Below are 107,572 nucleotides of genomic sequence, written 5' to 3' on the forward strand. Positions count from 1 at the left end.
AATCCTGCATTGGCCTGGTCCTGGACAATAACCATGGCCAACACTAGTCTCATTATATTAGAGAAAGGAGTTGAAGGTTTACCGCCATTTTGGGCTTTTAGCCTGTCAAGGAAAGCCAGAGGTAATGTTAGATAATGTTAACCTACCACTTTACCACTTAGGCAGTTCCACCTCTTTTATCCCACGCTACAAATATTTCTGGCCTCAATTTCACTGATTTAGTTTTGAGCCCTTTCCCGCCCCCCCCACTTTGTGCATGTCCATGCTAGCATAAAAGACCCAGTGCAGTCAAAAACGTGAAATTCCTGTATTTTATATATATTTCCACTCCATGAGGTTGGAATAATACTGGGAAATTGTGAAAATGATGATAATGCCCTTTTAGTGTAAGAGCTGTTTGAAAAGACTGCCTGATATTTCAGCCTGTTTTGGTGGGATGGAGTTTTAGCCTGCCTGGTGATATCACCAAAATTAATCAATAGACCAATGAGAAAGAGTTCCAAACCTCTCTGCCAATAACAGCTAGTTTTCAGTTTCCGCCTCCCCACTCAGACCACTCCCAGACAGTCTTTCTTGAGAAATGTATCTTCGCTAAGAAGCTATTTTTGTTTATTTTTTACCATTTGAATTGAAAACAGTCACATTAAGGTACTTAATTGTTACCCAAAAATTATATGATATTGAGATATCAATATATTGATACTGTGTGTGTGTGTGCATGCGTGTGTGTGTATGTGTGTGTGTGACAGCTCAGAGAGAGGGAGAGAGAGACTCATCTCATATGGTGAGCTTGCATATTCTCTACATCCCTCTTTTCCCCCTTTTATCCTCTTCCCTCTGCGCCCTTCTTTCTCCATCCCTCTTTCTCTCATTCTACCTTCTCTCTATCTCCATCATCCCTCTCTCTCTCTCCCTCTACCATTTTCCTTCTCTCCTCTCTCCCACATTCCTTCTCTCTCTCTCTCTCTCTCTCTCTCTCTCTCTCTCTCTCTCTCTCTCTCTCTCTCTCTCTCTCTCTCTCTCTCTCTCTCTCTCTCTCTCTCTCTCTCCCTCTGTCTCTCTCTCTGCAGTGCCTACCTGGCATCTTCCTCAGTGCATCGCAGGAGTGTCAGGGTAGAGGCTCTCTCTGACTAGGAGTGTAGATGTGCGGGCAGGGAGGAGGGTGGAGGGAGAGTGGGGGAGGAGGGAAAGGGGGAGTCCCAGGTGACTAGCATGACCTCTTTTCATCATCTGCTTCCTGTTGCCTTTGTACAAACATAGGAGATGAGGTCTACCATTCTTTCTACTCTCAGAGAGAAGGAGGGGGGATTAAAATGCTTTAAGATTATGCTGAACCTTAAAAATCATTACAGATGTGATGATTATCCTGGCTGGAGAAAGAGATATCATTTGTTTTGTCAGTCATGACTCGAGATTGAAGGTAGTTTGGGATGGAATCTATCTACCAACATGTGGCCTACTGTAAACATGACGTCCTAGGTATCCCTCTGCATGTTATGTTGTCAGACTTCAGAAGGGCTAGTGTCAGATGGTACCTGGAAAATGGAGCTCAAACGGAAATGACTTCTGCCGTGTCCTCTGTGTTGCATTTCATGTTATAGGACTTAAGAAAGCTACAGTAGGTACCTGGCAAATGGATGTCACAAGCAATAACTGTACAGGTATTGTCAGTTTAAAACTACATTAGATTGCTTTTTCTCATTGGTTTATTTATACTGGTAAACATCAAACAGAAACAACAGCAAAATCAAGAGCCGACTTCTCATACAGCCTACCGTTTAGCTTTCGTTTTCTCTTTACCAACAAGTCAATGTACAATGGTTCATGGCCTGACATGACAAATGATGTCTTAATAATAGTAAAAAACATGAAAATGGACCACCAATCCTTTATCGAGCCCCATCCACCTGCTGACGTATCGGAATTGCGCCTGTCATCCTGTCTGTGTTGGTTTAGACTGTCATATCAGTTGTGACAGGAATCCTATGAGCGTGAGTCTTTGTGTGTAATTACGTGATAAAAATGTATTGATGCAAACCGGAGGGCAGTATTAGGCTCAATCGACACAGACGGGTTGCCATGAATGCTGCATTGTGCTGTGTGTCTGGTGCGGCTTGATGAAAAGATCCAGCTCTGTCACTAGACTGATGGCTGCGGCCCAAATTGCACCCTCTTCTATATAGTGCACCACTTTGGACCAGAGCCATGGTCAAGTAGTGCACTACAGGGAATATGGTGCAATTTCAGACACAGCCTGGGTACATTCTGTTCTACACCTCCGCCTGGGGTGTTCTGCACATTCACAATTCCTCCAAACGCCGCCAAGTTAATTAAGACATGTCACCAACTGTCTGTAAAACTGATGACAAGAAATATGTCCATTCATTGTCTACACAGTTATTGTAATCACTTTAAGTAACAGGCAATGTTATAACAAGTATGATCATCCATCCCTTTCTCACCCTCTCTCTAAATTATGCTAGACTTCCAAGATTACTGCATTCAATACCATATGAAGACTTACGGGTGTATCGTGTTAGCCTATATGTTACACAACTTAACATTTTTGTACATGAAGTTGCTTTAAGCATTTTTTTGTGCCTTTCATCAAAGTTATATCCGAAGTCGCTATAAAGATGACTTTGAGAGGATATTTGCTTTTTAGGTAGAAAAACAAATGTGAAACATTTGCCCTTTAAAACCCTGTTTGGCTGCCTTGTCTTCAGAAATACAAGAGGAATTGTGGGTCTCGCAGATAAAATACCACAGTAACTCTCTGAACAAGGCATAAAGTTACTGTTTGCTCCACGACCGGCCACAAATCCAATCCAGTAAAACAAAGAACCTATAAGCCAGTAAAATCCAGTAAAATCCAGATCATAGAGTGCTTTCGAGAAGCCACTCGGATCGGGATAGCTTGTCTCTGCCTCTGCATATGTTTGCCATTGCACTCTCCAACGGGGGCAATTCTCCGCTCATGGACAGACTGCGTTTGGAGCGTAAACTCCCGCCAGGTTTTGGCTGCTGCTGCTGTACCAGGCTGACGTAGCAGCGCTCCTTGTACGAGTCCACGTTCAGAGAGTGCCGCCGGTTCACCCTCACACCCCCTGCTGGTACCGTCATGTAATGGCGGGAGGAGGCTCCAGGGGGGCGCGGCCGCCTAGCGACCGGCGTCCATTTTGTGGAAAGGTTGGGAACCGCTACGGCCAAGGCGGCAGCCATTTTAGCTTCTGACGAGTTATTCCGATTTGTGTTCTCTAACTGCACATCTGTCTGGCCTTCGGCTCGGCGGGCTTCTCCGGGTTTCGGACCGCCGGTGGCAGTGATACCGGTCCGTTTTTGCCTCAGGGTGACGGGGGAGGCAGGGTGCCAGGGGTGACTGGCTGCGGAAGTAGAGACAGTGCAGTCGGGGATGGAGGTCTTGGTAGATGTGGTGGTGGTCAGGGCTGGGGGTTTCTGCTGCTTGACCGGCTCACGAGGAGGAAGGGCCACCCTCAGAGACTCCTTGTCCTCCTTCTCTGGTTTCTCTGGCTGGAGAATTTGCTTGGACAGAGACTTGGACATGGCCTTGGGGACGCCGCAGCCCTGGAGCTGACCATCACTGCTCAGAGATGGGATCTCACCCATCTCCAAAGCCTTATGAAAGAGATAGAGAGAGATTTTATTAATCCCCAGGGGAAAATGACCTCAACATTCATCATCACATCTGTCAATATAAATAATCCAGAGACAGTAGCCCCAAAGAAAAAAGTAATACTCAATACTCCTACCTTATCCTCATCACCTTGGTTACACACTCGGTACCTCACGATGAGGAAGATGATGAAGGCTAAGACGGACGCCACGATGATCCCTCCGATGATGACCACGATGGTCCCTCCCAGGAACTGGGACTGCATGAAGTGGCAGCGGAGGTACTGTGGCTCGGTGGTGAAGCGGACGCACCCCACCACTCGTGTGGCAGTCAGGGAGGTCACCAGGTCATCGTAGATGGCCAGCACACACAGATCGTACTGTGTACCGGCCGCCAGGTTGTTCACCAGGAGACTCTTACTGCTCGAAGGGATCATTCTGAAAATACAGAGAGATAGATAGTTGGTGTGAAATGAAAGAGGTGAGAGTATACTAGAGCAATTGTAGACCAATTATACATTATATTGCAATAACAAATAGCACAGGGCTATGGCCTAAAAGTGGTAAGAGATGAGAGAATGTTATGAACAGCAGTGTCTAGAGTGGACGAGTAACAGAGTCACAGTGATTCCAATGGTTAAAAAAAGAAAGTTGAATTGCTAATGTATAGTCAAAGGTGTGAAAGATGAAAAATAATACTTTATTGTCCAAATTAGTTATTTTTACCCAACCCCCTGATACACAAAAACACCCACTGAGAAGTCGGATGCATAAAAGATGAAAGATTGTATGCACACCCATCTCTCAGAAGAGAAATTCACAATAGATCCAGTGGCTCGGTTGTTGGACCATGGTGCTGTGTGCTTGAAAGACCAGAGCTGTGTATTTTTTATTCCCAAATGGATCTCATACAATAAATATACTGTATGTACAGTATTTGTTGTCTGTAAGTCACTTTGAATAAAAGTGTGTGCTAAATGGTCACATCATATTGTATCATGAAGATAAGTTCCAAATATGGAATGAAAGGGTTGCTAGATGAAAGAACATTGTGTAGACTCGTTTTTCAGAAGGGGCCTGAAAGATCTTCGGAAGCTTTTTGTAACATTCTGCTTTCTCTTTCATCTAGGCTTCTCCCTACAGCTCAGTGCTGACATTTCGTTTAGATTCTGTTGATTAGGTATAATATATATACAAAAGTATGTGGACACCCCTTCAAATTAGTGGATTTGGTTATTTCAGCCACACCCGTTGCTGACAGGTGTATAAAATCGAGCACACCGCCATGCAATCTCCATAGACAAATATAGGCAGTCGAATGGCCTTACTGAAGAGCTCAGTGACTTTCAACGTTGCACCGTCACAGGATGCCACCTTTCCAACAAGTCAGCTCGTCAACTTTCTGCCCTACTAGAGCTGCCCCGGTCAACTGTAAGTGCTGTTATTGTGAAGTGGAAACGTCTAGGAGCAACAACGGCTCAGCCGCGAAGTGGTAGGCCACACAAGCTCACAGAACGGGACTGCTGAGTGCTGAAGCACATAGCGCGCAAAAATGGTCTGTCCTCGGTTGCAACACTCACTACCGAGTTCCAAACTGCCTCTGGAAACAACGTTAGCACAATAACTGTTTGTCAGGAGCTTCATGAAATGGGTTTCCATGGCCGAGCAGCCGCACACAAGCCTAAGATCACCATGCGCAATGCCAAGCATTGGCTGGAGTGGTGTTAAGCTTGCCGCCATTGGACTCTGGAGCAGTGGAAACGTGTTCTCTGGAGTGATGAATCACACTTCACCATCTGGCAGTCTTATGGACGAATCTGGGTTTGGCGGGTGCCAGGAGAACGCTACCTGCCCGAATTTGGTGGAGGAGGAATAATGGTCTGGGGCTGTTTTTCATGGTTCGGGCTAGGCCCCTTAGTTCCAGTGAAGGGAAATCTTAATGCTACAGCATACAATGACATTCTAGACGATTCTGTGCTTCCAACTTTGTGGCAGCAGTTTGGGGAAGGCCCTTTCCTGTTTCAGCATGACAATGCCCCCGTGCACAAAGCGAGGTCCATACAAAAATGGTTTCTCGAGATCGGTGTGGAAGAACTTGACTGGCCTGCACAGAGCCCTGACCTCAACCCCATCGAACACCTTTGGGATGAATTGGAACGTTGACTGCGAGCCAGGCCTAATCGCCCAACATCACTGCCCGACCTCACTAATGCTATTGTGGCTAAATGGAAGCAAGTCCCCGCAGCAATGTTCCAACATCTAGTGGAAAGCCTTCCCAGAAGAGTGGAGGCTGTTATAGCAGCAAAGGGGGGGACCAACTCCATATTAATGCCCATGATTTTGGAATGAGATGTTCGATGAGCAGGTGTCACATACTTTTGGTCATGTAGTTTATTATCATGGCTGTACATGTTGTGTGTAGGGTCGTTCCACGAACTGAGTGCCTTTTGATTCCCTTTGATATTTTAGGAAGAAAGCACAAATATAGAATTTTAAAAGCCTGTTATATTAAATGAAGTGCCCTTTAATATAAACCTTATGGAAAATTCTATAAATCTGTCCTTCATTTTAAGGTCATGAACTGAACTCTTTTATTAATATGTTGAAACTTATTTTTTAAATATTATTTTTAAAATAAACATTGAACATCTAATAGTCAAATCATAGTGTAAAAGCAGATGAGTTGGTTCTACTCTTTTTGGCCATTTTCTGGTGTTCTGGTGTTTTGTGGTGGAAAACGGAGCGGGTCGAGCATAACACCTCAACCCTGTAGATAGACAGGCAAAAAATGTTTTAACAATTTTTTGTGAAGCTTGCATTCAATTGCCACTCCCTGATGCACACAACAAGCTTCCATTCCCCCTGTCACAAGGGGATTTATGGAGGATTTAAGATGAAGTCATCAACCCTGTTACTTTATTTGGCACTTAATAGGCACTTACTATAGTATTTATTTTATTTTATTTAAGATGGGAAAACATGTTTTGTATTGAGTTGAACATGACAGAATGTAAAAACTTGATGAAATAAAACATCTTTTTTTTACCAAGTTACACTACTCAAAAGGCACCTAATTGCTGGAATGACCCTGTACTGTATATGTACTGCAACACACTGTACCTAGGTTACTTTGTAAGTCACTGAATAAGAATGTCAGTAAACTAATTACAATGAGAATTTGCACATTTGACATTTATATACATTTTTCAACAACATAAACCCCCCTCAACAAGTTCTTGTTAGTTCTCATTCGGTTCTGAGAGTCGAAATGAGGCATCAATATCAATCATCAAAAAACAGTCCCTATATAAGCCAGTGCTCACCTGTAAACCAGAGAGTCATCGTAGGTTCCGTTGTATTGGATCTGGAACATTCGGATGCCCGGTATACTCCTCTGGAAGTTGAACCTGACCAGGGCAGAGGTAGACGTTGCCTCACTGATCACCACCTTCTTCTCCTGGCTCGTCTTCGTGTTTCCCAGTGGCACCATGCCTCCGCCTTCCCCACCACCACCCGTCCTCATTACCGTGGCGATATCAGAAGAACCTGGGTTCGGTTCCTTCTCCACAGTACCGTTGGTGATGTGTGGGAGTTTGATGATCATCAGGTCCACAGTTTGTTGGGCCTCCCCGGCCGGGTTGGAGGCAACACAGGTGAAGGAGCCTGATTGAGCGATTGATAACTTTTACAAAATATTTAGTTTTTGACAAAAAAAACAGGTACATTATTCATGTCAAATTATAAGTTTATAAAACATGTACCTATAGGCTGCTACTCAAAATAATAAATAAACCCAGTAAGAAAAACATACAGTGTTTAAGTGATAATAAATTCAGTGTAAACAGGAAAATAAAACAACCCCACCCATTCCCCCAACCCCACATTCTCCATCCAACCCCCCTACCCCTACCCCCACTCCCAGAAACCAAAAATCTCTGATTTGGACTAAGGACACATTTCCACCGGTCTAATGGCCATTGCTCATGTTTCTTGGCCCAAGCAAGTCTCTTCTTATTATTGGTGTCCTTTAGTTGTGGTTTGTTTGCAGCAATTTGACCATGAAGGTCTGATTCACACAGTCCCCTCTGAACAGTTGATGTTGAGATGTGTCTGTTACTTGAACTCTGTGAAGCATTTATTTGGGCTGCAATTTCTGAGGCTGGTGACTCTAATGAACTTAGCCTCTGCAGCAGAGGTAACTCTGGGTCTTCCATTCCTGTGGCGGTCCTCATGAGAGCCAGTTTCATCATAGCGCTTGATGGTTTTTGCGACTGCACTTGAAGAAACCGTATTGACTGACCTTCATGTCTAAAAGTAATGATGGACTGTTGTTTCTCTTTGCTTATTTGAGCTGTTCTTTCCATAATATGGACTTGGTCTTTTACCAAATAGTGCTATCCTCTGTATACCCCCCCTACCTTCTCACAACACAACTGATTGGCTCAAACGCATTAAGAAGGAAAGAAATTCCACAAATTAACTTTTAACAAGGCACACCTGTTAATTGAAATGCATTCCAGGTGACTTTCTCATGAAGCTGGTTGAGAGAATGCCAAGAGTGTGCAAGGCTGTCATCAAGGCAAAGGGTGGCTACTTTGAAGAATCTCAAATATAAAGTATATTTTGATTTGTTTAAAACTTTTTCCATATGTGTTATTTCATAGTGTTGATATTCACTATTATTCTACAATGTAAAAAATAGTAAAAATAGAAAAACCCATGAATGAGTAGGTGTGTCCAAACTTTTGACTGGTATTGTATATATATACAGTATATATAATTGTTTATTTGTATGTGTTGGGCTTTAGCCAAGATTATTCTTTACAGAGTAAAGTATATTTGTCCAGGCCTCAATTGTTCCTTGACTAGTACCATTCATTCTCGCTGTCGATAATGCTAATGTTATAGCTTCTAATAGTAACTGTATTCACTTGTGAATTGGGAGAGAGTGAGGTGATTGCCATCTAAGAGCCAAAATATTTTTTTGCGGCAGTGCTGCCTGCCAGCAGTAATCGTCTCTGATTGATTGAGAGATTCAAGGAGCTATCATCGTTAAGTAACATAATAGATGCAAAGCATTGAATATTTACATTCATGCAATTCAAAATGAATTTTGTAACTTTACCCCAGAAGCATTTAACTGCAGGGCACTCCCACATCATATGGAGGAATGTGCCTACCTTATTTAGGGGACACAATGAACAGTTGGGAGTTAGGGCCAATTCCATCAAAAGGTTTCCTTGGTGTTAAATACAATCTGTAAACAAACTTAAAATGTATAAGTTTATGGTTTGGATTACAGTATGCCAAGGTCATATTTTTCCATATTCTGCTCCAGTTAATTAAATGGTTGTTCAGATTCAAAAAGTTGTTTATATATTATAGAGATCAGTCCTTTTCGAGAGCCCAGATAATTTATTTATAAATCCCATCATTGGATGGTTCGGTAGTTGGGTTTCCCAAGGGACTCGATAGGCCAGCATTGCTGTAAATACAGAACAAATGATTTGCCTGGTAATGTGTATAACTTTCAAATCTTGGAATGCTCTCAAACCATTACTGCCCATAATATCGGAAAGGGTACGGATTCCACATTTGGACCATTGGGGTGATGCAAAAGGCCGCTCTCCAGATCGCAAGGCGGTATTGTGAATTATTGGCATATGGGCGTATGGACAACTGTTTTTCAATTTTGAAAACTTTATTAACATTGACAACTTTATCAGCATTTATTTGCTTTTCTGTTTCCTTTAAAACAAAGGGTGAACTAAATGCAATGGGAGAACAGAGTTCATCATAGGATCATTTTGATTCGGATTAAATGGTCTGAAAATCTGGCCTCAGGGCCTACTGAAAAACCAGAGCACACTAACAGAAACACTCAACGTAGTCTACCACAACAGACGTTTCAATGACACCCACCTGAGTCCTTCACAGTGCTGATGAGGATGTCCAGAGTTCCGTCACTGTGCACCACAGCCCGGGAGGAATTGGACATGAGCCGGCCGTCTGGCGCAATCCAGTGGATGATGGGGTCTGGGTCGCCCCTGGCCTTACAGCGTAAAGCTACCCTCTGACCCTCCAACGCTCGCAGCTCCTGGAGCGGGTTAGATGGTGGTAGGGTTAAACGATGTTACCGTGATAATTATTGTATTATCATGATCAAAACAGTTATCGTGGTTAGCAATAGCATGATAATCGATGTTAGACAATTATTGCAACAAATGCGTTTATTCTGGAAAGGGATGACACAATTATCAATATTTAATTAATTATCGTGTTAAAAAAGTGTGTACATCATGATTACTTTTTGTCAGTGTCAAATAGCATGATAAAAACAGTTATCATTACACTGTTATCACTGGGTTATTGCAAAACTATTCACAAATGAGGTGTTGTGATCCTATTATCATCTCAGCCTTACCTGGGAGTGTCTGGTGATGAGAGGCGGCTCACAGAGGAACTCTTCTTCAGACACAGTCCAGAAGTACCGCCCAGCCAGGTGCTGCGGAGCCGCACACGTCTCCAGATCATCCTCCCTCCTCAGCCTCCTCAGCCACAGTAGCTCACAGTTACACCTCAGTGGGTTCCCCCCAAAACTCAACGCAAATGACGACGGACCCATGCTTCCTGACGTAGCCAGAACCCCAGCCCGCTGAAACACGGGGTCTGGCGGAAGCTTCTGGAGCTTGTTGGAGGTGACGTCAAGCCGTTTGAGCTTCTGCAGGCCGGAGAAAGTTCCCTCAGGGATGTAGCTAAGCATGTTGTGGTCCAAGCCCAGGGTGTGGAGGCTGGTCATTCTCTGGATGGCCACCCAGGGGGTGCTTTCTAAGTTGTTGTAGGACAGATCTAACTCCTCTAGAGCCGTGAGATCATTAAAGGCCCCGATGTGGATATGAATCAGTTGGTTGTTGTTAAGAATGAGATGGTGAAGTTTGGACATCCCGCTGAAGGTGTCGTTGGTGAGCCTCGTCAGACGGTTGCTGTCCAAGTGCAAGGCCCTGAGGTTCTCCAGATCTTTAAAGGCGTGAGGCGAGATGGAACCGATGGTGTTCCGAGACAACGTCAGGTCCTGCAGCTTGGTCATGTTGGCAAAGTCCCGCTGTTTGATGCTCGTGACGAAGTTGTCGCCCAGACGCATCTCGACGGTGTGCCGGTCGATGTTTGGCGGGACAAAGAGGAGGCCCTTCTTGTCGCAGAGGGTTGCCAGGTTGGGGTTGAGCATCTGGCAGACGCAGCGTTTTGGGCACAACTGGACCTTGTGGGCCTTTACAGCCATGCCAAGGACCATCAAGTAAACTAGCAGGGTCTCCATCAGGCTTTCCAGTCAGGCTAACACACCTGGCCAGATAAGAGAGAGAAAGAATTGTAATATCCTACATGGAGTTGGATAAAGATAACCCCAAGACACTGATCTAAGGTAATTTCCGCCTAAATAGGAGACAAGAGAGAAAGGATTTTAATAACATTAAGCTTCACCAGACTGATCTAAGTTTTTTCCCCTCCTGATAGGATGGCTGTGTACGCTGAAGTAGAGACTGGAGAGAAAAGATTGCATTTGTTCATTTTGATACAGCTACTCTACTTTCTGGATCCTGGAGTCAACTCAAATCACAAAACAAAGCAATCACATACACCCACACAAAAACAACGAAGTAGAGACGAGAGAGACAGAATTGTATTTGGATATCCATTAGCTGTTACTTTATCCAGAGCTACTCTTCCTGGGGTCCAGACAAAACAGAACAAAACAATCATACACCCAGACAAAAACAATGCCAGAGACAGTGAAGTATTCTATTCTGAATCCTGAGACCTAAGAAAGGAGAACAGCTCTGCAGGTAGTCTAGTGAGTAGTGGGGGATACTGCGGCTGGAGTGCAGAGGGAGTTCGCCTAACGACACATGAAATACTGCTCATAATGGGTTATATAACGCATTCTTATTGGCTACATGTACAGTAAACATGAATGCCATGCGTCTCATGGTTCTTGATTAGGTGTTGGACGTTGCACCTTCCTCCCTTAAAGAGCTCTCAACAGTAGTACAACTCAAAGCCTAACCTTTAGATACAGAACGTTATATCTGTTTTATCATCATTGGTTTTTCTTTGGTCCTGGTAATATCTGAGGTTATATCTCTGTGTCTTGAATAATGTGTCAGTATAAAAGCCTGGAAGCTCTCTGTACGCCTTCAAAAGCTTTTTCCACCTGCAGCTTTTGATATAGAATCTGTAAAACAATAACCTTAACTGTCAAAACAGTTTGAGGAATGTGAAGAATGTCTCAAAATTCTCTGAATGTGTCAGGGAATGAAGAATTCTGTAGACGGAACAAGAGTGACAAACTGCCATTGGGGAACGTTCTGTTGCCACGTTAACAGAGACTGAGGCCTGGTGGGAATATAGTGACAACACCTGTCATCTGACAGCAGTAAAACACATCCCGGCCTAACGACTAAAGGAAAAAGGAAGTCGCCTAGGAGTCTGCAGCCGATAATAAAAACGGGAACATAGTGACATCATTTTAGAGAGAGCAGAGCACACACTGTCTCCCTGGTCTGACATTCCAATGAACACCACAGTACATCAAAATCCCACTTTTCTTAGAGAGCAGGTTTATGCTCCTGTTTTATAGGGCGTTTTAGCACGACTGAGTAACAGTCATAGAAATGTGTTGACTCTCTGTCCTGTGTTGACTGCTCAGGTGGCTGGTGCTGGTGAGAGAGGTCCGAAGTAAAGTCGATGACAAATGGACTGTGGTGTAATTGTTAAATGGACAAGTTATGACACTCGTTAAGCATGGCAAACGACTGCCAGATCGTGACCCAAACTGAGGAAAGACGGCTGGTGGTATGTAGGTGTTAGAGAGAGAATGTGTAATGGGAGAATGCGTGTATGTGTGTGTGTTGAGGGGTTAGGTGTTTAGTGGTTTCGTGTATAGGTGGGTTTGCATGTGTGTAGGTGTGTTCTTTTCTGTGTGTGAAAGAGAGATAGCAAGTTAGTATGCGTGTGAGTGTGTGTTTATGTGTGTGTGCCAACCAACCTTCTGCTTTGCTCTGGATGGCACAGCCTCTGGATGTGCAATGAGGCAGAGAGGACCTGCTCCTTCCCGACTCAAATGGCAATGGAGACGTGATATTGATTCACTCCGTAGAGATGGGGCTTTTTTCGCCGGTGATAACTCAGCCAAACGTGAAGAGAATGGTTGAGACGGTTATCACTGCGAAATTCGTTTTGTGAGGACAAAAGTACAACCCCATCGCCGAGACAAGATGAGCAGCAGGAAATACATGTCGGCGCCTGTCTCTCTAATTTGCATTTAATTACGTTGGGGTTTCTACACAGCAATTTGCATAGCAGGTCACATTCATCCCCTAGATGAACAAATAACTAGATAATCAATCAATGGTTTAATCAAGTGTTTACTCAACCTTAGAACGTCAACCCTTAGATAACATAGAGAACACTTGCAGACACACACACATATGTTCACACGCACGCACGCACTCACACACACACACACACACACATGCCCACACATGGGTGCATTTTTCCTGATAGAAAGCAGCTTGCTAGACAACAACCTATACAGAGACACTCAAGTGCAACGGCAGCAGAGGCACACTACTGTTTTAGTGGAGGATATCTATGCTTTCCCTGGGGTAGCGATTACCCAATAAATCCTTATACAGCATTATACACACACACACACACTCTCTCTCTCTCTCTCTCTTTCTCTCTCTCTCTCTCTCTCACACACACACACACACACACACTTCTGCAGCAGGCAGGCAGCTGGGCCAGTTGGGTCATGAGGGATCTGTTTTCAGATGGTCTAACGTATGCTGGGGCTCATATAGAGAAAGCCTCTACTGCATCATCACATTGCTGCTGGGCTGTGGGCCCTGGGCTCTGGGCTTGGAACCAGGGGGGTGAGAGAGAGACAGAGAGAGGGATAGAGAGAGAGAGAGAGAGAGAGAGAGAGAGAGAGAGAGAGAGAGAGAGAGAGAGAGAGAGAGAGAGAGAGAGAGAGAGAGAGAGAGAGAGAGAGAGAGAGAGAGAGAGAGAGAGAGAGAGAGAGAGAGAGAGAGAGAGAGAGAGACAGAGAGAGAGAGAGAAAGAGACAGAGACAGAGAGAGAGAGAGAGAGAGAGAGAGAGAGAGAGAGAGAGAGAGAGAGAGAGAGAGAGAGAGAGAGAGAGAGAGAGAGAGAGAGAGAGAGAGAGAGAGAGAGAGAGAGAGAGAGAGAGAGAGAGAGAGAGAGAGAGAGAGAGAGAGAGAGAGAGAGAGAGAGAGAGAGAGACAAGAGCCCTGAGAGAGAGAGGAAACTAATGCTTGTCGTGCCTACACACAGAACTTCTGCGTAATGGCACTGTCTCACGCAAGCACTGCAGAGACATAACTAGATACTGCACTCTCCATCGGCAGCAAAATGCTTCAGTACATGTATTGAGGTTGTGGAATGAAACTGACATTTCATATTTTATTAGGAGAAACACATTAGGGGCATGGTAGCATTCCATGCGGATATAAACACTTTCTGGTTTGTTGACCTGGAGGGAATTGTTTACCACATGAAATTAGTTGGTGTTTGATTACAAATATTCCTTAATTAAACTGTCAAATTGGAGTTGAATGGTTTAAGTATGTCCTGAACACACCATCAGCCTGTGTGTGTGTGTGTGTGTGTGTGTGTGTGTGTGTGTGTGTGTGTGTGTGTGTGTGTGTGTGTGTGTGTGTGTGTGTGTGTGTGTGTGTGTGTGTGTGTGTGTGTGTGTGTGTGTGTGTGTATGTGTGTGTGCGTGTGTGTGTGTGCACATGCGAGAGCGAGTGAGAGAGAGAGAGTGTGTGGGTGTGTGAGAGAGTGTGTGTTTGTTGGAATACCAATTTACATCAGTGTCTGCCAACACAATGTGTTAGGTCTAGGGTGACATCCTTGATACCATGGCAACACCAAAATCTCACTTTGGGATGGCAGGTATTTAAAGGTTCATTTTCATACAACCTAATACTGCATTGAGTCAGTACTATTGTTCCACAGATTTCATTGGCCTATTGGATTCCAATGCTACTATGGCAGGTCAATAAATAACATCTGGTGTTTTATTTGCCATTGTGGTCATACTTTGATGTGGTCTGAATTATGGAGGAAAAGGTAAATTACATTTAGGGTGGCCTAATGAATGAATCAAACTGATCTTATAGCTCTCTCTCTCTCTCTCTCTCTCTCTCTCTCTCTCTTTCTCTCATACACACACACACCGTCAAATCGATCTACACAGAGGCATAAAATAATGCTTAATTCCTTTCATTTTCTTCCCATTGATATTAGATAGGTAGGTAACATGGCTGAGGTGACCTAAACCCTGGATGTAATGAGCTGCCAGCCATGTTCTCCAGTTGAGCAGATCCCAAAGAACTGTGGGATCTGAGGTGGCACTGGTTAAGTTTCAACATGAAGAGGGGCGTCTTAGCATGCTGAGTGAACAGGCCCTTCTCTATCAATAGAATTGTCTTTAGCGCTTTTAGAATCATATTTTTGGTGTGAACCCTCCTTTTCCCTTTGGCGTGAAGATCCAAAAATGCATCTGTTGTTTTTCACCTTTTAGAGGGAATAGATTGTTTCTCCTTGCAAATACATCCAATCCTATGGGCCGAATAATCAATAGGCCCACTGTTTGCTTTCCCCCCTTTCCTACTGGATATGCTGTGCATTCAGCAAAGCTACTGTGTGGTAAGCAATGTAAATTAGGTCGATGTGTTCATTCTACTGTAGCCCAAGCCACAGCTCATTGTATGTGTCGGTGGTGGAAGGGACTATACTACATCCCTCTTTTTTTAGACTATGAATCACGTTAGTGAAAGACATAAGCATTGCCTTCAATGAAAAGGCTATGCGATGATGAATGGTTCTGCGTGATATTGAATGTTGTGATCAGAATGCGTTGTAGCCGTTCTAGCAGTCAGCCAACAGAAATATTATATGGTGTGGCAGTTACAATGGTGCCTCCGGCTCCCATGAATAATACAATAGATGATAACCAACACCCGACATAAAAAGATGAAACACGTTTATAAGTCATTAGGGCCACATATTCACATTTCAGAGACCTGTAGCAATATACATCTGTTTGAATTGTACCTTGTCCAGTCGTTAATTGGGCTACTCAATCCAAGCTGTTTTATTATAGGCAATAGCCTACAACAAGATAACAAGTGAATGACTGATGCCTAATTTGCATTTCAGTAATGGCTGTTTATGGTTCATATTTTGTTTATGGTCATATTTCATTCTCTCGTAGCACTGCAAGTTATCTTGGTTGGACTGATAAGAACTCATATAATGTGCGAGCACAAGCGCAGTCATTTCACATCTTAATTCAATCTGATGTGATCCACCATGCATCTGTAAGTGGACAAGACGATAATGGGCACATTACACGATTTTCAGTTTCAACTAGACAAAAAATAAAAATCTCAACATGCAAGCAAGGGGGTTCTATAAATACAATTTGTAATCTGACTGCTTTGCTCATAATTTGAAGGGATTTTTTGACCTTGCGGTGTTATAGCCTAGCTTTTCAAAGATCAAGGCGCATGACAGCTGTCTTTAGGAGATTCCTCACCTTTTCAGATAGCCCGCGGTGAGAGAAGCAATGAGGATGGGAGCCTAATTGCACTAAAAAACCGTACCGCTGCTCCCCATGGTATTTCTTCAAAGCCGATTCCCCAAAAGAGTTCAACAGCAATGTGATGCATTTAATGTATGGTAGGCTATACAAATATAGCTTAAAGTTTACCTTGAAGACGGAGCATCAGCCCTGTTCAATCTGGGGTAGTAAGCCTACCGCGTAAATTCTTCCCCAAATGCTGTTATGAGCGCCAAAACATTTTGACAGAATTCTGTGTAATGTAAATGGTGGTTCCTTGAACGGACTCAGGTCTCCCAAAAATGTGCGCTGGATCCTAATATAGTCTGTGAGAATGGCCTTCGAAACCACCGATGTCCTTCAAGAAATCCATGACCATAGAAAGCAACATTCCAAGGTGGGAAATTCTCACTGGATGTTGGCTATCTAAAAGAAAACTGCAGGTGGATGAGGTCCCGCTATCGCTTTGAGGCTGCAGCTTTCCAGCTACAACACAGAGGATTGCCTCTGCGCATTTGGCCCGCATGAACCGTTTAATAGCAGAGAAAACGCCTTTGTAGCGATACGGCGCTGTCAACTGACTGCTGGTGCTGAATTCGGATCGCGCAGAAGTCAGATGTTCGCATCGCTTTTTCTCAGCAGGTCCGCCGGTGATATGCGGGCTCAATCAGACTGACACCCCACTAGATCCCCTCTGTCATCCGGTCCGGGCGTCACACAAGTCGTGGACTATACTATCAACCTTTCCCCGTCAGCGAGCCAGCTCCATTTCGCGGGTGACCAGAGGTGCACTGCTGTGCTTGGAATGGTAATCGAGGGCACCCCCGAGCACTAGGGGCCATTTGTGCATTCATCCACAAACAGACAGACAGTTGCAATGCCTCCCAGCACAATCTTGCACCTGTCTACTGATTATTTAAATGAGTAGGCTATGTATGAACTCAATTTCACATCTGACAATGCAGTGGCCCTACAGTAGGCTATATGGAAATACTGTATAATTCACCATGCTGTTATTCATTTATCATCACAATGATTATGAGCTTAACACATTTATGAGCAAGCGTTAAGCCAATTAAGCTCAATGATGTCATGCAGTGACATACAAACACAATCTAATTGGTTTATAATAAGAACAGATATGCTGCAGGCAGATCTGCAAACAAGCAACCACACAAATAACCCAAAATGTATAGGCCATTGCACATGTGGTGACATAATAGCCTTACAATGTGTATGATCTATTGGCAAACTGAAAAATGACCATATATATGCTAATTTCAGAAGCTTTCAAGAGATGCCCAGGTAGCTGGGTACTGACCTGACTACTTCTGCAGTCAATAAGGCCACAAGAAAATGACAGGTTGGCGATAACCATCTTGGCACTCCCTGCCCTGTCTCTTGCACCCACTCCTCAGGCTAAAGCACAGGGCTAGCCAAAGGCTATTGCTGCTGTGGTTATGTAACAGAGGTGGTTTGGTGAATCACAACCTTGCTTGAGACCTGAATACTTGCGTTAGCTACATGAGATAATGTCTAGGTTTTAGCCCTGCGGGCTTACACGGTATTGTGACGTAAAGAAGTGCCGAAGATGACCTGGAATGATACATCGTAAGTCAGATCATCTTCTGATCATATACTACACTTTTTCATGTTGACAAAGCCCATGTGCGATCTCTAAATGCATTCTCTTAACAGGAAATACCATCAGTCTCATTGTTTTTGTCCTCAAAACAAAGCCTTTCCTGACTCTTACCCCAGCTCCTCATAATTCACAAGGTGTTGGGTTTCATCTACTACAGAATTGCACTGACGAGTTCTACTGCAAATCAATATAGAGCCTCATTCAGCCACTGTATACAGGCAGGGTTCAGATCAATAGAGACAGTGTGTACCCAAGGTGTTGGAATGAAGGAATCTATGGTGATTCCAGGAGCCTTTACAGTTTTCATCTGTCTAATACATTCTGTAGAATGCAGAAAATGACATCCTGTTGTTGTATCTTTCATTACCTAGTTAATCAATAAAGGACATTGTGACAAGGCAACTGTGTCCCACTTGTTCATGGACCAATGGAGTATTAATATAATTCAATCAAACCTTCATACTCTATTGGACCATGAATAAGTGGTCAATCTGGAGGTGGAAGAAACGCAAACCTGGTTAGCCGTGGAACATAGCCTTGGGCCCTTGGCTTAGGATATGTATCTGTTTTGCATACTATGCCAGGAGGTCTGGACCCTATTGGCACATGTGTTAGTATAGTAACTACAGGGTCATAGTTCTAAGCCCTGCACTGAACCGGCTGTTACCCCTCAATCACTATATTATTGCAAATGAAATCATCAGAAAAACTAAACACACACTCCAGAACACCAATTTAATCACAAAGCGCCTTACAAAGCCCTGTCTTTACAATCTGTCTACATCAACATCTGTAATTGATTGGAACATTATTGCTTCATTGTTCACAACTAAACCACTCCTCCCTCCAAGGGCAAACTGCAACACATTGTCTGGTCTGCAGAGAGGGTCATCGGCTGCCACCTGCCCTCCATCGAGGACCTGCCCCCCCGGGGGAAGGAGGCAAGCAGGAAAGATCATTGCCTACCCCGCCCACCCCGGACACCCCATCTTCCAAAGACTCCCCTCTGGTAAACGGTTCAGGTCAATCATGACCAAAACAAACTGACAGCCGAACAGTTTCTTTCCCCGTGCTGTGTACCTCACCAATTGGCCATTTGGTCCATAGAGACTAAGGGACTATGCACTCTGTGCTGCGCACTGCATCAAGCCATCATTGAACTGTACATATAATAACTGCACTACCGTAATTGCACTCTGTTCAGCTCTGCACATTAACACTGTAAATAAACTGTACATAGGCACATGTTGTTGCACTATATCACGGAGCATCCTTACCTCTGCACATATATATTTATAATGCACATTTGTATATCCTCTCTGTAAATTCTCTCTTACTCTATAGTTCTATGCCTACATTATCTATTTTGTATATAATATATGTAAACTTTGTGTAAATTCCTCTGTCTGCATTCTGTTTGCAATCTATTGCTAGTAGCACCATATCACCAAGTAAAATTCTACTAATTTTAAATTTACTTGGCGAAAAGGTGATTCTGATTCTTACAAACAACACATTGACAGACAGTTAATCCATTCACATGTTCATTTTATTTTACATTTTACATTTTAGTCATTTAGCATTTTATCACACGCAAAATTCCATTAACTGTTTCCTGTCGTTGAGGAGCTGTTTGTAGGTGAAGGAGTCAGCCCAGTCCCCTGTCCTGCTATTCTTATCTAGGGACAGGCCCATGCTGTCTCTGGGGTGGTGGCGGTGGTCTGCGATGCTGCAGCTCCACAGCGGCTCTGAAATCCCCAGCAGCTCACGCACATGGGCAGAGATGGCCTACAGGGGGCGCAACACAGGGAGGAGGAGCTGAGCCAAATCATAGGCTCGATCTGGGTCATATTCAGTAGGGTACGTTGTAGAATCTTCAGATATAAGTGTATTGTATTTTAGAATAGACATGCCTCTCTGAAATGTACAGAGTGAGGAGATAATGGCAGCTCTATTCATAGTATTTCTATCTGCAATGTTCAGTACATTTACGTCATTTAGCAGACGCTCTTATCCAGAGCGACTTACAGTTAGTGAATACATATATATTTGTTTTATACTGACCCCCCGTGGGAATCGAAACCACAACCCTGGCGTTGCAAACGCCATGCTCTATCAACTGAGCTACATCCCTGCCGGCCATTCCCTCCCCTACCCTGGACGACGCTGGGCCAATTGTGCGCCGCCCATGAGTCTCCCGGTCGCGGCCGGCTGTGACAGAGCCTGGATTCGAACCAGGATCTCTAGTGGCACAGTTAGCACTGCGATGCAGTGCCTTAGACCACTGCGTCACTCAGGTACGTTGCACCCTGCTAATTACAGAAATGTTCAGGTGTGCTTGAAATGTAGGGATAACCCTAAATTAATAAAATGCTATGAATTATGGTATGACCATGCACATTAGAAATATAAACCCGGGTCCAGCTTAGATGCTACCCTTATGAGTTGGCCTATGAAATATGAATTATTCTCAGTGCTGAATCCGATTGTCTGCATTTGGCTGTGTATGATATATCATGCTGTGAGACCCATCTTGAATAATTAGCCTACCACTGAGATGGGAATATTGCCCAGTGTTTTCTTATTTGGGTTGAAACAATCCTGCACACATTCATGGTGGCTCTCCCAGGACATTTTAGTGCCTTAATTACATTTTACATTTTAGTCATTTAGCAGACGCTCTTATCCAGAGCGACTTACAGTTAGTGAGTGCATACATTTCATACTGGCTCCCCGTGGGAAACGAGCCCACAACCCTGGCGTTGCAAACGCCATGAGTCTAGCCTATATGTAGCCTAGACTATTTCTACTTTACATTCAGACCTTTTCGTTCAAAATCACTCTATTGAAATTTCAATAAGTATTCAATGCAGGCTTAGAATCTGAAAGCTTCTCAGCTTCATCTCCCTTTACCTTCATATCCTCAAAGTCTGTGATTCCTAATCTTGGCAGATCGCGGCAATTTACATAAATCAGCTTTTTTATGTGTAATGAGGTTCTCAGTGAAACAGGCCTGGGTTGGATAAAGACAGAGTCGTTGAATATTCTCCATCAGCAAAGTAGACTGCTGTACACTAATGTTAGGCAAGCAAAAATAAAAATGGAAAAGTTATTTGGCATTGTAAAGAAATGAGTAACTTCATAAAACAATGTGATAGCTCACTCACTGTATAATGTGGATATCCTAAGGATCCTATCCATTTTGCCACGGCCTTGCAACTTCAGTGAAGGAATTCCGTCTTGCCTGTGTGCGTGTTTGTGCGTGATTGTGTTACCATAGAAACCGTCACATGTCAGGCTAGGTTGAAAGTGTTTATGTCATCTTCAAGCTAGCTGTCAGGAAAGAAGCTAATGTGGCACAGTCACAGTTTTCCATTGGGTCACATTACATTGCTCACGCCTGAATATAACATGTTAGGTATAGAAATAGGTTCAAATGCATCCTGATGTAACTTATTTATAGCAGTAAAACTCAGACCAAGGCCACATTATAAAAAGTGGAATCAGGATTCAAGTAATTTAGTGATTTATTGACTATGCTCTATTCTATACTATTATAGTTTATTCTACCTTATTCTATATTGCTTAAATTACTTAATTTAAAGTATGATCCGAAAAAACACCAGTTCTCACATGATACTTCACGCTCTGTTGGATAAGAAAAAAAGTTTTGTAAGGTAGAATGATGCACTCGATTTTGGACCAATGAAAGACAGTTAACAGAGCTGGGGCGGGCACTAATTGCAATGGACAAATGAGTTCTGCATGGCTCGGTGTCCTGGGTAAGCGAATTTATACATTTTAGACCATTCCATTGGTCCTTACGTGAAATCAACATTTCCCGGAGAACCGGACCATGCAAAACGAATTTGCCCATTGTCAACGACGACTTGGTCCCTCTCATGAAAGGCCAGCCAATCCGCCTCATACATTTTGTGTTGTGTTTTTGTTTTCGCCAACTGATCTTTTCTAAGCGTTTGTCCTCACAGGTTGAGTCCTCTTCACGGGAATCTAGCATGCCCATTTCACAGAATAATTGAGTATCTGCTGCATTTATCAATGTGGCTAACCTTGCTGAAAGATCAAATAAAAGGTGCAGCTTTTGGTCTTTCTACGTCCTCAGTCTGTTTGACTTCATGAACGTGTGACTGCTAGCTAGCTAACCTTATCAGTGTCCAGATGTGTCTGTTTTGGGACTGTGTACTTTGGGCTGAAAGCAATCAGTCTCTTCTACCATGGCAGGGATTCTAGCGAGATTGTTATGGACCAAAAAGGTAAACCACATTCCTCGTGCAGCTTTTCTAGCTAAATGCATTGTTTTATACTTGAGTGGCTAGCTAGCTATATAACTTGCTAGCATAGTAGCATGGCACGGTAGCTAGTTAGCTAAGTATCGCCACACTAAGTCTAAGCATGCATTTACGATTATATTTCCCATTTGACATTGCAACATGTAACGTTAGTTACTTAGCTATATTCTGTAGCATGTGGTCAATTAATGATTAACAGCTTGGACGAGTTAGCTCGCAAGGTCAACTAACTAGCTAACTAGCGTCAATGCCACAGTTAGTTAGTTTAACTAACTAGTTAGCTAGCATGCTTGCAGAAGTTTAGGGTTTTGGATCTTAGCTAGCTAGCCAATGGAAACTTCACATTGAAAAGTGATCCTCGTGTGTTCTCTCTTCAGGCACCCCTTCAGATGGGTCGCATGTGTTATGTGCAATCTTATAATAACTAGAGTTATGAATGGTCGTATGTATACTGTAGCTAGCTATCTAAGACTTGTATTAATATATATGCTCATGCAATCTACACATGCACGGATATGTTGATTGACATGGTCGATGACATGTCCATTGTGAGGTTGTCATTTCCCTGTCTTCTTGCAGCCCACCACCAAGCTGTTCATTGACAGCAAGTTTGTTGAGTCCAACACCTCAGAATGGCTGGACATTCACAACCCTGTAAGTATCACTGCTTACACACACACACACACACACACACACACACACACACCACACACAATCCCCCCCCAACAAAAAACACACCTGGTGTACATACGAACACCAAACACAATGTATAAACCGGTCGGGTCGGAAGCTCGAGATGAAGATCTCTTGAGGGTGTCATATTTAATCAGTATGATTTGCAAAGTGTAGAAATGGAAGCCTATTCCTCACAGCCAATTGACCCTTGACATGTTTATGCACTCACATTCACTATAACTGCATCTACTTCAGGGAAACTTGCCATTGTTTTGCTTTTGGCAAGGCAACAATATACTGCTGTTGAATGCAGAAACAGCCACACATCCAGAAGACTATAACTCTCTTCCCTACAAATAATTAACTTTTAAATGTTAACCTAAAAATGATGATTATGTATTATTTATCATGTTAAAACCCTTGGTAAAATGCAATATTCTTATAGAGGAAGGCAGAAAAGTCCCTCTCAAACATTCTCACTAAAATGCTGATGTAATATGTAACAGAGCTAGCTGTAGTTGGCCTGAAACTCCATGTTCTTTGTCAAAAGAAATGTAGTCAGCCTGGAGTATCCTCTGTCCTGGCCATTCATATTTAAAGTGTAACTCCAGGAGAGGTGCTACTTTGGACTGTGGTGGTTTAAAGGGGGAATTTCAGGGTTGTATTAAGTAAGGTGAAACATAAACAGACCATAATGAAACGCTGTCTGACTCAACTCCCTATTCTACATGATATAACCTTATACCTGTACGCAATACATTTTTATTTCAATGTTCTTCAATGTTACACCCTCCTGGACAGGACCCTTATGTGGTTTGTCTCCATTCACAATGACATGGTTATTTATCTCTTGTCCTTCTTCTCTCCCTACCTCAGGCCACTAACGAGGTGGTGGGTCGCGTGCCCAAAGCCACCCAGACAGAGGTTAGCTGCAGTAGATTCCTGCTCCAGGGCCTACGCCTCCTGGTCCGAGACCTCCATCCTCACCCGCCAGCAGATCGTCCTCCGATACTAGCAGCTCATCAAGGAAAACATTGTAAGGAAAGACCCTGGTCTGAAAATGGGCCTCCATAGGAATGGTTCGCAAATGTTTTGTTCAATATAATGCATTTAATGCCTTTTGAACTGTATTGAAAATTGTGATCCACAGAATAAGCTACAAACATGTTTCTTGGCAAAAACCGGGGCCTAAAACATGAATGTTCATCAAAGATGATTGGTTAATTTATTTATATTAGTCTGTGTTTTCAGAAAGAGCTGGCCAGGCTGATCATGCTGGAGCAGGGCAAAACTGGCCGATGCGGAGGGAGACGTCTTTGGAGGACTGCGTAGGTAGATCAGTCATGTTAAGTAGGCATGGGAAACGAGAGAAAATGTTTATTTGAACGGGGAGATACTACAAAAACTTGTCTAATAAAATAGCTTATTTTAGTTTTCTCTGTATTGAAGTCTCTGTTCTGCGACCGCTATCTCCTTGCACCACAAGTATTTGACCCTCTTCCCACCACTTGTATGTCTTGTATGTCACGTCTCTCTATCCTCTAGAGGTGGCAGAGCACGCCTGCAGCATCACCTCCCTGATGCTGGGGGAGACCCTGCCCTCCATCACCAAAGACATGGATACCTACACCTACCGCCTGCCCATCGGGGTGTGTGCTGGTATTGCCCCCTTCAACTTCCCTGCCATGATCCATCTGTGGATGTTCCCCATGGGTATGGTGTGTGGCAACACATACCTGACGAAGCCCTCCGAGCGCGTCCCAGGATGCACTATGCTGCTGGCCAAGCTGCTGCAGGACGCAGGGATGCCCGTCGGGAACCTGAACATCATCCACGGACAGCACGCTGGTAAGAGGGTGTGTGATGAGTCTTTATAAAACATGCTATTGAAGTGTGTGTGTGTCCTGTTTCCCAGGATGTAAGGAAAAACCAGGCTATGCTGATCATGTGTGTTAGTTAATGCCTGAGGTATATCGGTAGTTTTTGAATGGTCCTGTAGACCCAGCACTTTATGTTAAGTAAACGCTTTACATAATGTGTGTGTAGGTAAATGTGTTTAAGTGCCCTAGGGTGTAGCAGTCAATATAGGAAACACTGTTTTTTTGTTGCAGGTTTTATTTCCAAGGTGATTATACCGCCATCTTGTGCCCTTACAGTGCCATGTAAATAATGATGATGAGTGGAATGATATGACCTTTGACCTCTTTCCGTAGCTGTGAACTTCACCTGTGACCACCCTGCCATCAAGGCCATCAGCTTCATGGGCTCCAACCAGGCAGGAGAGTACATCTACGAGAGAGGATCCAAGAACGGCAAGAGAGTGCAGTCCAACATGGTAAATATGATAACCGACAACCGTTCTATGAATAGGGAACCCTTAGACACTTAGGGAAATATGTCTGCCTTAAATTGTTTACAGTGCCCTTAACCATACTGCAAGATGACTAGTTCTACTACATTGGCAATACTGAACAAGTAGATGGCTAAAGGTCCTTGAGGTTTTTTTCTTGAGTTTCTTATTGCTTAGGTCTTTGCACATTCCTAAAACGCATGGCAGTAAACCTACCAACCCTTGTATTCTGCCTCATAGGGCACCAAGACCCACGGTGTGGTGATGCCTGATGCAAACAAGGAGAACACTGAACCAGCTAGTGGGCGCGGCCTTCAGCGCAGCAGGACAGCGTTGTATGGCTCTCTCAACCGCCATTCTCGTACGTGAGGCTCGTGATTGGCTCCCAGGGCTGGTGGAGCGCTCCAAAGCCCTGCGCGTCAATGCAGGTACCTCACCCTTTTACCTAAAGGACTTTCACTACCCTGTGTGAATTTCTGGTATATGACTTTTTTTTTTTTTTTCCTTAGCAAAACTTCTTCAAAATCAATATTTTCCCCCTATGTGAAAAAAAACATACATTTCAAATAGTACATCCAATATGACTGCCAGCGCCAGTCCACATACTGTATCATTGCTCAGAATTGGTTTGTCTGTTCAATGAGTTGTAATTGTATTGGGGGGGGTGTAACCGACCTGGCTTTGCACCTGGGTCAGCTGAGTGATTGATGACTGTTAGCACGCTTAGCTATAGCCTAGGTTTCCACATCTACAAACTATTCAGATTACAGTATTGCATAGATCTTGTAGGTTTTGGTAAACCATCTCCACTACACTTGGAAGGGTCTTACATCAATGGAGCATGTCACAACAACGTTGAACCTTGGTACAGTAGAAGTGACACTTTGACATAAGGTTAAAAAAAATATTCACATACTTTTGACATACCCAGCTGCAGTAACTCTGTTACAGTAACCTGCAGGACTAGCTAACTAACTAAAGCCCCTTGTGGGTTAATAATGTCTGGCTGGAGTTAGAGGCCTGACTTGACCAGTGATGTCTGTCTGCTATATGGAGAACTTGTCTGATAAACAATTAGTCACATATTAATGGTTGTGTAGTCTTGTCCATATGGAGGAAAGATAACCAATATTTCAACACAAAGTGCCTTTGTCAACCTGGCGTATTCTGCTCTAATAATACGTTTTGACGTGTGTCGAATGTGCGTTTTCAGCTGTTGGTTCCCACGGCAATGATGAGTGTGATGCATACCTGGCGGCAGGTAGCTTAGTGGTTAAGAGCGTTGTGCCAGTAACCGAAAGGTCGCTGGTTCTAATCACCGAGCCGACTAGGTGAAAAATCTGTCGATGTGCCCTTGAGCAAGGCACTTAACCCTAATTGCTCCTGTAAGTCGCTCTGGATAAGAGCGTCTGCTAAATGACAAAAATGTAAATGTAATATGTGCAACTTTCCACTTTTTCTCATGTTCATTATCCTTCAGGTTTTTGCGTGTACATCTTTGACTCGTACAGTTCTATGTGTATTCTCTTCCATAAGCATTATGTCATACCACTTCACCTATTGTATTGGATCTCACCTGTCAAAGCTTCTTTGCCTTCAACTCATTTGGCAGGTCTACAATAGTAATACATAACAGTCCACTCCGTCTCTATTTTTGACATAATATCATATAGCACAGGGGTTTCCTAACTTTTTCACTCAGGCCCCCCTTCCAACATTGGGGAACATCGCTCGCGCCACGTCTGTCTATGGGCACAAGCGCTGCTCATGACACAAACTGTTCACACCCCTCTTGTTGGCGGAGAGAACATTTTGTGATGGGGTGTAGAGAAAATGTTGCAGTTTTAAAGCTAATTGTCTTGCAATTCTATACATTTTGCCATGTCCAATGTGTATTCATGTGATATTTGAGTGACTCAAACATTACAACAATCTATGGGCTAAAAGTCATTAGCTGACATGGGCTAGTTGATCTGGACGTTTATGACACGTTATAAATGGCTCTCTAAGGTATGCAATGACAAGATGAAAACTGATGATGCACTACTTAATGTCAGGCATTTTCGCCCCAGCCAACGATGAAGTGCTACACGGAGAACATCTTTGGGCCGGTGCTGGTGGTTCTGGAGGCTGACACTCTGGATGAAGCCATCTCCCTGGTCAACAACAACCAGTACGGCAACGGAACCGCCATCTTCATCACCAACGGAGCCACCGCCCGCAAGTACACACACGAGGTGGATGTTGCACAGGTGAGCCATAGTTCAGAGACTTCTGGTAAGTGCTTGGGGAAGTAAGACTTGTGTGATTGATGTCCAACATTGCAAGTAGTTTCCCCATTGATAACTTCATTTCTAGATAGATGGGTGACTATGCAGTGATTCATACCTTGTGGTAACTCTGTGAGGATAATTAATGTGACTTTCATTACATTTTAGCATACGCTCTGGGAGCGACTTACAGTAGTGAGTGCATACATTTTAATTCGTACTGGTCCCCCCGTGGGAATCGAACCCACAAACCTGGCGTTGCAAGTGCAATGCTCTACCAACTGAGCCACACGGGATCATCTCTTGTTCACAGCACTATTTTTGCGTGTGTGCAAGTCTTTGTCATGGGTCGATAAAGGTGTAATTTGTAACATTGGGCTCTATAATTCATAGTGGATGTGCGCGACTGTGTGTGTGTTAGGGTTTAGTAGCAGGAACCGGGTTACGGAGCATTCCCGGCCAAACCCATCCTAGTTTCCCGAGATAAATAATGTAGAGAAACCAGTACATTTATAATAAATTATTTTAATGAACAGCGTGACGTGAAACTGACTTAAATGACCGTAACCTCAAATTTCAAAACCGTCACAGCCCTAATCACAACTGGTGAGAGGATATGCAGAGATTCAAAATACAAAATGTACACATGCGGCTTCATTCAAACATTTAGACCAGTCATCACAACGCGAGCAGCCTACCATATTTACTCAACAAAGTCCCCAATAGGAAATATCTCTTAGGCTACTGCATAGCTTCTATACATTTTAATTGCTTACTATATGTGCAGGCTAAACGCAACATCTCAACGCAGTTATGGTAGATAACGTCCAATCTCCAGCTCACATTGACAGTGCCACACGTTAGTTTGGAGATTTCAGAGGCTCAAAATATAAACTGTTGCTAATCACAACGGCTGATACTGTGTCCACAAAAGCGCTCGAGGAAATAGAGATTTGCAACATTGTTTCATGATGTTATGCTAAACAAAAGTGAGCGCACGGTGGACCTACTGGTTAGATTTGCGATCAACTGCGACGTCCATGGTGCTGAATCTCCGATGGCCTAGGGCTACTATTAGTTTATCTGATTATTTAGGGGATAATCTGAGTCACCACAATAAACGGTTTATCATACAGTAAAAATAGCCACAACCTTCCCAAATTCCCTCTGGGAGAATATTAAACCCTACTGTGTGTGTTTTCTCATTTGGATTGGAGTGAACGTGCTCATCCCCGTTCCTCTGCCCTGCCCATGTTTTCCTTCACCCGCTCCAGAGGTTCCTTCAGGGGCGACACCAACTTCCATGGCAAACAGGATAGCTCACAACACCGGCAACAACCAGCACAAGCCCCCAACTGTTTCTCACCCACCGATCATATGACCATATTGATCCTAATTAATAGTTTCTGCAGTCAACTATGCAGTGTGAGGTGGACATTTTCTAGTGTTGATGGTCTGCTCCTCTTCTCTGTGTTCTGTCTCTACAGGGCATCCAGTTCTACACTCCGATCAAGACTGTTACGTCACAGTGGAAGGCCGAAGACGCCACCACGAAGAGCCCAGCCGTTACCATGCCGACCATGGGATGCTAAACGGAATGTATGCTTGTAAATGTGGTCTCTTCCTTGCACAACGTTCTATATACTACTGCCTGACACGCCTTAACGTTCAGAAGGGGTTAACAGCCAAGGGGTACTAACAACTGATAAGTATTGCAGTCATGGAATATGTTTTATACAGAGTGTACTATATGAGCAACGATTTTGGAGTTTGACCCTGTTAGTGAAATTGCTTCCTGTAGGGTGATGGCAGATTTTAATCTGAAATGTGTTGTTACTGTAGCAACAAATCCTCTGTTCAAACACTAGCCTTATGCTGCCCCTGGGAGTCACATGAGAACGATGGACTAGGTGGAATGCAATGGGTGAGAGAAGGCCTCTGTTGCCACTAGGCAAAGATCTAGCATCAATTTACTCCCCTCGCATCCTAACTTTAACCATTAGGAGGAGAATAGCGGGACACCATAGATAAGCTTCATCCCAGTCCCTCGTGGGCATTAGTGTACCCAATCTGTGAAACGGAGACACTGGCTATGTTTCCGTCCAATTGGCGATAGATTTTCATGCGAATATTCTAAAATCCGCATAAAAACAATATGCATATTTTCTCACCAGAGGTGTTTCCATCAAATTGACTTTTTTGTGAGTTAAAGGCTGTGATTTATGACGTGGTGCACATAAAAAAATGACTGTTTGCAGTTAAATTCCCATGTACCGAATAAAGAATACAATGTAAATGGGTTTCTGTCGCATTTTCAACTCTACTTATGGTTTTGTCACATCAAATGTTGCATTATATAGTGAATGTGCCCACTCTGGTCTTAGCATGTGCGCTCTAGCCAATAGCTTGCAGAAACAGTGCTGATATAGCCTACTACATGAGATTATTATGGACAAAAGAGCGCGATTGACAAATAAAAATCAACTGCAGCCAAGCATCAGTCATCATGTCACGAGACCCTCAGTATTTATTTGAAAGGAGCATCAATCTCAACACCGTTTACTTCCACCACCCTGTGAAGTTCATCACTTATTTCATCAGTAGCCTAATAAAACTGCCTGTTTTCTTGAGTCGTAGTGGAAGGACCACACAACATATCATCACGTGATTTCAAGTTTACTTCGATATGATGGTTATTATATCAATATTTGCGCATAAAGGTGTTTCCACTGCCATTTCTCATATAATACATTTTACAGACACAAAAAGATAACACCTTTATCTAGCGTATTTTGTTTTGTTGACATTTCCATCAGGCTTGTCAAGTTTTTTTAAACATCTGAAATGTGCTTTATTCGCATAAAAAGGTTGGATGGTAACCTGGTTATTGACACTCCGGTCAAATGATGGTTTCTACAAATGTGTTTTGTGCTGACCGGTGTCTGTTAGTATTTCTGATAGTCTACATTAGAAGAATCCAATTTTTGTTACGTTATTGAGCAGTGATGCACGCTGTTTTACATGGAATAAAGATTCCAATTGAATAATGCTGCTAAGCATACTTCTTCCTATGCCTCATCATTGAGCTCTATATCAATCAATTATTCAATCAAATGTATTTATAAAGCCCTTTTTACATCAGATGTCACAAAGTGCTATACAGAAACCCAGCCTAAAACCCCAAACAGCAAGCAATGCAGATGTAGAAGCACGGTGGCTAGGAAAAACTCCCTAGAAAGGCAGGAACCTATGATGAAACCTAGAGAGGAACCAGGCTCTGAGGGGTGGCCAGTCCTCTTCTGTCTGTGCCGGGTGGAGATTATAAGAGTACATGGCCATTTAAGGCCAGATTGTTCTTCAAGGTGATCAAACGTTCATAGATGACTAGCAGGGTCAAATAATAATCACAGTGGTTGTAGAGGGTGCAACAGGTCAGTACCTCAGGAGTAAATGTCAGTTGGCTTTTCATAGCCGAGCATTCAGAGGATGAGACAGAAGTTGCGGTAGAGAGAGAGAGTCGATACAGCAGGTCCGGGACAAAGTAGCACGTCCGGTGAACAGGTCAGGGTCCCCTAGCCGCAGGCAGAATATTTTAACTGGAGCAGCAGCACGACCAGGTGTACTTTATATACTGCAGCTATAACTAAATGGTTATCTCTCAAGCATGAATCTGGGGAAAACATGTTTTGTAGAGAAGTTGTAAATGCTGGTATTTGCGAGTCAGACACCATTTAGAGCCACACTTTGATGAGTCGTTAAGCTTTGTGGTCCCTGAAGTTCTTAATTATATGTTCTTTAGACCCCGAATAACACATGCGACTGGTAGATTATATGGATGTTTGCATTTTGTAACTTACATAAACAAAACTACATAAACAAGCTCTGACACAAGGCCATCAGCATTGGGTGTTGCAAGGTGTTTTTGGCTACAGAGCTTGCTTTTCTATTCATCAATAACAGACTCCTGACCAGGGCCCAGCGATTTTCCTAGCAAACCTTAATCTGCTGTCTGGTGGTTATTTGGGGTGTAAAAACCATTCTATATAGACATTGTGAACAGTAAAGTGTCAGAGTTTCAAACTTTAGGATTACAAGATCTGTTCATAGCCTAATCCTCACAATCTCACACACAGGCAATAGTTCCATAAACAGTGAAGGCATTAAGACTGGTATTTTGCTGTCTAAGAAATTCCTCTGTTTCGACAGACAGACCATTATACTTGTTACAAAATCCCAATAATAGAAATATGCTTCTGCTGTGCTGGCACAAAACGAATTACAGTGAGTTTCTCTTGACTGCATTGGACATGCTGAAAATTGGTCTTCTGGGCTCATTGTTTCGTTTTCTCAGCATGTTCCGGGGTGGGGGGAAACGGAAAAGGAAACTCGGGCATCGTTCTAGAGCTCCAACTTTCCGACCTGAAGATCATCGACTTCATGATTTCACTCCCCCCCGTCACCCCCCCCGCCCCCCGTCCCCCGCCCCCGTCCCCCGTCCCCGCCCCCGTCCCCCGTCCCCGCCCCCCGTCCCCCGTCCCCGTCCCCGTCCCGTCCCCGTCCCCGTCCCCCGTCCGTAGAGTTCCCAGTTGTTTTGCGGCATCTTGCGCCAAGAGCCATGAGGTGACGTTCATGAGCATAACATTGATGACGTAGTTATGCCCTACAGTTTAGCTGTCAAACAAGCTAGCTAGCTTGATAGCAGGTGGATGTTGACATGAATAGTGAAATCGTTAGCTAGCTTTTATGTATTTTTATGGCTGTGACTACCTTTGTTGCCCGAGAAGAAATGTATACCATTTGTTTTATTTGCAATACATTTTGTGGTTTCTTCGGAAGAAGTCGCCTGTTAGCTAGCACGTTATTTGTCAATTGGTAAGTCGTGCAACAGCATTGGTCAACTGCATTCAGAAATTAGCTAAAAATAAACTTTTGTGCCTATTTTATTACCAACATTTATTTACACACCATGCCGCTATAAAGGTAGCAGCTATCGTTTCTTTATTTGTATGCAATGTAAGTTAGCTAGCTAGCACAATAATGTGTTAATTAAAGAAATGTAGGTCAAGGTCAGGACCATGTTCAGAGGTAAACTGGCTCTGGAAGCTAAAACAGCCAAATACTCCCTCTAAACATGAATCGATTCTCAATTGCGATATGGTTCTAGAAACATAAGATAATCTACTTTCATAACACATCAAAATAATTTCACAAATGCAAAATAGTCTAATAAAAAGCATGAGCTGGCGCACACCCAGATAAAATTATTTAGTGTAGAGTTGCTGACTAACGGCGAATAATATGTAAGCTAATTTAAACAGAGAGTCGCACACTCTATGTATATAAACTCCCAGTAATGTATTGGGTAAACCACCAACGTTTCGGCATCATTGTGCCTTCTTTAGGGTAATGTAATGAATGCTTGAACCAGGTTATGTAGACAAAGAGTGCAATTAGTGCAACCAATGACAATAGTGAGGGGTGTGTCATAATTATTAGGTTGATTAGAATGTATTGATTGAAACTGTTAAAATACAATAGTTTACAGCATATTGAATATATTAGGCTATTGTTATCATTAGCATTAGCATAGGATTAGCATCAACATACATTGTTTAATTTAATTTCACATATATATTTAATTGTTTCCAATTTCATTACATTTTTGTTACATGTAATCTTTTGGTTCAACCATAACGCACAATAAGCATCATCAACAGGGGGAACATATTGGGTGTACGCAGATAAACTGTATAAATAATATATTCATTTATAAGACTTGTTCATAGAAAATATGTTGTTTTTATAGCTTACAAATGCTAAATATACACTGTACTGTAAACTGTTTTAGTACAGTTGCAGCTGACAGTATTTTCCCATTACAACACTATTCTCGTGTCCTTCCATTACACACAGGTGTTCGAGACGCTATAGCTAATTAGAACAGGTGGTTGCCTCTGTCTTCTGGTAAACAAGCGTTGTAACATGGACATGTGGGAACCCTAACGCTATACAGGTGTGTAGTAATTCAACCATTTGTTATATGAAACAACTTTATGGATTATATTCAAGTAAACTTCCAATGGTTTCCAAAACCGCATTGCAAGCAAGCATTATTAAAGTGTAGACAAAGCTTCGGGACTATTGTACACAATCCCATGCTGTTTTCAGTGCATCAACTGAGAACCAAAGAGGAAGCCCTCTGGTGAACGAGGGCTAGCAGCTAGCTAGCGTAGTCTTGGGAATTTGTCAGCACTGCAATGGAAATTTGAAAAGAGAAGCCTTTAACAGCCTTGCTTTTTAACAGGATCAATACAGAACTATTTATATTCTTGACAGCTCCAGCCCTAGTCAGAGCAGCGTTGTGGTTTCACCTGTGATATGGTAGGTTTTCTATGAGGTTAGCCTATGTAACATGAGGTTATAACATGTTTATTGACAATTAAAAACCAATAACAGCTTAGATCAATGGTGTGGTATCTTTGACATATATTCCTGTAAACATTTAAACAAGGTCAATCAATCAAATGTATTTTACAAAGCCCTTTTTACATCAGCAGTTGTCAAAAAGTGCTTTACAGATACTCATCCTAAAACCCCAAAGAGCAAGCAATGCAGAGCCAGAAGCAAAGTGGCTAGAAAAAACTCCCTAGAAAGCAGGAACCAATGAAGAAACCTAGAGAGGAACTTGGCTCCGAGGGCTTGCCAGTCCTCTTCTGGCTGTACCGGGACCGGTTTGAGTATATGTGGCCAGATCGTTTTTCAAGAAGTTCAAACAAGCAGGACTGTATGGACAGGAGAGAGAGCATCTACATTTCTCACAATATAGTCTCGACAGTATTTATTACTGATATGATAGTTGGTTCTTAGAAACAGTTGTAGGGGGAGTACTATACATGTGTCTAACATAATCCTGCTTGGTGGAAGTGTCAACTTCATCCTCCAGAAGGTTCCCTTCTGATTGGTGAATGGCTAGTTAGGGTGTGGTCAAAGGGCACATAACTGCATGCTATTGCTTTGGGGCTCTTCTGTTGGTTGTTGCTTTTAGTTGGGACCTTGTGTCTTCAATCCAGTTAGGTCAGGACTCAGGAGCAGTGTCCATTATCTAGCGTGCTGTTGGCTAGACTAAACTTTCCTCTGCATGACTGCTTCAGTGTCCACTCTCCTATTAGTTGAGTTGACTAAGATACCCTTCAGTCCCTCAGGTTTAGCCTAATTCTCCTGGCCTCTTACCCATCAGAGGGACACTCATCTCCTGCTCCTTCCCCAGAGATGTCTCTCCAGGCTCCTCTCCTACCTGCGGTGGTGCTGTCTCTGGTTCTGGTCGTGTGGGTTCTGACAGGGCTGACCCATGCCCAGCCCAAGGCTTCTGTCCTGGACTTCTCAGCCAGCCTGGGTAACCTCCTGCCCAGCCTCAGCCGACCAGCCAACTCCAGCCGGATCTTCTATGGGGTAATGTTTGACGCTGGTAGCACTGGGACACGCATCCACGTCTATACCTTCATACAGAAAGACCCTGGTGAGTTATGCTAAAACTCTACTGGCGAGAGAGGGGGTGTTTAGATGCTCCCCGATGTGTTACTTTGTGCAATGCTGTGGTATTGAGATGCCCATTTATTTCAAACAAAATTGAATTGGTATATTATTAGATGCTCATCAATAAACATTAAACTAAATGCACATCTTCATAAAACATCATTAATGTTTGCAAATTGTAAATTAAATACTTATTGCACCTAGTGGATTTTGTCATCTCAATTGTATGTGTTTTTCTGTTGACGGATCATTCATGTGTACCTTTTATCTGACAGAGGAGTTACCAGTGTTGGATAATGAGACGTTCCATTCCATCAAGCCTGGTCTGTCAGCATACGCAGACATGCCTGAAATGGTGAGACAGCAGCAGTTGTAATTGTCAATGCAGCAAGTGGTATTCAAATATTTCAAAAACACTTAAAATGGCTTGAGTCCCTAAAATGCACATCATAATCATAATCTCAATCCCCACCACCACATTATCTCCCCAGGGTGGGTATACGGTGAAGCAGCTTCTGAAAGTGGCTAAGAAAACCGTCCCTCGGCTGGAATGGAAGAGAACCCCGCTGGTCCTGAAAGCTACAGCAGGACTCAGGCTGCTGCCCCCAGAGAAAGCTCAGGCTCTGCTGGAACAGGTAGCGGTAGGAGCTAGGGCACTCATAGATCTGATAGGGGGCTAGTGTGTAGAGAGTTAGGGGGCTGGGCCACTACTAAATCAGGTATGGCACTGTCATAGGTGTTCACACTGCATTCACCCTTTCTGCTGTTATCTCTCCGTCTTCCCACTCCACCCCCCAGGTGCAGGATGTTTTTGATGAATCTCCCTTCTTCGTCCCAGACGACAGCGTCAGCATAATGAATGGTACAAATGAAGGTAACGTCTCGTCTACCCATAACCCCTAGTCAACCTCCAGTCAAACCCATTCATCAGCACTCCTGTGGCAGGCTTCAGCAGTGCTCTCCTCTTGGTGGCATCAGTCACTGTTCCCCTTCGACAGCTTGCTGTACACTTTCTTACCCCGATCTGTTATGATGACGCTGTAGAAAAAGAGGGTTGTTGTTGTTAGAGTCTGTGTTGGTTACACCTCAGAAAGGTATAATTATGTGGTGAATGGATTTAGTGGTTTACCAAACCTTGTGTGGTGTCATTGTGTAACTGATTTGTCAGCATTTTGACCATGTCTCAAATGATAGCCCTCTTACACAAACGAATGTCAAACTAATGCTTATGCATGTCAAACAAGTGATGAGTTAACTGCACTAAACTGCACTGTCAGATCAGTATTAACCCCACTTGAATTAAACTTTTTTGTTCTCGTAGGAATCTTGGCGTGGGTTACTGTGAACTTTTTGACAGGTGAGACTTGTAACTTCTTGTCATAGAACATATTGTAATACATTATTGTCACTTTTCATACAATTTTGGTTAGGCTATTCTATTAACAGGTTGTAGGGTCAGCTATATAATGGAAACACTTGAGTAAAAGAGGGATACAAAGTACGTATATTGAAAGCAGGTGCTTCCACACAGGTGTGGTTCCTGAGTTAATTAAGCAATTATTATCCAATCATGCTTAGGGAAATGTATAAAGATTCTGGGCATGCCATTATTTTGGCTACTATGGCTATGCCCCCATAGGATGACAATGCCCCCATCCACAGGGCACGAGTGGTCACTGAATGGTTTGATGAGCAGGAAAACGATGTAAACAATATGCCATGGCCGTCTCAGTCACCTGATCTCAACCCAATTGAACACTTATGGGAGATTCTGGAGCGGCGCCTGAGACAGCGTTTTCCACCACCAACAAAACACTAATTAATGGAATTTCTCGTGGAAGAATGGTGTCGCATCCCTCCAATAGAGTTCCAGACACTTGTAGAATCTATGACAAGGTGCATTGAAGCTGTTCTGGCTCGTGGTGGCCCAACGCCCTATTAAGACACTTTATGTTGGTGTTTCCTTTATTTTGGCAGTTACTTGTATATACACATACCTCAGAGACAGCTGAAATGTCAATAATATTTTTCATTTCTCATAAGCCCTGGCTCACCAGAATATAACCTCAATTTATACAGCCAGAGTCGATACTGAGGAGATTTTTATTCCTCAAAGGGACTCTGATCTTTATCAGATCTCCACAGCGTGTTTAACACCTCTAGATACAGATCCTGAGCTGTACCAAATCAGCCTTTTGAAGATAACATCTGAAGTGTGTAACTGATTTCTATCTCACCGCTTTCAGAGGGAAATTGTCAATAAAGTTGGTTCAAATGTGAAGCATGTTTTTTAGGTCACCTGTATGCTGAGACCAGGAAGACAGTAGGGATTCTGGATCTGGGGGGAGGATCGACTCAAATCACTTTTCTCCCTAAATCTAAGGTTAGTGTCCATTTGTACAAGTTGATTCATTTTCAATAATGTGTTTCTATATTATGTTGATACAGTTTTTATTGGAATGGTAATACAATTTATTCACGTGTTTCTTTTTCCTGTGCAGAAAACCATTGAAAGTTCTCCTGCTGACTACATTACCAGATTTGACATGTTCAACTCGACATATGAACTCTACACTCACAGGTAAACAATCTACAGTCGTGGTCAAAAGTTTTGAGAATGACACAAGTATTGGTCTTCACAAAGTTTGCTGCTTCAGTGTTATGAGATATTTTTGTCAGATGTTACTATGGTATACTGAAGTATAATTACAAGCATTCCATAAGTGTCAAAGGCTTTTATTGACAATTACATTAAGTTTATGCAAAGAGTCAATATTTGCAGTGTTGACCCTTCTTTTTCAAGACCTCTGCAATCCGCCCTGGCATGCTGTCAATTAACTTCTGGGCCACATCCTAACTGATGGCAGCCCATTCTTACATAATCAATGCTTGGAGTTTGTCAGGATTTGTGGGTTTTTGTTTATCCACCTGCCTCTTGAGGATCGACCACAAGTTCTCAATGGGATTAAGGTCTGGTGAGTTTCCTGGACATGGACCCAAAATGTCGATGTTTTGTACCCCGAGCCACTTAGTTATCACTTTTGCCTTATGGCAAGGTGCTCCATCATGCTGGAAAAGGCATTGGTCGTCACCAAACTGTTCTTGGATGGTTGGGAGAAGTTGCTCTCGGAGGATGTGTTGGTACCATTCTTATTCATGGCTGTGTTCTTAGGCAGAATTGTGAGTGAGCCCACTCCCTTGGCTGAGAAGCAACCCCACACATGAATGGTCTCAGGATGCTTTACTGTTGGCATGACACAGGACTGATGGTAGCGCTCACCTTGTCTTCTCCTGATAAGGTGTTTTCCGGATGCCCCAAACAATCGGAAAGGGGATTCATCAGAGAAAATGACTTTACCCCAGTCCTCAGCAGTCCAATCCCTGTACCTTTTGCAGAATATCAGTCTGTCCCTGATGTTTTTCCTGGAGAGAAGTGGCTTCTTTGCTGCCCTTCTTGACACCAGGCCATCCTCCAAAAGTCTTCGCCTCACTGTGCGTGCAGATGCACTCACACCTGCCTGCTGCCATTCCTGAGCAAGCTCTGCACTGGTGGAGCCCCGATCCCGCAGCTGAATCAACTTTAGGAGACGGTCCTGGCGCTTGCTGGACTTTATTGGGCGCCCTGACGCCTTCTTCACAACAATTGAACCTCTCTCCTTGAAGTTCTTGATGATCCGATAAATGGTTGATTTAGGTGCAATCTTACTAGCAGCAATATCCTTGCCTGTGAAGCCCGTTTTGTGCAAAGCAATGATGACGGCACGTGTTTCCTTGCAGTTAACCATGGTTAACAGAGGAAGAACAATGATTTCAAGCACCACCCTCCTTTTAAAGCTTCCAGTCTGTTATTCTAACTCAATCAGCATGACAGAGTGGTGGGTTCGTTTCCCACAGGGGGCCAGTATAAAAAATGCATGCACTCACTAACTGTAAGTTGCTCTGGATAAGAGCGTCTGCTAAATGACTAAAATGTAAAATGTAAATCTCCAGCGTTGTCCTCGTCAACACTCTCACTTGTGTTAACGAGAGAATCACTGACGTGATGGCAGCTGGTCCTTTTGTGGCAGGGCTGAAATGCAGTGGAAATCTTTTTGGGGGATTAAGTTCATTTTCATGTCAAAGAGGGACTTTACAATTAATTGCAATTCATCTGACCACTCTTCATGACATTCTGGAGTATATGCAAATTGCCATCATCAAAACTGAGGCAGCAGACTTTGTGTAAATTAATATTGTGTCATTCTCAAAACTTTTGACCACGACTGATCCACTGATGCAGCAAGTACAAACAGTAATAGGTCTTCATCGCAAGTCCATAATAGGTATTTGTAAAACTGCTATCCAAGTAAGATTCATTGATTGATTTGATTGACAGCTACCTGGGTAATGGATTGATGGCAGCTAGACTGGCAGCCCTAGGAGCACTGGGGGCAGAAGGTACATGGATTACGTATTTTACATATCATCCTCAGCATGTTATCTCCATTTAGACAATATAGGTTTTAGAACATGTATCAACTGTTTACTTTGCCATGTTATTCATAGACCCCCATACATTATTTTGTTACTTTACACTCCAGGGTTTGAGTGGAGAGTGTTCAAAAGCTCCTGCCTGCCTAAGAAGTTCAGAGAGGAGTGGAGCTTTGGAGGACTCACCTACACCGTCAGTGGGATACCTGATGGTGAGTCAGCCAACTCATTATATCTGCTAGAAGTACAGTCAAATATGTACTGTAGTAGATCAACCTTGGAACAGTTCTTTGGGTGGTAACACAAAACGTAACATGCCGAGGTACCTCTCAAGGTGTCCTCTATGCAGGGTGGTAGGGTTTACCTGAGTTTGCTCATCGGGGGATTAGGCCTGGGTTGCTGTTGAGCAGTTTGTCACAAATGTGTGTGAAAAGTGCTATACAAATGCATTTCATTGATTGATTAAAAACTTGAGGTCATAAAAGTATCCTGTTTCTGTCCCTGTCCCAGGTTATGCGGGATACAAGCTGTGTTACCAGGAGGTGTTGAAGGTGGTAAAGGGAATGGTTCACCAGCCCTATGAGTTGAAAGACACCAGTGTGTTCTACGCTTTCTCCTACTACTTTGACCGAGCAGTGGATGCAGGTCTTATCGGTGAGAGAAAACACACACACTAGGACTTACACACACTACTTCAACCCAGCAGGGGACTCTTCAGTGAGAGGACACTCACACACACAACCCAGTTAGTATAATTACTCACTGCTAGAATCCCCCTCCTCCCTCTCGACAGGGAAAAATTACTCATTGCTGAGGTGACTGACTCCAGTGTTTCCCCTAGGCTTTCTTTCAGCAGCGGTGGCAAAGTTAGCGGGGTGTGGGGGTAATGGTCGTGGCCAATGCGTGGTTTTAGAGCTAATTTCCTGCAATTCTACACATTTTGCCATTGGGCAGAGAGTACATTTTACAGTTTTAAAGCTAGTTTCCTGCAATTCTACACATTTTGCCATTGGGCAGAGAGTACATTTTACAGTTTTAAAGCTAGTTTCCTGCAATTCTACACATTTTGTCATGGGGCTGAGAGAAAAGTTACAGTTTCAAAGCAAATCTCCAGCAAGTCTACTAATTTTGCCATTGGGCGGAGAGTACATTTTACAGTTTTAAAGCTAGTTTCCTGCAATTGCATTTTGAAAAGTGATCTTATTTAAAAATATATTGCTCCATTATATTTTCTACATACTTTATATCTGGTTTCAGTCGTTGAAGTTTACACTGAAAACATTTGACCATCCCTAAATATATATTTTTTGCATTGGCGGCAACGATTTTGCAGCGGCGCGACACTGCTAAATGCATATAGGGGAAACACTGGACTCAGTGGTGAGTTATCACAGTGGTGTCCATGGTCGTCGACTCATCAGTGAGTGAGATGAAAGGTTGCAGGCCCAATTGTTAGTATGATGGAGATGTACTGTGTAGCCCTGCTGTCATTATGAATGATACAGTGTGATGACAGTGCTTCTTTCTGATGGAAAGGTTAACGACCTCCATCGCTCCTCTCTTTCAGACGGGACCCAAGGAGGAATGCTGGAGGTCAGGGACTTCAAGAAGAGAGCTAAAGAGGGTGAGACCCAGATAAGCCTGAGTAGTGGGAAACTTGCTTCTCTGCACAGTGTGCATGGCAATGCATTATACCCATATCAGACTTACTGCGCTGTGTACTGGAGAAGTCTCATTGGCTAAAACTGCCTTTTTCTCCTCTTTCCCCTTTACTGCACTGATCTGGAAACGGATTTCTGTTTCTTATTCCAGTGTGTAACAAGATGTCTAAGTACCGTCCGGTCAGCCCCTTCCTGTGTATGGACATGACCTACATCACCTGTCTGCTCAAAGACGGCTTCGGCTTCAAGGAGAGCACTGTACTGCAGGTGAGACTGAAGCCATAATACACAATAGTCCTTTTTGGCAAGTCAGTAAAGCAAAACCACACTTTTTAAAGCTAGCAACAAAGAAATTGAGACAGGAGCAGTTAGACGTTTTAATTTATTTAAATAAATACAAAAAGTCCGGTTGAGTGATTTGGTGTGTGTGTGTGTTGTCTCCCTTCCCTAGCTGACTAAGAAAGTCAACAATGTGGAGACGAGTTGGGCTTTAGGTGCCACATTCAACCACTTCCAGAACCTAAAGATCCACTGAGAGACAAGGAGCCACAGGTCTGGGTGGGCAGGAGGGGAAAAACCACTGGATTAGATAGTGTTAATAAATAAATGGACTGAGGAATCCTTGTTGTTTTAAACTTAACAGCCTTTATTCCTGCCTTGCTGTGGATTGTAATGTCTTGCATCTTTGACTTACTATTCGACTATCAAGATTTGACATTTCTGAGATAACATTACAATTGTTACAACTATTTTGGTTACCCAACACCTAAATGGCTGGTACCATAGTTCAGTAGATCTGATGTTTTCATGTGACTGGCTGCTATAGCACAGTGGTCTTATATAATATACATCTCTATTAAAGCACTGGGGGCGGCTGCTGACTGAAACTCCACTGACTTGTGTTACTGTATAAAGATGGATATTTTGACCATCTGTTTAATACCACTTGGGTCTGATATTTATTTTCATTAAAAAATAAACTGGTATGTGTGTAGAGCGTGCTTTGCAAAAATATTGTGTTCAATTGTTCTACATGCAGCCCTCTGTGCATCAAATCTTCCTGTGCCTTAGTTCCAATAGCAGCTTGTGAATTTGGAACTGTTTTCAAAGTTTCCTTTCTATTAATGATGGGGGACAAAGCACATTGCTGTGGAGCACATTTCATGTCATTTTCAAATAGTCTTATGTCAGCTAATGACTTGATCAATTTATGTGAATTAAGCTAAAAACAACAGCCTTAATATTGTTTTACAAAAGGGATATCACTGCATTTTAGCCATATCTGCTCCCAGGTGAGCTTACACAATTGATTTAGTATGTTTCACAATGACATCCAGGTAACTATACATGTACTTTCTTTTAATAAAACTCATGATTTGTATACCTGTCTCTTATTTCTTTGGAAAGTCACCTGATAATTCTTTGTATTTATAAACTACAGAAAAAGTTGTCTGTTTGTACAAGTTCTAGAACATTTCATACTGCCTTTTTCTCAAAATAAAACCCTCAGCTAATTACAGATATCTACAGGGCTAAAAGTGAAGGATGCATCTATGTACAGAGAGCTCTGCCTCAAATGCCTGAGATTTGCCCAACAGACTTGACTACAACAGGGCCACCACATCCTCTGCGTACGTGTGGCTTGCCGTTGTCATGGTGACAAGGTCATGGGGTTGAGCGAGAACGACCACTGAGTCTGCCGAGCCTAGAAAGAGGGAGTAAAGGAAGAGATGAGTTCGAAGGAGGGAAGACATTAAATAAAATAACTTACATGGTCATAGTTAGGCTATGTTCCCCTGGACGATACCCTTGATTTCAGTGAAGTCCTGAATAATATCATAACAGCATCGCTAACTGTAAAAGAGTATTAGGATTGGAGAGTATTGGGGTTTTGCATTTCTGACGGGTTGTATGACAAGGTGTGTGTGTCTACCTTGGCCTCGCAGCATGGCGTGGTGGATGTTAATTGGCTCCACCCCTGTAGTCATGGTGACCATGGTGTCGCCGGGCGACCCGTCGGCCTCCAGTAGACTGCTGTGTGTCAGAGCCTCACCTGTCAATCACACACAGGGGACATGCTGTACATCACAGGTACGTTTGTGCTGGGTTGGAAAAAACGCTTGGAACCAGGCTTGGCGACCACTGGCCTAGTTCATGTGTGTGTTACCCGTTTCTCTGCCCTCGTTCCCCAGAGCCTCCTCTCCGTGTCTCTTCCTCATGTGGACGTTCCTGCTGCCGCTCTGAGAGAACGTCTTCCCACAGATCCCACACTGGTGGGGCTTCTCTCCTGGAACACGATATACACAGTAACACATATCAGTGGTAGCATCTTAAATGGCACCCTATACAGTGCACTACCTTTAAGCATAAGGCCATAAGGCTCTGGTCAAAAGGAGTGCACTATATAGGAAATAGGGTGTCATTTAAGACACAACCAGTGACACACACTGAAGCTAAAGTTATGTGTTCATAGACAGTAGGAACTCGATTTCCACATATTCAGTTGACATAGTTAAACAAAGCTAACTGTTGTAATTTCACTATACAGTGGGGGAAAAAATTATTTAGTCAGCCACCAATTGTGCAAGTTCTCCCACTTAAAAAGATGAGAGAGGCCTGTAATTTTCATCATAGGTACACGTCAACTATGACAGACAAAATGAGGAAAAAAATTCCAGAAAATCACATTGTAGGATTTTTAATGAATTTATTTGCAAATTATGGTGGAAAATAAGTATTTGGTCAATAACAAAAATTTCTCAATACTTTTTTATATACCCTTTGTTGGCAATGACACAGGTCAAATGTTTTCTGGAAGTCTTCACAAGGTTTTCACACACTGTTGCTGGTATTTTGGCCCATTCCTCCATGCAGATCTCCTCTAGAGCAGTGATGTTTTGGGGCTGTCGCTGGGCAACACGGACTTTCAACTCCCTCCAAAGATTTTCTATGGGGTTGAGATCTGGAGACTGGCTAGGCCACTCCAGGACCTTGAAATGCTTCTTACGAAGCCACTCCTTCGTTGCCCGGGCGGTGTGTTTGGGATCATTGTCATGCTGAAAGACCCACCCACGTTTCATCTTCAATGCCCTTGCTGATGGAAGGAGGTTTTCACTCAAAATCTCACGATACATGTCCCCATTCATTCTTTCCTTTACACGGATCAGTAGTCCTGGTCCCTTTGCAGAAAAACAGCCCCAAAGCATGATGTTTCCACCCCCATGCTTCACAGTAGGTATGGTGTTCTTTGGATGCAACTCAGCATTCTTTGTCCTCCAAACACGATCGAGTTGAGTTTTTACCAAAAAGTTCTATTTTGGTTTCATCTGACCATATGACATTCTCCCAATCCTCTTCTGGATCATCCAAATGCACTCTAGCAAACTTCAGACGGGCCTGGACATGTACTGGCTTAAGCAGGGGGACACGTCTGGCACTGCAGGATTTGAGTCCCTGGCAGCGTAGTGTGTTACTGATGGTAGGCTTTGTTACTTTGGTCCCAGCTCTCTGCAGGTCATTCACTAGGTCCCCCCCGTGTGGTTCTGGGATTTTTGCTCACCGTTCTTGTGATCATTTTGACCCCACGGGGTGAGATCTTGCGTGGAGCCCCAGATCGAGGGAGATTATCAGTGGTCTTGTATGTCTTCCATTTCCTAATAATTGCTCCCACAGTTGATTTCTTCAAACCAAGCTGCTTACCTATTGCAGATTCAGTCTTCCCAGCCTGGTGCAGGTCTACAATTTTGTTTCTGGTGTCCTTTGACAGCTCTTTGGTCTTGGCCATAGTGGAGTTTGGAGTGTGACTGTTTGAGGTTGTGGACAGGTGTCTTTTATACTGATAACAAGTTCAAACAGGTGCCATTAATACAGGTAACGAGTGGAGGACAGAGGAGCCTCTTAAAGAAGAAGTTACAGGTCTGTGAGAGCCAGAAATCTTGCTTGTTTGTAGGTGACCAAATACTTATTTTCCACCATAATTTGCAAATAAATTCATTAAAAATCCTACAATGTGATTTTCTGGATTTTTTTTCCTCAATTTGTCTGTCATAGTTGACGTGTACATATGATGAAAATTACAGGCCACTCTCATCTTTTTAAGTGGGAGAACTTGCACAATTGGTGGCTGACTAAATACTTTTTTTCCCCACTGTATATAGAATGAAAAGCTGAAACTGGCGTGTTGTTCCCACCTGAGTGTACGAGCGTGTGTTTGCGTAGACTGGAGTACTCAGCGAAGGACCGACCACAACCATCTGCTTCACACAAGAAGGGCTTCTCACCTACAGACAACACACACACCAATTAATGATCACACGTTTCCTACACACACACACACACGCTTGAAGGTAGATACAGTATTAAGGCTTCTCACCTGTAGACAACACACACACACACAATGATCACACTTTTTTTCTCAGACCAAGCATTATACCACTCTCTCCCACACAAACACACTTAGCACATATCCTCCCACATCACTGAAAACACTTGAAACATATAAAATACATTTTACTTTACTTCTATGCTGTACTACCGGATACAGAGCAGACTAAAAGAGATGTCCGTCCTGCGTATGTGCGCTTGAGCTCTAGCTCTGTGTACCTCTATGTGTGTGTGTGTGTGTGTGTGTGTGTGTGTGTGTTTCTGACTGTCCCCACCTGTGTGCGTGCGTTTGTGGTTTTTGAGGTTTCCTGCGGTGGTGAACTTCTTGCTACAGTTCTTCTCCTTGCAGATGAAGGGCTTGTCTCCGTTGTGAGTTCTCATGTGGACCTGCAGACGCTGCAGTACGTAGAAACTCTTCCCACAGCCCTCCGCCCCACACCGGAACGTACGGTCGTTCCTGACACACACACGCAAGCAAGCACATACACAGACGTATATGAACATTTGAGGTGATATTTGAGAATATGGAGAATATGGTGTGTGTGTGTGTGTGTGTGTACCTGTGTGTTTTGAGGTGATATTTGAGGTGAGCAGGCCAGGTGAAGGTTCTGTAGCAGCCCTCAAAGGAGCAGCGGAGGATCTGTTTAGACGACAGCGTACGATTGGTCCTCGTCGGCTGTTCTCTCTTCGCCCCCTCCGACAGGAAGCTGGGCAGGTGGTCACCTAGGCAACAAAAGCAGAGTGATATCATGTACTGAAGTCTTCCTGTGCATTATAGTGCACAGGAAGAGTACCTGCTGCTTTTGCAGCGGCTAATGGGGATCCTAATAAATACCAAATACCCAGTATCAGCTAAATATAACACTTGTTCTTCAGTCAGTGGCCGGTTGGTGAATGTAAACTAGGGCTGACCCCATTTAGTCGACTGGTTGATTTATTTTCATGATGCACAACACAACAATCTGATTGGCGCCTGTCTCAGTGGACTAATCCATTGCGGAGGCCACAGGGATGGCACAGTCCATCACTTAGACATGTGATACTGAAATTGTATATTGTTATATTATGTAAAAAAAATCTAATGTTATTTTATAACAAATGCGCATTCTCACGTGTTGGATATGGTCACGGTTCTGAAACATTATATTCAGTGCACCGTAGAATTGGTGCCTTTCCCCATGTTGCTATGTGCATAATAGCTAAATTAACCAGCATATTGGGATTGAGAACAATGCGGCGGAGGCAGCAGCAGCAGAGACGAGGGAACAGCTCTTGCCTTAAGCCCTATTCAAACTAGATTCATTTAACTGGGGAGGGGAATATAATTATGTGCACAAGCACAAAACAACACATCTGTCATTTTAGTCCTGTCCGAATCTGCCATGGCAGTAATTTGTACATGGCAGGAGAGTAACAATTCCAGCCAGTAAAACATATTGTGCCTATTTAATGTAACCCTTGCTGTTTATAGATAGCAAAGCAGCATAAAACGAACCTAAACGTTTGGAAATTATAAGTTCACTTTCGCATTCATAGACTTAAAACGCATCCCAAGTGCAAGTGCACTGTTTAGCTCACATCTGAAGGCTTGGGGGCATTTAGGACGTCGACTGCGGATCGCTAAAATATTCTAATGATTATGATCACATTTCCTCAATTCAAATATTATGGAGACACTATACCAAAGATGGTTTGGTATGGTTTAGAAACTTGGGAACCAAGCTCGAGTTATCAGTGTAGCCCTATTATCGCCTGGAGTTGTTGAAATATCTTCACGCCTAGAAAAAAACCTCTAGGCTTGCGTCATAACTGTCAATTTATTTGAAAAAAAATTAAGAAATACAGGGGGCAGTTTGGAGAAAAACTAATCCTGTCCGAATGGTCCTCTGGAATAACGGACATTCTGGGGTAATTACATAACCAACGTTCTCTAGTAATACTAGTCCTCCTATATGAATAAGCCTTAGCCTAATTGTCTAAGAAAATTGAGGAGAGAGCAAACCAACTTAATTAGGTCTATAATCAATACCCTAACTGTTAAATGTGCCTGGAGTATAGATCATCCATATACAGTACCAGTCAAAGGTTTGGACACACCTACTCATTCCAGTGTTTTTCTTTATTTTTACTATTTTCTACATTGTAGAATAATTGTGAAGACATCAAAACTATGAAATAACACATATAGAATCATGTAGTAACTAAAAAAGTGTTAAACCAAATATATCTTATATTAGTAGCCACCCTTTGCTTTGATGACAGCTTTGCACACTCTTGGCACTCTCTTTTTTTGTTAGAACAGGCTGGTATTCCTTATTATTTAGTGTTGTTTACACTGTTCCAAACAGGCAGAAAAATAAATATTGTAATCTAACAGCACCGGTTTGTACATTTTGTCACACATAATATGCACGCAGCTCTCGCTCCTATACCCTCCTTTTTCTTGGTCTGCTTTTTATTACAATTATTATTATGATCATCATTATAATAATAAGTAATGTCGTTATCAGGAGTAGGCTTTGGATAGTAGCCTTGTATAACCACCATTGAGCTGCAGGCCTAAGAGCGCATCCTGTTTAGTCTTAATACCTTAACTTACTTAGGCCTATATTTCTATATATAGGCTACTGAATCAATCAATCATTTATTCGTTCATGCCATCACACAGCATACGAGACATTCATGCTTTGAAATGCAATCAAGCATTTTAGTTTAAATGAAAAAACAAATAATTAGCCTAAACAATAAATAAACTGCAACTGTTTTTAGTCTGCTGTAATAAAAGGCTTTATGTTATTTATTTTTCATTAGACCAGACTCTCTGGTATACTTATTTATTTAGTGTTGTTTACACTGTTCCAAATGGTCAGAAAAAGTAATAATAATGTAATCTAACAGCAACTGTTTGGCACACATAATACTCACGCAACAGTTGCTCATATACCCTCCTGCACGCACCACTTTTCCGTTATTATTTCAAATTTTTTGAAACAAGTAATTTTTTTCATTTCACTTCTCCAATTTGGACTATTTTCTGTATGTCCATTACATGAAATCCAAATAAAAATCCACTTAAATTACAGGTTGTAATGCAACAAAATAGGAAAAACGCCAAGGGGGATGAATACTTTTGCAAGGCACAGTAAGTCAAATGTCTTCCACAGATCTGACTTCTCCTTTCCTTCCTGAGCAACCAGTAAACATTTGCCTGTTTCGAGTTTCTTTTTCACGTCCTCCGCATCCATTTCTGTCGACATTACTGTGTTCCGAGTCTGTTATGACCAATATATTGATGTCATTATGATAGGCTATAGGTCAGGCCCTATTGGACACATGCATGTGATGCTTACATGTTTCACGTAAAGAGAGCAAGGGTTGAGGGAATAGGGAATGTGTTTCCTAAACAAATTAGGGATTTTGGTTACAGAACTTCTGTCTGAAACAAGTAAGAAACTAAATGGCTGAAATCAATCAATCAATCAATCAATTTTATTTTATATAGCCCTTCTTACATCAGCTAATATCTCGAAGTGCTGTACAGAAACCCAGCCTAAAACCCCAAACAGCTAGTAATGCAGGTGTAGAAGCAAGAAATGATGTTTCAGCTTCAGCACGGACAGCACAATAGACACCTGCTGTGCTGTGGTGCCTTTCCGCAGCAGTAGGGAGGAGAGTGAGACAGCGTGCGTCAGTCACACAGGCACTTACTGTCATTTTTTTTAACAAAGTGTGACCATCGGGCTCTTTCTTGAGTCATTTGTGTGTCTTCATTATTGAATCAAACAGTGTGCTTAAAGCATCAGACAAGCTCAGTGCATATGTAGTTGGTTTTATTCAAACACATAAGGTGTGTAAATAGAAAAATAATTGAAAGAACAGAACTCTCGGTCGACCAATCTTTTTTTTTTTTGTCGGGGACAGCCCTACAGTAAACCATCATTAAAAGTCAACCCAACACCATAAAAACCCATCAAAAAAATAAGTGAGACATTACTGTTGCTGCCATTCCCAGCCCTAGCGTCCTGGCTAGCCTTGGCATCTTTAGCCAGCTGTGCCCGCGTTGCTGCGATGAGGCTGTCGTGCGCCAGCTCCTGTACCCGCAGGTACCAGGGGGCAGTGCCGTCCAAGCCACACTCCCCAGACGAGATCACCTCTTCTTCCTCCTCCTCTGCCCCATCTGCTGAGAAGATTAGTGGCTCAGAGGAGGCTGCTAGGCCTGGAGAAAGAGGGTGGGAGGGTGGGGAGGGATGGAGGGTGGAGCAGGAGAGAGTTTGTCAGGGCATGATGAAGTGTCCTTGTCACGTTATCTCAGTCCTACAATATAAACAAAACAAGGTCATAAGAGAATAAATGTGATCATTTGCCAGACAGAGACAGAGCATAGCACAGACAGATCATCCAGAGATGAGATAATGACACTTGTCGGTGCATTTGCTTGACATTTCAAAGCTGCTTTGTCACACCAAAGTACAGATAACAATTAAATACAGCATTCATTTCAATACTAGGGATGAGCACGGTTATTCGAATATCAGATTGGATGATAAATAACATATGGCAGCTGCGAGTTGACTAGACGACATTGTGTCTCTCTCCACCTCCCTGAACACCACTTCCTCACACACCGACCCATCCCACACCCGCTTCTGCAGCAGCAGAGTCACCGTATCTCCCTCGTGCAGCAACTGTTCAGGTTAAAAAAGCTAAGTAAAAAATAGTATTTGGACAAATTTCACAAAAAGTGTACCAAAGTACATGGTCAAAAGTATGTGGACACCCATTCAAATTAATGGATTTGGTTATTTCAGCCACACCTGTGTATAAAATCGAGCACACAGCCATGCAATCTCCATAGAAAACATTGGCAGTAGAATGGCCCGTACTGAAGAGCTCAGTGACTTTCAACATGACACAGTCATTGGATGCCACCCTTCCAACAAGTCAGTTCATCAAATTTCTGCCCTGCTAGAGCTGCCCCGGTCAACTGTAAGTGCTCTTATTGTGAAGTGGAAATGTCTAGGAGCAACAACGGCTCAGCCACGAAGTGGTAGGCCACACAAGATCACAGAATGGGACCGCCGAGTGCTGAAGTGCGCGGCGCGGTTGCAACACTCACTACGGAGTTCCAAACTGCCTCTGAAAGCAAAGTCAGCACAAGAACTGTTCGTCTGGAGCATAATGAAATGGGTTTCCATGGCCAAGCAGCCACACACAAGCCTAAGATGCCAAGCGTAGACTGGAGTGGTGTAAAGCTCGCCGCCATTGGACTCTGGAGCAGTGCAACTTTGTGGCAACAGTTTGGGGAAGGCCCTTTCCTGTTTCAGCATGACAATGCCCCCCGTGGACAAAGCGAGGTCCATACAGAAATGGCTTGTAGAGATCAGTGTGGAAGAACTTGACTGGCCTGCACAGAGCCCTGACCTCAACCCCATCGAACACCTTAGGGATGAATTGGAACGCAGACTGCGAGCAACGCCTAATCACCCAACATCAGTGCCCGACCTCACTATTGATCTTGTGGCTGAATGGAAGCAAGTCCTCGCAGCAATATTCCAACATCTAGTGGAAAGCCTTCCCAGAAGAGTGGAGGCTGTTATAGCAGCAAAGGGGGGAGCAACTCCACATTAATGTCCATGATTTTGGAATGAGACGTTCGATGAGCAGGTGTCCACATACTTTTGTTTAGCATTTGGTCCCATTTTCCTAGCACACAATGACTACATCAAGCTTGTGACTCTACAAACTCGTTGGATGCATTTGCAGCTAGTTTTGGTTGTGTTATCTATTTATCCTGGTACTGGTCACTATTACTCTTGTTAAATGTATATATTACCATTAATATATTACCATAAGTATTTATATATTCCTGCTTCGTCACTTTTCAGCCCTGTTTACATGTACATAAATAAAGGGAACACTAAAATAACACATCCTAGATCTGAATGAATGAAATAATCTTATTAAATACTTTTTTCTTTACATAGTTGAATGTGCTGACAACAAAACCACACAAAAATGATCAATGGAAATCAAATGTATCAACCCATGGAGGTCTGGATTTGGAGTCACCCTCAAAATTTAAGTGGAAAACCACACTACAGGCTGATCCAACTTTGATGTAATGTCCTTAAAACAAGTCAAAATTAGGCTCAGGAGTGTGTGTGGCCTCCACGTGCCTGTATGACCTCCCTACAACGCCTGGGCATGCTACTGATGAGGTGGCGGATGGTCTCCTGAGGGATCTCCTCCCAGACCTGGACTAAAGCATCCGCCAACTCCTGGACAGTCTGTGGTGCAACGTGGCGTTGGTGGATGGAGAGAGACATGATGTCCCAGATGTGCTCAATTGGATTCAGGTCTGGGGAACGGGCGGGCCAGTCCATAGCATCAATGCCTTCCTCTTGCAGGAACTGCTGACACACTCCAGCCACATGAGGTCTAGCATTGTCTTGCATTAGGAGGAACCCAGGGCCAACCGCACCAGCATATGGTCTCACAAGGGGTCTGAGGATCTCATCTCGGTACCTAATGGCAGTCAGGCTACCTCTGGCGAGCACATGGAGGGCTGTGCGGCCCCCAAAGAAATGCCACCCCACACCATGACTGACCCACCGCCAAACCGGTCATGCTGGAGGATGTTGCAGGCAGCAGAACATTCTCCACGGCGTCTCCAGACTCTGTCACGTCTGTCACATGTGCTCAGTGTGAACCTGCTTTCATCTGTGAAGAGCACAGGGCGCCAGTGGCGAATTTGCCAATCTTGGTGTTCTCTGGCAAATGCCAAACGTCCTGCACGGTGTTGGGCTGTAAGCACAACCCCCACCTGTGGACGTCGGGCCCTCATACCACCCTCATTAAATCTGTTTCTGACCGTTTGAGCAGACACATGCACATTTGTGGCCTGCTGGAGGTCATTTTGCAGGGCTCTGGCAGTGCTCCTCCTGCTCCTCCTTGCACAAAGGCGGAGGTAGCGGTCCTGCTGCTGGGTTGTTGCCCTCCTACGGCCTCCTCCACGTCTCCTGATGTACTGGCCTGTCTCCTGGTAGCGCCTCCATGCTCTGGACACTACGCTGACAGACACAGCAAACCTTCTTGCCACAGCTCGCATTGATGTGCCATCCTGGATGAGCTGCACTACCTGAGCCACTTGTGTGGGTTGTAGACTACGTCTCATGCTACCACTAGAGTGAAAGCACCGCCAGCATTCAAAAGTGACCAAAACATCAGCCAGGAAGAATAGGAACAGTCCTTTATTGGGGGTGTCTTGCTAATTGCCTATAATGTCCACCTGTTGTCTATTCCATTTGCACAACAGCATGTGAAATGTATTGTCAATCAGTGTTGCTTCTTAAGCGGACAGTTTGATTTCACAGAAGTGTGATTGACTTGGAGTTACATTGTGTTGTTTAAGTGTTCCCTTTATTTTTTTGAGCAGTGTATATCCTACCACCAGTCACTTTTTATGTATAAACCAACCTCAACCACTCCAGTACCCCTGCACATTGAATAAGGTACTGGCACTGACCTGTATATACATATATTCTCGTGTTTCTTCAACGTATATCGCACTTCCGGTGTTTTTTTATTTTATTATATTTTCTATATTAATATTACCATCACTGCAACCGGCCGTGATCGGGAGTCCCATAGGGCGGCGCACAATTGGACCAACGTCGGCCTAACGGGGGCTTTACTTGGCTCATCGCGCTCTAGTGCCTCCTTGTGGTGGGCCGGGCGCCTGCAGGCCGACCTCGGTCATCAGTTGAATGGTGTTTCCTCTGACACATTGGTGCGGCTGGCTTCCGGTTTAAGCGGGCGGGTGTTAAGATGCGCGGTTTGGCAGGTCAATGTTTTGGAGGATGCATGACTCGACCTTTGCCTCCCGAGCCCGTTGCAGCGACGAGACAAGATCGAAATTGGGGAGAAAAAGGTGGTAAAATACAAACAAAATAAACAAAAACATAATGAATAATGATGAGTAAGAAAGTTACAGAGGCTAGATTTCGGTTCCTGGCCCAACACTCTTAACCTCTAGGCTACCTCACTCATCATGATTATCCCATAATCATAGTAGCATCCACATTCATGTAGAAGTGTTCACAAACATCTTCTATAATAAAAATGACACAATACATTATTCACCATTCACTTCCTATTGGACAAAACAGAATCTGAAACACAACAAAAACAAGCTGTAAATACATCAAACTGGTTTGTAGAGTCACAAGCTTGATGTAGTAATTGTGTCAGGAATATGGGACCAAATAATAAACCTTTGACTACTTTAACACACGATAAGTGATATTTGTTCAAATACTTAGGTCAGCTCCCACTCAGCCCAGTAAAAGTTATTCTCTGTCCTGGTACCCCAATGGTGGAACCAGCTTCCCCATGATGCTAGGACAGCAGAGTCCCTGCCCATTTCCGAAAACATCTGAAACCCTCTTTCTTCAAAGAGTATCGACATCTCCTATTCACATTACAGCACCACATGCAGGCATGCCCTAGAGGAAAGGAAACTGTCTATTTACATTTACATTTTAGTCATTTAGCAGACGCTCTTATCCAGAGCGACTTACAGTTAGTGAGTGCACACAATTTCATACTGACCCCCCTGTGGGAAACGAACCCACATCCCTGGCGTTGCAAGCGCCATGCTCTACCAACTGAGCTACAGGGGACTTGCCCATATAGAAATATGGTGATAGAAGTGTTATATATATATATGATTTGTTTTATGCCTGGGGCCTGCGTCTCCATACCTTTGGCGAGGTTGAGTAGGACATAGGAGGTGCTCTCTGACCGCTGCAGGTCATGGAGGACGAGAGGGGGGCTGGGGGGCGTGTAAGGGTTGCGGGGGTGGTGGTGGTGCACCACCATGGAGCTCCGCTCTGCGCCCCCAAACTCCGAAAGGGAAGGAGACCTCGCTGACACATGGCTGAGACCACCCTCTGGGGAACCAATCACAGATTACATTAGTGCCTAGAGGACCAATGAGAGAGCATGTTCATAGAGAGATTTAGTCCAAGTTGGAATATGTCATATGAAAAACACAAGGTCTCTATATGGTAGATTGTATATGATGATTTCCTGTCTGACCTGTCAGGCCCAGCTGTGTGCACAGGGAGCTGTCTGCGGGGGCCAGCAGGGGAAGGCAGATGTGTTTGGGCTCTGAGTCCTCCAGACCCTGCCCCAGTGGGATGGATGCGTTCTGGACAAACTGAACCAGCAGCTGCAGAAGTGAGGAAGAGAGAATCTATCAAACAGTTCTGTAGCTAAGGGTGGATCTGTAAATGCAAATGGAAGACTCCAGATACATACCACCATGTATTAGTGTTGGCAGGTGAATAGCGTGGAGTTCTTACCTCAGGTTTGGAGTCAAACTCATCTGACAGCATGGATTACGCCTTGAGAGATCTGTTGGGATAAATCAAACTATTCATCAAACTGAGGAGGAATTTTCATCCTTACACAAACTTACTGTACTTTACTATCCATTACTTACCCCCAAAATGAGCTGTTAAGTGAGATGTCCTATTAGGGTTGGGGTGAGAATGATCATCTCGGTTTCATCAGTTTCCAGTGCTTTCCATTCATGAAGTCATCATAAACCTAAATAGATTATATAAACCTCTTTGGTTGAATGACTTGTTGAAGCTAGCAACCAACATCTCAACAAAAGTGCATGCTGGATACAAAGTTTATTAGTTTACAACTGAGATGTTAGTCCGTAAACTCACTATGAATCACAACAAGCGTTGCATAGTTGTAGATATCTGTGAAAGCTAACGAGTTAGCTGGCTAACTAGCACAGCCTCTATGTTTAGCTAATGCAACATCAATAATGTTGGCTGCCTAGCAAACTACCACCACCACCACCCCCACCAGCACAGCAGCTACTATTTCTCCAAAAAGAATATAGCTACATCCCAGTTACGATAGATTACCGTTGTGTTACTTACTGGTCAACATTAAATCCAGAGTTTCTAAACCCATAGCCGCAACATCGCGAGACTTCCGGGAACGCTTGTGAAACAGACCAAACAGACCAGGTCGGGGTTTGGGGTTTGAGAAATCAATGTGAGAAGTACAAAATAATTCCTTAGTTGGTCATTTTCTCGAAATCTAAAGGAACAACCTTGAATCGAGCCAATGTCTTAAATATTTGAACATGTCATTACTCCAACCTCCTGAAAGTGACAAACTGACAAGTTTTCATTTTCGTCAAAAACCACCATATCCAAGGAGTGCCTTTGATTGGACGGCCTGCACATGCGCAGTTCCGCGCGAGACGACCGTTGGACCCGATGCAAACGTCGCCATGACATCGCATACAAGCGTGATCGAGGATTTCTATTGGATAAGCAGTTTCTGCCTATCTTTATACTGTATGGTCTTTGTTAATTCCCATTAAAGATAAAAAGGTGGATTGAAAACTGTGGCTAGTTTAACGTCAGCTAGCTAGCGGGTGAGTTTGTTAACATTGCAGTTAATAGCTTGCTAGCTTCTTATGCCAAAACAAAGCTTCTCAACAGTCAATCTATGTCGCACATCTACGCTATTATCAATACACTAAGACAATAAATTAATTACTAAAGATTAATTTAAACGTTTTACCTTGTTTCCTTATTTGTACATCAAATAAATGTACCAAACAACCCAATTCTACGGCACTTCTTGAGAGATAAAAATGGTACTTCCGCATTTCAGTTTTTCGCAAAAAGGAAAGGGCAGTTGATATCTGCTGGTTGTTGTGTGGTATGTCAGCTGTAGTCTCGCGTTACCATACCTCCAAAATCTCGTCGTCACCTCTCCGGTTCCCGTTAAGGGAAGCCTGCTTTTCGAGGAGCTATTATAAATAATAATAATATAAAAATAATAATATGCCATTTAGCGGACGCTTTTATCCAAAGCGACTGACAGTAATGTGTGCATACATGAAATACAGTACTATCACTCCCTTCGCCAGTAGGAGTGAGTATAATTCTAAATTATCAAGAGAAAATAACCTACTACATTTGTTCGTCTGCTTTCTTTTTACTATTTTTGTGGGATGCGGGAGTATTTGTATAGCGAAATACTTATTTTTAATAAATATAACATGTTAGGTTTCACTATATTGCCAAAGTCTATTCACATGCGCTATCCAACTACAGGACGGGGTATTGACCTGCTTCGTTTCTGACCTGGGCCGGTACACCCCTCCTTAGACGACCTGGTAATCTCAGGCTCCCCCAGGAACACCATACCGATACCGAACTTAGTGCGGACACCCATTCCACATAGTGCGATGCAGCCCAGAACTCCTCAGCTCATTCGATCCAAAAAACCTCAGCCTCAAAGTGACTTGGATTACAGGCACTGCGCCCAGCAAGAATCTCAGGTGCAGATAAAGTGCATGGAGGTAGGAAAGTGTAACGGAATTTCGAAGGAAGGCTGTCGGCCTCAAAGACAATATATATTTTATCTACAGTCGGTTTACAGTCGACTGCCAGGAAGAAGTTAACGGTAGCTTATAATAAAATGTGTAATGTTTATTGGACATTTTAGTTCAGTTTCTTAAGTCTATGTCAGTCTTGTCAAAGCAATGATTTATGTGTGTATTTATTTACTGATCATACAGAATGTGTGAAAGGGAAGGAACAATATCAGTGTTTTACATGCTACCCTGATTAGTTAAAAGTATACAGACAGAGAGGAAGAGGCTAAGCTCGACTATACTCTCCATCTTTATTTTATCTCAACAAAGGCACAATACAGTTGTTAACCTTTCTACTGTCTGGGTCAGCTCTAAAATAAATTGAAATAACTTTTTGAAAGAAGTACAGCCTTTGTACGTAAATATGGAATTTTCCCTCGTGTACCATGCCTGTAGTGCTGGTTTCTTTTTACTTGTTTTGTGGGATGCGTGAGTATTTGTAAAACGAATTACTTTTTTTAACAACTACAACTAAATTAACAAATAAAGATTGGGTTTCGCTATATTGCCAAGGCTGCGCTGCAGCTTCTATTCAAGGCGCTATCCCACTACTGGACGGCACGGGGATTTTGACCTGCTTCGTTTCCGATTTAGGCCGATACACCCCTCCTTAAAACGACGTGGTAATCCCAGGCTCCCCCATGAACACCATACCGATAACGAATTTAGTGCAGACACCCATTCCACATAGTGCAATGCAGCCCAGAACTCCTCAGCTCATTCGATCCACCAACCTCAGCCTCCACAGTGACTTGGATTACAGGCACGCGCCACTGCGCCCGGCGAGATACTCTGCTGCAGGTAAAGTGCATGGAGGTAGGAGAGTGTAACGGAATTTCGAAGGAAGGCTGTCGGCCTCAAATACAATATATATTTTATATAACAGTCGACTGCCAGGAAGAAGTTAACGGTAGCTTATAATAAAATGTATAATGTTTATTGGACATTTTAGTTCAGTCTCTTAAGTCTACGTCAGTCTTGTCAAAGCAATGATTTCTGTGTGTATTTATTTAATGATCATACAGAATGTGTGAAAGGGCAGGAACAATATCAGTGTTTTACATGCTACCCTGATTAGTTAAAAGTATATAGACAGAGAGGAAGAGGCTAAGCTCGACTATACTCTCCATCTTTATTTTATCTCAACAAAGGCACAATACAGTTGTTAACCTATCTACTGTCTGGGTCAGCTCTAAAATAAATTGAAATAACTTTTTGAAAAAAGTACAGCCTTTGTACGTAAATATGGACTTTTCCCTCGTGTAACATGCTTGTAGTGCTGCTTTCTTTTTACTTGTTTTGTGGGATGCGCGAGACTTTTTATCACGAATTACTTTTTTTAACAACTACAACTAAATAAAGATTAGGTTTCGCTATATTGCCAAGGCTGCGCTGCAGCTTCTATTCAAGGCGCTATCCCACTACTGGACGGCACGGGGATTTTGACCTGCTTCGTTTCCGACCTTGGCCGGTACACCCCTCCTTAGACGACCTGGTGATCCCAGGCTCCCCCAGGAACACCATACCGATACCGAACTTAGTGCGGACACCCATTCCACATAGTGCAATGCAGCACAGAACTCCTCAGCTCATTCGATCCACCAACCTCAGCCTCCACAGTGACTTGGATTACAGGCACGCGCCACTGCGCCCGGCGAGATACTCTGCTGCAGGTAAAGTGCATGGAGGTAGGAGAGTGTAACGGAATTTCGAAGGAAGGCTGTCGGCCTCAAAGACAATATGTATTTTATATACCGTCGACTGCCAGGAAGAAGTTAACGGTAGCTTATAATAAAATGTAAAATGTATGTGGTCCTCTGTACCTCAGCTGGTAGAGCACGGCGCTTGTAACGCCAAGGTAGTGGGTTCGATCACCGGGACCACCCATACACACACAAAAAAAATGTATGCACGCATGACTGTAAGTCGCTTTGGATAAAAGCGTCTTCTAAATTGCATATTATTATATTTTAGTTCAGTCTCTTAAGTCTATGTCAGTCTTGTCAAAGCAAGGATTTCTGTGTGTATTTATTTAATGATCATACAGAATGTGTGAAAGGGAATGAACAATATCAGTGTTTTACATGCTACCCTGATTAGTTAAAAGTATATAGACAGAGAGGAAGAAGCTAAGCTCGACTATACTCTCCATCTTTATTTTATCTCAACAAAGGCACAATACAGTTGTTAACCTTTCTACTGTCTGGGTCAGCTCTAAAATAAATTGAAATAACTTTTTGAAAGAAGTACAGCCTTTGTACGTAAATATGGACTTTTCCCTCGTGTAACATGCTTGTAGTGCTGGTTTCTTTTTACTTGTTTTGTGGGATGCGTGAGTATTTGTATCACGAATTACTTTTTTTAACAACTACAACTAAATTAACAAATAAAGATTAGGTTTCGCTATATTGCCAAGGCTGCGCTGCAGCTTCTATTCAAGGCGCTATCCCACTACTGGACGGCACGGGGATTTTGACCTGCTTCGTTTCCGACCTGGGCCGGTACACCCCTCTTTAGACGACCTGGTGATCCCAGGCTCCCCCAGGAACACCATACCGATACCGAACTTAGTGCGAACACCCATTCCACATAGTGCAATGCAGCCCAGAACTCCTCAGCTCATTCGATCCACCAACCTCAGCCTCCCAGTGACTTGGATTACAGGCACGCGCCACTGCGCCCGGCGAGATACTCTGCTGCAGGTAAAGTGCATGGAGGTAGGAGAGTGTAACGGAATTTCGAAGGAAGGCTGTCGGCCTCAAAGACAATATGTATTTTATATACAGTCGCTTTACAGTCGACTGCCATGAAGACGTTAACGGTAGCTTATGAAAAAATGTATAATGTTTATTGGACATTTTAGTTCAGTCTCTTAAGTCTATGTCAGTCTTGTCAAAGCAATGATTTCTGTGTGTATTTATTTACTGATCATACAGAATGTGTGAAAGGGCAGGAACAATATCAGTGTTTTACATGCTACCCTGATTAGTTAAAAGTATAAAGACAGAGAGGAAGAGGCTAAGCTCGACTATACTCTCCATGTTTATTTTATCTCAACAAAGGCACAATACAGTTTTTAACCTTTCTACTGTCTGGGTCAGCTCTAAAATAAATTGAAATAACTTTTTGAAAGAAGTACAGCCTTTGTACGTAAATATGGACTTTTCCATCGTGTACCATGCTTGTAGTGCTGCTTTCTTTTTACTTGTTTTGTGGGATGCGCGAGAATTTGTATCACAAATTACTTTTTTTAACAACTACAACTAAATTAACAAATAAAGATTAGGTTTCGCTATATTGCCAAGGCTGCGCTGCAGCTTCTATTCAAGGCGCTATCCCACTACTGGACGGCACGGGGATTTTGACCTGCTTCGTTTCCGACCTGGGCCTGTACACCCCTCCTTAGACGACCTGGTGATCCCAGGCTCACCATACCGCTACCGAACTTAGTGCGGACACCCATTCCGCAGCCCAGAACTCCTCAGCTCATTCGATCCACCAACCTCTGCCTCCCGGTGACTTGGATTACAGGCACGCGCCACTGCGCCCGGCGAGATACTCTGCTGCAGGTAAAGTGCATGGAGGTAGGAGAGTGTAACGGAATTTCGAAGGAAGGCTGTCGGCCTCAAAGACAATATATATTTTATATACAGTCGACTGCCAGGAAGAAGTTAACGGTAGCTTGTAATAAAATGTATAATGTTTATTGGACATTTTAGTTCAGTCTCTTAAGTCTACGTCAGTCTTGTCAAAGCAATGATTTCTGTGTGTATTTATTTAATGATCATACAGAATGTGTGAAAGGGAATGAACAATATCAGTGTTTTACATGCTACCCTGATTAGTTAAAAGTATATAGACAGAGAGGAAGAGGCTAAGCTCGACTATACTCTCCATGTTTATTTTATCTCAACAAAGGCACAATACAGTTTTTAACCTTTCTACTGTCTGGGTCAGCTCTAAAATAAATTGAAATAACTTTTTGAAAAAAGTACAGCCTTTGTACGTAAATATGGACTTTCCCTCGTGTAACATGCTTGTAGTGCTGCTTTCTTTTTACTTGTTTTGTGGGATGCGCGAGAATTTGTATCACGAATTACTTTTTTTAACAACTACAACTAAATAAAGATTAGGTTTCGCTATATTGCCAAGGCTGGGCTGCAGCTTCTATTCAAGGCGCTATCCCACTACTGGACGGCACGGGGATTTTGACCTGCTTCGTTTCCGACCTGGGCCGGTACACCCCTCCTTAGACGACCTGGTGATCCCAGGCTCCCCCAGGAACACCATACCGATACCGAACTTAGTGCGGACACCCATTCCACATAGTGCAATGCAGCCCAGAACTCCTCAGCTCATTCGATCCACCAACCTCAGCCTCCCAGTGACTTGGATTACAGGCACGCGCCACTGCGCCCGGCGAGATACTCTGCTGCAGGTAAAGTGCATGGAGGTAGGAGAGTGTAACGGAATTTCGAAGGAAGGCTGTCGGCCTCAAAGACAATATATATTTTATATACAGTCGACTGCCAGGAAGAAGTTAACGGTAGCTTATAATAAAATGTATAATGTTTATTGGACATTTTAGTTCAGTCTCTTAAGTCTACGTCAGTCTTGTCAAAGCAATGATTTCTGTGTGTATTTATTTAATGATCATACAGAATGTGTGAAAGGGAATGAACAATATCAGTGTTTTACATGCTACCCTGATTAGTTAAAAGTATATAGACAGAGAGGAAGAGGCTAAGCTCGACTATACTCTCCATCTTTATTTGATCTCAACAAAGGCACAATACAGTTGTTAACCTTTCTACTGTCTGGGTCAGCTCTAAAATAAATTGAAATAACTTTTTGAAAAAAGAACAGCCTTTGTACGTAAATATGGACTTTTCCCTCGTGTAACATGCTTGTAGTGCTGCTTTCTTTTTACTTGTTTTGTGGGATGCGTGAGTATTTGTAAAACGAATTACTTTTTTTAACAACTACAACTAAATTAAATAATAAAGATTAGGTTTCGCTATATTGCCAAGGCTGCGCTGCAGCTTCTATTCAAGGCGCTATCCCACTACTGGACGGCACGGGGATTTTGACCTGCTTCGTTTCCGACCTGGGCCGGTACACCCCTCCTTAGACGACCTGGTGATCCCAGGCTCCCCCAGGAACACCATACCGATACCGAACTTAGTGCGGACACCCATTCCACATAGTGCAATGCAGCCCAGAACTCCTCAGCTCATTCGATCCACCAACCTCAGCCTCCCAGTGACTTTGATTACAGGCACGCGCCACTGCGCCCGGCGAGATACTCTGCTGCAGGTAAAGTGCATGGAGGTAGGAGAGTGTAACGGAATTTCGAAGGAAGGCTGTCGGCCTCAAAGACAATATATATTTTATATAACAGTCGACTGCCAGGAAGAAGTTAACGGTAGCTTATAATAAAATGTATAATGTTTATTGGACATTTTAGTTCAGTCTCTTAAGTCTACGTCAGTCTTGTCAAAGCAATGATTTCTGTGTGTATTTATTTAATGATCATACAGAATGTGTGAAAGGGCAGGAACAATATCAGTGTTTTACATGCTACCCTGATTAGTTAAAAGTATATAGACAGAGAGGAAGAGGCTAAGCTCGACTATACTCTCCATCTTTATTTTATCTCAACAAAGGCACAATACAGTTGTTAACCTATCTACTGTCTGGGTCAGCTCTAAAATAAATTGAAATAACTTTTTGAAAAAAGTACAGCCTTTGTACGTAAATATGGACTTTTCCCTCGTGTAACATGCTTGTAGTGCTGCTTTCTTTTTACTTGTTTTGTGGAATGCGCGAGAATTTGTATCACGAATTACTTTTTTTAACAACTACAACTAAATAAAGATTAGGTTTCGCTATATTGCCAAGGCTGCGCTGCAGCTTCTATTCAAGGCGCTATCCCACTACTGGACGGCACGGGGATTTTGACCTGCTTCGTTTCCGACCTGGGCCGGTACACCCCTCCTTAGACGACCTGGTGATCCCAGGCTCCCCCAGGAACACCATACCGATACCGAACTTAGTGCGGACACCCATTCCACATAGTGCAATGCAGCCCAGAACTCCTCAGCTCATTCGATCCACCAACCTCAGCCTCCCAGTGACTTGGATTACAGGCACGCGCCACTGCGCCCGGCGAGATACTCTGCTGCAGGTAAAGTGCATGGAGGTAGGAGAGTGTAACGGAATTTCGAAGGAAGGCTGTCGGCCTCAAAGACAATATGTATTTTATATACAGTCGACTGCCAGGAAGAAGTTAACGGTAGCTTATAATAAAATGTATAATGTTTATTGGTCATTTTAGTTCAGTCTCTTAAGTCTATGTCAGTCTTGTCAAAGCAAGGATTTCTGTGTGTATTTATTTACTGATCATACAGAATGTGTGAAAGGGCAGGAACAATATCAGTGTTTTACATGCTACCCTGATTAGTTAAAAGTATATAGACAGAGAGGAAGAGGCTAAGCTCGACTATACTCTCCATCTTTATTTGATCTCAACAAAGGCACAATACAGTTGTTAACCTTTCTACTGTCAAGGTCAGCTCTAAAATAAATTGAAATAACTTTTTGAAAGAAGTACAGCCTTTGTACGTAAATATGGACTTTTCCATCGTGTACCATGCTTGTAGTGCTGCTTTCTTTTTACTTGTTTTGTAGGATGAGTGAGTATTTGTATCACGAATTACTTTTTTTAACAACTACAACTAAATTAACAAATAAAGATTAGGTTTCGCTATATTGCCAAGGCTGCGCTGCAGCTTCTATTCAAGGCGCTATCCCACTACTGGACGGCACGGGGATTTTGACCTGCTTCGTTTCCGACCTGGGCCTGTACACCCCTCCTTAGACGACCTGGTGATCCCAGGCTCCCCCAGGAACACCATACCGATACCGAACTTAGTGCGGACACCCATTCCACATAGTGCAATGCAGCCCAGAACTCCTCAGCTCATTCGATCCACCAACCTCAGCCTCCCAGTGACTTGGATTACAGGCACGCGCCACTGCGCCCGGCGAGATACTCTGCTGCAGGTAAAGTACATGGAGGTAGGAGAGTGTAACGGAATTTCGAAGGAAGGCTGTCGGCCTCAAAGACAATATATATTTTATATAACAGTCGACTGCCAGGAAGAAGTTAACGGTAGCGTATAATAATATGTATAATGTTTATTGGACATTTTAGTTCAGTCTCTTAAGTCTACGTCAGTCTTGTCAAAGCAATGATTTCTGTGTGTATTTATTTAATGATCATACAGAATGTGTGAAAGGGCAGGAACAATATCAGTGTTTTACATGCTACCCTGATTAGTTAAAAGTATATAGACAGAGAGGAAGAGGCTAAGCTCGACTATACTCTCCATCTTTATTTTATCTCAACAAAGGCACAATACAGTTGTTAACCTATCTACTGTCTGGGTCAGCTCTAAAATGAATTGAAATAACTTTCTGAAAAAAGTACAGCCTTTGTACGTAAATATGGACTTTTCCCTCGTGTAACATGCTTGTAGTGCTGCTTTCTTTTTACTTGTTTTGTGGGATGCTCGAGAATTTGTATCACGAATTACTTTTTTTAACAACTACAACTAAATAAAGATTAGGTTTCGCTATATTGCCAAGGCTGCGCTGCAGCTTCTATTCAAGGCGCTATCCCACTACTGGACGGCACGGGGATTTTGACCTGCTTCGTTTCCGACCTGGGCCGGTACACCCCTCCTTAGACGACCTGGTGATCCCAGGCTCCCCCAGGAACACCATACCGATACCGAACTTAGTGCGGACACCCATTCCATATAGTGCAATGCAGCCCAGAACTCCTCAGCTCATTCAATCCACCAACCTCAGCCTCCCAGTGACTTGGATTACAGGCACGCGCCACTGCGCCCGGCGAGATACTCTGCTGCAGGTAAAGTGCATGAAGGTAGGAGAGTGTAACGGAATTTCGAAGGAAGGATGTCGGCCTCAAAGACAATATTTATTTTATATACAGTCGACTGCCAGGAAGAAGTTAACGGTAGCTTATAATAAAATGTATAATGTTTATTGGTCATTTTAGTTCAGTCTCTTAAGTCTATGTCAGTCTTGTCAAAGCAAGGATTTCTGTGTGTATTTATTTACTGATCATACAGAATGTGTGAAAGGGCAGGAACAATATCAGTGTTTTACATGCTACCCTGATTAGTTAAAAGTATATAGACAGAGAGGAAGAGGCTAAGCTCGACTATACTCTCCATCTTTATTTGATCTCAACAAAGGCACAATACAGTTGTTAACCTTTCTACTGTCAAGGTCAGCTCTAAAATAAATTGAAATAACTTTTTGAAAGAAGTACAGCCTTTGTACGTAAATATGGACTTTTCCATCGTGTACCATGCTTGTAGTGCTGCTTTCTTTTTACTTGTTTTGTAGGATGAGTGAGTATTTGTATCACGAATTACTTTTTTTAACAACTACAACTAAATTAACAAATAAAGATTAGGTTTCGCTATATTGCCAAGGCTGCGCTGCAGCTTCTATTCAAGGCGCTATCCCACTACTGGACGGCACGGGGATTTTGACCTGCTTCGTTTCCGACCTGGGCCTGTACACCCCTCCTTAGACGACCTGGTGATCCCAGGCTCCCCCAGGAACACCATACCGATACCGAACTTAGTGCGGATACCCATTCCGCAGCCCAGAACTCCTCAGCTCATTCGATCCACCAACCTCTGCCTCCCAGTGACTTGGATTACAGGCACGCGCCACTGCGCCCGGCGAGATACACTGCTGCAGGTAAAGTGCATGGAGGTAGGAGAGTGTAACGGAATTTCGAAGGAAGGCTGTCGGCCTCAAAGACAATATATATTATATACAGTCGACTGCCAGGAAGAAGTTAACGGTAGCTTATAATAAAATGTATAATGTTTATTGGACATTTTAGTTCAGTCTCTTCAAAGCAATGATTTCTGTGTGTATTTATTTAATGATCATACATAATGTGTGAAAGGGAAGGAACAATATCAGTGTTTTACATGCTACCCTGATTAGTTAAAAGTATATAGACAGAGAGGAAGAGGCTAAGCTCGACTATACTCTCCATCTTTATTTTATCTCAACAAAGGCACAATACAGTTGTTAACCTTTCTACTGTCTGGGTCAGCTCTAAAATGAATTGAAATAACTTTTTGAAAAAAGTACAGCCTTTGTACGTAAATATGGACTTTTCCCTCGTGTAACATGCTTGTAGTGCTGCTTTCTTTTTACTTGTTTTGTGGGATGCTCGAGAATTTGTATCACGAATTACTTTTTTTAACAACTACAACTAAATAAAGATTAGGTTTCGCTATATTGCCAAGGCTGCGCTGCAGCTTCTATTCAAGGCGCTATCCCACTACTGGACGGCACGGGGATTTTGACCTGCTTCGTTTCCGACCTGGGCCGGTACACCCCTCCTTAGACGACCTGGTGATCCCAGGCTCCCCCAGGAACACCATACCGATACCGAACTTAGTGCGGACACCCATTCCATATAGTGCAATGCAGCCCAGAACTCCTCAGCTCATTCAATCCACCAACCTCAGCCTCCCAGTGACTTGGATTACAGGCACGCGCCACTGCGCCCGGCGAGATACTCTGCTGCAGGTAAAGTGCATGGAGGTAGGAGAGTGTAACTGAATTTCGAAGGAAGGCTGTCGGCCTCAAAGACAATATATATTTTATATAACAGTCGACTGCCAGGAAGAAGTTAACGGTAGCTTATGAAAAAATGTATAATGTTTATTGGACATTTTAGTTCAGTCTCTTAAGTCTATGTCAGTCTTGTCAAAGCAATGATTTCTGTGTGTATTTATTTACTGATCATACAGAATGTGTGAAAGGGCAGGAACAATATCAGTGTTTTACATGCTACCCTGATTAGTTAAAAGTATATAGACAGAGAGGAAGAGGCTAAGCTCGACTATACTCTCCATCTTTATTTTATCTCAACAAAGGCACAATACAGTTGTTAACCTTTCTACTGTCTGGGTCAACTCTAAAATAAATTGAAATAACTTTTTGAAAAAAGTACAGCCTTTGTACGTAAATATGGACTTTTCCCTCGTGTAACATGCTTGTAGTGCTGCTTTCTTTTTACTTGTTTTGTGGAATGCGCGAGAATTTGTATCACGAATTACTTTTTTTAACAACTAGGCCTACAACTAAATAAAGATTAGGTTTCGCTATATTGCCAAGGCTGCGCTGCAGCTTCTATTCAAGGCGCTATCCCACTACTGGACGGCACGGGGATTTTGACCTGCTTCGTTTCCGACCTGGGCCTGTACACCCCTCCTTAGACGACCTGGTGATCCCAGGCTCCCCCAGGAACACCATACCGATACCGAACTTAGTGCGGACACCCATTCCACATAGTGCAATGCAGCCCAGAACTCCTCAGCTCATTCGATCCACCAACCTCAGCCTCCCAGTGACTTGGATTACAGGCACGCGCCACTGCGCCCGGCGAGATACTCTGCTGCAGGTAAAGTGCATGGAGGTAGGAGAGTGTAACGGAATTTCGAAGGAAGGCTGTCGGCCTCAAAGACAATATGTATTTTATATACAGTCGACTGCCAGGAAGAAGTTAACGGTAGCTTATAATAAAATGTATAATGTTTATTGGTCATTTTAGTTCAGTCTCTTAAGTCTATGTCAGTCTTGTCAAAGCAAGGATTTCTGTGTGTATTTATTTACTGATCATACAGAATGTGTGAAAGGGCAGGAACAATATCAGTGTTTTACATGCTACCCTGATTAGTTAAAAGTATATAGACAGAGAGGAAGAGGCTAAGCTCGACTATACTCTCCATCTTTATTTGATCTCAAAAAAGGCACAATACAGTTGTTAACCTTTCTATTGTCTGGGTCAGCTCTAAAATAAATTGAAATAACTTTTTGAAAGAAGTACAGCCTTTGTACGTAAATATGGACTTTTCCATCGTGTACCATGCTTGTAGTGCTGCTTTCTTTTTTACTTGTTTTGTAGGATGAGTGAGTATTTGTATCACGAATTACTTTTTTTAACAACTACAACTAAAAACAAATAAAGATTAGGTTTCGCTATATTGCCAAGGCTGCGCTGCAGCTTCTATTCAAGGCGCTATCCCACTACTGGACGGCACGGGGATTTTGACCTGCTTCGTTTCCGACCTGGGCCTGTACACCCCTCCTTAGACGACCTGGTGATCCCAGGCTCCCCCAGGAACACCATACCGATACCGAACTTAGTGCGGACACCCATTCCACATAGTGCAATGCAGCCCAGAACTCCTCAGCTCATTCGATCCACCAACCTCAGCCTCCCAGTGACTTGGATTACAGGCACGCGCCACTGCGCCCGGCGAGATACTCTGCTGCAGGTAAAGTGCATGGAGGTAGGAGAGTGTAACGGAATTTCGAAGGAAGGCTGTCGGCCTCAAAGACAATATATATTTTATATAACAGTCGACTGCCAGGGAAGAAGTTAACGGTAGCTTATAATAAAATGTATAATGTTTATTGGACATTTTAGTTCAGTCTCTTAAGTCTACGTCAGTCTTGTCAAAGCAATGATTTCTGTGTGTATTTATTTAATGATCATACAGAATGTGTGAAAGGGCAGGAACAATATCAGTGTTTTACATGCTACCCTGATTAGTTAAAAGTATATAGACAGAGAGGAAGAGGCTAAGCTCGACTATACTCTCCATCTTTATTTTATCTCAACAAAGGCACAATACAGTTGTTAACCTATCTACTGTCTGGGTCAGCTCTAAAATAAATTGAAATAACTTTTTGAAAAAAGTACAGCCTTTGTACGTAAATATGGACTTTTCCCTCGTGTAACATGCTTGTAGTGCTGCTTTCTTTTTACTTGTTTTGTGGAATGCGCGAGAATTTGTATCACGAATTACTTTTTTTTAACAACTACAACTAAATAAAGATTAGGTTTCGCTATATTGCCAAGGCTGCGCTGCAGCTTCTATTCAAGGCGCTATCCCACTACTGGACGGCACGGGGATTTTGACCTGCTTCGTTTCCGACCTGGGCCGGTACACCCCTCCTTAGACGACCTGGTGATCCCAGGCTCCCCCAGGAACACCATACCGATACCGAACTTAGTGCGGACACCCATTCCACATAGTGCAATGCAGCCCAGAACTCCTCAGCTCATTCGATCCACCAACCTCAGCCTCCCAGTGACTTGGATTACAGGCACGCGCCACTGCGCCCGGCGAGATACTCTGCTGCAGGTAAAGTGCATGGAGGTAGGAGAGTGTAACGGAATTTCGAAGGAAGGCTGTCGGCCTCAAAGACAATATGTATTTTATATACAGTCGACTGCCAGGAAGAAGTTAACGGTAGCTTATAATAAAATGTATAATGTTTATTGGTCATTTTAGTTCAGTCTCTTAAGTCTATGTCAGTCTTGTCAAAGCAAGGATTTCTGTGTGTATTTATTTACTGATCATACAGAATGTGTGAAAGGGCAGGAACAATATCAGTGTTTTACATGCTACCCTGATTAGTTAAAAGTATATAGACAGAGAGGAAGAGGCTAAGCTCGACTATACTCTCCATCTTTATTTGATCTCAACAAAGGCACAATACAGTTGTTAACCTTTCTACTGTCTGGGTCAGCTCTAAAATAAATTGAAATAACTTTTTGAAAGAAGTACAGCCTTTGTACGTAAATATGGACTTTTCCATCGTGTACCATGCTTGTAGTGCTGCTTTCTTTTTACTTGTTTTGTAGGATGCGTGAGTATTTGTATCACGAATTACTTTTTTTAACAACTACAACTAAATTAACAAATAAAGATTAGGTTTCGCTATATTGCCAAGGCTGCGCTGCAGCTTCTATTCAAGGCGCTATCCCACTACTGGACGGCACGGGGATTTTGACCTGCTTCGTTTCCGACCTGGGCCTGTACACCCCTCCTTAGACGACCTGGTGATCCCAGGCTCCCCAGGAACACCATACCGATACCGAACTTAGTGCGGACACCCATTCCGCAGCCCAGAACTCCTCAGCTCATTCGATCCACCAACCTCTGCCTCCCAGTGACTTGGATTACAGGCACGCGCCACTGCGCCCGGCGAGATACTCTGCTGCAGGTAAAGTGCATGGAGGTAGGAGAGTGTAACGGAATTTCGAAGGAAGGCTGTCGGCCTCAAAGACAATATATATTATATATACAGTCGACTGCCAGGAAGAAGTTAACGGTAGCTTATAATAAAATGTATAATGTTTATTGGACATTTTAGTTCAGTCTCTTCAAAGCAATGATTTATGTGTGTATTTATTTAATGATCATACATAATGTGTGAAAGGGAAGGAACAATATCAGTGTTTTACATGCTACCCTGATTAGTTAAAAGTATATAGACAGAGAGGAAGAGGCTAAGCTCGACTATACTCTCCATCTTTATTTTATCTCAACAAAGGCACAATACAGTTGTTAACCTTTCTACTGTCTGGGTCAGCTCTAAAATAAATTGAAATAACTTTTTGAAAAAAGTACAGCCTTTGTACGTAAATATGGACTTTTCCCTCGTGTAACATGCTTGTAGTGCTGCTTTCTTTTTACTTGTTTTGTGGGATGCTCGAGAATTTGTATCACGAATTACTTTTTTTAACAACTACAACTAAATAAAGATTAGGTTTCGCTATATTGCCAAGGCTGCGCTGCAGCTTCTATTCAAGGCGCTATCCCACTACTGGACGGCACGGGGATTTTGACCTGCTTCGTTTCCGACCTGGGCCGGTACACCCCTCCTTAGACGACCTGGTGATCCCAGGCTCCCCCATGAACACCATACCGATACCGAACTTAGTGCGGACACCCATTCCACATAGTGCAATGCAGCCCAGAACTCCTCAGCTCATTCGATCCACCAACCTCAGCCTCCCAGTGACTTGGATTACAGGCACGCGCCACTGCGCCCGGCGAGATACTCTGCTGCAGGTAAAGTGCATGGAGGTAGGAGAGTGTAACGGAATTTCGAAGGAAGGCTGTCGGCCTCAAAGACAATATATATTTTATATACAGTCGCTTTACAGTCGACTGCCATGAAGACGTTAACGGTAGCTTATGAAAAAATGTATAATGTTTATTGGACATTTTAGTTCAGTCTCTTAAGTCTATGTCAGTCTTGTCAAAGCAATGATTTCTGTGTGTATTTATTTACTGATCATACAGAATGTGTGAAAGGGCAGGAACAATATCAGTGTTTTACATGCTACCCTGATTAGTTAAAAGTATATAGACAGAGAGGAAGAGGCTAAGCTCGACTATACTCTCCATCTTTATTTTATCTCAACAAAGGCACAATACAGTTGTTAACCTTTCTACTGTCTGGGTCAACTCTAAAATAAATTGAAATAACTTTTTGAAAAAAGTACAGCCTTTGTACGTAAATATGGACTTTTCCCTCGTGTAACATGCTTGTAGTGCTGCTTTCTTTTTACTTGTTTTGTGGAATGCGCGAGAATTTGTATCACGAATTACTTTTTTTAACAACTACAACTAAATAAAGATTAGGTTTCGCTATATTGCCAAGGCTGCGCTGCAGCTTCTATTCAAGGCGCTATCCCACTACTGGACGGCACGGGGATTTTGACCTGCTTCGTTTCCGACCTGGGCCTGTACACCCCTCCTTAGACGACCTGGTGATCCCAGGCTCCCCCAGGAACACCATACCGATACCGAACTTAGTGCGGACACCCATTCCACATAGTGCAATGCAGCCCAGAACTCCTCAGCTCATTCGATCCACCAACCTCAGCCTCCCAGTGACTTGGATTACAGGCACGCGCCACTGCGCCCGGCGAGATACTCTGCTGCAGGTAAAGTGCATGGAGGTAGGAGAGTGTAACGGAATTTCGAAGGAAGGCTGTCGGCCTCAAAGACAATATGTATTTTATATACAGTCGACTGCCAGGAAGAAGTTAACGGTAGCTTATAATAAAATGTATAATGTTTATTGGTCATTTTAGTTCAGTCTCTTAAGTCTATGTCAGTCTTGTCAAAGCAAGGATTTCTGTGTGTATTTATTTACTGATCATACAGAATGTGTGAAAGGGCAGGAACAATATCAGTGTTTTACATGCTACCCTGATTAGTTAAAAGTATATAGACAGAGAGGAAGAGGCTAAGCTCGACTATACTCTCCATCTTTATTTGATCTCAACAAAGGCACAATACAGTTGTTAACCTTTCTACTGTCTGGGTCAGCTCTAAAATAAATTGAAATAACTTTTTGAAAGAAGTACAGCCTTTGTACGTAAATATGGACTTTTCCATCGTGTACCATGCTTGTAGTGCTGCTTTCTTTTTACTTGTTTTGTAGGATGAGTGAGTATTTGTATCACGAATTACTTTTTTTTAACAACTACAACTAAATTAACAAATAAAGATTAGGTTTCGCTATATTGCCAAGGCTGCGCTGCAGCTTCTATTCAAGGCGCTATCCCACTACTGGACGGCACGGGGATTTTGACCTGCTTCGTTTCCGACCTGGGCCTGTACACCCCTCCTTAGACGACCTGGTGATCCCAGGCTCCCCCAGGAACACCATACCGATACCGAACTTAGTGCGGACACCCATTCCGCAGCCCAGAACTCCTCAGCTCATTCGATCCACCAACCTCTGCCTCCCAGTGACTTGGATTACAGGCACGCGCCACTGCGCCCGGCGAGATACACTGCTGCAGGTAAAGTGCATGGAGGTAGGAGAGTGTAACGGAATTTCGAAGGAAGGCTGTCGGCCTCAAAGACAATATATATTATATACAGTCGACTGCCAGGAAGAAGTTAACGGTAGCTTATAATAAAATGTATAATGTTTATTGGACATTTTAGTTCAGTCTCTTCAAAGCAATGATTTCTGTGTGTATTTATTTAATGATCATACATAATGTGTGAAAGGGAAGGAACAATATCAGTGTTTTACATGCTACCCTGATTAGTTAAAAGTATATAGACAGAGAGGAAGAGGCTAAGCTCGACTATACTCTCCATCTTTATTTTATCTCAACAAAGGCACAATACAGTTGTTAACCTTTCTACTGTCTGGGTCAGCTCTAAAATAAATTGAAATAACTTTTTGAAAAAAGTACAGCCTTTGTACGTAAATATGGACTTTTCCCTCGTGTAACATGCTTGTAGTGCTGCTTTCTTTTTACTTGTTTTGTGGGATGCTCGAGAATTTGTATCACGAATTACTTTTTTTAACAACTACAACTAAATAAAGATTAGGTTTCGCTATATTGCCAAGGCTGCGCTGCAGCTTCTATTCAAGGCGCTATCCCACTACTGGACGGCACGGGGATTTTGACCTGCTTCGTTTCCGACCTGGGCCGGTACACCCCTCCTTAGACGACCTGGTGATCCCAGGCTCCCCCAGGAACACCATACCGATACCGAACTTAGTGCGGACACCCATTCCATATAGTGCAATGCAGCCCAGAACTCCTCAGCTCATTCAATCCACCAACCTCAGCCTCCCAGTGACTTGGATTACAGGCACGCGCCACTGCGCCCGGCGAGATACTCTGCTGCAGGTAAAGTGCATGGAGGTAGGAGAGTGTAACGGAATTTCGAAGGAAGGCTGTCGGCCTCAAAGACAATATATATTTTATATAACAGTCGACTGCCAGGAAGAAGTTAACGGTAGCTTATAATAAAATGTATAATGTTTATTGGACATTTTAGTTCAGTCTCTTAAGTCTACGTCAGTCTTGTCAAAGCAATGATTTCTGTGTGTATTTATTTAATGATCATACAGAATGTGTGAAAGGGCAGGAACAATATCAGTGTTTTACATGCTACCCTGATTAGTTAAAAGTATATAGACAGAGAGGAAGAGGCTAAGCTCGACTATACTCTCCATCTTTATTTGATCTCAACAAAGGCACAATACAGTTGTTAACCTATCTACTGTCTGGGTCAGCTCTAAAATGAATTGAAATAACTTTTTGAAAAAAGTACAGCCTTTGTACGTAAATATGGACTTTTCCCTCGTGTAACATGCTTGTAGTGCTGCTTTCTTTTTACTTGTTTTGTGGAATGCGCGAGAATTTGTATCACGAATTACTTTTTTTAACAACTACAACTAAATAAAGATTAGGTTTCGCTATATTGCCAAGGCTGCGCTGCAGCTTCTATTCAAGGCGCTATCCCACTACTGGACGGCACGGGGATTTTGACCTGCTTCGTTTCCGACCTGGGCCGGTACACCCCCTCCTTAGACGACCTGGTGATCCCAGGCTCCCCCAGGAACACCATACCGATACCGAACTTAGTGCGGACACCCATTCCACATAGTGCAATGCAGCCCAGAACTCCTCAGCTCATTCGATCCACCAACCTCAGCCTCCCAGTGACTTGGATTACAGGCACGCGCCACTGCGCCCGGCGAGATACTCTGCTGCAGGTAAAGTGCATGGAGGTAGGAGAGTGTAACGGAATTTCGAAGGAAGGCTGTCGGCCTCAAAGACAATATGTATTTTATATACAGTCGACTGCCAGGAAGAAGTTAACGGTAGCTTATAATAAAATGTATAATGTTTATTGGTCATTTTAGTTCAGTCTCTTAAGTCTATGTCAGTCTTGTCAAAGCAAGGATTTCTGTGTGTATTTATTTACTGATCATACAGAATGTGTGAAAGGCAGGAACAATATCAGTGTTTTACATGCTACCCTGATTAGTTAAAAGTATATAGACAGAGAGGAAGAGGCTAAGCTCGACTATACTCTCCATCTTTATTTGATCTCAACAAAGGCACAATACAGTTGTTAACCTTTCTACTGTCTGGGTCAGCTCTAAAATAAATTGAAATAACTTTTTGAAAGAAGTACAGCCTTTGTACGTAAATATGGACTTTTCCATCGTGTACCATGCTTGTAGTGCTGCTTTCTTTTTACTTGTTTTGTGGGATGAGTGAGAATTTGTATCACGAATTACTTTTTTTAACAACTACAACTAAATTAACAAATAAAGATTAGGTTTCGCTATATTGCCAAGGCTGCGCTGCAGCTTCTATTCAAGGCGCTATCCCACTACTGGACGGCACGGGGATTTTGACCTGCTTCGTTTCCGACCTGGGCCGGTACACCCCTCCTTAGACGACCTGGTGATCCCAGGCTCCCCCAGGAACACCATACCGATACCGAACTTAGTGCGGACACCCATTCCACATAGTGGCAGCCCAGAACTCCTCAGCTCATTCGATCCACCAACCTCTGCCTCCCAGTGACTTGGATTACAGGCACGCGCCACTGCGCCCGGCGAGATACACTGCTGCAGGTAAAGTGCATGGAGGTAGGAGAGTGTAACGGAATTTCGAAGGAAGGCTGTCGGCCTCAAAGACAATATATATTATATACAGTCGACTGCCAGGAAGAAGTTAACGGTAGCTTATAATAAAATGTATAATGTTTATTGGACATTTTAGTTCAGTCTCTAAGTGTTGTCAAAGCAATGATTTCTGTGTGTATTTATTTAATGATCATACAGAATGTGTGAAAGGGAAGGAACAATATCAGTGTTTTACATGCTACCCTGATTAGTTAAAAGTATATAGACAGAGAGGAAGAGGCTAAGCTCGACTATACTCTCCATCTTTATTTTATCTCAACAAAGGCACAATACAGTTGTTAACCTTTCTACTGTCTGGGTCAGCTCTAAAATAAATTGAAATAACTTTTTGAAAAAAGTACAGCCTTTGTACGTAAATATGGACTTTTCCCTCGTGTAACATGCTTGTAGTGCTGCTTTCTTTTTACTTGTTTTGTGGGATGCTCGAGAATTTGTATCACGAATTACTTTTTTTAACAACTACAACTAAATAAAGATTAGGTTTCGCTATATTGCCAAGGCTGCGCTGCAGCTTCTATTCAAGGCGCTATCCCACTACTGGACGGCACGGGGATTTTGACCTGCTTCGTTTCCGACCTGGGCCGGTACACCCCTCCTTAGACGACCTGGTGATCCCAGGCTCCCCCAGGAACACCATACCGATACCGAACTTAGTGCGGACACCCATTCCACATAGTGCAATGCAGCCCAGAACTCCTCAGCTCATTCGATCCACCAACCTCAGCCTCCCAGTGACTTGGATTACAGGCACGCGCCACTGCGCCCGGCGAGATACTCTGCTGCAGGTAAAGTGCATGGAGGTAGGAGAGTGTAACGGAATTTCGAAGGAAGGCTGTCGGCCTCAAAGACAATATATATTTTATATAACAGTCGACTGCCAGGAAGAAGTTAACGGTAGCTTATAATAAAATGTATAATGTTTATTGGACATTTTAGTTCAGTCTCTTAAGTCTACGTCAGTCTTGTCAAAGCAATGATTTCTGTGTGTATTTATTTAATGATCATACAGAATGTGTGAAAGGGCAGGAACAATATCAGTGTTTTACATGCTACCCTGATTAGTTAAAAGTATATAGACAGAGAGGAAGAGGCTAAGCTCGACTATACTCTCCATCTTTATTTGATCTCAACAAAGGCACAATACAGTTGTTAACCTATCTACTGTCTGGGTCAGCTCTAAAATAATTGAAATAACTTTTTGAAAAAAGTACAGCCTTTGTACGTAAATATGGACTTTTCCCTCGTGTAACATGCTTGTAGTGCTGCTTTCTTTTTACTTGTTTTGTGGAATGCGCGAGAATTTGTATCACAAATTACTTTTTTTAACAACTACAACTAAATAAAGATTAGGTTTCGCTATATTGCCAAGGCTGCGCTGCAGCTTCTATTCAAGGCGCTATCCCACTACTGGACGGCACGGGGATTTTGACCTGCTTCGTTTCCGACCTGGGCCGGTACACCCCTCCTTAGACGACCTGGTGATCGCAGGCTCCCCCAGGAACACCATACCGATACCGAACTTAGTGCGGACACCCATTCCACATAGTGCAATGCAGCCCAGAACTCCTCAGCTCATTCGATCCACCAACCTCAGCCTCCCAGTGACTTGGATTACAGGCACGCGCCACTGCGCCCGGCGAGATACTCTGCTGCAGGTAAAGTGCATGGAGGTAGGAGAGTGTAACGGAATTTCGAAGGAAGGCTGTCGGCCTCAAAGACAATATGTATTTTATATACAGTCGACTGCCAGGAAGAAGTTAACGGTAGCTTATAATAAAATGTATAATGTTTATTGGTCATTTTAGTTCAGTCTCTTAAGTCTATGTCAGTCTTGTCAAAGCAAGGATTTCTGTGTGTATTTATTTACTGATCATACAGAATGTGTGAAAGGGCAGGAACAATATCAGTGTTTTACATGCTACCCTGATTAGTTAAAAGTATATAGACAGAGAGGAAGAGGCTAAGCTCGACTATACTCTCCATCTTTATTTGATCTCAACAAAGGCACAATACAGTTGTTAACCTTTCTACTGTCTGGGTCAGCTCTAAAATAAATTGAAATAACTTTTTGAAAGAAGTACAGCCTTTGTACGTAAATATGGACTTTTCCATCGTGTACCATGCTTGTAGTGCTGCTTTCTTTTTACTTGTTTTGTAGGATGAGTGAGTATTTGTATCACGAATTACTTTTTTTAACAACTACAACTAAATTAACAAATAAAGATTAGGTTTCGCTATATTGCCAAGGCTGCGCTGCAGCTTCTATTCAAGGCGCTATCCCACTACTGGACGGCACGGGGATTTTGACCTGCTTCGTTTCCGACCTGGGCCTGTACACCCCTCCTTAGACGACCTGGTGATCCCAGGCTCCCCCAGGAACACCATACCGATACCGAACTTAGTGCGGACACCCATTCCGCAGCCCAGAACTCCTCAGCTCATTCGATCCACCAACCTCTGCCTCCCAGTGACTTGGATTACAGGCACGCGCCACTGCGCCCGGCGAGATACTCTGCTGCAGGTAAAGTGCATGGAGGTAGGAGAGTGTAACGGAATTTCGAAGGAAGGCTGTCGGCCTCAAAGACAATATTTATTTTATATAACAGTCGCTTTACAGTCGACTGCCAGGAAGAAGTTAACGGTATCTTATAATAAAATGTATAATGTTTATTGGTCATTTTAGTTCAGTCTCTTAAGTCTATGTCAGTCTTGTCAAAGCAATGATTTCTGTGTGTATTTATTTACTGATCATACAGAATGTGTGAAAGGGCAGGAACAATATCAGTGTTTTACATGCTACCCTGATTAGTTAAAAGTATATAGACAGAGAGGAAGAGGCTAAGCTCGACTATACTCTCCATCTTTATTTTATCTCAACAAAGGCACAATACAGTTGTTAACCTTTCTACTGTCTGGGTCAACTCTAAAATAAATTGAAATAACTTTTTGAACAAAGTACAGCCTTTGTACGTAAATATGGACTTTTCCCTCGTGTAACATGCTTGTAGTGCTGCTTTCTTTTTACTTGTTTTGTGGAATGCGCGAGAATTTGTATCACGAATTACTTTTTTTAACAACTACAACTAAATAAAGATTAGGTTTCGCTATATTGCCAAGGCTGCGCTGCAGCTTCTATTCAAGGCGCTATCCCACTACTGGACGGCACGGGGATTTTGACCTGCTTCGTTTCCGACCTGGGCCGGTACACCCCTCCTTAGACGACCTGGTGATCCCAGGCTCCCCCAGGAACACCATACCGATACCGAACTTAGTGCGGACACCCATTCCACATAGTGCAATGCAGCCCAGAACTCCTCAGCTCATTCGATCCACCAACCTCAGCCTCCCAGTGACTTGGATTACAGGCACGCGCCACTGCGCCCGGCGAGATACTCTGCTGCAGGTAAAGTGCATGGAGGTAGGAGAGTGTAACGGAATTTCGAAGGAAGGCTGTCGGCCTCAAAGACAATATGTATTTTATATACAGTCGACTGCCAGGAAGAAGTTAACGGTAGCTTATAATAAAATGTATAATGTTTATTGGTCATTTTAGTTCAGTCTCTTAAGTCTATGTCAGTCTTGTCAAAGCAAGGATTTCTGTGTGTATTTATTTACTGATCATACAGAATGTGTGAAAGGGCAGGAACAATATCAGTGTTTTACATGCTACCCTGATTAGTTAAAAGTATATAGACAGAGAGGAAGAGGCTAAGCTCGACTATACTCTCCATCTTTATTTGATCTCAACAAAGGCACAATACAGTTGTTAACCTTTCTACTGTCTGGGTCAGCTCTAAAATAAATTGAAATAACTTTTTGAAAGAAGTACAGCCTTTGTACGTAAATATGGACTTTTCCATCGTGTACCATGCTTGTAGTGCTGCTTTCTTTTTACTTGTTTTGTAGGATGAGTGAGTATTTGTATCACGAATTACTTTTTTTAACAACTACAACTAAATTAACAAATAAAGATTAGGTTTCGCTATATTGCCAAGGCTGCGCTGCAGCTTCTATTCAAGGCGCTATCCCACTACTGGACGGCACGGGGATTTTGACCTGCTTCGTTTCCGACCTGGGCCTGTACACCCCTCCTTAGACGACCTGGTGATCCCAGGCTCCCCCAGGAACACCATACCGATACCGAACTTAGTGCGGACACCCATTCCACATAGTGCAATGCAGCCCAGAACTCCTCAGCTCATTCGATCCACCAACCTCAGCCTCCCAGTGACTTGGATTACAGGCACGCGCCACTGCGCCCGGCGAGATACTCTGCTGCAGGTAAAGTGCATGGAGGTAGGAGAGTGTAACGGAATTTCGAAGGAAGGCTGTCGGCCTCAAAGACAATATATATTTTATATAACAGTCGACTGCCAGGAAGAAGTTAACGGTAGCTTATAATAAAATGTATAATGTTTATTGGACATTTTAGTTCAGTCTCTTAAGTCTACGTCAGTCTTGTCAAAGCAATGATTTCTGTGTGTATTTATTTAATGATCATACAGAATGTGTGAAAGGGCAGGAACAATATCAGTGTTTTACATGCTACCCTGATTAGTTAAAAGTATATAGACAGAGAGGAAGAGGCTAAGCTCGACTATACTCTCCATCTTTATTTTATCTCAACAAAGGCACAATACAGTTGTTAACCTATCTACTGTCTGGGTCAGCTCTAAAATAAATTGAAATAACTTTTTGAAAAAAGTACAGCCTTTGTACGTAAATATGGACTTTTCCCTCGTGTAACATGCTTGTAGTGCTGCTTTCTTTTTACTTGTTTTGTGGAATGCGCGAGAATTTGTATCACGAATTACTTTTTTTAACAACTACAACTAAATAAAGATTAGGTTTCGCTATATTGCCAAGGCTGCGCTGCAGAATCTATTCAAGGCGCTATCCCACTACTGGACGGCACGGGGATTTTGACCTGCTTCGTTTCCGACCTGGGCCGGTACACCCCTCCTTAGACGACCTGGTGATCCCAGGCTCCCCCAGGAACACCATACCGATACCGAACTTAGTGCGGACACCCATTCCACATAGTGCAATGCAGCCCAGAACTCCTCAGCTCATTCGATCCACCAACCTCAGCCTCCCAGTGACTTGGATTACAGGCACGCGCCACTGCGCCCGGCGAGATACTCTGCTGCAGGTAAAGTGCATGGAGGTAGGAGAGTGTAACGGAATTTCGAAGGAAGGCTGTCGGCCTCAAAGACAATATGTATTTTATATACAGTCGACTGCCAGGAAGAAGTTAACGGTAGTTTATAATAAAATGTATAATGTTTATTGGTCATTTTAGTTCAGTCTCTTAAGTCTATGTCAGTCTTGTCAAAGCAAGGATTTCTGTGTGTATTTATTTACTGATCATACAGAATGTGTGAAAGGGCAGGAACAATATCAGTGTTTTACATGCTACCCTGATTAGTTAAAAGTATATAGACAGAGAGGAAGAGGCTAAGCTCGACTATACTCTCCATCTTTATTTTATCTCAACAAAGGCACAATACAGTTGTTAACCTATCTACTGTCTGGGTCAGCTCTAAAATGAATTGAAATAACTTTTTGAAAAAAGTACAGCCTTTGTACGTAAATATGGACTTTTCCCTCGTGTAACATGCTTGTAGTGCTGCTTTCTTTTTACTTGTTTTGTGGGATGCGCGAGAATTTGTATCACAAATTACTTTTATTTAAGAACTAAAAAAAGGTTAGGTTTCGCTATATTGCCAAGGCTGCGCTGCAGCTTCTATTCAAGGCGCTATCCCACTACTGGACGGCACGGGGATTTTGACATGCTTCGTTTCCGACCTGGGCCGGTACACCCCTCCTTAGACGACCTGGTGATCCCAGGCTCCCCCAGGAACACCATACCGATACCGAACTTAGTGCGGACACCCATTCCACATAGTGCAATGCAGCCCAGAACTCCTCAGCTCATTCGATCCACCAACCTCAGCCTCCCAGTGACTTGGATTACAGGCACGCGCCACTGCGCCCGGCGAGATACTCTGCTGCAGGTAAAGTGCATGGAGGTAGGAGAGTGTAACGGAATTTCGAAGGAAGGCTGTCGGCCTCAAAGACAATATGTATTTTATATACAGTCGACTGCCAGGAAGAAGTTAACGGTAGCTTATAATAAAATGTATAATGTTTATTGGTCATTTTAGTTCAGTCTCTTAAGTCTATGTCAGTCTTGTCAAAGCAAGGATTTCTGTGTGTATTTATTTACTGATCATACAGAATGTGTGAAAGGGCAGGAACAATATCAGTGTTTTACATGCTACCCTGATTAGTTAAAAGTATATAGACAGAGAGGAAGAGGCTAAGCTCGACTATACTCTCCATCTTTATTTGATCTCAACAAAGGCACAATACAGTTGTTAACCTTTCTACTGTCTGGGTCAGCTCTAAAATAAATTGAAATAACTTTTTGAAAGAAGTACAGCCTTTGTACGTAAATATGGACTTTTCCATCGTGTAACATGCTTGTAGTGCTGCTTTCTTTTTACTTGTTTTGTAGGATGAGTGAGTATTTGTATCACGAATTACTTTTTTTAACAACTACAACTAAAAACAAATAAAGATTAGGTTTCGCTATATTGCCAAGGCTGCGCTGCAGCTTCTATTCAAGGCGCTATCCCACTACTGGACGGCACGGGGATTTTGACCTGCTTCGTTTCCGACCTGGGCCGGTACACCCCTCCTTAGACGACCTGGTGATCCCAGGCTCCCCCAGGAACACCATACCGATACCGAACTTAGTGCGGACACCCATTCCACATAGTGCAATGCAGCCCAGAACTCCTCAGCTCATTCGATCCACCAACCTCAGCCTCCCAGTGACTTGGATTACAGGCACGCGCCACTGCGCCCGGCGAGATACTCTGCTGCAGGTAAAGTGCATGGAGGTAGGAGAGTGTAACGGAATTTCGAAGGAAGGCTGTCGGCCTCAAAGACAATATGTATTTTATATAACAGTCGACTGCCAGGAAGAAGTTAACGGTAGCTTATAATAAAATGTATAATGTTTATTGGACATTTTAGTTCAGTCTCTTAAGTCTACGTCAGTCTTGTCAAAGCAAGGATTTCTGTGTGTATTTATTTAATGATCATACAGAATGTGTGAAAGGGCAGGAACAATATCAGTGTTTTACATGCTACCCTGATTAGTTAAAAGTATATAGACAGAGAGGAAGAGGCTAAGCTCGACTATACTCTCCATCTTTATTTTATCTCAACAAAGGCACAATACAGTTGTTAACCTATCTACTGTCTGGGTCAGCTCTAAAATAAATTGAAATAACTTTTTGAAAAAAGTACAGCCTTTGTACGTAAATATGGACTTTTCCCTCGTGTAACATGCTTGTAGTGCTGCTTTCTTTTTACTTGTTTTGTGGGATGCGCGAGAATTTGTATCACAAATTACTTTTTTTAACAACTACAACTAAATAAAGATTAGGTTTCGCTATATTGCCAAGGCTGCGCTGCAGCTTCTATTCAAGGCGCTATCCCACTACTGGACGGCACGGGGATTTTGACCTGCTTCGTTTCCGACCTGGGCCGGTACACCCCTCCTTAGACGACCTGGTGTTCCCAGGCTCCCCCAGGAACACCATACCGATACCGAACTTAGTGCGGACACCCATTCCACATAGTGCAATGCAGCCCAGAACTCCTCAGCTCATTCGATCCACCAACCTCAGCCTCCCAGTGACTTGGATTACAGGCACGCGCCACTGCGCCCGGCGAGATACTCTGCTGCAGGTAAAGTGCATGGAGGTAGGAGAGTGTAACGGAATTTCGAAGGAAGGCTGTCGGCCTCAAAGACAATATGTATTTTATATACAGTCGACTGCCAGGAAGAAGTTAACGGTAGCTTATAATAAAATGTATAATGTTTATTGGTCATTTTAGTTCAGTCTCTTAAGTCTATGTCAGTCTTGTCAAAGCAAGGATTTCTGTGTGTATTTATTTACTGATCATACAGAATGTGTGAAAGGGCAGGAACAATATCAGTGTTTTACATGCTACCCTGATTAGTTAAAAGTATATAGACAGAGAGGAAGAGGCTAAGCTCGACTATACTCTCCATCTTTATTTGATCTCAACAAAGGCACAATACAGTTGTTAACCTTTCTACTGTCTGGGTCAGCTCTAAAATAAATTGAAATAACTTTTTGAAAGAAGTACAGCCTTTGTACGTAAATATGGACTTTTCCATCGTGTAACATGCTTGTAGTGCTGCTTTCTTTTTACTTGTTTTGTAGGATGAGCGAGAATTTGTATCACGAATTACTTTTTTTAACAACTACAACTAAATACAAATAAAGATTAGGTTTCGCTATATTGCCAAGGGCGCTGCAGCTTCTATTCAAGGCGCTATCCCACTACTGGACGGCACGGGGATTTTGACCTGCTTCGTTTCCGACCTGGGCCGGTACACCCCTCCTTAGACGACCTGGTGATCCCAGGCTCCCCCAGGAACACCATACCGATACCGAACTTAGTGCGGACACCCATTCCACATAGTGCAATGCAGCCCAGAACTCCTCAGCTCATTCGATCCACCAACCTCAGCCTCCCAGTGACTTGGATTACAGGCACGCGCCACTGCGCCCGGCGAGATACTCTGCTGCAGGTAAAGTGCATGGAGGTAGGAGAGTGTAACGGAATTTCGAAGGAAGGCTGTCGGCCTCAAAGACAATATGTATTTTATATAACAGTCGACTGCCAGGAAGAAGTTAACGGTAGCTTATAATAAAATGTATAATGTTTATTGGTCATTTTAGTTCAGTCTCTTAAGTCTATGTCAGTCTTGTCAAAGCAAGGATTTCTGTGTGTATTTATTTAATGATCATACAGAATGTGTGAAAGGGCAGGAACAATATCAGTGTTTTACATGCTACCCTGATTAGTTAAAAGTATATAGACAGAGAGGAAGAGGCTAAGCTCGACTATACTCTCCATCTTTATTTGATCTCAACAAAGGCACAATACAGTTGTTAACCTTTCTACTGTCTGGGTCAGCTCTAAAATAAATTGAAATAACTTTTTGAAAAAAGTACAGCCTTTGTACGTAAATATGGACTTTTCCCTCGTGTAACATGCTTGTAGTGCTGCTTTCTTTTTACTTGTTTTGTGGAATGCGCGAGAATTTGTATCACGAATTACTTTTTTTAACAACTACAACTAAATAAAGATTAGGTTTCGCTATATTGCCAAGGCTGCGCTGCAGCTTCTATTCAAGGCGCTATCCCACTACTGGACGGCACGGGGATTTTGACCTGCTTCGTTTCCGACCTGGGCCGGTACACCCCTCCTTAGACGACCTGGTGATCCCAGGCTCCCCCAGGAACACCATACCGATACCGAACTTAGTGCGGACACCCATTCCACATAGTGCAATGCAGCCCAGAACTCCTCAGCTCATTCGATCCACCAACCTCAGCCTCCCAGTGACTTGGATTACAGGCACGCGCCACTGCGCCCGGCGAGATACTCTGCTGCAGGTAAAGTGCATGGAGGTAGGAGAGTGTAACGGAATTTCGAAGGAAGGCTGTCGGCCTCAAAGACAATATGTATTTTATATACAGTCGACTGCCAGGAAGAAGTTAACGGTAGCTTATAATAAAATGTATAATGTTTATTGGTCATTTTAGTTCAGTCTCTTAAGTCTATGTCAGTCTTGTCAAAGCAAGGATTTCTGTGTGTATTTATTTACTGATCATACAGAATGTGTGAAAGGGCAGGAACAATATCAGTGTTTTACATGCTACCCTGATTAGTTAAAAGTATATAGACAGAGAGGAAGAGGCTAAGCTCGACTATACTCTCCATCTTTATTTGATCTCAACAAAGGCACAATACAGTTGTTAACCTTTCTACTGTCTGGGTCAGCTCTAAAATAAATTGAAATAACTTTTTGAAAGAAGTACAGCCTTTGTACGTAAATATGGACTTTTCCATTGTGTACCATGCTTGTAGTGCTGCTTTCTTTTTACTTGTTTTGTAGGATGAGTGAGTATTTGTATCACGAATTACTTTTTTTAACAACTACAACTAATTAACAAATAAAGATTAGGTTTCGCTATATTGCCAAGGCTGCGCTGCAGCTTCTATTCAAGGCGCTATCCCACTACTGGACGGCACGGGGATTTTGACCTGCTTCGTTTCCGACCTGGGCCTGTACACCCCTCCTTAGACGACCTGGTGATCCCAGGCTCCCCCAGGAACACCATACCGATACCGAACTTAGTGCGGACACCCATTCCATAGTGCAAGCAGCCCAGAACTCCTCAGCTCATTCGATCCACCAACCTCAGCCTCCCAGTGACTTGGATTACAGGCACGCGCCACTGCGCCCGGCGAGATACTCTGCTGCAGGTAAAGTGCATGGAGGTAGGAGAGTGTAACGGAATTTCGAAGGAAGGCTGTCGGCCTCAAAGACAATATATATTTTATATAACAGTCGACTGCCAGGAAGAAGTTAACGGTAGCTTATAATAAAATGTATAATGTTTATTGGACATTTTAGTTCAGTCTCTTAATCTAGTAGGTCAAAGCAATGATTTCTGTGTGTATTTATTTAATGATCATACATAATGTGTGAAAGGGAAGGAACAATATCAGTGTTTTACATGCTACCCTGATTAGTTAAAAGTATATAGACAGAGAGGAAGAGGCTAAGCTCGACTATACTCTCCATCTTTATTTTATCTCAACAAAGGCACAATACAGTTGTTAACCTATCTACTGTCTGGGTCAGCTCTAAAATAAATTGAAATAACTTTTTGAAAAAAGTACAGCCTTTGTACGTAAATATGGACTTTTCCCTCGTGTAACATGCTTGTAGTGCTGCTTTCTTTTTACTTGTTTTGTGGAATGCGCGAGAATTTGTATCACGAATTACTTTTTTTTAACAACTACAACTAAATAAAGATTAGGTTTCGCTATATTGCCAAGGCTGCGCTGCAGCTTCTATTCAAGGCGCTATCCCACTACTGGACGGCACGGGGATTTTGACCTGCTTCGTTTCCGACCTGGGCCGGTACACCCCTCCTTAGACGACCTGGTGATCCCAGGCTCCCCCAGGAACACCATACCGATACCGAACTTAGTGCGGACACCCATTCCACATAGTGCAATGCAGCCCAGAACTCCTCAGCTCATTCGATCCACCAACCTCAGCCTCCCAGTGACTTGGATTACAGGCACGCGCCACTGCGCCCGGCGAGATACTCTGCTGCAGGTAAAGTGCATGGAGGTAGGAGAGTGTAACGGAATTTCGAAGGAAGGCTGTCGGCCTCAAAGACAATATGTATTTTATATACAGTCGACTGCCAGGAAGAAGTTAACGGTAGCTTATAATAAAATGTATAATGTTTATTGGTCATTTTAGTTCAGTCTCTTAAGTCTATGTCAGTCTTGTCAAAGCAATGATTTCTGTGTGTATTTATTTACTGATCATACAGAATGTGTGAAAGGGCAGGAACAATATCAGTGTTTTACATGCTACCCTGATTAGTTAAAAGTATATAGACAGAGAGGAAGAGGCTAAGCTCGACTATACTCTCCATCTTTATTTTATCTCAACAAAGGCACAATACAGTTGTTAACCTTTCTACTGTCTGGGTCAGCTCTAAAATAAATTGAAATAACTTTTTGAAAGAAGTACAGCCTTTGTACGTAAATATGGACTTTTCCCTCGTGTAACATGCTTGTAGTGCTGCTTTCTTTTTACTTGTTTTGTGGGATGCGTGAGAATTTGTATCACGAATTACTTTTTTTAACAACTACAACTAAATTAACAAATAAAGATTAGGTTTCGCTATATTGCCAAGGCTGCGCTGCAGCTTCTATTCAAGGCGCTATCCCACTACTGGACGGCACGGGGATTTTGACCTGCTTCGTTTCCGACCTGGGCCGGTACACCCCTCCTTAGACGACCTGGTGATCCCAGGCTCCCCCAGGAACACCATACCGATACCGAACTTAGTGCGGACACCCATTCCACATAGTGCAATGCAGCCCAGAACTCCTCAGCTCATTCGATCCACCAACCTCAGCCTCCCAGTGACTTGGATTACAGGCACGCGCCACTGCGCTCGGCGAGATACTCTGCTGCAGGTAAAGTGCATGGAGGTAGGAGAGTGTAACGGAATTTCGAAGGAAGGCTGTCGGCCTCAAAGACAATATATATTTTATATAAGTGACAGTCGACTGCCAGGAAGAAGTTAACGGTAGCTTATAATAAAATGTATAATGTTTATTGGACATTTTAGTTCAGTCTCTTAAGTCTATGTCAGTCTTGTCAAAGCAATGATTTCTGTGTGTATTTATTTACTGATCATACAGAATGTGTGAAAGGGCAGGAACAATATCAGTGTTTTACATGCTACCCTGATTAGTTAAAAGTATATAGACAGAGAGGAAGAGGCTAAGCTCGACTATACTCTCCGTCTTTATTTTATCTCAACAAAGGCACAATACAGTTGTTAACCTATCTACTGTCTGGGTCAGCTCTAAAATAAATTGAAATAACTTTTTGAAAAAAGTACAGCCTTTGTACGTAAATATGGACTTTTCCCTCGTGTAACATGCTTGTAGTGCTGCTTTCTTTTTACTTGTTTTGTGGGATGCGCGAGTATTTGTATCACGAATTACTTTTTTTAACAACTACAAAATTACTAAATAAAGATTAGGTTTCGCTATATTGCCAAGGCTGCGCTGCAGCGTCTATTCAAGGAGCTATCCCACTACTGGACGGCACGGGGATTTTGACCTGCTTCGTTTCCGACCTGGGCCGGTACACCCCTCCTTAGACGACCTGGTGATCCCAGGCTCCCCCAGGAACACCATACCGATACCGAACTTAGTGGGGACGCCCATTCCACATAGTGCAATGCAGCCCAGAACTCCTCAGCTCATTCGATCCACCAACCTCAGCCTCCCAGTGACTTGGATTACAGGCACGCGCCACTGCGCCCGGCGAGATACTCTGCTGCAGGTAAAGTGCATGGAGGTAGGAGAGTGTAACGGAATTTCGAAGGAAGGCTGTCGGCCTCAAAGACAATATGTATTTTATATACAGTCGACTGCCAGGAAGAAGTTAACGGTAGCTTATAATAAAATGTATAATGTTTATTGGTCATTTTAGTTCAGTCTCTTAAGTCTATGTCAGTCTTGTCAAAGCAATGATTTCTGTGTGTATTTATTTACTGATCATACAGAATGTGTGAAAGGGCAGGAACAATATCAGTGTTTTACATGCTACCCTGATTAGTTAAAAGTATATAGACAGAGAGGAAGAGGCTAAGCTCGACTATACTCTCCATCTTTATTTGATCTCAACAAAGGCACAATACAGTTGTTAACCTTTCTACTGTCTGGGTCAGCTCTAAAATAAATTGAAATAACTTTTTGAAAGAAGTACAGCCTTTGTACGTAAATATGGACTTTTCCATCGTGTACCATGCTTGTAGTGCTGCTTTCTTTTTACTTGTTTTGTAGGATGAGTGAGAATTTGTATCACGAATTACTTTTTTTAACAACTACAACTTAACAAATAAAGATTAGGTTTCGCTATATTGCCAAGGCTGCGCTGCAGCTTCTATTCAAGGCGCTATCCCACTACTGGACGGCACGGGGATTTTGACCTGCTTCGTTTCCGACCTGGGCCGGTACACCCCTCCTTAGACGACCTGGTGATCCCAGGCTCCCCCAGGAACACCATACCGATACCGAACTTAGTGCGGACACCCATTCCACATAGTGCAATGCAGCCCAGAACTCCTCAGCTCATTCGATCCACCAACCTCAGCCTCCCAGTGACTTGGATTACAGGCACGCGCCACTGCGCCCGGCGAGATACTCTGCTGCAGGTAAAGTGCATGGAGGTAGGAGAGTGTAACGGAATTTCGAAGGAAGGCTGTCGGCCTCAAAGACAATATGTATTTTATATAACAGTCGACTGCCAGGAAGAAGTTAACGGTAGCTTATAATAAAATGTATAATGTTTATTGGACATTTTAGTTCAGTCTCTTAAGTCTATGTCAGTCTTGTCAAAGCAAGGATTTCTGTGTGTATTTATTTAATGATCATACAGAATGTGTGAAAGGGCAGGAACAATATCAGTGTTTTACATGCTACCCTGATTAGTTAAAAGTATATAGACAGAGAGGAAGAGGCTAAGCTCGACTATACTCTCCATCTTTATTTTATCTCAACAAAGGCACAATACAGTTGTTAACCTATCTACTGTCTGGGTCAGCTCTAAAATAAATTGAAATAACTTTTTGAAAGAAGTACAGCCTTTGTACGTAAATATGGACTTTTCCCTCGTGTAACATGCTTGTAGTGCTGGTTTCTTTTTACTTGTTTTGTGGGATGCGTGAGTATTTGTATCACGAATTACTTTTTTTAACAACTACAACTAATTAAAAATAAAGATTAGGTTTCGCTATATTGCCAAGGCTGCGCTGCAGCTTCTATTCAAGGCGCTATCCCACTACTGGACGGCACGGGGATTTTGACCTGCTTCGTTTCCGACCTGGGCCGGTACACCCCTCCTTAGACGACCTGGTGATCCCAGGCTCCCCCAGGAACACCATACCGATACCGAACTTAGTGCGGACACCCATTCCACATAGTGCAATGCAGCCCAGAACTCCTCAGCTCATTCGATCCACCAACCTCAGCCTCCCAGTGACTTGGATTACAGGCACGCGCCACTGCGCCCGGCGAGATACTCTGCTGCAGGTAAAGTGCATGGAGGTAGGAGAGTGTAACGGAATTTCGAAGGAAGGCTGTCGGCCTCAAAGACAATATGTATTTTATATAACAGTCGACTGCCAGGAAGAAGTTAACGGTAGTTTATAATAAAATGTATAATGTTTATTGGACATTTTAGTTCAGTCTCTTAAGTCTATGTCAGTCTTGTCAAAGCAAGGATTTCTGTGTGTATTTATTTACTGATCATACAGAATGTGTGAAAGGGCAGGAACAATATCAGTGTTTTACATGCTACCCTGATTAGTTAAAAGTATATAGACAGAGAGGAAGAGGCTAAGCTCGACTATACTCTCCATCTTTATTTGATCTCAACAAAGGCACAATACAGTTGTTAACCTTTCTACTGTCTGGGTCAGCTCTAAAATAAATTGAAATAACTTTTTGAAAGAAGTACAGCCTTTGTACGTAAATATGGACTTTTCCATCGTGTAACATGCTTGTAGTGCTGCTTTCTTTTTACTTGTTTTGTGGGATGCGTGAGAATTTGTATCACGAATTACTTTTTTTAACAACTACAACTAAATAACAAATAAAGATTAGGTTTCGCTATATTGCCAAGGCTGGCTGCAGCTTCTATTCAAGGCGCTATCCCACTACTGGACGGCACGGGGATTTTGACCTGCTTCGTTTCCGACCTGGGCCTGTACACCCCTCCTTAGACGACCTGGTGATCCCAGGCTCCCCCAGGAACACCATACCGATACCGAACTTAGTGCGGACACCCATTCCAGTAGCAGCCCAGAACTCCTCAGCTCATTCGATCCACCAACCTCAGCCTCCCAGTGACTTGGATTACAGGCACGCGCCACTGCGCCCGGCGAGATACTCTGCTGCAGGTAAAGTGCATGGAGGTAGGAGAGTGTAACGGAATTTCGAAGGAAGGCTGTCGGCCTCAAAGACAATATGTATTTTATATACAGTCGACTGCCAGGAAGAAGTTAACGGTAGCTTATAATAAAATGTATAATGTTTATTGGTCATTTTAGTTCAGTCTCTTAAGTCTAGGTCAAAGCAATGATTTATGTGTGTATTTATTTAATGATCATACAGAATGTGTGAAAGGGCAGGAACAATATCAGTGTTTTACATGCTACCCTGATTAGTTAAAAGTATATAGACAGAGAGGAAGAGGCTAAGCTCGACTATACTCTCCATCTTTATTTGATCTCAACAAAGGCACAATACAGTTGTTAACCTTTCTACTGTCTGGGTCAGCTCTGAAATGAATTGAAATAACTTTTTGAAAGAAGTACAGCCTTTGTACGTAAATATGGACTTTTCCATCGTGTAACATGCTTGTAGTGCTGCTTTCTTTTTACTTGTTTTGTGGGATGCGCGAGAATTTGTATCACGAATTACTTTTTTTAACAACTACAACTATTAAATAAAGATTAGGTTTCGCTATATTGCCAAGGCTGCGCTGCAGCTTCTATTCAAGGCGCTATCCCACTACTGGACGGCACGGGGATTTTGACCTGCTTCGTTTCCGACCTGGGCCGGTACACCCCTCCTTAGACGACCTGGTGATCCCAGGCTCCCCCAGGAACACCATACCGATACCGAACTTAGTGCGGACACCCATTCCACATAGTGCAATGCAGCCCAGAACTCCTCAGCTCATTCGATCCACCAACCTCAGCCTCCCAGTGACTTGGATTACAGGCACGCGCCACTGCGCCCGGCGAGATACTCTGCTGCAGGTAAAGTGCATGGAGGTAGGAGAGTGTAACGGAATTTCGAAGGAAGGCTGTCGGCCTCAAAGACAATATGTATTTTATATTACAGTCGACTGCCATGAAGAAGTTAACGGTAGCTTATAATAAAAATGTATAATGTTTATTGGTCATTTTAGTTCAGTCTCTTAAGTCTATGTCAGTCTTGTCAAAGCAAGGATTTCTGTGTGTATTTATTTACTGATCATACAGAATGTGTGAAAGGGCAGGAACAATATCAGTGTTTTACATGCTACCCTGATTAGTTAAAAGTATATAGACAGAGAGGAAGAGGCTAAGCTCGACTATACTCTCCATCTTTATTTTATCTCAACAAAGGCACAATACAGTTGTTAACCTTTACTGTCTGGGTCAGCTCTGAAATGAATTGAAATAACTTTTTGAAAGAAGTACAGCCTTTGTACGTAAGTATGGACTTTTCCCTCTTGTAACATGCTTGTAGTGCTGCTTTCTTTTTACTTGTTTTGTGGGATGCGCGAGAATTTGTATCACAAATTACTTTTTTTAACAACTACAACTAAATAACTAAAGATTAGGTTTCGCTATATTGCCAAGGCTGCGCTGCAGCTTCTATTCAAGGCGCTATCCCACTACTGGACGGCACGGGGATTTTGACCTGCTTCGTTTCCGACCTGGGCCTGTACACCCCTCCTTAGACGACCTGGTGATCCCAGGCTCCCCCAGGAACACCATACCGATACCGAACTTAGTGCGGACACCCATTCCACATAGTGCAATGCAGCCCAGAACTCCTCAGCTCATTCGATCCACCAACCTCAGCCTCCCAGTGACTTGGATTACAGGCACGCGCCACTGCGCCCGGCGAGATACTCTGCTGCAGGTAAAGTGCATGGAGGTAGGAGAGTGTAACGGAATTTCGAAGGAAGGCTGTCGGCCTCAAAGACAATATGTATTTTATATACAGTCGACTGCCAGGAAGAAGTTAACGGTAGCTTATAATAAAATGTATAATGTTTATTGGACATTTTAGTTCAGTCTCTTAAGTCTATGTCAGTCTTGTCAAAGCAAGGATTTCTGTGTGTATTTATTTAATGATCATACAGAATGTGTGAAAGGGCAGGAACAATATCAGTGTTTTACATGCTACCCTGATTAGTTAAAAGTATATAGACAGAGAGGAAGAGGCTAAGCTCGACTATACTCTCCATCTTTATTTTATCTCAACAAAGGCACAATACAGTTGTTAACCTATCTACTGTCTGGGTCAGCTCTAAAATGAATTGAAATAACTTTTTGAAAAAAGTACAGCCTTTGTACGTAAATATGGACTTTTCCCTCGTGTAACATGCTTGTAGTGCTGCTTTCTTTTTACTTGTTTTGTGGAATGCGCGAGAATTTGTATCACGAATTACTTTTTTTAACAACTACAACTAAATAAAGATTAGGTTTCGCTATATTGCCAAGGCTGCAGCTTCTATTCAAGGCGCTATCCCACTACTGGACGGCACGGGGATTTTGACCTGCTTCGTTTCCGACCTGGGCCGGTACACCCCTCCTTAGACGACCTGGTGATCCCAGGCTCCCCCAGGAACACCATACCGATACCGAACTTAGTGCGGACACCCATTCCACATAGTGCAATGCAGCCCAGAACTCCTCAGCTCATTCGATCCACCAACCTCAGCCTCCCAGTGACTTGGATTACAGGCACGCGCCACTGCGCCCGGCGAGATACTCTGCTGCAGGTAAAGTGCATGGAGGTAGGAGAGTGTAACGGAATTTCGAAGGAAGGCTGTCGGCCTCAAAGACAATATGTATTTTATATACAGTCGACTGCCAGGAAGAAGTTAACGGTAGCTTATAATAAAATGTATAATGTTTATTGGTCATTTTAGTTCAGTCTCTTAAGTCTATGTCAGTCTTGTCAAAGCAAGGATTTCTGTGTGTATTTATTTACTGATCATACAGAATGTGTGAAAGGGCAGGAACAATATCAGTGTTTTACATGCTACCCTGATTAGTTAAAAGTATATAGACAGAGAGGAAGAGGCTAAGCTCGACTATACTCTCCATCTTTATTTGATCTCAACAAAGGCACAATACAGTTGTTAACCTTTCTACTGTCTGGGTCAGCTCTAAAATAAATTGAAATAACTTTTTGAAAGAAGTACAGCCTTTGTACGTAAATATGGACTTTTCCCTCGTGTAACATGCTTGTAGTGCTGCTTTCTTTTTACTTGTTTTGTGGAATGCGCGAGTATTTGTATCACGAATTACTTTTTTTAACAACTACAACTAAATAAAGATTAGGTTTCGCTATATTGCCAAGGCTGCAGCTTCTATTCAAGGCGCTATCCCACTACTGGACGGCACGGGGATTTTGACCTGCTTCGTTTCCGACCTGGGCCGGTACACCCCTCCTTAGACGACCTGGTGATCCCAGGCTCCCCCAGGAACACCATACCGATACCGAACTTAGTGCGGACACCCATTCCACATAGTGCAATGCAGCCCAGAACTCCTCAGCTCATTCGATCCACCAACCTCAGCCTCCCAGTGACTTGGATTACAGGCACGCGCCACTGCGCCCGGCGAGATACTCTGCTGCAGGTAAAGTGCATGGAGGTAGGAGAGTGTAACGGAATTTCGAAGGAAGGCTGTCGGCCTCAAAGACAATATGTATTTTATATACAGTCGACTGCCAGGAAGAAGTTAACGGTAGCTTATAATAAAATGTATAATGTTTATTGGACATTTTAGTTCAGTCTCTTAAGTCTACGTCAGTCTTGTCAAAGCAATGATTTCTGTGTGTATTTATTTAATGATCATACAGAATGTGTGAAAGGGCAGGAACAATATCAGTGTTTTACATGCTACCCTGATTAGTTAAAAGTATATAGACAGAGAGGAAGAGGCTAAGCTCGACTATACTCTCCATCTTTATTTTATCTCAACAAAGGCACAATACAGTTGTTAACCTTTCTACTGTCTGGGTCAGCTCTAAAATAAATTGAAATAACTTTTTGAAAAAAGTACAGCCTTTGTACGTAAATATGGACTTTTCCCTCGTGTAACATGCTTGTAGTGCTGCTTTCTTTTTACTTGTTTTGTGGAATGCGCGAGAATTTGTATCACGAATTACTTTTTTTAACAACTACAACTAAATAAAGATTAGGTTTCGCTATATTGCCAAGGCTGCGCTGCAGCTTCTATTCAAGGCGCTATCCCACTACTGGACTGCACGGGGATTTTGACCTGCTTCGTTTCCGACCTGGGCCGGTACACCCCTCCTTAGACGACCTGGTGATCCCAGGCTCCCCCAGGAACACCATACCGATACCGAACTTAGTGCGGACACCCATTCCACATAGTGCAATGCAGCCCAGAACTCCTCAGCTCATTCGATCCACCAACCTCAGCCTCCCAGTGACTTGGATTACAGGCACGCGCCACTGGGCCCGGCGAGATACTCTGCTGCAGGTAAAGTGCATGGAGGTAGGAGAGTGTAACGGAATTTCGAAGGAAGGCTGTCGGCCTCAAAGACAATATGTATTTTATATACAGTCGACTGCCAGGAAGAAGTTAACGGTAGTTTATAATAAAATGTATAATGTTTATTGGTCATTTTAGTTCAGTCTCTTAAGTCTATGTCAGTCTTGTCAAAGCAAGGATTTCTGTGTGTATTTATTTACTGATCATACAGAATGTGTGAAAGGGCAGGAACAATATCAGTGTTTTACATGCTACCCTGATTAGTTAAAAGTATATAGACAGAGAGGAAGAGGCTAAGCTCGACTATACTCTCCATCTTTATTTTATCTCAACAAAGGCACAATACAGTTGTTAACCTTTCTACTGTCTGGGTCAGCTCTAAAATAAATTGAAATAACTTTTTGAAAGAAGTACAGCCTTTGTACGTAAATATGGACTTTTCCATTGTGTACCATGCTTGTAGTGCTGCTTTCTTTTTACTTGTTTTGTAGGATGAGTGAGTATTTGTATCACGAATTACTTTTTTTAACAACTACAACTAAATTAACAAATAAAGATTAGGTTTCGCTATATTGCCAAGGCTGCGCTGCAGCTTCTATTCAAGGCGCTATCCCACTACTGGACGGCACGGGGATTTTGACCTGCTTCGTTTCCGACCTGGGCCTGTACACCCCTCCTTAGACGACCTGGTGATCCCAGGCTCCCCCAGGAACACCATACCGATACCGAACTTAGTGCAGACACCCATTCCGCAGCCCAGAACTCCTCAGCTCATTCGATCCACCAACCTCTGCCTCCCAGTGACTTGGATTACAGGCACGCGCCACTGCGCCCGGCGAGATACTCTGCTTTAGGTAAAGTGCATGGAGGTAGGAGAGTGTAACGGAATTTCGAAGGAAGGCTGTCGGCCTCAAAGACAATATATATTATATATACAGTCGACTGCCAGGAAGAAGTTAACGGTAGCTTATAATAAAATGTATAATGTTTATTGGACATTTTAGTTCAGTCTCTTCAAAGCAATGATTTATGTGTGTATTTATTTAATGATCATACATAATGTGTGAAAGGGAAGGAACAATATCAGTGTTTTACATGCTACCCTGATTAGTTAAAAGTATATAGACAGAGAGGAAGAGGCTAAGCTCGACTATACTCTCCATCTTTATTTTATCTCAACAAAGGCACAATACAGTTGTTAACCTTTCTACTGTCTGGGTCAGCTCTAAAATAAATTGAAATAACTTTTTGAAAAAAGTACAGCCTTTGTACGTAAATATGGACTTTTCCCTCGTGTAACATGCTTGTAGTGCTGCTTTCTTTTTACTTGTTTTGTGGGATGCTCGAGAGTTTGTATCACGAATTACTTTTTTTAACAACTACAACTAAATAAAGATTAGGTTTCGCTATATTGCCAAGGCTGCGCTGCAGCTTCTATTCAAGGCGCTATCCCACTACTGGACGGCACGGGGATTTTGACCTGCTTCGTTTCCGACCTGGGCCGGTACACCCCTCCTTAGACGACCTGTTGATCCCAGGCTCCCCCAGGAACACCATACCGATAACGAACTTAGTGAGGACACCCATTCCACATAGTGCAATGCAGCCCAGAACTCCTCAGCTCATTCGATCCACCAACCTCAGCCTCCCAGTGACTTGGATTACAGGCACGCGCCACTGCGCCCGGCGAGATACTCTGCTGCAGGTAAAGTGCATGGAGGTAGGAGAGTGTAACGGAATTTCGAAGGAAGGCTGTCGGCCTCAAAGACAATATCTATTTAATATACAGTCGACTGCCAGGAAGAAGTTAACGGTAGCTTATAATAAAATGTATAATGTTTATTGGACATTTTAGTTCAGTCTCTTAAGTCTATGTCAGTCTTGTCAAAGCAATGATTTCTGTGTGTATTTATTTACTGATCATACAGAATGTGTGAAAGGGCAGGAACAATATCAGTGTTTTACATGCTACCCTGATTAGTTAAAAGTATATAGACAGAGAGGAAGAGGCTAAGCTCGACTATACTCTCCATCTTTATTTTATCTCAACAAAGGCACAATACAGTTTTTAACCTTTCTACTGTCAGGGTAAGCTCTAAAATAAATTGAAATAACTTTTTGAAAGAAGTACAGCCTTTGTACGTAAATATGGACTTTTCCCTCGTGTAACATGCTTGTAGTGCTGCTTTCTTTTTACTTGTTTTGTGGGATGCGCGAGAATTTGTATAACGAATTACTTTTTTTAACAACTACAACTAAATAAAGATTAGGTTTCGCTATATTGCCAAGGCTGCGCTGCAGCTTCTATTCAAGGAGCTATCCCACTACTGGACGGCACGGGGATTTTGACCTGCTTCGTTTCCGACCTGGGCCGGTACACCCCTCCTTAGACGACCTGTTGATCCCAGGCTCCCCCAGGAACACCATACCGATAACGAACTTAGTGAGGACACCCATTCCATATAGTGCAATGCAGCACAGAACTCCTCAGCTCATTCGATCCACCATCCTCAGCCTCCCAGTGACTTCGATTACAGGCACGCGCCACTGCGCTCGGCGAGATACTCTGCTGCAGGTAAAGTGCATGGAGGTAGGAGAGTGTAACGGAATTTCGAAGGAAGGCTGTCGGCCTCAAAGACAATATATATTTTATATACAGTCGCTTTATAGTCGACTGCCAGGAAGAAGTTAACGGTAGCTTATAACAAAATGTATAATGTTTATTGGACATTTTAGTTCAGTCTCTTAAGTCTATGTCAGTCTTGTCAAAGCAATTATTTCTGTGTGTATTTATTTACTGATCATGCAGAATGTGTGAAAGGGCAGGAACAATATCAATGTTTTACATGCTACCCTGATTAGTTAAAAGTATACAGACAGAGAGGAAGAGGCTAAGCTCGACTATACTCTCCGTCTTTATTTTATCTCAACAAAGGCACAATACAGTTGTTAACCTTTCTACTGTCTGGGTCAGCTCTAAAATAAATTGAAATAACTTTTTGAAAGAAGTACAGCCTTCGTACGTAAATATGGATTTTTCCCTCTTGTACCATGCTTATAGTGCTGCTTTCTTTTTACTTGTTTTGTGGGATGCGCGAGTATTTGTATCACGAATTACTTATTTTTAACAAATACATCTAAATTAATAAATAAAGATTAGATTTCGCTATATTGCCACGGCTGCAGCGTCTATTCATGGAGCTTTCCCACTACTAGATGGCACGGGGATTTTGACCTGCTTGGTTTCTGACCTGGGCCGGTTCTCCCCTCCTTAGACGACCTGGTGGTACCTGGCTGCCCCATGAACACCATACCGATACCGAACTAAGTGGGGACGCCCATTCCACATAGTGCGCTGTAGCACAGAGCTCCTCAGCTCATTCGATCTACCAACCTCAGCCTCCCAGTGACTTGAATCACAGGCACGCGCTGAATCACAGGCTCGCGCCACCGCGCCCGGCGAGATACTCTGCTGCAGATAAAGTGCATGGAGGTAGGAGCGTGTAACGTAATTTCGAAGGAAGGCTTTCGGCCTCACAGACAATATATATTTTATCTACAGTCGGTGTACTGGCGACTGCCAGGAAGAAGTTAACGGTAGCTTATAATAAAATGTGTAATGTTTATTGGACATTTTAGTTCAGTCTCTTAAGTGTATGTCAGTCTTGTCAAAGCAACGAATTCTGTGTGCATTTATTTACTGATCATACGGTACGTGTGACAGGGCTAGAACAAAGTCAGTGTTTTCTATGCGAGAAATAAGCTTTTTGTGCGTGTGAAAACTTTCTGGGATCTTTTATTTCAGCTCATGAAACATGGGACCAACACTTTACATGTTACATTCTTTTTTTTTCTCCCATTTACATTTTCCAGTGTATATTCTGCTACAAACAGAGTGGACAAAGTTTTGTAAATTTTTACCCTTTGCCAGAGTATAAACAATTGCTTTTTTTTAGGATTGCAAGGGTGAATTGAGTTATTGCACACGCGCACCTCCCAGAGTAGGCGTTCCCTAACGGAAATATGCAAATACATGCTAGAACACTCCAATAGGATCTCGCTAGCTCGTACTTTGCTCTGCTCCCCTACTTGCTTGTTCTGCCCACTACGACTAATTTGTTCCCATTGTAAACGACAGACTGTGGTCATCTTGGGTTAGTCATCTTTGGTAAAACACATCCCATCCTCTCTCTGGTTAGTATGTTTTTATTTTACTGTCAATGGTCTGTTCACTTGGTTTCCTCTATCATGAGTTACTTATGTTGCAATATAAAATAGTCAGTGTGTGAAGTAATCCATCTTCTCAGCTCAATTACTTACATTTTAGTAGATGCTCTTATCCAGAGCGACTTACAGTTAGTGAATGCATACACGTTTTTTTGTGTTCCCCCGAGGGAAACGAACCCACATCCCTGCCGGCCAAACCCTCCTCTACCTTGGACGACGCTGGACCAATTGCGCGCCGCCCATGGGTCTGGGGACGGCTGCGACAGAGCCTGGACTCGATCCAGGATGTCTACTGGCACAGCGATGCAGTGCCTTAGACCACTGCGCCAATCGGGAGTGTCATTATACAGACTTAGATATCATGCTTCATCACCACAGACAGAGACCATGTTCTTGGAAATAACGTTTATTAAGCAAGCAATGTATCTTTAAAAAACACGGGGGAAAAAAGGTTTACTTGAGCAACACAAACACAGATAGTGCATTTACTAATCATCATTCAATTAAAGGATCCTGATTCGCATAGCTGCAAAAAAAATAGTGTTTTAGAAAGTCAACATCATGATCAATTTATTTTTCTGCAGTTTTTTGTTTATAATTGAAAGAAAAATAGTAATACAAAACATTGGTACAGAATCATCTGTTAGTGTTAATGATAATTTTGTCATCAATCACAAGCTAGTGCTGCTGTTCTATTGAAACATTGAGCAGATAACATACAGTGGCTTGCGAAAGTATTCAACCCCCTTGGCATTTTTCCAATTTTGTTGCCTTACAACCTGGAATTAAAATTGATTTTTTGGGGGTTTGTATCATTTGATTTACACAACATGCCTACCACTTCGAAGATGCAAAATAATTTTTTTTGTGAAACAAACAAGAAATAAGACAAAAAAACAGAAAACTTGAGCATGCATAACTATTCACCCTATTCAAACCACTCAAGTGTTGCTTTAGCAGTATGCTTAGGGTCATTGTCCTGCTGGAAGGTGAACCTCCATCCCAGTCTCAAATCTCTGGAAGACAGAAACAGGTTTCCCACAAGAATTTCCCTGTATTTAGCGCCATCCATCATTCCTTCAATTCTGACCAGTTTCCCAGTCCTTGCCGATGAAAAATATCCCCACAGCATGATGCTGTCACCAAAATGCTTCACTGTGGGGATGGTGTTCTCGGGGTGATGAGAGGTGTTGGGTTTGCACCAGACATAGCATTTTCCTTGATGGCCAAAAAGCTAAATTGTAGTCTCATCTGACCAGAGTACCTTCTTCCATATGTTTGGGTAGTCTCCCACATGGCTTTTGGTGAACACCAAACGTGTTTGCTTATTTTTTTCTTTAAGCAATGGCTTTTTTCTGGCCACTCTTCCGTAAAGCCCAGCTCTGTGGAGTGTACAGCTTAAAGTGGTCCAATGGACAGATACTCCAATCTCCGCTGTGGAGCTTTGCAGCTCCTTCAGGGTTATCTTTGGTCTCTTTGTTGCCTCTGATTAATGCCCTCCTTGCCTGGTCCGTGAGTTTTGGTGGGCGGCCCTCTCTTGGCAGGTTTGTTGTTGTGCCATATTACTTCAATTTTTTAATAATGGATTTAATGGTGCTCCGTGGGATATTCAAAGTTTCTGATATTTTTTTATAACCCAACACTGATCTGTACTTCTCCACAACTTTGTCCCTGACCTGTTTGGAGAGCTCCTTGGTCTTCATGGTGCTGCTTGCTTGGTGGTGCCCCTTGCTAAGTGGTGTTGCAGACTCTGGGGCCTTTCAGAACAGGTGTATATATACTGAGATCATGTGACAGATCATGTGACACTTAAAGTCCACCTGTGTGCAATCTAACTAATTATGTGACTGCTGAAGGTAATTGGTTACACCAGATCTTATTTAGGGGCTTCATAGCAAACGGGGTGAATACATATGCACGCACCACTTTTCCGTTATTTATTTTTTAGAATTTTTTGAAACAACTTATTTTTTTCATTTCATTTCACTTCACCAATTTATTTGGACTATTTTGTGTATGTCCATGACATAAAATAAAAATCAAAATCAATTTCAATTACAGGTTGTAATGTAACAAAATAGGAAAAACACCAAGGGGGATGAATACTTTTGCAAGGCACTGTAAATAGAAAACATTTCATTTGTCTTTGCGACGAGGAGGCAGGATAACAATTATAGAAAAACCGCTGCCAACATTTAAATATAAGACTTCCTGTTTGAGGCAAGTTTCAAAATATCCAACAATATAAAAATAAGCAAACTTTTACAGTTTTTGCCTATTTGAATTGTGGTAACAAGCAAATACAGGTGTTATGCAGTTCTTATAGATGAGTAATTCAGGATGTTTTAAAATGGCTTCCCTGAGGCCTATTACTGTTACACTGAAGATAACATCTACTGTTATTGCATTTTATAACATCTACTGTTAAAGCACAAATTATAGCACCTTCTTTGTATTTGTAACAACTTTGAGGCACTCCGATGCTTTGACGGACAAAATAACAAGATGTGGCACTAAGGCCTACTGACAGGCTGTCTTCTTATGGAGAATTCCTTATTTGAAAGAAAAAAGTCCTTGAATACCACATAATCAATTGTCTAAATAAGGCCATGAAAGAAACAGAGAGATATGATGCTTGGTCCATTACAAAAACACAAACAATCGCAGATTTAAAAATAACTTAACCTCATGATAAGTTGTGCCAACTTAGTCTTACTTGGCAGTAACTTCCCACGCCATGATGAACAGAATCCTCAATGGAGTCCTGAAAGAGTCTTTAGGTAAATCACTGTCTTTCCTTGTACAGAAGTCCCTGAATTCACAAAGAGGAAAAAAGTATTCTGTGTTGCCTGCTTTCCATTCTTCTTAGACATTTTACAGTGGAAACCTACTGGCTATTGTAAAACGTATCAATAAAGATCGTCGTCTTAAATTTAGACAACATATTTGAATAAAATAAAAAAGTTGCTTTTGTTGGGTTCAGTTCAGGTACCCATACTTAACACTCTCACTAACCATACCACCAAGCTTTCCTCAAAATAGGCCTATTTTACTCAGCATGCCTCATGTCAAGCCATAACTACGACTGGTTAAAGTGTCAGTTAGTGGACACTTTAAGCTTCCAGTAAAACAGCCCCCTAGGGCTTATCTCAGAGATACTCAGCATGACAAGCACACCCATAACATGATGCTGCCACCACAATACTTGAAAATACAGAAGATCAACAACATTTGTATTTACTCCTCATTACTGGCCTGTATGACAAATTGAAAAGAAGGAAGCCTGTGTTAAAAAATCCACTTCAAATCATCCATTCTGTTTGCAACAAGGCCGTTGAACAATACTGCAAGACACACAACACAGAAAATAAATACAACTTTTTGGCCTAAATTAAAACTACAGATTTGGGTCAAATCCAATACAACACAGAATGAAACCCTCTGTATATTTGAGTATTGTGGTGGCAGCATCTTGTTATGGGTATGCTTGTCACCGGCAGGGACTAGGGAGTTTGTCAGGATCAAAATAAATATTAAAGGAGCAAAGCCCAGGTACAAAGTTAGAGGGAAACCCGCATCAGTCTTCTGAAAACCTATGCCTGGGAGAGTTTTATTTTTTCAGCGGGACAATTAAACAAATGTTAACGTCAAAGACACACCTGAATGGCTTTCCAAGAGGGGTTGAGTGTTCCTGAATGGTCTAGTCTCATTCCTAAATGAAATTGGCTTGAAAATCAGAGACAATGCTTGAATATTGGTGTCCATCAGTGATTCCCAACCAAATGTACAGAGCGTGAGTATTTCGACACAAACAATGGTTATATGTAGCCCTGAGAGTTGTGCAAAGTTGGAGGAAACTTATTCAAAATGATTCACAGCTGTAAAGGCTGCCAAAGGTGCTTCCACCAAGTATTAACTCTGGGGTGAGAAGACATACGCAATCAAGACATCTTTGTTTTTGTATTTCATATTAATTTGGAAAATGATCGGTAGGAAAAAACCCGAATGTAATCCCTTTTAGATTTAATTTTAAGGCAGCAAAATGTGAAGACTGTGCAAGGGGTATAGGATCAAAGTAGTGCACTATATAGAGTCACGGTAGTGCAGTTTATAGGGAATAGAGTGATTTCATATTGTACAGAAGCCTACCATCCACCCTCGCCTGGGGTAAATCAGGCAGGCTATAGTATATATAGAGGCAGTGTGCCTGGCCTGGTTTAGGGTAACTAAACCAGGCAGCAGTGCAGAGATACTACTGCTAGTATGTAGGTCAGAGTATGTTTCTGCGTGATCATTGTGGGCATATTACTTCCAGTCCAGCTGCCTCAGCCTCCCCCACCTCAACTCAGTCTCTCCCCAGTCTAACGGATGAAACCCTGCTTTTACTTAGTCCAGGTCTAATCTGTATCTGCCTTTAAGCTGCTCTGCTCTGCTGCCCACTGCCCTTCTCTTTCTCCTTTTCCTGGAGGCTGGTCTGCAGCTTGCTCCAGATGCTGATATCTCCGGTCTGCAGGGCCCACAGGAAGAGGTTGGTGTGCTCCTTGAGCCGGTCCAAGTCTACCTGGGTCCTGCGGTTCTGACGAATCAAGTCCTTGGTACTCAGGGTGATCTCCAGCAGGCCAGACTTGGACAGGATGTTGTACGTCTTGCAGAAACGCTTATGCTTTATGTAGTGGTCATCGCCGTTGTCGTCGTGGTTATGGTCATCGCCGTTGTCGTCGTGGTTACCGTCGTCATGGCAGCTGTTGTCGTTGGTTGAGGCGACGGTGGGTTGTGGGAGGGAGAGGGCCTTGGTTTTCTCAGGAACCTCAGAGGTGAGGGTGTCTGAAGGGGTTACGGTTAAGGCAGGGGAGGGGGCTGGGGAGAACTCTGATCTACTGGCGGTGGGAGAGGGTCTGGCATGGCTGCTGCAAGCACTGGAGTCTGTGAGGGAGAGGGAGGGGTGAGCCTATGCTGGGGACGGGGAGAGGGGCAGGGAGCAAGAGGGAGGAGGGAGACTGGGGGTGCTGGAACCAGAAGAACCAGAGCTAGAACTACCAGACTGGTGCCTCTGCTGTTTGTTTCTGTGGGTGTGATGGCGCTCCCGGTGGCTGGAGGCTGAGGAAGAAGAAGAGGAAAAATAACAAGTGCTTCTTCTCCCAGAGGTACTCGAACTGTCCCCAGGGTGAGGGGCGATCTTCGGGTAGGACGAAGACCACCTGAGGCTGCTGGACCACTGGCTGGACCTCCGATGTGATGCGATTTTCTTGATCGAGACCGTACAGGAACACCAAAGCGAGTGAGTAAGTAGCTAATGTTCCGAATGATCAAAAATGTCCTCCCGGCGGTGAGAAACAGGATTGGACACACGCTATTTTAGTCTAGAGTCTTTGTACCTCACCAATCCATATTTGGAAGTATGTGGGCGTCTCGTCGTGTTCCAAGCATGGAGAATTGTAGACATGTCAAATTTTTGGGGCTATCTAGCCCGCCCACTACTAGATTTCATGGGTTCTCATTGGTCAAAGAGTTGGCACTAAGCCAAGAAACGTGCCCGTATGCCATCTGAGGACAATATGGTAGTGAGAGGAAGCACTCTGGCTGACAGTGGGAGAAGATGGAACAAGATGGATTTTGGCCGACCTTCTGCAAATGTTCTCATCGATGAAAAATTTGATCTCCATACAGTTTTCCGTTTCCAAAACTAGAATCTGTTATGAACAGAGTGGACTAAGTTTTGTAGACTTTACCTTTTGCAAACGTTTTAAAAAATCACGTTGTTTAAAAGGAGTGCAAAGGAGAATTGAGTTATTGCACACGCGCACTTCACAGAGGAGGCGTTCCCTAACAGAAATATGCAGATATTTGCTGGAACGAGCCAATAGGATCTCGCTAGTTCGTGCTTGGCTCTGCCCACCTCCTTGCTTGTTCTGCCCACTATGACTCATATGACTCACGATGGCTGTAGTCTATCTTGGTTTAGTTATAACAATCTTTGGTTTTACAGTACCGGCATTTCGGCCGGAACTAGTTACAACATATACAAAGTAACAAACCCCGCCCATTTATACAATTAGTTAAAAATAAGATTTTTTACCTAGACTTAACCATAACCTTAACCATAAACCTAACCACACTGCTAACCTTATGCCTAACCCTAACCTTATGCCTAACCCTGGCCAAAAAGCACATTTTTGTTTTCATGAATTTCTAGGATATACTCTACTGGTCAAAAGTTTTAGAACACCTACTCATTCAAGGGTAGAATAATAGTGAAGACATCAAAACTATGAAATAACCCATATGTAATCATGTAGAAACAGGCAGAATAAATGCTACATCTGATGCTATGCTCACACTCTTAAAAGCTCTTCTTTATTCCTCCTCTCTAATCCTCTCGCTCTCTCTCTCTCTCTCTCTCTCTCTCTCTCTCTCTCTCTCTCTCTCTCTCTCTCTCTCTCTCTCTCTCTCTCTCTCTCTCTCTCTCAATTCAATTCAAGGTTGCTTTGTTGGCATGACATTCAGGCAGTATGTATGGCCAAAGCATACAAAACATTTACAATACAAGACATACAGATGGAAAGAAAAACAACAACATATGAATGGGAGTGTGTGTTGTCTTCGACAGTGGGGGGTCTGGGTCGCTGCGTAGTTCAGCTCCCACACATGAACCAACCACCGCGGCGTGAGTATCAGTATTATGTGTAGGCAATTCAGTTTCTCTCTCTCTCTTCTTTCTCGCTGTCTCTCTCTGGAAATTTGGCTTGGCACCAAAAACCCTCACAAACCTTTACAGATGCACAATTGAAAGCATCCTGTCGGGCTGTATCACCGCCTGGTACGGCAACTGCACTGCCCGCAACCGCAGGGCTCTCTTGAGGGTGGTGCGGTCTGCCCAACACATTACCGGGGGCAAACTACCCGCCCTCCAGGACACCTACAGCACCCAATGTTGGCTACGCTACCGGTCGAAAGTTTTAGAACACCTACTCATTCAAGGGTTTTTCTTTATTTTTTACTATTTTCTACATTGTAGAATAATAGTGAAGACATCAAAACTATGAAATAACACATATGGAATCATGTAGTAGCCAAAAAAGTGTTAAACAAATCAAAATATATTTTATATTTGAGATTCTTCAAATAGCCACCCTTTGACTTGATGACAGCTTTGCACACCCTTGGCATTCTCTCAACCAGCTTCATGAGGTAGTCACCTGGAATGCATTTCAGTTAACAGGTGTGCCTTCTTAAAAGTTAATTTGTGGAATTTCTTTCCTTCTTAATGCGTTTGAGCCAATCAGTTGTGTTGTGACAAGGTAGGGGGGTATACCCTATTTGGTAAAAGACCAAGTCCATATTATGGCAAGAACAGCTAAAATAAGCAAAGCGAAACATAAGTCCATTATTACTTTAAGAAATGAATGTCAGTCAATATGGAACTTTGAAAGTTTCTTCAAGTGCAGTCGCAAAACCCATAAAGCACTATGATGAAACTGGCTCTCATGAGGACCGCCACAGGAATGGAAGACCCAGAGTTACCTCTGCTGCAGAGGATAAGTTCACTAGAGTTACCAGCCTCAGAAATTGCAGCCCAAATAAATGCTTCACAGAGTTCAAGTAACAGACACATCTCAACATCAATTGTTCAGAGGAGACTGTGTGAATCAGGCCTTCATGGTCGAATTGCTGCAAAGAAACCACTACTAAAGGACACCAATAATAAGAAGAGACTTGCTTGGCCAAGAAACACGAGCAATGGACATTAGACCGGTGGAAATGTGTCCTTTGGTCTGGAGTCCAAATTGGAGATTTTTGGTTCCAACCGCCGTGTCTTTGTGAGACGGATGATCTCCACATGTGTATTTCCCACCGTAAAGCATGGAGGAGGAGGTGTTATGGTGTGGGGGTTCTTTGCTGGTGA

General features: G+C 43.0%; 3 protein-coding genes, 1 long non-coding RNA gene and 1 pseudogene across 10 annotated transcripts; 2 read left to right on the forward strand and 3 right to left on the reverse strand.

Moving 5' to 3' along the window:
• Nucleotides 1-1,697: 1,697 nt before the first annotated feature.
• Nucleotides 1,698-17,158, reverse strand: LOC121552578 (leucine-rich repeat and fibronectin type-III domain-containing protein 5). 2 transcript variants are annotated; one of them, XM_041865536.2, is made up of 6 exons: nt 16,433-17,158; nt 10,058-10,974; nt 9,556-9,730; nt 6,957-7,296; nt 3,771-4,071; nt 1,698-3,636 (listed from the first exon to the last, which is right to left on the reverse strand). In XM_041865536.2, exons 2-6 carry the CDS (start codon nt 10,946-10,948, stop codon nt 2,878-2,880), a joined length of 2,466 nt encoding a protein of 821 aa, XP_041721470.1. In that variant the 5' UTR covers nt 10,949-10,974; nt 16,433-17,158; the 3' UTR covers nt 1,698-2,877. The 2 variants fall into 2 exon arrangements, with proteins under 2 accessions (XP_041721470.1, XP_041721469.1); XM_041865535.2 differs by having other exon boundaries at nt 16,259-17,158.
• Nucleotides 17,159-19,458: 2,300 nt separating this feature from the next.
• LOC121552490 lies at nt 19,459-21,429 on the reverse strand. Of its 2 annotated transcripts, XR_005997206.1 has the most exons (3): nt 21,095-21,429; nt 20,841-20,940; nt 19,459-19,715 (listed from the first exon to the last, which is right to left on the reverse strand). It is a non-coding gene; the product is annotated as an uncharacterized LOC121552490 (long non-coding RNA). The 2 variants fall into 2 exon arrangements; XR_005997205.1 differs by lacking the exon at nt 20,841-20,940.
• Nucleotides 21,430-21,631: 202 nt separating this feature from the next.
• Nucleotides 21,632-30,189, forward strand: LOC121552489 (annotated as a pseudogene).
• A 1,975-nt stretch (nt 30,190-32,164) lies between these two features.
• Nucleotides 32,165-42,577, forward strand: LOC121552727 (ectonucleoside triphosphate diphosphohydrolase 5). 4 transcript variants are annotated; one of them, XM_041865744.2, is made up of 15 exons: nt 32,165-32,404; nt 33,446-33,545; nt 34,770-35,048; nt 35,341-35,420; nt 35,557-35,700; nt 35,864-35,939; nt 36,387-36,422; nt 37,360-37,448; nt 37,567-37,646; nt 39,441-39,502; nt 39,646-39,747; nt 40,046-40,189; nt 41,103-41,159; nt 41,348-41,463; nt 41,648-42,577. In XM_041865744.2, exons 3-15 carry the CDS (start codon nt 34,802-34,804, stop codon nt 41,729-41,731), a joined length of 1,317 nt encoding a protein of 438 aa, XP_041721678.1. In that variant the 5' UTR covers nt 32,165-32,404; nt 33,446-33,545; nt 34,770-34,801; the 3' UTR covers nt 41,732-42,577. The 4 variants fall into 4 exon arrangements, with proteins under 4 accessions (XP_041721678.1, XP_041721679.1, XP_041721677.1 ...); XM_041865745.2 differs by having other exon boundaries at nt 34,800-35,048; XM_041865743.2 differs by lacking the exon at nt 33,446-33,545.
• On the reverse strand, nt 42,224-56,331 carry LOC121552726 (zinc finger protein 410-like). Of its 2 annotated transcripts, none has more exons than XM_041865741.2 (12): nt 56,197-56,331; nt 55,085-55,191; nt 54,945-54,996; nt 54,679-54,811; nt 54,342-54,530; nt 49,574-49,795; nt 46,140-46,302; nt 45,855-46,036; nt 45,387-45,476; nt 43,364-43,483; nt 43,130-43,249; nt 42,224-42,901 (listed from the first exon to the last, which is right to left on the reverse strand). In XM_041865741.2, the coding sequence occupies exons 3-12, from the start codon at nt 54,975-54,977 to the stop codon at nt 42,801-42,803; spliced, it is 1,353 nt and encodes a 450-aa protein (XP_041721675.2). In that variant the 5' UTR covers nt 54,978-54,996; nt 55,085-55,191; nt 56,197-56,331; the 3' UTR covers nt 42,224-42,800. The 2 variants fall into 2 exon arrangements, with proteins under 2 accessions (XP_041721675.2, XP_045067269.1); XM_045211334.1 differs by lacking the exon at nt 56,197-56,331 and adding an exon at nt 55,542-56,164.
• Between the last annotated feature and the right edge of the window lie 51,241 nt (nt 56,332-107,572).

Source organism: Coregonus clupeaformis, chromosome 36 (assembly GCF_020615455.1).
Source record: "Coregonus clupeaformis isolate EN_2021a chromosome 36, ASM2061545v1, whole genome shotgun sequence".
Taxonomy (NCBI): Eukaryota; Metazoa; Chordata; class Actinopteri; order Salmoniformes; family Salmonidae; genus Coregonus; species Coregonus clupeaformis.

Coding starts and splice junctions, on each gene's coding strand:
- LOC121552578 (XM_041865536.2), bottom strand. CDS start 10,948: ATGGAGACCCTGCTAGTTTACTTGATGGTCCTTGGCATGGCTGTAAAG. Junction 4,072..6,956: donor GATGACTCTCTGGTTTACAG/GTGAGCACTGGC, acceptor CTGTATTTTCAG/AATGATCCCTTCGAGCAGTA. Junction 3,637..3,770: donor ACCAAGGTGATGAGGATAAG/GTAGGAGTATTG, acceptor CTCTTTCATAAG/GCTTTGGAGATGGGTGAGAT.
- LOC121552727 (XM_041865744.2), top strand. CDS start 34,802: ATGTCTCTCCAGGCTCCTCTCCTACCTGCGGTGGTGCTGTCTCTGGTT. Junction 35,049..35,340: donor CTTCATACAGAAAGACCCTG/GTGAGTTATGCT, acceptor TTTATCTGACAG/AGGAGTTACCAGTGTTGGAT. Junction 37,449..37,566: donor CTTTTCTCCCTAAATCTAAG/GTTAGTGTCCAT, acceptor TTTCCTGTGCAG/AAAACCATTGAAAGTTCTCC.
- LOC121552726 (XM_041865741.2), bottom strand. CDS start 54,977: ATGCTGTCAGATGAGTTTGACTCCAAACCTGAG. Junction 54,531..54,678: donor CACACAGCTGGGCCTGACAG/GTCAGACAGGAA, acceptor TTGGTTCCCCAG/AGGGTGGTCTCAGCCATGTG. Junction 46,303..49,573: donor GGCTGGGAATGGCAGCAACA/GTAATGTCTCAC, acceptor TTTGTTGCCTAG/GTGACCACCTGCCCAGCTTC.